This window comes from Maylandia zebra, unplaced genomic scaffold (genome assembly GCF_041146795.1).
Source record: "Maylandia zebra isolate NMK-2024a unplaced genomic scaffold, Mzebra_GT3a scaffold01, whole genome shotgun sequence".
In the NCBI taxonomy this organism is placed as follows: domain Eukaryota; kingdom Metazoa; phylum Chordata; class Actinopteri; order Cichliformes; family Cichlidae; genus Maylandia; species Maylandia zebra.
In genome coordinates, this window is record NW_027490031.1 from 2,427,721 (window position 1) to 2,571,899 (window position 144,179).

Consider the following 144,179-nt stretch of genomic DNA (forward strand, 5'->3'; position numbering starts at 1 on the left):
TTATACAAGTATAACACACAGTGAAATGTGGCCTGACACGCTCCTCGACATGTGCAAAAATTTGGGGGGGGGGGGTGTAGAGGAAGAACATTATATATATATATATATATATATATATATATATATACATACATATAGTATATACACTGGGTGAATGTGCAGTAGTAGCAGCAAGCAGGTGAATTCTGTACATTAATATGAATAGACATCTGACTATTTTACAGGATAGACAATATAAACATATTTAAAATTAAAGGAATTTGGAATGTACATTGTGCCTTGGTTTAGTGTCTGGAAGAGAGTCCTGTCTCAGTCAATTATAGATGATGTGAGAGGGCGGGTGTGTGTGTTTAGGGAACGGATGGCTTGGGGATAGAAGCTCCTCTTGAGTCTCTCTGTCCTTGCCCGGAAGATGCGGAACCTTCTACCAGATTGCAGAAGTTGGAACAGTTTGTTGCCAGGATGGGACGGGTCCTTCAGTATCTGCGCTGCTCTAGTCCGGCATCTCCTGGTGTAGGTGTCCTGAAGCGGGGGGAGAGGAATCCTGCAGCAGCGTTCTGCTGTACGGATCACTCTCTGGAGAGCTTTTTGGTCCTTCACACAGCTGTTCCCAAACCACGATGTCATGTTCTGTGTGAGGATGCTCTCCACAGCGCCTGTATAGAAAATCCTGAGGATCTTTGGAGAGACCCTGAACTTCCTCAGTTGTCGAAGGTGATACAGGCGCTGCCTAGCCTTTTTGGTCTGGACCTGAATGTGGGCAGCCCATGTCAGGTCTGAGGAGATGTGGACACCAAGATACTTGAAGGACTGCACCCTCTCCACTGGAGCTCCATTGATGATAATGGGCTTGTAGTCTCTGTGCTGGCCCCTTCTGAAGTCCACCACCAGCTCCTTGGTCTTGCTGACGTTCAGCTGGAGGTGGTTGTCCTGGCACCATGATGCCAGATTCTTCACTTCATCCATGTAGGCCGCCTCATCATTGTTGGAGATGGCACCCAACACCACTGTGTCGTCAGCAAACTTCACAATGGTGTTGGAGCCATGGGTGGCCACACAGTCTGAAGTGTAGAGGGAGTAGAGCAGTGGCGAGAGGACACATCCCTGAGGTGCTCCTGTGTTGATGGTGATGCTGTTGGAGAAGCACCTGCCCACCCTCACCACCTGAGTTCTGCCAGTGAGGAAGTCCAACACCCATGCACACAGACGGCTGTTAAGTCCCAGATCCCTGAGCTTTGTGAACAGTCTGCAGGGCACTATTGTGTTAAACGCTGAACTGTAATCAACAAACAGCATTCGCACATAGTTACCCTGTTTCTTGTCCACGTGGCTGAGTGTGGTGTGTAGGACGTGGGCGATGGCATCCTCTGTAGATCTGTTGGATCTGTAGGCGAACTGCAGCGGATCTATGGTGTCTGGGATGGAGGAGGAGATGATGTTCTTCAGCAGCCTCTCAAACACCTTCATTACTACCGAGGTCAGTGCAACTGGCCGGTAATCGTTCAGGGATGAGGGTTTGCTGTTCTTGGGCACAGGGATGATGGTGGATCTTTTGAAGCATGTGGGGACCACAGACTTCGCCAGGGACTCGTTGAAGATGTAAGTGAACACACCTGCTAGCTGGTCAGCACAGCAGCGCAGCAGACGGCCGGTGATGCCATCTGGCCCCGCCGCTTTCCTTGTGTTCACTCTCCTCAGTGCTGCTCGGACGTCATGCTCCGCGATGCTGGTCACCGGTCTCTCGCTGATGACGTCACTGTCCTCGGTAGCCAGGCGGTAGATAGCATTAGCTGCCTGGTTAACCTCGAAACAGGCGTAGAACCGATTCAGCTTGTTGGTGAATGCAGAGTCGGCGTTGATCGGCGCAGTGTCCCTGGCTTTGTAGTCCGTAATGGTGCGTAGTCCGTGCCACATACTCCGTGTGTCGCCCTGGTGGAAGCGGGACTCCACACGTTCCCGGTACCGGCGTTTGGCATCTCTCACCGCGCGCCGTATGAGGCCGCTTTGTAGGCGCTCATATCGCCAGTGGCGAGACCCGCGTTGTAGGAGGCGGTCCTGGCGTTTACTGCAGTGCGGATCAATCTGTCCATCCACGGTTTCTGGTTTGGGAATGTGGTGACTCTCGCAGTGCGGATAATCTCGCAGTGGGGATAAACAACCTTTGTACAGTTAAAGCCAGCAGTTATCCAACACCAACGTTATCTCTTTTATGCGTTTATACACAGGTCACGCTGATTACTGAACAAAAACCCAAAGATCAGATGTTAAACAGATTTATTTGCTCTCTGTCCTCCTTAAACATGTTTTTAATGTTAGTTATAATTCAGAATTGGCGACTGAAACACGTAGGACACATAAGAACATCAGGAAATAAAACACCGATAAATATAACCTCAGTAAAAGAAGTCAGCGGGGGTTACTACAGCTGTGTACCGGGGCCTGCGCTTTGTCAGCGGTAATAACAGCTCGATTGCTTGCGAGGCAAGCGGGTCTATCCACGCTTTGCCGTGAGACTGGGCAGACATCTCCGAAATCATTGAAGCACTTTTGCAAAGAGGCTGTATCTTGACAAACCGACCAGGCACATGAAGATTAAACTGCTACATGCTCGGCTAAAAAAACATTAAAACGGTATTTGGTGACACACAAACAGGGTTTTTCAAAGTTCAGTTCTGTTAGCTTCCACATGCCGGTTGTTGTGTGCTAGAAACAATGGCCACCAGGCCAAAGCAATGGTTTTGACTCGATCAGCGTTAACCCCGCCCCCTGAGTTTGATGGGTGAGGCTGACAGATAAAATTAATCCAAGATGAGAGCCAGGCGCCAGGACTGCCAAAATGAAATAAATAAATATATCATTAAATAATTAATTAAATGTGTCAATAATTAATTAAAATGTGAAATACATGAATAATTAATTAAATGTGTCAATAATTAATTAATTACATGTGTCATAACTATCTATTTAATTAATTAATTCCAATTTTAATTAATTATTGCCACATTTAATTAAATATTTAATGGTGTATTTAATTAATTCATTATGGCGTGCTTAGGGCGTCGGGGGGTTCCCCGGAGGCATCTTCCTTGGGGGGCTCAACCCGGGGTAGCGGTCATGTCCGGTTGGGGGCTCTTTTCTGACTGTTTCCTCGTGGCTGCGTGCAGCGGGGCTAGGGGAGGGTCTGTGCTGACGGACGTGGGTTACTGACCTGGTAGCCTGGCTGCAGCTGGGTGGGTCCGGGATGGGCGTGAGGTTCTGGGGGCGCTCCGTCTCTGGGCTGGGGCCCTGGTCGGGCCTCGGGGCCTTGGGTCCTGGTTTGTGTGTTGCCGGGGTTGTGGGCGGGTGGGTGCATGGGGGCCCATCCCTGGCGCATGGTGCCGCCGGTGTGTCGAGCCACCTGGGGGGCTCTTCAACTGGTGGGGGAGATTGTCACACCTTGCAGGAGCTTTCCTCTCCTCAGGAACTCTCTGCTGGAGGGGGAGATACAGGAGAGGTGGAGGAAGATCTCAGCCTGGGCGTCTATCGTCTCATGTAATCTGGAAGATGAGTGGATGGGGGGGTGGGTGCAGTTTTCTCTGTGGTGGGGTTGGGTGGACTGTCCCGGGCTCAGTGGGGCCGGGAGGCGCTGCTGCACTGGGCCCCGGTCTGGATGGGCCTGGGCCCCCTTTCCCTGGCGGGTCACGGAGTATGGGAGTGCCTACTGGGGTCAGCGGGGGAGCTGGCCCCAGGGAGGGGTCACCTGCCCCTCCCTTCCTTCCCTCCCCATCTCCAGCTGCCTCCCTCTTCCCGCTCCACCACAACCACCCACACATGCAGGGCCTTGGAGTAGGGGTATGTCACCAGGGTGCAGAGGAGGCTACCCCCCCCCCCCCCCCCCCCCTCTGTCCCCTTCTGGCTGCCTCTGCCTCAATTTTATCCCACAACTTAGACATTCACATTACTCACACTCTCATTACACATACATATAGGATCTTGGGGGTGGGCACAATACACGGAATCCAAATTACCATCAGGGTGTACACCTCACCCCTGGCGTCGTTGCCCACCTCTCAATTTTAAATACACGTAGACATTGAGGGCTAGCAGGAGGGACTATGCGCTTACCTGCTGCTCTCTGGCAGGTAGCTCCATGCCCTCCTGGGTTTTAATTGCACCTTAGAACACACATGCATCAACACTACAATGAGCGGGTGGAGGGAGGTTTGGAGTCTTCTCTCACCCCCGTTCTCTGCGACCTGCTGGAGCGGGGGGGCTAGGAGGAGTTGGCCGTCCGACTGCGGTCTGGGGTGTGGGGCCTCCCTGCTGCTGCGGAGTCGGGGCGGTCTGCCTCTCCCCACCGCAGGGAAAAGGGTAACACCACCTGGGTCTGGGTGCAGTTCCCCCCTCCATGGGCAAGGGTACCTAGACCCGGTTCGTAGAGTACGCTTGGGGAGTGTGATCGTGTATACAGCGTCTTTTTATGTCTGTCTCCACGTTGGTTGAGTGTGGAGTAAGTGCATATGGGAGCATGAGGGTGGGAATGGATGTTTGTATCTGTGTGTGCCTGTATGCCTGTGTCTATATGTCAGGTTGGGTATCAGACGCCACCTCTCTGGGGACATCTCAGGCCCTCCAAGGTTTAATAATAATAATAATAATAATGGATTGGATTTATATAGCGCTTGTTAAGGCACCCAAAGCGCTTTACAATACCACTATTCATTCACTCTCACATTCATACACTGGTGGAGGCAGCTACAGTTGTAGCCACAGCTGCCCTGGGGCAGACTGACAGAAGCGAGGCTGCCATATCGCGCCATCGGCCCCTCTGGCCAACACCAGTAGGCGGTAGGTGAAGTGTCTTGCCCAGGGACACAATGACCAGGACAGAGAGCCCAGGGATCGAACCAGCGACCTTCCGGTTACAGATGCGATTCCCAACCCCCTGAGCCACGGTCGCCCACGTTTGGAGGCCTATCTCCACCCACCACCACTTCCCCTGCCGGTGGCGGACTCCCTCAGGTGTCGGTGCGTTGGTGGTTCTTTGTATCTGGGGGTGGGTACACACCGGCTCACTCCTTGGCGGCCGCTTATTGGGGCTCGCTCGGGCCACTTCGGAGGTGGGGTGCTCCCGGCCTCTCGGCTTGGGGCTCGGTCACTCAGGCACAGCTGGCTGCCGGCGGAGCTCACGGGCGCGTCACTGCAACTCCCCCTGGCTTCTGCTCCGCGGCTGCTGAATGAGCCCTCATCTGGGACTCTCCTTAGCTCTTACTGGGACAGTGGCGCGGCTGCCCCTCTGTTGGTCTTCCTTGGTCTCTTGTGTTCTGGGGGCCTCTGGATGTCTGGAGTTTTGATCTCCTCCATACCTGCTTGATACCATAGAGGACAGGGCTGTGGCCCCCCACACTCCCTAGCAGATCATTACATGGAGAAACCTTTGGAATGCAAGCATGCTGATCCACACAGGTATGCACACAGGTGTACACATGGGTATTCACAGACGCGGGCTACAGCTTTCTTGGCTGCTGCCTCAAAGCACATTGTGCGCTGTCTATCTTGCGTGCTGCACAATATCGTTTATTATTTAGTAACTATTGATATCTACGGCTAGCTAGTTTATTGTGATGGTGCTGTATTTATTATGTTGCTCTTTGTTGTTTGCTTTCTCTTCTGTTTTTTTTTCTCCATACAGGTGACCCAGGTGTTTTTTTTTTTTGTTTGTTTGTTTTTTTCTCTCTTCCCCCCCTTCTCACCGTCTCTTCTCCCCTTTGGTTTTCTTTCTCTCCCTCTCTTTCTTTCATTCTTTCCCCCTGTCCTATCCCACAGTCATGTCTGTCCCGTTTGCAACTGAAAATAAAATAAATTCATAATTATAATAAAGGTCAATCAAATGGACCAATATGGCAAGGCCATGATGATCCACTTGGTAAAATAAATCCGCTTGGCATCTTTCTTGGCCTTAAGACAACAATTCTGATGGCTAAAGATCCAAACGGGACAAAAAAAAAAAAAAATTATTCATTATGGCAGTCCTGGCGTTCCATAGTCTGTGAGATAGGCGGTAAACCAGGTAAGTGGGCTATGACTAATACCAATGGAAGCTAACCTGTTCAGGAGAATATTGTGAGAAATGGTATCAAACGCCACACTAAGCTCAAGAAGGATAAGAATGGATAGGAGACCAGAATCACCTGCCATCAGAGGGCCATTAGTAATTCTTAACAGAGCAGTTTCTGTGCTATGATTGGGGCGGAAACCAGATTGAAATTGTTCATAGAGATTATGGTCATTGAGATGTAAATGAAGCTGGGCGGTGACAACTTTTTCAAGAATTTTTGAAATAAAGGGGAGATTTGATATAGGGCGAAGATTATCAAAGTTATTGGGGTCTGCACCTGTCATGAACTGGCTGTGTGGAGGCAGATGAGGACCCAAACGCAAAACTCACGGAGACAAAAATCTGAACTCAAAATCACTGCTTTATTGCAGGCTTCACAAAGAAACAGAACTAAACTGGGAATGCTAATTGAGGACCGAGGGAACACAGAAAAGCACACAGGTTCGGGGAGGAGACATAGACGACGCGACCCTGAACTGAGGGAGACATGCACATAAATACACAGAGGGTGACACAGATAATCATAATGCCTCCGGTGAATTATCGCGAGACCTCCGCCCCTCCCCGAGATGCGAGGTTGACAAGTGTAAACAAACTCAGATGGAGTGGAGTAGTTGAGAGAAACAAAGTCATTAGGCTTGTTTCAGTCAAACAAAGAAAGTCCAACTTGCGATCACAGAGGAGATGTCCCTTACCAGTGAGAGAGCGGATGTTTAATAGACCGAAGTTGATGCTGGAGTTACCATGCCTGACAGTCATAGGGCGAGATGCAGGGTACACCTCAGACAGGTCGCCAGTCTGTCGCAGGGCTAACACAAAGGTTAATTTAAAAATCGAAATTGCCCATAGGTGTGAATGCGGGAGTGAATGTGAGTCTGTTCCTATCCCCACAGGTCTTATATTCTAAGGTAAAGATTGTACAATAATACAGTGACTCATAATTAAATGCAGAGTGTATAAGCACATGGTGAGTGAAAAAGAAACACCCAGTGGATAATTTCTTAGCAGTCAACACCTATTGCGGCATAACTAAGGGAGGATTCACGGTCACCTGGTCCAGCCCTAACTACATGCTTTAGCAAAAAGGAAAGTTTTAAGCCTAATCTTAAAAGTAGAGATAGTGTCTGTCTCCTGAATCCAAACTGGAAGCTGGTTCCACAGAAGAGGGGCCTGAAAACTGAAGGCTCTGCCTCCCATTCTACTTTCAAATACTCTAGGAACAACAAGTAGGCCTGCAGAGCGAGAGCGAAGTGCTCTAATAGGGTGATATGGTATTACAAGGTCATTAAGATAAGATGGGGCCAATGGCTTCCTGTTATTTTTTTTTTCTCCATACAGGTGATCCAGGTGTTTTGTTTGTTTTCTTTCTTCCTTCCCCCTCTTCTCACCGTCTCTTCTCCCCTTTGGTTTTCTTTCTCTCCCTCTCTTTCTTTCATTTTTTCTCCCTGTCCTATCCCACAGTCATGTCTGTCCCGTTTGTAGCAACTGAAAATAAAATAAATTCATAATTATAATAAAGGTCAATCAAATGGACCAATATGGCAAGGCCATGATGATCCACTTGGTAAAATAAATCCGCTTGGCATCTTTCTTGGCCTTAAGACAACAATTCTGATGGCTATAGATCCAAACGGGACACAAAAAAAAATGTTGCTTAAGACAACAATTCTGAAATAATAAAAAAATAAAGGGGGTACAAAACTGGGCGACACTTGATGGTTTAAACATGCGAGAAGCAGTAGGAGGACACAAGTAGTGATGTTACAGGGAAGAGAAGTTTCAAACAATACAGGCATGTGATCAGAAAAGACGACATCATAAATTTGAAGATTATAAACAGGTAAACCATGAGACAAAACCAGAGTGTGTCCATGTTTATGAGTGGGACCTGTGACACACTGCAACACATTAAAAGCATCAAGTAGGTTTAAAAAGTCCTTTGCCAGTGGTTTAGTAGGACAACACACATGAATATCACCCAGGATTAAACTTTGTCCTACTTTGTCATTATTTCAGCCAAGAACTCAGAGAAGTCATGAACAAAGTTGCTGTTATATTTAGGTGGACGGTAGATCAGCGCACAGAGAACAGGATGACCCAGCTCAAACATATTCAGGTCAAAACTGGAGAAAGTGACAGGTGACAGTTGGCGAAAAGTATTTCTGTAAACTGTGGCCACTCCTCCACCTCGGCCCGTCCTCGGTGAGTTAAAATACCAACAGTTTGGCGGTGACAGTTCTGAGAAAGCGCTTAACTCACCGTCACTTAGCCAGGTTTCTGTCACACAGAGGAAATCAACATGAACGTTTTATTTGCTAACGACCGAGCGTTAACAAGGGCGATCCTGGTAGGGTCCATCAGACCGGTGACAGCCATCCAGGGAACCGGTTACAGTGGCCACAGATTCTGCGGATTCACTGCAGCGAAGACGAGGTGAGAGAAGGCGGGGACGCTGGATCTCCTCAGCCGAGCCGACCACAGGTGCCGATAGATACTTACTTAAATTAAATTTAAATTATATCAAATTGTTTAGTATGAAGCAATTGTGAGAGTTTTTACTGAGACCATAAAACTACATCTCCCTGATGATGACGACCATGACGACGATGTTAAAGATGATGGCGAGTGCTTCACCAGATCTCAAACTGCGTGTGCTCCTTGAAGGCTGCTCTGATGATGATGATGACGACCATGATGATAATGACAACCAGGAGGATGATGATAATGATGATGGTGATGATGGCGAGTGCTTCACCAGATCTCAAACTGCGTGTGCTCTTTGAAGGCTGCTCTGATGATGACGACCATGATGATAACGATGACCAGGAGGATGATGATAATGACGATGGTGATGATGGCGAGTGCTTCACCAGATCTTAAACTGCGTGTGCTCCTTGAAGGCTGCTCTGTGCACGATGTTGTTGCTGAAGAGTCTAGAAAGAGACCAAAGCAGAGAGAGCAGACGTCACTCACACAGAACAACATGAATCCACGTGAGCTCAGGCTGTGAATGATTCCTCTCAGAGTCTGAGAAGAAACTCCTTCATGTTGGCTCACCGCACACAGTGGATGGAGGGGTTGATGGAGAGCAGCTGCAGTAACACATCGGTCGAAGCATCAGTGATCTGATTGTGACTCAGACTGTAACACAAACACAACATGTGGCTCTAACTGATCGCTGCACATTATATTACTGTAGTGTGTGTGAACAGGCTGATGGTTGTTGGTGCCTCCCACAGGAGGATCAGTGTGTGACACTCACTCTAGGACTTGGACTTTGTGCAGATGTGTGATGAGAGGGAGCAGCAGCTGGTCAGTGAGCTGACAGTGACTGAGGTCCAGCTCTGTCAGCCCTTCACACGAGTCCAGCATCTGGACCAATGCCCCGCAGACCCTCTGATCCAGCGTGCTGTGACTGAGATCCAGCTCTCCACCCAGGGCTGTACACAGGGACACCGCCCGCCTCACTGCGTCCCTCTCACTGTTCACAGGAACCAGAGACAGCAGCTGGAGGAGGACAGTGTTACTGACTCTAAACAGGACAAACAGAGAAACTGTCAGGATGCATCAACACCAGCGTGAACAAGGTTCTCTCTGGTTCAGACTCTTCGGTGGTCTTTCCCACCTGAGGCGGACCCTGTGGAGGACAGGAAACAGCAGGTCCAGCACGCTGTCCTCCACCTCACAGTCTCGCAGGTCCAGCTGTGTGTCCCGGCTGCCCTGTGTCAGGATGGTGGAGACGGCCCTGCAGTCATCAGCAGTCAGACTCAGAGGCTCAGTCTGATCCTCCTCCGGTAGCTCCACACAGGAGGAGCAGGACAGATCCAAGCTGTGCTGCAGAGTCCTCAGCAGGCCTGACGCTGCCTCCTGCTGGACGTCACAGGCAGCACAGCAGTGGATGAACCTCAGCAGCTGGTTCCTGTCAACACTGGAAAGAAACGCATGGAGACAGAAAATCTCAAATGATAGATGCTGCAAACAAACTGCTGGCTTCAATAAAATGTGTTGATCTTTAAAACTAAAGGATTTTAAGAACAGCATCTATGAACTAGCAGCAGACACATTATTGTAATTAGATGTTGGATTTATGCACAGCACTCATGTTATTAGGACAAAGTCACACTGAGCCCAGTTTCCCTGCTTGGGCTGATTGTGCAGGTGGATGTTAACAGATAACAGCTTTAAATGAATAAGGACTCTGTTCATCTGGTAACTCGTTGTTCATAATTTACTGCATTTATCAGATTAAAAGCATCATTTGTCAGCAGTGATGAAGAGTAAATGTCTCCTTTGTGTCCAGGAAGCCACAGAAACACAGCATGTAGCAGATTATTTTAATGGGTCCAGTTCAAATGTGTCTGCAGACAAACTTGTGATTTCCAGCCTTCAGCTTGTTGTTCGAGCAGCTGATAAAAGTAGCCCAGGAGGTGTAATGACAACACTTGATAATAACTATAATTAATACAATTAAATTGTTAATTCGACCAATTTTAATTCACTAAGATTAAAATGACAATAACGCTGATGATACCATTTGGTAAAACCACAAATGAGACACACAAATCAGAAGCAACAAGTCAGAGGCTGCAGTTTGGGAAACACTGAAGATCACCAGAAATGTTTGGGCCTCATTTGTAAACTTCACCAAAATTATTTCCAATAATATATTTTTAAAGGTGAAGGGAGCCACCAGGCTGAAGAAGGAGTCCTATCGGGCTTGGTTAGCCTGTGGGACTCCGGAGGCAGCCGACAGGTATCGACAGGCCAAGTGGAATGCGGCTCGGGCAGTGGCTGAAGCAAAAACTCGGGTGTGGGAGGAGTTCGGAGAGGCCATGGAAAAAGACTTTTGGACTGCCTTGAAGAGATTCTGGCAAACCGTCAGGCGTCTCAGGAGGGGAAAGCGGTGCTCTACCTGCACTGTGTATAGTGCTGGCGGAGCGCTGCTGACGTCGACTGAGAAAATTGTCAGGCGGCGGAAGGAATACTTCGAGGACCTCCTTAATCCCACTGACACGTCTTCCGAGGAGGAAGCAGAGTCTGGGGATGAGGGGAATGACCCGCAAATTTCCGGGGGCGAGGTCACTGAGGCAGTTAAACAACTCCTTGGTGGCAGAGCCCCTGGTGTTGATGAGGTCCGCCCCGAGTTCCTGAAGGCTCTGGACGTTGTAGGGCTGTCCTGGTTGACACGCCTCTGCAATGTTGCGTGGAGATCAGGGGCAGTACCTGTGGACTGGCAGACCGGGGTGGTGGTCCCCATCTTTAAGAAGGGGGACCGGAGGGTGTGTTCCAACTACAGGGGGATCACACTCCTCAGCCTCCCTGGGAAAGTCTATGCCAGGGTGCTGGAAAGGAGAGTTCGTCCGCTAGTCGAACCTCGGATACAGGAGGAACAATGCGGTTTTCGTCCTTGTCGCGGAACACTGGACCAGCTCTTTATCCTCTCCAGGATACTTGAGGGTGCATGGGAGTTTGCCCAACCAGTCTGCATGTGTTTTGTGGACTTGGAGAAGGCATTCGACCGTGTCCCTCGGGGCGTCCTGTGGGAGGTGTTGCGGGAGTATGGGGTGTCTGGCCCATTGCTACGGGCCATTTGATCCCTATACAACCGTTGCAAAAGCTTGGTTCGCATTGCCGGCAATAAGTCGGACTCGTTCCCAGTGGGTGATGGGCTCCGCCAGGGCTGCCGTTTGTCTCCGGTTCTGTTCATAATTTTTATGGACAGGATTTCTAGGCGCAGCCAAGTGGCGGAGGGCTTTCGCTTTGGTGGCCTCAGAATCTCATCTCTGATTTTTGCGGATGATGTGGTTCTGTTGGCTTCATCGGGTGAGGGCCTCCAGCTCGCACTGGAACGGTTCGCAGCCAAGTGTGAAGCAGCGGGAATGAGGATCAGCACCTCCAAATCTGAGGCCATGGTTCTCAGCCGGAAATGGGTGGAGTGCCCACTCCGGGTCGGGGATGAGTTCCTGCCCCAAGTGGAGGAGTTCAAGTATCTCGGGGTCTTGTTCGCGAGTGATGGGAGAAGGGAGCCGGAGATCGACAGACGGATTGGGGCTGCAGCTGCAGTAATGCGGACGCTGCACCGGTCCGTCGTGGGGAAGAGGGAGCTGAGTGTAAAAGCGAAGCTCTCAATTTACCGGTCGATCTACGTCCCTACCCTCACCTATGGCCACGAGCTGTGGGTAGTGACCGAAAGAACGAGATCGCGGATACAAGCGGCAGAAATGAGCTTCCTCCGAAGGGTGGCTGGCCTCTCCCTTAGAGATAGGGTGAGAAGTTCGGCCATCCGGGAGGGGCTCAGAGTAGAGCCGCTGCTGCTCCACATCGAAAGGAGCCAGCTGAGGTGGTTCGGGCATCCGACAAGGATGCCCCCTGGGCGCCTCCTGGGTGAGGTGTTCCAGGCATGTCCCACCGGGAGGAGGCCCCGGGGCAGACCCAGGACACGCTGGAGAGATTATATCTCTCGGCTGGCCTGGGAACGCCTTGGTATTCCCCCGGATAAGCTGGAGGAGGTGGCTGGGGAGAGGGAGGTCTGGGCCTCTTTGCTTAGGCTGCTGCCCCCGCGACCCGGCCTCGGATAAAGCGGATGAAGATGGATGGATGGATGGATGGATATATTTTTAAACAATTATCTGTATAATTAATGAGAAATTGCAAAGCTGACATTTGTAAACTTTGTAAATAATTCATGAATATTGTGTGACATCTAAAAACAGGACGGCTAATGCTAAGCTGCAGTGTGTTCAGCGATAAGTCGGCCCTTGGGTGTAAATAAAAAAAACAAAAAAACTTTTGATTAGTCTGAATTTCTTTGTTGTTTAGTAAAGTTTGTGTTGGATTAAAATACAACAAACGGCTCTCACTGTTGCCATGACAGCGGGCTAATGCTAAAGAAAAGCTTGCGTGAATCTCTGAGACTAAACAACAGTCGGGGGCGGGGCATCTGTGATGAAACCCTCGATGATAAGTAGTGAAATAAACATCTGGTCATCATTAAAGAACACATACCATAGTGATAACATGTTGTTTGTGTCATCAGAGTGTAATTATCGTCTCTTTCCAACTATGATATATAAGATATGAAGCTTCACCACATTGTTGTTCGTACATGTCGCCACTATGAGCACCACTATCAGCGGCTCTGGGATTCTTTTCCAGGAAAACTGAACTCAAAGCCGTCTTCAAACCAGCTTACTGTCTGTAAACATCAACATGAACCAGTTACTGTTTGATCCTGTTTACTGTTCCGTGTTTGCTACGGTGACCCTGGGTTGTTAGACAGGCGCCCACTAATAAAATGTGTTATTGTTGCTGTTGTTGTTATTATTACTGCTCTACCTTTAAATGATGTTCACTCTGCCTGCTGTTTGAAACTTTCCTTGTAGTTTCTTGTTCAACTGTTCACGTAATCTGTTCCACACTAACAGTAAAATGTTAGCTTGTTTTTGAAGCATTATGTTACAATAAAGTGTGTTGTTCAGCAATCACACAGTGCAGCACAGAGAAACGAGCTCTAATATCGGACCTGAGACGAGAAACGCTGTCCAGCATGAGGAGGATGGACTCTACTCCCCCTGCTGGTATGGAGGTCCACAGCAGGTTCAGTCTGACTCCGTCTCCGTGTCTGAGGATGAAGATCAGAGCAGCACAGTCCACTGAGTCCAGCTGTCTGCAGCTCAGGCTGATCACATGACCGAGTGACCTCAGCAAACTGGGAACAGCGTGACTGTCGTGAGCTCTGTAGAGCTCTCTGATGGAGCTCATCACAAAGCTGGGACTGGGCCTGAAAACAAAGAGTTTATTTCCAACTTTGTTTAAAGGATCCATGAAGTGCTGATTAAAGATGAGACAGCATTTCAAATCCTCCTGATTAATCAGCAGAAACTGTGTAAAAGATCAAACCACATTCAGCACCTTGTAAACACAATCCTGTCCAGAAAGGGAAGCAGACGTGTGGTCTCCTCCTGTAAGAACAGGCTCTTCCTCAGGTCCACAGTGATGGTCTGAGCCGACGGCTGCTGCAGCAGATAGTGAAGCAGCTCCCAGCTCAGGCAGCAGGAGGTCAGGTCTCCACCAACCTTACTCAAGAAGGACAACGTCAAGTCCTTGTCCTGGGTTTCATGGAGGAGAGACAGAAGCTGCTGGAAGCTCTCTTCACTCAGTCTGCAGAGATCATCAATATAAAATAAGCTTTGAAGTAAAAATCGACATTTTATTTGTCCTGTGATGTTCAGAAAGACATTTACTTGACTGTCAGAGGACCATGATGGAGCAGCAGTGCAATGAGACCCTGAGCAGGGATGCAGGTCTCAGTCAGGTCTAACCGTCCGACTGTCCAGTATCTCAGCAGGGAAGCCAAACTACTGACGGCCCTCAACAATACTCTGTGTGATGGTCGGGCTTTCTTAGGCACAAGAGAAAGCTCTTCAACAGCCAGCCGACGGGCCGCTCTGCCTCTTCTTACCCACTGAGACAGCAGCAAGGACATGTCGATGGAAAGCCTGAAGAACGAAGAGACGAAAGAGCAGAAATGATGAACACCAAGAACTAAAGATTCACATAGAAATGATGTTAGAAGAGCAGGAGAGAGTCATGGTTTCACTTCCTGCCTCAGACTGTGTAGTTGTGTTGTGTGTCTGAAGAGCAGAGCGCCTCCTCTGGCAGACATCTTGCTGGGTGTGAGGATGAGATCCACTTTAGAGCCGCACAGTTTGAGAACTCTCCCCACAGACCAGCAGCTTTTCCTGTGTAACGCGCCTGTTAGCAGCAGCTGGAAGCCCAGCAGCTGCAGCAGAGACTCCAGCTGCTGGGCCTCCTCTCTGGATCTTACAGACATGGATGTGCACACACTCTGGAAGAACTCTGGATCACAGCTGGAACACAGCGAAGATGGGATCAGAGAACATGCTGGAAACGTTCTGCAAATGAAACCATCATCACTTATTTACCTGAGCTGTGAGATAAAAGGCAGACACTGCAGCAAACTCCTCACTTCACTCTCTTCATGTGAGCAGCCTGTCAGCTCCACTTGTTTCTTCTCTGGTTGGAGTTTCAGCAGCTCCAGGAGGATGGAGGTCTTTCTCTCTGAGAGGTCTATGGACCAGACTGCAGGAGCTGACTGGAAAACTGGCTGTAATGATGGAAGGACACTCAGACCTGTTTTAGTCTCACAGTCCTTCACATGGGAGCACAGATCCAACAGGAAGTTAATCTGATATTGCTTCAGATCATCATCATCATCCTCCATGTGTCTCTCATGAAGAGGGAATGTCTGATATGTGCACACTGATGCTAACAGCTCCAGGATCTTCTCTCCTGTCTTCTGCTCTCTCTCTGCTGCTGCACAGAACAGACTCACAAAGATCCTGACTGCTTCATCAGGATCTGAACACCCATCATATGCAACACTGGAACAATAAGAAGGAAACATTTAGAGATGATTTGATGTGAGCTGCATAAAAACAGCCACACACTGCTGATGGACTCCATCTGGTCCATGTTTCCTGTACATAATGACGCTCCATGTTAAATATAACATAAACGAGGGAAACATATCATCTCAGTTGCAGCACATAACTAATTTATTAATCCTCATAAAAACAAGAAAACACAAATATTTTAGAAATTTCTCAAAATTCCACTTTTAGAAGCTTCTTTAAATCAAGAAGAGACGGTAAAAACTTTACTTTAAGATTAAATGAATAGAAAAGTTGTTTTCTGCTTTCTTTGTAAAGTAACTATATACTATGTGTATACTGCATGTGGTGAACGCATGTTCTCCATCAAAACTCTTCACTAAGCTTCTGAATACAATCTGACTTACCTGAGCTGTGAGATAAAAGGCAGACACTGCAGCAAACTCCTCACTTCACTCTCTTCATGTGAGCAGCCTGTCAGCTCCACTTGTTTCTTCTCTGGTTGGAGTTTCAGCAGCTCCAGGAGGATGGAGGTCTTTCTCTCTGAGAGGTCTATGGACCAGACTGCAGGAGCTGACTGGAAAACTGACTGTAATGATGGAAGGACACTCACACCTGTTTTAGTCTCATAAGAGTACAGGTCCAGGAGGAAGTCACACCATTTCTCTTTAAGAGGACTGTGTTTGTATGTGCACACTGATGCTAACAGCTCCAGGATCTTCTCTCCTGTCTGCTGCTCTCTCTCTGCTGCTGCACAGAACAGACTCACAAAGATCCTCGTTCGGTCTTCATCTGATGTCTCAGCATCAACTCTGCAACAATAAGAAGGAAACATTCAGTGATGATTTGATGTGAGCTGCATTGAAACAACCACACACTGCTGACACACTTTGCAATGTTTGTGAGTTTAATCTGGATCTTTGCTGATTTTCTGTCTTCAGTAAAATGAAACTTTGATAAAAATCAGAGTCTGTTTATTTCTTTGGAAGTCAGCAAACTCATAAATTGAGCAGAGGATCAAATAATTATGTCACTGCTGTAAAAAGGTAGAACACTGTGAGAACAGCTGTAATACAGTGTTGTATTATTCATGTACGTCGGAGTATTTGGAGAGTTTAGATTTTATATTTGCTATGGTCACTGAATCCTGGTATTTCTTGGTTTAATGCAGTAACATCTGTTTTCTACAATGACAGGAAATGCTGTTTGCGTTGGATTCTCTATGATGAAGGAGATGGCAAGCCACCTCTGAACCTCATCACCTCCTTAGCCTGAGCAGCTGCTCTGAGTTTTCACTGTGCCAGACGAGGAGGCCACGCCCCCTTTTTCAGCCTTCACCTGAGTTCACCTGTGTGAAAGCACAGCACCAAACAGCTTAGCTGCTGTGTTTCACTCAGGAGCACTTTGGAAGTGAACCTGACTGGACGTCTTTACTAAAAGTGACTGACTACAAACCAGAGGAGCCAACGACAGAACTTCCAAACTCTTCAACATCCCAGAGACACTTTCCTGCATCATCAGGTGACTCCTTGTGATGAGGGAGCAGCTAAAGTAGCCTTGATCACTTCAATATCAACACTGTGTTCGTGCTGTTTACACTCGTCTGTGACGCTGTGTGAAATATTCACTAGTGTTTTGTGATCATTCACATTTGATTTGATAGAAGAAGTTTCAGGACATTGAAGTTACAGCTCTGAGTGGCTCCAGCTGCTCAGTGAGTCTCTTCCTCTCTTAAAGCCTCAAACTCACACTCTGGCCCTGCTCATTTAATATTCTGCAAACCTTCAGTGAGTTATGTTTGCACTGTGTGATCAATATTTGTATGTTCTGTATCACTTTGTGCGTTTTCCTTTTCCTGTCATGAAGACAGCTCAGACCTGCTGGCGTCTCCAGGTCCTGCTGAGCTTTCAGGTTATGTGATAAATGCTTTGGAAGTCATGGATGGGCCTCACTTTAGACCAGCTCACACAACATACTTCACTAACAACCAGTAACTGTCTGAATTAACTCAGGAATATCTGTAACACATGTACAACTTTATAAAGTGTTCGTCCATCATTGGAAAAGTATCAGACTGCTGTCATTGAACATGTTATATTTGAGCCTCTTCAGCAAAACGTCATCATGTGTATCCATGATTATGAACGACATACTGAGGAGGAGTAATGCTTCATAAATGATGAAACAAGTATTAACTAACACTAATGCTGAAGAGTGCGCAGCTGTTATAAAGTGTTAGCAGCAAAACACTAAACATCAACAATACAGAAACACACAGAGGGGAACAACAACATCTACAACAGCAGCTTCACCTGCTGCTCACATCACACACGTGGAAATCACATATTTACTAACATTTTACAGTTAATTCATTTAGATTAAGATTTGTTTACTTTGAAAATTAGACTCAATTAATATTTTCTGGTTCAGAAAAGTCTTAAACACAAAGATTCACATGTTAGTGGCCACGTTGAGCCTCCTGTCAGTGTTTAGTTTCACCAGACTAGCTCTCTGTACCTGGCTATATCACCATGGTAACAGATGCTGAACACAGCCTGGTGTAGATCAGGTTATGTTCAGTGTCAGATTAAAATCAGCTGTAAGTGACACATTTTCTCTGAGTCTTTTATGTCCAGTCTGCTCTGAGCTGGAGCTCATGATAACATGAACGTCACTTTGATGTGGTGACAAACTCCTTCACCAGATTGTGTGTCAGAGCTGAATGCAGCGAGTAACCTTTCATGTTTAAGTGGATCGAGGTCAAAGTGTCACAGCTTTAATGTGCAGCTGTCAGCTTACAAATAAACTGCAGCACAGAGCGCTCACACACATTCATTCATTCACATGTTAATGATTGCTACCAGCATCGCTTAGTCTCCTTTGATGCAGCAACAGTGTTGCCTGTGTTGTTATAGTTACATATTGTTTATAGCTCTGTGTCACCTGTTAATGTAACAATATTTCTTATTAATGGAGGTGAAATCAGTGGGTCTACTTTGTGTGGAAGAAGACAGAAATAACGTATGAATGGTCGTTGTGTGGATGTGGAGAAGAGAGGCCCCAAATGCAGGCTGAAGCTGAACATCCTGGATGACTCAAACTGTTTCCCTCTGCAGTGAAAGCTGCTTGATGCTGTTTTGTTTTAAAGCCCATCAGAAACACATAAATACCTTAACAGTACAATTTTTATTAATATTTGTAATGAAGCTTTTTTTCCCAGGAGGTCTTAGTGATGCTGTAAATGTCACTAAGTGCAGTTTTATTCTCACAGACAAACTGTCACATGTTAAAAAACTGTTGAAGGTAAACGTTACAAATTTGTGGACTCATTTCTATAAACTGGCTTCAACCAAGCAGCAACTAAATTGTCAAATAGAGCTAAAATATTTTCATGAATTATTTTCAGCACTCATTTATTGACAGACAGACTTTATTGTGTGAAGAGCATGTTATTTACCTGAGCTGTGAGATAAAAGGCAGACACTGCAGCAAACTCCTCACTTCACTCTCTTCATGTGAGCAGCCTGTCAGCTCCACTTGTTTCTTCTCTGGTTGGAGTTTCAGCAGCTCCAGGAGGATGGAGGTCTTTCTCTCTGAGAGGTCTATGGACCAGACTGCAGGAGCTGACTGGAAAACTGGCTGTAATGATGGAAGGACACTCAGACCTGTTTTAGTCTCACAGTCCTTCACATGGGAGCACAGATCCAGCAGGAAGTCACTCTGATATTTGTCATTGTAATGAGAATGAAGAGGGAATGTCTGATAAGAGCAGACTGATGATAGCATGTTGAGGATCTTCTCTCCTGTCCTCTGTTCTCTCTCTGCTGCTAGAATGAAGAGATTCATCAACAACTCAGTTTGATCTGAGAGATTTCCTGATGACTGACAGAAACTGGGAGAAAGAAAAGGAAACACGATGTGATGATTTGATCTGAGAACAACAAACAGAAACAAGCAGCACTGATACCGTCCTAGATTTGTCTCAGATAAATATCTCCAGCATTAAAAGTACATTAAAGACATAAGGTCAGTACTACAGTTGGTTCAATTATTTCTATAAAGTAACTCAACTGGATTTTAAACCACAATTGAAGATCACATGAAAACATTGAGTGTTTAATAAGTAAAACCAAAGAGCATACCTGAGTGAGTGGATGTGGGGTAAATGGTGTAAGAGGAATGAGCTCGCACTTTGACAGACTCTGTGATCACAGTGAAGGCAGACTTTCACCTTCCTCTTCCTCTTCTGCAGGACTCTCACAGCTCGGTCATACAGTTGTGTTTCACTGTTGACTGGGAGGTGCAGCTGATTCTCAGTGAAGTCAAGTAAACTCACGTAATCCACGTCCCCATCAGTCAGAAGAGAAATGCTCCACAGCTGGCGTGACATGGAGTCACTCCTACAGTTGGAAGGTTGGTAGAGAAATTCATTAGTTCACATGTAATCAGCTGCTGAGAACAAAGTCTATTTGTGTAGATTCATGCTGAAACTGAAGAACCATGTTCACCTTTTTCATGCAAAACTCCTAATTTGTGCAAAGCTGCCAGAGGCTTAAGAGGATTGACTCTGCATACGATATAAACCAGAGACGGGTGAGCTGATGTGAGTTTGCAGCCTTCAAGGTTTAGAAAGTAAATCTTAAACAAGTGTAAAATGTACATTCAAAATACGAACAGATATAGTCAGCAGAGTCACCGCAGTTTGAACAGGATGTAAGAATCATTCTGTCTACAGAAATAACACCATATAAGACACATGTGGAGCTTCAAATGTTAGAGATCCTGCAGCTGGCTTTTGGGGCTGTGCAGGGCTCTCTCTTCTGGAAGATGATTGAATAAAAAGAAATATAAAATGTTTTGACCACTATGAGTCAGATTTTCTCTGTTCTATCATGGGGACAAAAGAATCGGGGTTTAATACCAATTTACCTCTTGTAGCAGTTTTTATCTCTGGTTATAAGGACAACTTTACCCTCCTAGGATGTGGCGTCCACATATGGGGACATCACATTTTGGTTGCCTAGTAGGGCTGCCACGATTAGTCGACTAGTCACGATTACGTCGACTATCAAAATCATCGACGACTGATTTAATAGTCGACACGTCGTTTGAAGGTTTGTAAGATCGCAAAAGACACAGGAATAAGTAGTAGGATTTAAGAGTGTAATAACGGACTGAAACAGAAGAGGGCAGCACTGCATGTACAAGGATGCCAGCTGCCGTTAAACCCCGAAGAAGAAGAAGCTGTGTCCCAGAATTCATAGCACGGCCCAGCTCAGTTTCCAACAATGGCGGCAGCCACTTAGTTTTAATATTACTCTTATTATTCTTTCTGGGTCACAAAATAAATGTTTAACATATTTTCAGGCGAGAATGTAGCTGTGTAAACCTCAAATATCTGCTCAGTTTATCAAGACACCACATATTTTCAAAAGCGCTCCGACGTTTTCGGAGACGTCTGTTACCCACCAGCTCGATAGCTAGCCGGGGGCTAGGCTCACTAGAGCCGTGAGAACACCGGACTCCCAGCAAATCGTTTTCAAACCCACCGCCTACTCAGGTTAAACATGATATATAAGTCACTTAGATAATTTAAAAATGTTATTGTTTGGCTTTTTTTTAGTATCTTATTTGTTCCTGAGTAAATCGGTTTGGCTGAGATTAAAGTTATAGTTTTTACACAGCTGAATAAAGGTCAAGCAGACAGCTGATCATCAGAAGTGTGAGATGCTCGAGAATTTACTCCGGTGTCCTGTTATATTTTAGATAGCAAGGAGTTTATTAAACTTCACCGAAACAATCTGCAAACTTCATTGAAATTTAACAAACTATCATCTTGTCTTTATTTTTAGTTTGCACAGACCTTAAACACTTAAAGCTGTAAGCTAATGATAGTTATATAAGAGCAGATGCTGCTGGTGCAATAAGCTGTACGTTTTACGTCCAGTGGATGATGATCTGATTAGTCAACTATCAAAATAATCGTTTGTGGCAGCCCTATTGCCTAGACAACAATACTAAGTTTTGCTCTTTCAAATGAACCATGTGGCTCAAAGGGGCACAATTGTTGTTTCTCATTTTGTTTTTGTACTCAGGAAAAATGCTGCTGTGTTCAGACACCAAATAAAGAGTTTTTTACATCATTACTCAATTGTGACTGTATAGTGTTCTACTATAAAGTCACAAGAGCAAAAAGAAATGTAAAATGCATGAAAGAGTTCAGGTGTTAGGAGGTTAATGGACTGATCATTGCTGACGTGTTTGGGTCTTGCTGTTTGGTTAGAAACTAAAAAACAAAGATACTTCTCTTAAATCTTAAAGGTTTTGACTCACTGTCAGCTTGTTTGTTGTGTTCAGGAGATGAGCTAATATTTACACTGAACAAAAATATAAACGCAACACCTTTGTTACTGCTCCCATTCCCCATGGGATGGACGTAGAGACCTAAAATTCATTCCAGATACACAATATAACCATCCCTCCCAAACAGTGGTCACAAATCAGTCCAAATGTGTGGTAGTGGGCACATCTGCCATATTGAGATAATCCATCCCACCTCACAGGTGTGCCACATCAGGATGCTGATCTGACATCATGAGTAGTGCACAGGTGTACCTCAGACTGCCCACAACAAAAGGCCACCCTGGAATGTGCAGTTTTTTGCGCTATTGGGGGTCTGGGGACCCAGAACCGGTCAGTATCTGGTGTGACCACCATTTGCCTCATGCAGTGCAACACATCGTCGCATGGAGTCTATCAGATTGTCAATTGTGGCCTGTGGAATGTTGGTCCACTCCACTTCAATGGCTGTGCGTGGTTGTTGGATATTCGTGGGAACTGGTACACGCTGTCGTATACGCCGGTCAAGCACATCCCGAACATGCTCAATGGGTGACATATCCGGTGAGTATGCTGGCCATGCAAGAACTGGGACATTCTCAGCTGCCATCTGCCCTGAACAATGTGAACCATGATTCATCCGTGAAGCGCACACCTCTCCAACGTGCCAGACGCCATCGAATGTGAGCATTTGCCCACACAAGTCTGTTACGGCGACGAGCTGGAGTCAGGTCAAGACCCCGATGAGGACGACGGGCATGCAGTTGAGCGTCCCCGAGACGGTTTCTGACAGTTTGTGCAGAAATTGTTTGGTTGTGCAAACCAATTGTTCCAGCAGCTGTCTGGGTGGCTGGTCTCAGACGATCTTGGAGGTGAACCTGCTGGATGTGGAGGTCCTGGGCTGGTGTGGTTACACGAGGTCTGCGGTTGTGAGGCCGGTTGGATGTGCTGCCATATTCTCTGAAACGCCTGTGGAGACGGCTTATGGTTGAGAAATGAACATTCAATGCACGGGCGACAGATCTGGTTGACATTCCTGCTGTCAGCATGCCAGTTGCACACTCCCTCATTGCTTGTGGCATCTGTGGCATTTTGCTGTGAGACAAAACTGCACATTCCAGGGTGGCCTTTTGTTGTGGGCAGTCTGAGGTACACCTGTGCACTACTCATGATGTCAGATCAGCATCCTGATGTGGCACACCTGTGAGGTGGGATGGATTATCTCAATATGGCAGATGTGCCCACTACCACACATTTGGACTGATTTGTGACCACTGTTTGGGAGGGATGGTTATATTGTGTATCTGGAATGAATTTTAGGTCTCTACGTCCATCCCATGGGGAATGGGAGCAGTAACAAAGGTGTTGCGTTTATATTTTTGTTGAGTGTATATATATATATACATTCTAGCCTCCTTCTCCATGGAGGGTACTGCCCCTTGTGGCTGTTCAACTTGTAGCCAAGCATCTCACTGATCACTGCTGCCGTATTGTAGATCAGCTTGTTAGTGTCGGTAATCGTGGTTGTAGGTATTGTCCATAGTGCTGCATTAACATCATCTAGCAGACCTGCTGAGGGTACTTCACGTAATCTTGGTAACCGGCTACGGGGGATCCAGGTTTCAAGCTTGGCCATGATCCTATTTTTCAGGTCAGTTCCTCTCGCACTCAACGATCCTTCTCCTATCGCACTTGGGGCTATGTACCCAATCTCGGGTGGGGGTGATGATATCTCCCCCCTGACCTGGCGTCCTGACTCCTCCTTGCCGTAGCATTTGTGTTGTACCTCGTCAATCTCTAGCTGTGAGAGCAGTCCCTTCTTTCGAATGTTGGAACACTGAGCTACTAGTTGTTTCGCCGTCATTGTGGATGTTGGGTATCGAAGAATCCATAGGTCCGTCATCCTATTCATCATATATATATATATATATATATATATATATATATATATATATATATATATATATATATATATATATATATATATATATATATATATATATATATATATATATATATATATATATATATAAAGCAGCTGGATAGCGTAGTGGTTAGACTACACGCCTTTGGAACAGAGGATCGCAAGTTTGATTCCTGCCTGGGGCATCTGTATCCAGTAAGGGTCCTAAGGCTAGACCCCCTATGCTAAGCAAGCCTACCGCAGACATGAGCGAGACAGATAAATATGAAGGCATGCCGGCTCGGACGTCGCCCGGATCAACAAGGTCCGCGTCAGGTGTTGAGGAACCAGGGCACCCTGACGAAAAGTGGGCTACTGGAACAAGAAGGCATCGGTGGGCAAGAGACGAAAACAGGGCGTTGTTGGAATGCTACTACGCAAGTAACCCTGGCGGAAGGGGCTACATGAATAGGATGAGGGACCTATGGATTCTTCGATACCCAACATCCACAATGACGGCGAAACAACTAGTAGCTCAGTGTTCCAACATTCGAAAGAAGGGACTGCTCTCACAGCTAGAGATTGACGAGGTACAACACAAATGCTACGGCAAGGAGGAGTCAGGACGCCAGGTCAGGGGGGAGATATCATCACCCGAGATTGGGTACATAGCCCCAAGTGCGATAGGAGAAGGATCGTTGAGTGCGAGAGGAACTGACCTGAAAAATAGGATCATGGCCAAGCTTGAAACCTGGATCCCCCGTAGCCGGTTACCAAGATTACGTGAAGTACCCTCAGAAGGTCTGCTAGATGATGTTAATGCAGCACTACGGGCAATACCTACAACCACGATTACCGACACTAACAAGCTCATCTACAATACGGCAACAGTGATCAGTGAGATGCTTGGCTACAAGTTGAACAGCGACAAGGGGCAGTACCCTCCATGGAGAAGGAGGCTAGAGGGCAAGATCAAAGTAGCACGGAGGGAGGTTAGCCAACTAACGGAGTTGCAGAAAGGTGCGACAAATAAGGTGCCTAAGAAATACAGCAAGCTGTCCATACCTGAGGCCTTGGAAACTGCCAAGTAAAGACTCACAGCCTTGGCCAGCCGCTTGAGGAGGTACACCAGAGAGATAGAAGGCAGGAGAATAAACCAGCTGTTCTCCACAGAACCAGCAAAGGTGTACTCTCAGTGGCAAGGGAACAATAAGAGAACAGCACCACCAAGGCTGGAGACGGAGCAATACTGGAAGAGCATATGGGAGAAGGATGCAACCCATAACGGCAATGCTCAGTGGCTAGAGGATCTGAGGGCAGACCACAGCGACCTCCCTGAACAGGGTCCAGTAACCATCACAGTGGCAGATATCCAAGAAAGGGTCTCCAGTATGAAGAGTTGGACAGCACCAGGGCCCGACATGGTTCACGCCTACTGGCTGAAGAAGCTGACTGCACTCCACGAGCGTCTGGCAGCACAAATGAACCAGCTGCTAGTTAACGAGAGACACCCGGAATGGCTAACTGAAGGCCGGACGGTCCTGATCCCCAAGGACCCCAAGAAGGGACCGGTCCCCTCCAACTACCGACCAATAACCTGCCTCAGTACTACATGGAAGCTCCTGTCAGGCATCATATCGGCTAAGATGAACAGGCACATGGGTCAATACATGAGCGGGACACAGAAAGGAATTGGCAAGAATACCAGAGGCGCAAAACACCAGCTACTGGTAGACAGAACAATCAGCCGAGACTGCAAGACCAGACTGACCAACCTGTGCACTGCCTGGATTGATTACAAGAAGGCCTATGACTCAATGCCCCACAGCTGGATACTGGAATGCCTAGAATTGTACAAGATCAATGGGACCCTAAGAGCCTTCATCAGGAACTCAATGGGGATGTGGCGTACAACACTAGAGGCCAACTCCAAGCCCATAGCACAAGTCACCATCAAGTGCGGGATCTACCAAGGAGATGCTCTGTCCCCACTGCTGTTCTGCATAGGCCTGAACCCCCTCAGTGAGATCATTAACAAGACTGGCTACGGATACCGACTACGGAACGGAGCAGTTGTCAGCCACCTCCTGTACATGGATGACATCAAGCTGTATGCCAAGAGTGAACGAGACATCGATTCACTGATCCACACTACCAGGCTATACAGCAATGACATTGGAATGTCGTTCGGACTGGAGAAGTGTAGTCGGATGGTAACAAAGAGAGGGAAGGTAGTCAGAACTGAGGGGATTGAACTACCAGAAGGCAACATTGCAGACATAGAGGACAGTTACAAGTACTTGGGGATCCCACAGGCGAATGGGAACCATGAAGAGGCCGCTAGAAAAGCTGCAACCACCAAGTACCTGCAGAGGGTCAGGCAAGTCCTGAGGAGTCAGCTGAATGGTAAGAACAAGATCCGGGCCATCAACACGTACGCCCTGCCCGTGATCAGGTACCCTGCTGGGGTAATAGGCTGGCCAAAGGAGGAGATAGAAGCCACTGACATAAAGACAAGAAAGCTCCTTACCATGCATGGAGGGTTTCACCCCAAATCCAGCACCCTGAGGCTGTACGCTAAGCGGAAGAAAGGGGGCCGGGGACTGGTGAGTGTCAGCACCACAGTCCAGGATGAGACAACGAACATCCAAGAATACATTGGGAAGATGGCCCCAACTGACCGAGTGCTCAGTGAATACCTCAGGCAGCAGAAACCCAAGAAAGAGGAGGGAGACGAGGAACCATCATGGAAGGACAGGCCCCTGCACGGTATGTACCACCGGCAGATAGAGGAGGTGGCTGATATCCAGAAATCCTACCAGTGGCTGGACAAAGCTGGACTGAAAGACAGCACAGAAGCACTAATCATGGCAGCACAAGAACAAGCTCTGAGCACAAGATCCATAGAGGCTGGGGTCTATCACACCAGGCAAGACCCCAGGTGCAGGCTGTGTAAAGATGCCCCAGAGACAATCCAGCACATAACAGCAGGGTGCAAGATGCTAGCAGGCAAGGCATACATGGAACGCCATAACCAAGTGGCCGGCATAGTGTACAGGAACATCTGTGCCGAGTATAACCTGGAAGTCCCGAGGTCAAAATGGGAGATACCCCCAAGGGTGGTGGAGAATGACCGAGCTAAGATCCTGTGGGACTTCCAGATACAGACGGACAAAATGGTGGTGGCTAACCAACCGGACATAGTGGTGGTAGACAAACAGAAGAAGACGGCCGTAGTGATCGATGTAGCGGTTCCGAATGACAGCAATATCAGGAAGAAGGAACACGAGAAGCTGGAGAAATACCAAGGGCTCAGAGAAGAGCTCGAGAGGATGTGGAGGGTGAAGGTAACGGTGGTCCCTGTGGTAATCGGAGCACTAGGTGCGGTGACTCCCAAGCTAGGCGAGTGGCTCCAGCAGATCCCGGGAACAACATCGGAGATCTCTGTCCAGAAGAGCGCAGTCCTGGGAACAGCTAAGATACTGCGCAGGACCCTCAAGCTCCCAGGCCTCTGGTAGAGGACCCGAGCTTGAAGGATAAACCGCCCGCAGGGGCGTGCTGGGTGTTTTTTATATATATATATACATACATATAGCCACTGGATATCCTACCAGTGGCTGGACAAAGCTGGACTGAAAGACAGCACAGAGGCACTAATCATGGCAGCACAAGAACAAGCTCTGAGTACAAGATCCATAGAGGCTGGGGTCTATCACACCAGGCAAGACCCCAGGTGCAGGCTGTGTAAAGATGCCCCAGAGACAATCCAGCACATAACAGCAGGGTGCAAGATGCTAGCAGGCAAGGCATACATGGAACGCCATAACCAGGTGGCCGGCATAGTGTACAGGAACATCTGTGCCGAGTATAACCTGGAAGTCACGAGGTCAAAATGGGAGATGCCCCCAAGGGTGGTGGAGAATGACCGAGCTAAGATCCTGTGGGACTTCCAGATACAGACGGACAAAATGGTGGTGGCTAACCAACCGGACATAGTGGTGGTAGACAAACAGAAGAAGACGGCCGTAGTGATCGATGTAGCGGTTCCGAATGACAGCAATATCAGGAAGAAGGAACACGAGAAGCTGGAGAAATACCAAGGGCTCAGAGAAGAGCTCGAGAGGATGTGGAGGGTGAAGGTAATGGTGGTCCCCGTGGTGATCGGAGCACTAGGTGCGGTGACTCCCAAGCTAGGCGAGTGGCTCCAGCAGATCCCGGGAATAACATCGGAGATCTCTGTCCAGAAGAGCGCAGTCCTGGGAACAGCTAAGATACTGCGCAGGACCCTCAAGCTCCCAGGCCTCTGGTAGAGGACCCGAGCTTGAAGGATAAACCGCCCGCAGGGGCGTGCTGGGTGTTTTTATATATATATATATATATATATATATATATATATATATATATGTATATATATATATATATGTATATATATATATATATATGTATATATATATATATATATATATATATATATATATATGACACCACGGTGATTGGCCTCATCAGTGACAATGATGAGGCCGCCTACAGGGAGGAGGTGGATCGTGGTGCGACAGAAACAACCTGCTGCTTAACACCGAGAAGACCAAGGAGCTCATCGTGGACTACAAGAGGAATGCTGACCCACATCCACCCATCCACATTAAGGGGACGGCTGTGGAGTGTGTGAGCAGCATCAAGCTCCTGGGAGTCTACATCTCCGAGGATCTCATCTGGACGACCAACTGCTCCAAGCTGGTCAAAAAGGCTCACCAGCGCCTCCTCTTCTTGAGGACTCTGAGGAAGAACCACCTGTCCTCAGACATCCTGGTGAACTTCTATCGCTGCACCATTGAGAGCATCCTGACCAACTGTATAACAGTCTGGTACGGGAACTGCTCTGCCTCGGACCGGAAGGCGTTGCAGAGGGTCGTGAAAACTGCCCAGTGCATCGCCGGAGCACCACTTCCTGCCATAAAGGACATCTACAGGAAGCGGTGTCTTAAAAGGGCTGGGAAAATCATCAAAGACCCCAGTCACCCATCACATGGACTCTTCACCCTCCTGCCCTCTGGGAGCCTCCGGACTAAGACCACCAGGTACCGGAACAGCTTCTTCCCCACAGCTGTCAGACTCCTGAACTCTGCCTCCTGACATCTGACCCACGTTAAACTCATGGACTGAACATACACACACCCACAACCACCTACACACACAATGGACAACTGTACCCTCAAACACACAATAATAACATGGACTGAACCACCACTCACAACCTCTAGCACTTTATATAGCCTCTGTAGAAATTATCCACATATCTCACTTATCTTAACTGCACTACTGTATAGTTCTGTGTAAATAATCATTCTGTACATACGATAATTTTTAATCCTACAACTGTTTATAACTTGCATAGTTCACATTTCTTTATAACTGTATATCTCAGATTTCTGTATAGTTTTTTATTTCATATTTATATCCTGTTCATAGCCTTTACATAGCTTGTACTCACTACAGCCTGTACATACTTATAGTTATAAAATATTCATAACATACTTCATACCGTGTACTTTATAACATACCATAATAGACCCTTTTTCGTAATATACTTACATATCTATATTATTGGTAATATATATTGTAATATATCTATATCACTAAAGCACTTCTGGATGGATGCAAACTGCATTTCGATGCCCTGTACCTGTGCATGTGCAATGACAATAAAGTTGAATTCTATTCTATTCTATTCTATTTTATATATATATATATATATATATATATATATATATATATATATATATATATATATATATATATATGTATATATATATATATATATATATATATATATTTACTGTATCTACAGGAATTTGCTAGCTTAACATGGTATTAGCTTAGTTCTTAATTGAAAGACTGGCAGTATGACAGCAGCAAGTGACACCAACACTTTCCTGCTCAGTTAGTCACACCTCAGTTAGTCAGTTGTATTCCCGAGGCCAGAGGAGGTGACATTTAAGTAAATCTGAAAATGTTGGCTCAGGATAACCATAAATTAGGTAAAAAAATTACATTGACAGTAATGGGCGATCGTGGCTCAAGAGTTGGGAGTTCGCCTTGTAATCGGAAGGTTGCTGGTTCGAGCCCTGACTTGGACAGTCTTGGTCGTTGTGTCTTTGGGCAAGACACTTCACCCGTTGCCTACTGGTGGTGGTCAGAGGGCCCGGTGGCGCCAGTGTCCGGCAGCCTCACCTCTGTCAGTGCGCCCCAGGGTGGCTATGGCTACAATGTAGCTTGCCATCACCAGTGTGTGAATGGGTGGATGACTGGTTGTGTAAAGCGCTTTGGGGTCCTTAGGGACTAGAAAAGCGCTATACAAATACAGGCCATTTACCATTTAATGACACCCGGATTAAATCAACACCAGCAAGTAATACTGTCAGAATTAACAAAGCGCTGGTTGATCAAGAGTGGCAGCAATCTGATCTTGTGGAGGGAAATGTTGTTTGGTAGTGGAGTGAGTAACCAAATGCAGGTCTCAGCAGGCATAAGTCAAACTTAAAACACAGCTTACCCAGCTAACACAGCTAACAAGTAACCAAACATGGCAAAGAAAAACCAGACACCGGTGACTCAAGTTAGCAACTTGGGAAACAAAACTGAACACAATACATACAGGACAAGAGACAGAATAACCAGTATAAAACACAAAACTGACACACCAAAGTAAAATTATAATGTAAAAACTGGTTGAGAAAGGCAATTCTTATTGGTTGTGCTTGTATCTCATGCTCAGTGGTGCAGTGAAACTACACCAACACCCTTTGTGCAGGTTTTTGCACTAAGGGTGTTGGTGTAGCTTAATTTTAGCTGATGCTGACTCTCAGAGAGAAGCTGACCTTGCAAAATAAAAAATACATACTAGGACGACGGAGACACCACACGAAAACAAGCAAAACGTTTTTGCATTAAAAACATTTCCTAAGAGTATTTAACTCTTACCTTCTGATGAAAGTAATGAAGGTGCCTGAACTGAGGGATTTCCTGTTGGATGAAAGAACATTTTGAATCATGGCCTCTTAAAAGTGATTTATTAATTAGATTAGATAGTAATTTATTAATACCTTGAGTTGGTTCCTCCGAGAAACTCAGTATAATGTTGTGCCTGCATATTGCATTACTGTGTTGAGTGTCTCTTTTCTCAGACTGACCTTGACTCATCATCTCTAAAATGGATGTCGCCAATTCTATCACATGGTCAGTAGTATATGTCTGCACCATCAAATCTATAGTTTCCAGTCTGTTTGCTTTCTCCAGATGGCACTTCCGAATGGTAGTGAAATCACCTACAGGTACATTCTGTAGGTACCAGTGGAAATGTTTCAGCTCCTCTTCTCCCAGATTCTGCAGCATATACAACAGCTGCTCATGTACAGACCGTTCCATATTGCATCTATAGACACATTAAAAACATCAATGCAGAGACAATGTAATCTTTTACTAATGTACATTTACAAAGAAATATGTAATATTTCTTACTTTTTTGAGAAGGTTATGTATGTGTGGTTGTTTAGGACTACAGTGAATAGGGGGGTGCTTGTTCCACAAACTGCGGTTACAGTACTTTTGCATATAAAAGAAAATCTGTTACATTTCAGGTCTTGTCAATGATTTCACAAAACACTGAAAAACCCTATCAACATGAGATCCTTGGGCAAGATACTAACCCCAAATTGCTTTCCGATGCATCCATCGGAGTGTGAATGTTAGTCAGAAAGCACTAAGAAAAATGTGCTTGTGTCAATGGGCACAAGTTATATAACACGCTTTGAGTGCTCAGAAAAGCGCTATATAAGAACTAGTGCATTTACCATTGGAATCTGGTGACTTCTGGTTAGGCCAGATGGAACAGACCCATCATAACTTTACATATGAAAACAGATTTTTTGGTTATCGTAACATTAGATAAAATAAAGACTTAATAGATTTAGTGAGTGAAAAAGAAACAGTCAGCAGCCTACACCTATTGCAGCATAACTAAAGGGAGGATTCAGGGTCACCTGGTCCAGCCCTAACTATATGCTTTAGCAGAAAGGAAAGTTTGAAGCCTAATCTTAAAAGTAGAGATAGTGTCTGTCTCCTGAATCCAAACTGGAAGCTGGTTCCACAGAAGAGGGGCCTGAAAACTGAAGGCTCTGCCTCCCATTCTACTTTTAAATACTCTAGGAACAACAAGTAGGCCTGCAGTGTAAAAGCGAAGTGCTCTAATAGGCTGATATGGTGGTGACTGTGCTGAAGAGGAAGCGTGTGTGTGGATTACGCCCTCTCTCTGGAGCCCCTTCCAACTCACTGCACATATATGTAGCACTGAGTTGTTCCCTGTTGTAAATAAACTGTCTTCTTTTGATTGCAAAGAACTCTGTCTGCACGTGAGTCCATCCAGTAGCCATGACACTAAAATTAAGTTATTGACTTGTTGAATGCTTTGACATAACTTGTTTTGGTTAATTATTCAGTTTTGTTTACCAAGCGTTATTTTGCGATCTTATTAGACAAACATGATGCTCGTTCGGTTAGCTTGCTAGATCTGGAGACTTGGAGCTGTTTCTTTGGTGAGAAAAGTAACAGTTGCAGTTGCTAAACATGCTGAAATGCTTGGTCACCATTGTTGTTATAATTTTGTACCAAGTCAGCTGCCTTAAACGAACAGTATGGATTAAATCCTTTAGTTTCATGAGTGGTGGGGACGAGATTACGATTTATTACAATTATTACAAGTAAAGAAAAGTGGAAGCAATTAAAAAAAATCCCTAAAAGTCAGCTGTGGTGGAAGATTCTAAAATAAAATTGCTTCTGTCAGATTCAGAAGTGTTTTCATTAAAATGTAAACATTAGGGACTGTTGTGATATTTTGATACCATGATAGCATTTACAGGATATTGTTTTATACAGGAAAACTGTTACTCAATAAGGCCCATCTACTAGTTGTTTTTCTCTTTCTCTGTGACCCAAGAATTAATGTGTAGGACTCACAGGCTGGTCCCCCAAGGTCGAAAACACCACAGAGACGAGACCACTTCCTTACTCCCATCCTCCCTTTTTCTTTATCTCCTGGAAAAGGCTCGTTAAAGGCTAGGTGGTTTGTTTCAGAATTCACTAATGAAAGAACTCTGTATTTTATGTCTAGGAGTGTATTTTGCTGGGATGATCATAAATTGTAGCTGAACTGATAAACTACACACAGGATACTTCTTTGCTCACAAGGCAGGAAGACGTTTCCTTATTTGGTCTGTACCGGTTTGAACTGGGAAAGCTGACACACGAACCTTTTTTTCTCTATATAAACTGCTGTGTATCAAATAAACCTTTGAGTCGATTTGGGAAGACAACCTGAAGCAGTCTGTGTTTCCTTGTTCTCCCAAGCTGCTCCCGACGTCGTAACTAACCCAGCTGAATGGCATACCTGAGTGTTACTTTGAATAATTAGGAATCTTATAAGGAAAGGACAAAACTCTGCTTATCGCTCGTGCCTTGGAGGGAAAACCGGGATGGACATTTTTTCCTTCAGGGACAACGTCTGATTTAACAGCATGTTCAGGACATAAATATAGAAGTAGTATTTTAATTTTATAACAAGTTCAGCTATTAAAGTGCAGAGCAGAAAATGGGGAAATGTTCAAATGGAGCAGACAAACTTAGAGAGAACAGAGAAGAAAATTCAAGGATCTCAAACCTTTAAAGAACGAAGTGCCTCTAATGTCTGAGTGTAAAGATTAATTCAAAAAGAGCCCTGCTGCTGCTCTTATTCCAGATTTATACTCACATGTGCTAAAAGACGGAAGACAGCAGCCTCGTTGGTCCAGCTGTGAGTCCGTCGCCGTGAACTATGGAATGGCAAATTTGTGCTTTTTGTGCTGGAACTAAGCTGCATACAGCTGATGTTAGCCAGGAAAGCATTACCTTGACATGGAGCTTCAGACAAACACGATAATTTCAGGTCAGGAAAGAGAATTGAAATTTTAATGAGGAACCAAACACTGAAGAGGCATTTATAGGGAAATTAGAATTGAGCAAAAGCAGAAATGGATCTGTGTGGATCAGCTGCACTTTGACAGAAACTTTTATACCGAGAATATTTCCTACATATTTTAGACATGAAGCAAAAATGTATTTGATTTCTTACATGTTCATGGACGGATGGACGTGTTTAAACTGCTTCAATGTCCCATGTCTTCTATTTAAGTATGTCTGTCTGTGCTGATTTGTCGCCCTCTCGAGGTCAAAACACAAAGTGCATGATGTCAGAGGTCAAAGGTCAGAGCTCCTGTCGGTCTGAGGGCGGCCTCATGCTGGAGAAGGATGGAGTCTGACCTGAGCCAGTGTTTGACATGAACACATCAGCATTGCTGTCAGTGAGCCTAACGACAGCCGTTAGCATCATTTTAGTGTTTCAGTCATTTAAAAACACTTCCTGTCACTGTGGAGGTTAATAACCATAACCATTTTAGTCTCTTTGCATCTTTAAATGCAAATCCATCCAGACTGTAGCAGAGCAAAAGAAGGTGGAAGCTGTTCTATGATGTTCCTGTTTCCAGCTCAGACGTGTTAAACGCTGCTGCTGTGCTACATTTGTCACTTCCTGCTTTCACTACCATCCATGTCAAAGTGCTGATGTCATCTTAACACTTTAACACTAAGTCTGACATTTATTCACTGTCATCACAAACACACACAGCTGGACTAGCACCCAGACAAAGGTCTGAAAAGCTGAAAATCAGCATTTGATTATTATTATTACATATCCTGTTTTTGTGGATGCACTTTTCTATCTGTCAGTGCTGAAGCAGACGTCACTGATCACATGACTCTGAGGGATGTTTCCAGCACCTTGCTGAGTCTGAGCCATGAAGATTTAAGGCTCAGCTCTGAAGGCAAAGCAGGTCTGAGCCTATGTTAGCAAGCTGTACCTAATAAAGTGGCAGCAAGGACTCAGTCAGTAATGATCAAAGCCAGCAGGGGGCAGCACAGAGAGGTGATGTCATAGAAGCAGGCTGACATCAGACTGGTCATATTCCACAATCTATACCTGAAATAATCACCAAACACACGGCAGAGCAGAAACATGTGGAAACATCTGGACCTCAGTCTCAGCCTCAGACCTGCTCCTCTGCTTCCTGTTTACAGCGCACACATCATGCTGTGTACTGAGAGTCATGTGGTCAAAGCGAGGACCTGGTACTCTGACAGAGAGCTAGCACAGTTATCCTAATGTGTGACATCACTTCTAACCAGAGAGCATTCAGCTTTCACAGCAGCCAACATCCTGTCACACTGAGCATGTGCAAACACAGCAGCCAACATCCTGTCACACTGAGCATGTGCAAACACAGCTCTCAGCTTCCATCACTCACAAGCTCCAGCCTCCACTTAAAAGCCCAGAACAAAGCTTGTGACCAACACAGCGCAGACAGAGGTGATGTCCACACTCTGTTTCTGGGTGGGAAACTCAGCTGTGGGTGTGGCTGTTCCTCCCCTACAATCTCTGATGTCACAGCTGCTAAATTAGACTGAAGCCAGACTCAAACAGAAAACAGCCTCAAAGACTCAGAGAGAGCGCTGCTCCATCTCTAGACCCAAATATATGTTCCAACACCACGCTGCAATGCATCTTGGGATAGGGTGGGCCCACCTGTCCTTCAAATCCAGGGAGAAGGAGGACATGTTTGTGGGAGCCTGGGAGCCTGGGAGTCTGGACGGCCTTTGTGGCCTCGCTGTTATGTCATCAACCTTCAGAGGAAGCAGAGGCTGAATTCAAACACAGCCGCTGACTTCCTGTGTTCTGCTCTGACAGCTGCCATGTGTCACAGCCTGGATAATAAAGCCATCAAACTTCACTCAGCTCCAATAACACCATCAGTGTTTGATGTCCAGAGGATTCATCAGCTTTAACCATGATAGAAGCAGGAAGTTAAGATGAACCATGTTGTGCCTGAAGGACAAAGCTGAAACATACAGATGTGTACAGATGTGTCAAGCTTTGGACGTAAACACAGGTGGAAAACGAAGCAGCAGTCATGTTTGGAGGCTCACTGAAATCATCCCAGCTGACAGTAGAAAAGTTTGACTTTTAAAAGCAGCAAATGTATTTAATGAATCATTTTTAGAACTTCAAAGCTTCAAGTCTATATACAAGCTTTACATGAAATGAAGCAAATGCAAACTCAGCTATCATCTATACAAATACTTTAAAGTGTTTCCACTACAATCAGTTTCAGTTTTATGCAAGTTAGCATATGACAAATAAAACTGTCACAAAGTCAATATTGCAATTATATGTATTTTCACAGGACTGTAAAACTTGATTATTGGGCTTCATTTATGTACTGAACAGTTATTTAAGATTAGTTAGTAAATAACAATTAGCTTATGTTGTTCATGAGACCAAAATCATCTCACTTTGGTAATGTAAATATAATATGGCCAATATGAAAGTTATTATTACATTAATCGTTATTAGTTATTACAGCAGTGAACTTGAACTCTGTGTCGAATACTGAGCTTCAGTAAAGATTCAAGTTTTAGTTATTTATATTTCCTATCACCTTAAATCTTCACAGTCTCTGTTACGCCTTTTCCATTAGTACTTAGCTCGGCTCATCACAGCTCCACTTGGTTCTTATGGTTTAAGTGGAGGAGAGGAAGACAAGAGCGAGTGAGGGAACATGAGGTAGAGCACAGACATGACAGGCTGGGGAAACATGATGGAATAAAACACAAGGAGAGGAAACCAGGCACAAGGACTCACACAACTAAATAAATACAGAGGGCAAAGACACAAGGGAAAATATAATAAACCATACTGGACAGAATAACCTAGGAACCATAGAATACAAGTGAACTCAAAAATAATAGAGAATTATCAAAATTGCATGAAAATTCAAAACACTGCATCAAAATGGGGGACCATGATAGATATAGTGGGATTCATATTAGATTCTTTATGAGTGTGGGTTGTTGTTATTCAGCCTGGTTCTATGCACCTGTTTTTAGCTTTAACATGTCTGCACAGCACTGTGTAGGAGTGTTTATTACAAGCACACGAACAAGCTCTTGTTTCACTGTTTACAGAGAGGAAATCTGCTTCTGTGAATCAGCCTGCAGTACAGAAAGGAGTTCCAGCAGAACAGCTCATTCCTGTGGTCACAGTCAAAGGAATGTGTTGCTAAGCAGCAGTTATTATTCCATGTGTGGAGTTGTTGACTTTTCTTTCTGTGACTCCACCCAGATTAAAGAGTGGACTTTGGATTTTCCTCTTTTTCTGTGACTGTTACTGTCAGGGGTGCAGACATTTGTTCACAAGTAAGAGAAATAAGACACTGCAGACCGACTCAGAGAGTTTTAAGACATGCGCATGGGTGTGTGCCTCTCAGCAAAATCACACACACTCAAGCGCAGGCTGGTTGCTTTATTTATAAGGCAAAATGAGTTACATAGTACTTCCTCTTTTAACAGAAAGGGGAAAGTTCAGACATTATCTCAGCTTATCTGACCTCTACACACAAACTAAAAATAAAAACATAGAAGTATATCATGCTTATCTGACATCACACACACTGGGTTAAAGAATACATCTTATATCATGACTTGTCAAACATCTCAGACACTGAAGTAAGGAATGCATTATATTCTCCTTAACAATAAGCTTGGTTATGTGAAAATATATGAACACTCGATTATAAGGCACACTTGATTATACTTGATTTCATAAAAATCCTCTCACAGTTACACAAATGTGATCCTTCACCATCACTGACGGTTTTCAGATGTTCAGGAGTTTGTCTCATAGCAAAAAATATTACCTTTATCAGGTTCTGGGAAGATATTTTAAATATTCACTAAACTAACTTTTTTATTTTTGTCACAGTTTGAAGTTTAGGATTTATTCTGTTTGTAGTAATATTGACTCCTAATATTCACAGCTCTGCTCCACAAACACAACATATCATTCTTTGATTTCTGCGGTCAAATATTTTCTTCCAGGAGTGTCACTGCAGGGAATCAAACCTGGTCCTGCAGTTTGTTCCTCCTGACATGTATCTGAGTATAAATGCAGTCTGTGCTCATTAACTGAGGCTGTCCTGCTTCTAAGTTCGCCTGCTTTAATTTAAAGGTGACATGAATCCACGTAAAGCTTTCAGTGAGAGTAAACACAGAGAATCAAAGCATCAACATGAAGAGTCTGAGAAACTGAATCAAGCACATGAACAAAGACTTCCTGACTCTGACTGAACACCTGAAGTCCAGTCTACAAGATGAGCTGTGAAGGTGACTGTGAGCCAGTAAAGATCCACTAAACTCTGCTGTGTTTGAAACAGCTGCAGGGTTTTCAGCCTGAGCTGAATCGAATGAATGAAGCTGTGTGTGAGCTTTAAAAGAAGAAGCCCTGTTAGAGATGCTGCTCACTGACAGGAGAATTCACGTCAAATCAAAGGTTACTGAAGAGACAACTCATTATAATGAAGCTTTCATCAAGCTGGGTATTATAGTATCTGGGGTCTTGCCAGTTTGATACAAAGATCCATTAATTCTTAAATCAACAGATTTAATGCAGACTAAACGTATTCTCTGTGTTTTTCTACTTTTAATAGAAAATCTTATGTGCTGCGTTCAATGAGTCCCTCCTCTCTGACTGTTACTGACACTCAGCACAGCCACCAACTGACTGTACTTAACTGCTGTGAGAAAAATAACAGAAAAAAATAGAAACGCAACAAACAAAGTGAATTTTGGGGGGCTGTGATTGTTCCTTAAAAAAAAAGAAGAAAATTCAGTCCCTGGTGAGGGAGGCGGGCTCTAGCCCCTAGTGATGGGATTTCTGGCTCTTTTTAGAGAACCGGCTCTTTCGGCTCGGCTCACTAAAAAGAACCGGCTCTTCAGGTTTTGGTTGCTTTAATTAATTTATTATTAACAACAATATAAAATTATGCACAGAATGAATTACTAATGTAAAAAAAACTATTGTTTTATTTATATATATTTATATATAAATATATGCAGTGGCCCCTAGAGACAAAGCACGTAAAAACTCAAAAACACATTTCTAGCATGAACTGAACTTCAAAGCAGAGCTACTAGATCACTTAAATTACACAATTGAAAGCATGTGTGTATTGTTTGTGTATTTATACACAGGCACTCATATATATTCAAATAATTTAAAAAATGTTCATTTTCCTGTTACTACCACACACCAAATCTGGTCGTTGGTACTTCCTGGCTTGTGTAGCCACCAGGTAACAAAAGCTCAACACTGCCCCCTAGCATCCTGGAGCACTTCTGTTGTGTTTTATACATGTTTTGTCCTAGTGGCCACCGTAAATATACTTTTATTTATTTACTCCACATAAAATGTAATAAATAAATCATATAATACAAAAACCAACTCTTCACATTTCAACTTTTAACTATTTAAATTTTCAGCTTTTTCCTTTTAAACAAATTTAAAGTGAAACAACACAAAACACTGCAAACCACAACACAATAAAATATAAATATGAAAAAATATGAAAACAAAAAGAAGATGCATATTCTCTGTCATATGGACCTGCATGAATAAACTTTCTGAATCCTTTATCATCTGCAGCGGAAAATAGTTGTGGATGATTACTGTACCTTTATATATTACTATACTATACTATACTATACTATATTATACCTTTCTAATGTGACGTTGTTGTCCCTGGCTCTCTTTCTCTCCCTCTGTCTCTGTTCCTGTGCTACTGCAAGTGTAACTACCGCCCCTCCTCCCCTTCCCAGCGTAAAGCACAAGGCTCACGTGCGGAGTGAAGCGGAAAAAACGTGCGAGAGAGAGAGAGAGGGTGAGAGAAAAAAAAAAAAAACACGTCTCCCAATAAGGAGCCGGCTCACGTCGTTCACTTCAAAGAGTCAGATCTAAGAGCCGTTTCGTTCGTGACCGACACATCACTACTGGCCCCTCAGGCCCACCCACAAACAACTCTGGGTTTTTCCTTCTTTCCCAAACTTTTTCTCTCCTGATCTTTGTGTCTTTCCTGACGCTGATCGTCTCCATGTGAAAGTAAGTGAGGCAGTGTCTAAAGTTTTCCTGACTTACATCAGCTTTATTCAGCATTAGTTCTTCTGTGAAACAGCAGCAGAGTTACCTGATGGTCAGCAGCTGACACATTGAATGCGGAATGAAGTCATCCAGAGAGCCGCTCCAGAGACTCTGAGCTCTGGTCTTTATACTCAGAGAAAGAGGTCACAGTTGGTTTCATAAGCTGTGTCCCAATCCAGCGACCGCACGCTCCGGAGTACGCGCAGTTCGCGTACTAGGTACAGCACGTACTAGGAAGTACGAGAAGTGCGGATGTGACAGCAGAGTGAAGCTGACCCCCCACCCACTTGAAACGTAAAGGCAAATAGGCGGAGCGGTTAGTGCTACTTTATTTTATAGGTCATTCAAATGTCACCATCCCCCCAGACTGCTCCAAAACAGACCAAAATGGTCTCCTTTTTTAGTGCTACGTTTGTGCAGATTTGTGCAGGTAAAATTAGTAGGGCAGGGACAGTTAGCAGGGCAGGGATAGCTCAGTAGGTAGCGTGGTCGCCCCATGATCGGAAGGTCGGGGGTTCGAATCCACTAAATGGCTATCCTGAGGTACCCTCACTGCTCCCCGAGAGGTTCACTGAGTGAGTGAGTCAAATGAAGAGAAAAACAAGTAGTTTCCCCACAGGGATCAATAAATATTAGCGTTTGTGCTGCTACGGTTTCTGAGATATTCTGTTATGGTATTACTGCTGAAAAATGTCTTTTTAAAATGACTTTGCGCTTTGTGTGTTCACTTGTTCAATAAAGTTTTGTTAAAAAAAACTTGTGTTATTCTATTTAATCAGCTAAATTTGTAATGAGTGTAATTTTTTTTTATTTCAATTTCTTTACTTCAATCACTTTTCGTTCATAAACCTACGATGCAAATCTTGAGGATTTTTTTTAGAGTGGATTAAAAAAACTATTGAAAACTACATTTGAACATTTTACACTCCCATGAACACTTTTTGAGAAACGAACAAGCTAGCAGTCTTTTGCATCAAATGCACATTTTTTGGTAGAAATTAGTATTTATTGGCATTACTGTGTCTGAAGGATTCCTAGAACAGCGTGTTAAATCTGATTTCTGAACAAGGTAAGCTTACATTTAAAATACTGCAGTTTTAGTTACTGAGTTAATACATGATATAGCTAACTCTCTGGATCAAAGGGATTTTTTTTCAATGCTAAACATTTTACAGCAATTGCAAATTTGCAAATCGAAGAATACAACACGTGTTAATGGGTTAAACACTCAGACTCAAGTCAATAAAACTCACAAATTAAATAGCTCCATCGTAAAAACAAGAATTCAACAAAATATGAAAGTGTAGATTGGGGGAGGGGTATGGGCTCAAAATGTGGTCATAAATATTTTGTACTTGTAAAAAAGATTTGTATGTGTAAAAAAGATTTGTGAGTAGCCAGCAGTTCAGCGCAGGTTTTGAGGCAGGAGGGTGAAACACCATCTGGTCCGGGGGCTTTCCTGGGCTTCTGTTTCTGAAATAGAATCCAGGAATTTCCTTTCCAGGGTGGTGATCTGGTCAGCCAGCTCGCACAGTGCGTTGTTTGGCCTGAGGAGGGATGTAAACTCCGACCAGCATGAAGGAAGAAAACTCCCACGGTGAATAAAACGGTTTACATCCATCCATTCGCTTCCTCTTATCCTTTTCAGGGTCACGGGGGGCGCTGGAGCCTATCCCAGCTGTCATAGGGCGAGAGGCGGGGTACACCCTGGACAGGTCGCCAGTCTGTCGCAGGGCCAACACACAGGGACAGACAACCATTCACACTCACATTCACTCGCACATTCACACCTAGTGACAATTTGGATTATCCAATTAACCTATCCCCACAAGTTGCATGTCTTTGGACGGCGGGAGGAAGCCGGAGTACCCGGAGGGAACCCACGCAAACACGGGGAGAACATGCAAACTCCACACAGAAAGACCCCGGCCTGATGGTGGAATTGAACTCAGGACCTTCTTGCTGTGCGGCAACAGTGCTAACCACCGTGCCTAAAACGGTTTACAATTGATGAAAAAAGTTTCCAAGTTTGGGCTGCAGTGTTTCTGTAACACTGTGACATCAGTACACCAACCTCCATTAATGTAGAAGCAGACTCCACCACCCTTTGTTTTCCCTGAGAGCTTCGTTTCGCAGTCCACCCGGTGAAGTTGGAAGCCCGGCAGATTTAAGACAGCGTCTGGGACTCAACTGAACTCAACTGGGACCCAACTGAACCAGGTTTCAGTGAAGCAGAGTTCAGCAGAGCCTGCAAAGTCCTTGTCAGTCCGGTTTAAGAGCAGTAATTCGTGGACTTTGTTTGGAAGAGAGCGGAGACGCCAACATAGTTTCATTAGCGCACCAGGGCGACTCCCCCGTCTACGTCTCCTCCAGGAGCCACAGAGAGCTGCTGCGCATCCAACTAAAATCTCCCAAAAACTTTCTGGGTTTGTGAAAAATGGATAAGAACTATTGTGACACGACTGCCTGATGTTTAGCAGTTGATCTCTGGAGAAAGTGATGTGTTCTGAGTAACCAAAAGCGTAGAAAATAAACAAAAACAAGAAAAGTGCAAGAGAGCGCAGTACCGAGGCTGCCATCCGTGGCACCATCTAGAAAGTTTCTTTCGTGGAGATACGGTGGCTTTCAAAAGTATTCGGCCCCCTTGAACTTTTCCACATTTTATCACATTACAGCCACAAACATGAATCAATTTTATTGGAATTCCACGTGAAAGACCAACACAAAGTGGTGCACACGTGAGAAGTGGAACGAAAATCAGACATGATTCCAAACATTTTTTTACAAATAAATAACTTAAAATTGGGGTGTGCGTAAAAAAAGAATGATAGAGAGAATAAAAATAGAGCTTTAACAGAGTTCCTGCTGCCACTGCAGCACTTTTCTCTCAAATGGGAGAATGAAGTCTCTGAATACGTCTCTACGAGCTTTTACTTTGAAGGTTGAAACTGAAAGTAAAACTTTCTCATTACAGCTGGAAAGTTAGAGCCGTGTGAGTATTTGGGTGTTGGGTGGAGCAGAGGTGGGACCAGGTTATAGTCTTTGTCACAGGGGGATGGAGAGCCTCATGCCCTTCCTGCTGCTCGTGCACGGTAAGAACTTTGAACCCGTGTGTAGTTGGGCTGCCGTCAGCCACAGGGGGATGTTTTCAGTATTTACCGTTCCCTGCTGCAGTCAGTGAATAACAGAGTGCTGGGTGAGCCACTCTCAATCCGTTACTCTCCAGGGTTATCTGCTTTCAATCCATCCAGTCTTCATCAAAAGACGCAGGTGGCTCCTGGCCTACATGTGAAGTAGTTTTATATTTTACAAATAAAGTTTTTTCTCCAACTGAACACACAATTTGTTTTAACTCTTATATGTAGTTAGTTTAAAACGTGTGATCAGGATGTTTCACAACCTTTTCACAATAAAGCAAGGAGTTGGCTGACCTTGGGTGACCAGTAGAAACTTTTATTAATATTTTTAAAACAGAAGCAGCACAAACATTTGACATCAGTTTGGTCTGATTTGAAGAAGGGAGGGGGGCAACTTCACTCACTTTGTTTCAGCACTAGCACAGGGACAGACAACCCTTCTTTTCCTTCGTCTCTGCATTACCTCATAAATACGTCATAATGCTTGAACTCTAATCTTGAATGCTTCCACACCCTCTGCCGTGATCAAACGTTTGCATTTCACTGCTGCTTGTGTGCCAGGAAGAAATTTCCGTGCGTGTTTTTTTTAGCTGGATAAAAAGGAATTTTTTACCCTGTGGCAGGAATGTTCAGGCTCAAAATGTCTCCATATCATTCACGACAAATTATAGGCCAACAAGTCATTTCCAGCAGTTTGGATGCAGGCAATACATTTTTTGCTAAATAACATCAAATGTGTGTGTGAGGATTTGTCTGACAGAGAAGTGCATGTGCTGAAGGAACTACTTTTACGGAACAGCTACTAAAAAAAAAGGAAATAAGCATGACTCGTGTCATGTGAGAGGACTTTACACTGAGTTTCAGGTCAGATTAATAAGGGGAGGTTTGCATTGACGTGAAACAACAAGCTTGCTGGAAAGGAAAAAGTGGAGTTTTAAAAAGATAGAGGGTAAAAATATGAGCTTCCCGAGAAATGCTCAAAGTACAGAAAACCGAAAATGAAACATCTGAAACTCAGAGAAGCGCTGGAGTTTGAAAATGGGAAGTTTACTCATTTCATTTTATATAAACTCAGTTCCACAAAAGTCCTGACTGTAAAATCTGAATAAAAACAGAGTGCAATGATTTGTAAATGTCATGAAACAACAATTTACAGTTGTTTACAGTAGAAAACAAAACATTTTTCAGCTGTCTCTGAAGTATTACAGTTCCATGTGTCCTCTCCAGTGATGCGAATAACGGCGTTACAAGTAATGGCGTTATTACTTTACTTTTTTCAGTAATGTAAGTTATAGTTACTAACAAGAAAATGCGGTCCGTTACTATTTTTCAACAAACAGACGGTTGAAGCTGTGTTCAGCTTACTGCACCTTATATTAGCTGCAGGAAGTAGCTGACTACGTAAGTAATCTGGGCGCTACAGCTTTAAGCAGCTGCGCGCTCCCGCGGACGGTTTTCACGATCTAGCACAACACCTGGAGCTAAGGGGGCAAAACAATCACATGAGTGCTGCTGTTTGACTGAGGAAGAATAAAGTAATCGTGGTAAGCTAATTACATGACCACTTAAAGGCAAAACAACAAGGTGATATATACCAGTTTTAAATTGTGTTGAAAAACCAGAGTCATCATAAACAATACACGTGTTTTTTTCCTCAATAATTCCATCACGTTTACTGTCTAATGTTAGCGCAGCAAGAACTCTCTGCTTATGAGCAAAAACAAACAAACAAACCAAAAAAATAAGTTTTAGGAGTGACTGAGAGAGAGAGAGAGAGAGAGAGAGAGAGCAGAAAAAGAGAGAGAGCAGGTTTTGAAATGTGAGAGATTTGTGACGTTTAGCGTGTCTGGAGTGTGTAGTTAATGTGTTGTCTTGTGTAGTTAGTGTGTAGTGTTGTGGATAGTTTTGTGTTGTGTATCAGAACAATGAGGCGACTGCTGTCTCCAGGTAGAAACAGGAGTGATACACCTGCTGCTGTCAGACCTGCAGGTATCAGGCTGTGATGTTCTCGTTTATAGTGGACAGAAATTATGTTTTTGGAGTGGCACAAATAAATTGTGGCATCTTATTGAAGAACAGCTGATTGTTCTGTAAATAGTTTGAAATGGTTATTTAAAAAAAGGGTAAAAGATAAATGGATGCAAATAACTTTGTTGTTTACAAAACTTGTGCATAGGATTTTAAAACTGACAATTTATATTTGCATTTAAAGTTATGAAATATGATTCATTAAACATGTTTGTGGTTGTTACAGTAAAAAATATAACTTTTTCTACTCTGATTTTGTGTTTTTTGTCTGATTTTAGATCAATTGTGTTAATACAGTATGTCAAAATGAAAAATAACTGTAAATTCAGACACATTAGGTTGTGCTGAAAAGAATGATACCAAACAAGGCAAAGTAAATAGTCTTTAAAGGTAAAGATCAAAAGTAGTTAAAAATGGCCAATTATACCCTGGACCCCAGAGGGTTAAATGTTTTTTCTTTTTTTAAGTAACGCGATAGTTACTTTTCAAGTAATTAACATTTTAATTTAACTAGTAATTAACTTACTTTTAGAATATTGTAACTCAGTTACGTTTTTGTGTTATTTTATTATGTATGTTGTATTCTTGTACAGCACTTTGGTCAACGCTCCTGTTGTAATTAAATGTGCTATATAAATAATTAAACAATTAAAGAATTTTTAAAAGAAGTAGTAACTAGTAACTATAATTAATTACTTTTTCAAAGTAACTTGCCCAACACTGGTCCTCTCTAACATCAGTCTGTGACCTCGGGACAGCAGCGGTTCTGGTCTGATGGAGGGTTCCAGCTGTTCCAGCAGTCCTGGCTCTGCTTCGTCCTGTCGTTGAGCTCATGATGCTCCAGATGTTGTCGCTGGTGACAGGTCTGAACTGCAGGCAGGAGTAGATGCAATCTGCAGATTAGCATTCTTCTGCTCAAATATTAAGGCCATCAATCCATCCATCCATCCATCCATCTTCATCCGCTTTATCCGAGGCCGGGTCGCGGGGGCAGCAGCCTAAGCAAAGAGGCCCAGACCTCCCTCTCCCCAGCCACCTCCTCCAGCTTATCCGGGGGAACACCAAGGCGTTCCCAGGCCAGCCGAGAGATATAATCTCTCCAGCATGTCCTGGGTCTGCCCCGGGGCCTCCTCCCGGTGGGACATGCCTGGAACACCTCACCCAGGAGGCGCCCAGGGGGCATCCTTGTCTGATGCCCGAACCACCTCAGCTGGCTCCTTTCGATGTGGAGCAGCAGCTGCTCTACTCTGAGCCCCTCCCGGATGGCCGAACTTCTCACCCTATCTCTAAGGGAGAGGCCAGCCACCCTTCGGAGGAAGCTCATTTCTGCCGCTTGTATCCGTGATCTCGTTCTTTCGGTGACTACCGACAGCTCGTGGCCATAGGTGAGGGTAGGGACGTAGATCGACCGGTAAATTGAGAGCTTCGCTTTTACACTCAGCTCCCTCTTCACCACGACGGACCGGTGCAGCGTCTGCATTACTGCAGCTGCAGCCCCAATCCGTCTGTCGATCTCCGGCTTCCTTCTCCCATCACTCGCGAACAAGACCCCGAGATACTTGAACTCCTCCACTTGGGGCAGGAACTCATCCCCGACCCGGAGTGGGCACTCCACCCTTTTCCGGCTGAGAACCATGGCCTCAGATTTGGAGGTGCTGATCCTCATTCCCACTGCTTCACACTCGGCTGCGAACCGTTCCAGTGCGAGCTGGAGGCCCTCACCCGATGAAGCCAACAGAACCACATCATCCGCAAAAATCAGAGATGAGATTCTGAGGCCACCAAAGCGAAAGCCCTCCGCCACTTGGCTGCGCCTAGAAATCCTGTCCATAAAAATTATGAACAGAACCGGAGACAAAGGGCAGCCCTGGCGGAGCCCATCACCCACCGGGAACGAGTCCGACTTATTGCCGGCAATGCGAACCAAGCTCTTGCAACGGTTGTATGTATAGGGATCGAATGGACCGTAGCAATGGGCCAGACACCCCATACTCCCGCAACACCTCCCACAGGACACCCCGAGGGACACGGTCGAATGCCTTCTCCAAGTCCACAAAACACATGTAGACTGGTTGGGCAAACTCCCATGCACCCTCAAGTATCCTGGAGAGGATAAAGAGCTGGTCCAGTGTTCCGCGACCAGGACGAAAACCGCATTGTTCCTCCTGTATTTGAGGTTCGACTAGCGGATGAACTCTCCTTTCCAGCACCCTGGCATAGACTTTCCCAGGGAGGCTGAGGAATGTGATCCCCCTGTAGTTGGAACACACCCTCCGGTCCCCCTTCTTAAAGATGGGGACCACCACCCCGGTCTGCCAGTCCACAGGTACTGCCCCTGATCTCCACGCAACATTGCAGAGGCGTGTCAACCAGGACAGCCCTACAACGTCCAGAGCCTTCAGGAACTCGGGGCGGACCTCATCAACACCAGGGGCTCTGCCACCAAGGAGTTGTTTAACTGCCTCAGTGACCTCGCCCCTGGAAAATGGCGGGTCATTCCCCTCATCCCCAGACTCTGCTTCCTCCTCGGAAGACGTGACAGTGGGATTAAGGAGGTCCTCGAAGTATTCCTTCCACCGCCTGACAATTTTCTCAGTCGACGTCAGCAGCGCTCCGCCAGCACTATACACAGTGCAGGTAGAGCACCACTTTCCCCCCCTGAGACGCCTGACGGTTTGCCAGAATCTCTTTGAGGCAGTCCGAAAGTCTTTTTCCACAGCCTCTCCAAACTCCTCCCACACCCGAGTTTTTGCTTCAGCCACTGCCTGAGCCGCATTCCGCTTGGCCTGTCGATACCTGTCGGCTGCCTCCGGAGTCCCACCGGCTAACCATGCCCGATAGGACTCCTTCTTCAGCCTGGTGGCTCCCTTCACCTCTGGTGTCCACCATTTGGTTCAGGGATTACCACCACGGCAGGCACCAACCACCTTGCGGCCGCAGCTCAATGCAGCAGCTTCGGCAATGGAGACGCTGAACATGGTCCATTCAGACTCAATGTCCCCAGTCTCCCTCCTCCTTGAATCGCTACCTTATCATGGTGGAGGGGTTTGTGTGTCCCAGGGATCCCAGGGGCTATGTTGTCTGGGGGTTTTTGCCCCCTGGTAGGGTCTCCCATGGCAAATTGGTCCTGGGTGAGGGACCAGACAAAGAGCGATTCAGAAGACCCTTATGAAAAGAATATCGAGGGAACAGTTTACCCTGCCCGGGATAGGGTTACCGGGGCCCCGCCCTGGAGCCAGGCCCGGGGAGGGTGCCCGAGGGCGAGCGTCTGGTGGCCGGGCCTTAGTCCATGGGGCCCGGCCGGGCACAGCCCGAAGAGGAGACATGGGCCCATCCTCCCGCAGGCCCACCACCCGCAGGAGGCGCCATAGGGGTCGGGTGCATTGTGTGCCGGGTGGCGGCCAGGAGCGGAGGCCCTGGCGGACTGACCCCCGGCTGCCAAGACTGGCAATAGGGACAAACATTAAGGCCTTCCATGAAAACACATCTGCATCTTTTTAATTTATTTATTTTATTTACTTTACACCATTTCCCCAGCTTTGGAAAACTCACAGGCATAGATGAAGCTGGGGTACACAAACTGTAAAGCCAGGTGGAAAAGGTTCTGATAAGATGTATTCCTCATTCCCCAGTACGTTAAAGGATCCTCTGATCTTGGAATGTTTCTCTTCGACACAATACTAAGGGGTTGGCAGTCCAGGGGTTGGCAATTATTTCAAAATAATGAAACCAATATCATTAAAAAAACTGATGATAAAGCTGTTCAGTGTCAATATAGGCGGACCTGTGTTCATTCTCAGTGTGTTTGTCTCCTCATTTTCATGTTTGGCTCTGTAATACCTAAACACTGAGGAGGTGCTTGTGTTTGTGTAAAAAGCTCCACAGAACAGATGCGACATTCAACTTGCATAAAATGAAATAAATAATTTACACTGCAAGTCACATTGTTGTTTTTCTTATTCTGATAGATTACACTGAAACAGAGACAGACAAACAGTCTGGTCAAACTATTCCCTTATTTGCAGATAAAAGATAGATGATCCCACACAGCAGTAACATTTCTTTTTCTTTCGGGCTCCATTTTGTTATGGAGAGATGTGTATTGTCATTTGTTGTAGAGAGATATGTATTTTTTTATATATCTTTGCGAGAGTAATTTTGTGTTTTTTCTTTGGTGGCAACTCATTCCGTTGGCAGATGCGGTACCTTTTAAACATAGTTTGGCGCGTTGCCAATGAGCGATACAGCAGCTGTATCGATCACCTGACTTTTTCTTAAAGCGACGCACGCATTGATACAGGTTTCGCTCAATGAGCTTGATACATGCGTCGGCGCGTCAGTGTTGCTGGACCCATCACTAGCGTAACTCAGCTCATAACCTTAGCACCTCGGAGCAGTGTGCTCATGTGATAGAGCGGCTGTGCGAGACCTCTTGGCGGTCTGGTTTAGTATTAGGAGCCTCGCTATAAACTGGCATTTCATTTCCGAGGAAGTGATCCCAGAGAGAAGTAAAGCAAGTTCATCTCTGAATGTTTGTAAAGCATTCCCACGTTAAGATTAACAACAGATATATGGAGCGACTGCCTCTCTCTCTCCTGCTGCTACTTCAATCATGAAACTGATCAATGATCATCTGATCTGCTTTTCTGTCGGACTCCCGTCTCTATTGTTTGTTTTTGCACCAGAAAGAGGAAACCAGCGACTGAACAACAGCAGCACGTTCAAGCTTGAGAAGCTGTTGTTAGAATTTATTTTATTTAATATTACTTTCTACACCAGGATCTTTTTCTACGTAGCTGACAGCTGGTAACTGTGCAGGGGCAGATCTAGCAAAGTTTGGCCAGGGGGGCCCAGGTAGGGCGTCAACAGGGAAAAGGGGGCACAAAGACATACTTTTCTTTCTTATTCTCATTTAAAATGTCGAGCTTTTAATAAATAATTATCTGAATCTTACACCCAAAGTTTTAATCTGATGTAAAATGTATAGAAGTCCTTTGCTGTATATAATTAAATCTAATTGGCTGTAGCTTAGGTGGCACAGCAGGTCAGCCACTAATCAGAAGGTCGGTGGTTCGATCCCAGGCTGCCTCCTGGCTGCATGCCAAATATCCATGTTTGCCTACTAGTGATGGTCAGAGAGTGACTGGCAGCCTCACCTCTGTCTGAGTAAAAACCGCTATAAAAATGCAGGCCATTTACCATTTAATATATATCCCAGCAAGCTGTAGTACTTTTTCCTTTGGGAAGGTACCATCTGTGCAGTCTGCAGTCCTGCTGAAGAAAGATGTTGAATCTTTTTAAATATTGTAGAAAAATAATTGATTTCTGTGCTTTTTTTATTTTTATTTTTTAAACACACATGCATTAAATTAATGTTGATTGCGTTGATTAAGCATCACGAGGCAGAGGGTGGAGGGTGGTTCCCTATTTTTTTTTTTTTGTTGGGAGTTGGAACCCTATTAGTTAGGTTGCTTAATATTTCTGCTAAGCACTCTTTAAAATACCAGAATAGGGAGGATGGTGCAGGTTTAAGTTCATTAGATTGATCAGTATCGCTGAACTATGAAATATTTTGGGTGCAGTGTATTTTTTTATTTATTTTTTTATTTTTTTACATACAGGTATAACAGAATAGCTTTAGTGTTTTGTTTTTAAACTTGAGTATGAACTTATACAAAATGAAGCAAGATATAAAAAAAAGTTTTATTGATTATTAAATACACTATAATGGATTCATATCGATATCAGCAGATATCTAAGTTTATGATATCGGTATCGGACATAAAAAAGTGGTATCGTGCCATCTCTAGCGTGCCATCTCTAGTTAAAACCAGTCAGAGCGGGCACGCTCCGTTTTGCCTAACTATTTTTAAACCCCTGTAGCACTGCAACCACGTAAGCTAGCACAATAAAAGTTTTTGCATATGAAACCCAAGGAGTTGTACTTAGGCCTATATCTTATGCCATCGGGTTGTCCTAGGTCATGGTTTCCTTCCACTTATAGCTTTGCAAATATTGCACACTGTCGTCATTACTGGTACTAATTTAAAACCTGTTGTTAGAACTCATCCCTACATGTGACCCACACTGTGGACAGACTGAATGATGGGACACTGTTTCTCTCCTCAGTTTCCCATCATGCCTCAGGGGTGGAGGTGTATCAGGTGTATGAGGGGGAGGAGTCTGTCCTGCTGCCCTGTCAGGTACCTGTTAATGCTTCCAGTAGCTCCACAGCAGTGGTCTGGGACCGTGATGAGTTCAAGATCCCAACAGTCCACATGCGTGTGCAGAGCAGAGATGATATTCTGAATGATCAGAACCATCGTTACACCAACCGAACATCGATGAAAGCCGACGCCCTGCAGACTGGAGACCTCAGCCTCACCCTGAGGAACCCTACAGTCTCTGATGGTGGGACCTACACCTGCATCGTCCGCAAATATGGACAAGATCAGAGCAAGACCCATGTGCAACTGAAGGTCAAAGGTCAGTGTGTGAAATCAGTCAGTACTCAGTATGATGCCTTTAAAATATTGTCTGTCTGAGATGTTGTTGCTCTGAGCTCACAAATCATGACTGACTAATAATACACATTCCAAAACACTGACTAAAGGTTCCTGGGCACTTCATTAGGTACACTTGTAAGCTGCTCATTGATCTAAATATCTAATCAGCCAATGTCATGACACCAACTTACTGCACTTAAAACAACCTGCAGAAGTTCAAACTAACCAACATAATGGAGAAGAAACGATGATTTCAGTGACTTTAAATGTGGCAATGATTGCTGGTTTGTGTATTTCACAAACTGGTGATTTGCAGGGATTTTCCCTCCAGTCAGTTTACAGAGGTCTGAAACACAGAAACACAGCACACCACACTTATCCACACCAATCAGGTTAGACCAGAGCACAGACTCACTGGACAACAGAAGGTTGACACATGTTTACTGGTTTCTGCTGCAACATTCAGATGGTAGAGTCACAGTTTGGTGAAAACATCATGAAAGCATGGATCCATACTGACTTGTACCAAAGGCTCAGCTTGCTGGTGGTATAATGGTGTAGTGGAGATTTTCCTGAGACACCTTTGGCCTCTTAAATACCAACAGAGCATTGTTTAAACCCCACAGCCATGAGTACTGTTGCTGACTGTGTCCATCCCAGAATGACCTCAGTGTACCGTCCTCTGATGCTTCCTGCAGGATAACAAATGAGTAACAATGAGTTTGCTGCACTCAGAGGGCTTACAGAGTCTCAGATCTCAGTCCAACAGAGCATCTTTTGTCATGTGAAGGCTGTGTGCAGGCAGGAATAGGACCCAAAGTGCAGACTCACGGCAGGCAAAAGTGTACTTCAAAACTCAACTTTTATTGCTGGATGGCAAAACGTAACTAAAATCCAAATAAACTTAGATAAGCAGGCAGCCGGCGCGCGCGCACACACACACACACACACACACAACATAAATGAGGGTCGGTCGGTCGGAAGCAAATCCAGATACATTAACATCAGACAAGGACCTTCAAAATAAAACAGGAAACATAACACAAATTGAACTAAAGACACAGACTCACATGCAGGCACTGCAACAGAGGGAACAAAGACATGGGACCAGGGCAGACAGACACTGACTGGACACGAGGATATAGCAACTAAGGATTACACAGAGACATAAACCATAAGACATAACTCTGAAACCAAAGACTAGAAATGATAAATAATATAATAAACTCAAAAACCCTGGGTCAACGACCCAGGCATCCTAACATCTTTGCTATGTGCTGGAACAAAAGAGTCACATGATAAATGTGCAGCATGTCTGTGATGATGTCACATCGGAGCCATTAACAAGCAAAGGAACAGGATACCAGCAAGGTGTACCTAATAAAGTGTCCAGTAAGGCTCTGTGACAGTGGCTCTGTAATGGTGTGAAAGAAAAACAGATGTCCGAGTGACTCCAGCAGGGGGAGCAATCTGACTTCAACACACATATACACTCAGTGCCACTTTATTAGGCACACCTGTTCAGCTGTTCTTTAACAAAAATATCTAATCAACCAATCACATGGCAGCAGTTTAGTGGATGCTAATAAAGTATCTGGTTAGTAAAAACCTATCATCTTTTCACTTATAGGTTGCTGACATCTTGCTAGTTTATCAGGAATGGCACATCTCTGAGCCGTAGATTGTACAGTCCGCCAGCCCACACTTTTGTCATCTGCTGTGAATTCATCATGTTTCATGTCCAGGTTTCTTTTGTTCACCACAGAGCGGCCTCCGACTTGGCTCTGGGCTCTCTTTGTTGTCCTGGCTATCTTGGCTCTCCTGGCTGTCAGTGGGATCATCATGTGTTATAGATATAAATGGATCAAACGCCCAGCAGGTATGGTAGTTTGGTTTGTTGTTGGTTCTTTAAAGCAGCAATAAAAAAACAAACAAAAAAAACAAACAAACAAAACTCACTTTTGCAGGGATCTAATGAAGAATTCCCAATACTTATGAAAATAATCATGATTATCATTTTGATCGGGGTTGTGCATTATACACATTATATACATTGTACGATAAAGCAGCACTGGACAGGCAGTAATAAAAGAATGATTATTTCCTCATCGGGGCTTTGTGGGCACTCATTTCCCTGCAGAGGAAGCTGGAACCAGATCAGGAGAAGCTAGCTAATGTGAACGTGACTAAATGATACATTGTTAGTAGCTCCACTTCAATCTGAAAAATCACCTGCTCTTTGAGGTCCTGGTAGACTGATGTGTTGGTGTTGTGTGCACATGTCATGATCTGCTCTGTTGTCCTCACAGACAGCCAGGTATTGATGGTGGAGATCTTGGAGGGAGAGAAAAAGTCTGTCCTGCTGCCCTTTAAGACCACAGAGGATCTTCCCCAGGACGCAACAGTGGAGTGGAGACTCACTGACCCCAAACACATGCAGGTTCACGTGTATGACAGTGGAAAAAATCAGCCGGACAAACAGGACGAGGTGTACCAAGGCCGCACAGAGATGAAGGAAGAGCCACTGAGAGATAAAGACCTCAGTCTGAAACTAAAGGAGCCCCGCGTTACTGACACCGGAGTCTACACCTGCACCGTCAGCAGCAAGGATGGAAGCCTCCTACTTCAGAAAGTGGTGTCTCTCACTGTCAGAGGTGAGTGGAACAGCTTTGATAGTCTTCTGGATCCATATCTGTACAAGATCAAACTGCTGGTGACACATTTTCGATTGATTGAGTTTAATGTATCGTCTCGTTAACTCAGGAATTAGACTTCCACACTGCTGTTTTGTTCTACGGAGCTTAACATATGGCCATACTATGTCAGGTCTCCATGGCAACCTATTCTACCTATATGACAACAAATTTACCACCGTCAATACAAAAACACAAAAATGACACTGAACCCAAACAAAGGTTTGATCCATGCAGTTCAGCAGAGACTGTGATTCCTGCTGCCTCTCTGCTCTGATAAAACAAAAACGCTCTCAGTTTCATGCTGAAGGGTAGACACTGTATGTGTCTGCAGGTGTCACAGAATAAATCCAGAAAACTAAAGAAAGCAGCTGTTTGTGCAGCCTCACACATCAACACACAAGCTGTTCAGCTCCAAGTCAGAGAAACACTGAAAACAGGAGCTGCTGGTTACACAGCAGAGGACATGATGGAGGATCCACCTCACTGATGTCTGTCTGTCTCATGTTCTGCTGTGTTCTCCTCTCAGAGAGCCAGATGGAGACGGTGGAGGTGACAGAATGGAGCAAGTCTGTCCTGCTGCCCTTTAAAACCAAAGATGACCTTTCTCAGGATGCCACAGTGGAGTGGAGACGCTCAGACTCCAAACACAAAAAAGTTCACATGTTTCAGAGCAGCCAGCACCTTTCAGGTGAACAGGACGAGATTTACAGAGGTCGCACAGAGATGAACAAAGAGGCACTGAGAATCGGAGACCTCAGTCTGACCCTGAAAGACCTCCGACTAACTGACAGCGGAGTCTACACCTGTACTGTCTGCACGCATGGAAAAGTCCTAAAACAGAAAGTGGTGGTGCTCAGTGTCAGAGGTCAGTAAGCACATCAGAGAGGCTGTGGTATGTTGTCATTTCCTTTTGTCAACTCTCTAGACTCCATTGACTGTATGAAAAACATGAATCTGTGGTCTTTACAAGAAATCTAGAGGTGTCCTATCTAGAGTTGGCTGAGATGCAATATGAAAAAGATCCATCTTTGGCAGGTCTTTTTCATATTGAATCTCAGCCAGTATTAAAAATATATGGTCTTTAGAGCTGCCTACCAATGGGTTGAGGATTGAAGCCAGAAACATTGATCTTTCACCATCTTACAGTGCTGTGATTGCAGGCATTCCCCAGCTCTCTGTAAATGGCATTTTTTTTTAAAAGAAGGCAACATTTTGAACTGTTTTTCATGTTTTATCATATGTCATTAATTACAAAGAAAAAGCTTAAAATAATTTTAACCTCCTTTTGGGCCTGGTATGAAAAATCAATGGGAATAAAGGATCAAAGGTGGGAAGAGATAAGAGTCTAAGGAGCTTGGAAAGAAAACCATCTGGACTTCTTTAAGTTGCTTGAAGACATTTCACCTCTTATACGAGAAGGTCCAACATTTGCTCTTAGAACTGAAGAAGCTTTTCAGATGAAACATCTTCATGCAATTTAACAAAGTCTAAGGAGATTTTCATTCCAAGCTCCTTAGACCTCAATGACCTACATGACTGAGAACCTTCACAGACAGAGATCATCAGTTTCAGTACTGAGTAAAGAATGGATGGTTTCCTTTGATCAACAGGTTAGAAAAGCAATGGCTGAAATTTCTCTGAGTTTCTCTGTAAGCACAACACTCATTTAAATCCTGCTGTTTATAGGTATTTTTCTATACAGTGGTCCAACGTTTATCGTGGGAGTTATATCCTAAAAATTACCCGCGATAGCTGTAATCTGCGTAGTAGTCAACGTTATTGTTTTAAAAATTATTATAGATGTTTTAATGCTGTAAATACCCCTCACTACACACTTTATACACTTTTCTCAGACAGGCATGAACAGTTTCATGTTTCTCTCTTAAAAACTCTCAAAGTTCAAACCTTCATAGAAAAATAAGTCCATTATTACAGAAGGAAACCAAAGATCAAACCCTGTTTTCAGGTCCAGAACATGGAAATAGAGCAGCTGCCAGAGAATTCAACATTAATGAATCAATGGTGCAGAATTGGAGAAAGCAAGAGTAAAAAGTTGAGTAAAGTTTCACTTATCTGACTGTTTTGTTTCACTTATTGCGCCTTATAATCTGAAAAATACGGTAACTTCTACCTTCCTTTAGCATGTCCAGAAGCCCAACTTCTTGTGCGATATTTAGCATCAGCCTCTGCCTTCTGGGTGCTACTGCAGGTGCCTTTGACAGTGCAAAATGTTTCGTCAACATTATTGTTTTTGTTGGCGAGAAAACTTACAAGCATACAGTACAGCACTTCAGAGTCACACTCCTAGCGATCGAAGATTTCTATAAGTTTGACAAGCTGAACACATTCTGTACTGTACAGGAGACAAAGAACAGGAGATGGACAGGAGATTGTTTGACAATGGTCTAGAGCCAATCAAGACACAGTACACAATGCACTGTTAAAAAAATGCATGCAAAATTGCACTCAAAAAAAATCTGTGAAACAGCAAGGCCGCGAAAGGTGAACCACGTTATAGCAAGGGACCACTGTACATCCATCCATTCATGCTGAGTGCTTTCTTTAACTCCACAAAACACATCTAGACTGGTTAATTTAATGAGAGATGATGAGATAGCCTTTATTTGTCAGTTGCAGGTCTTTTGCCCACAACCGAGATGACAGACCTTGCCGACCATACATACAATACACAAACATCACATTGGGGAGACAGGTCAGGCTAGGTAGCGAGGAAAGAAAACGTCGAAATGTGTAACACAGAAGGATAATACAGGAATGCACAGGTATCAACACACCATAGCACAATAAACACAGACAGTAACATGGGAAAGTGTTCCAGTGTGTACATCTGATCTGGGACCGCTGCAATCTTTTGACTGCGCCTCCAACTGACCCAATGTCCACATCAGAGGGGAGGTAAGCGTTGGAGGTGGCGTTGGATCCGGGGTAGAGAGGGTGATGCATCAGTGAGTGCTTATCAGTATCAGTATATGTATGTGTATTCGTGTCCATAGTTCAGCTGTGACAGTGTCCTTCGCCCTGCCAGGCTAAGTAAACAGTCTTCCAGCCAACCCAGGTGGCCTTGCATGGAATGGGAAGGAACAGACTCAACACAGTCGTTATCAGGGAGTTTTTGTTCAGCTCCAGCCTTGAGCTCTGGCCTTGAGCCCACAGCTGGCGCCGAAGGGGTAGCCGGATTATGATGGTAATTTTTCTTTCTTTGCGACAAGTCATGAGAATTTCAAAGCTGTTCTTTAACACTCCGACACTGGTCTCTCAATCTCCCGTTGGAGAACGGCGAGCCTCCCGATGATGGTATCAAACTTGCTGGTGTTTTCATTCTTTTGCCCAAACAGGCGATTCTGAGAACTCACAACTGCAGTGAGCCGTTCTGCGATGCAATCCATCTTTCGCTCAAGGGTGTTATTTTGAGCAGGCCTCTCCTTGATGTATCCCATTATATGTTCAGAGGTGTTATTCTGAGTATTTACGGCAGCTGTAAGCGCCTCCAAGGTCTTAACCATTCTGCTTTTGAGCCCGTTCTGAGAAGTCGCGGCTCGTCCCATCGTTTTAATCCCAGCGGGCAGCCTTGAGGGGGTTTGAACAGCCGGATCCGCTGTCTTAATTCTCCGATAAGCCAGGGCCAAGCCAGCTCCAATCAGCAAGAACCCTGTTATCATGATTCCGAATAGGTAGATATCTTCAGCGTCCTCGATCGACAGTCCCGCCAGGCACACGACCCTCCATTTCTGCTACCTGTCCATCGTGTATCCGGCAGGGAAAGTCCCTTCAGGGCACTCGGGCTCTCCCAAGCCCAGACTTCTTGTTGAGAAAAGGGTGTCAATAGCATTCAGAGACCAGTTGATCAAATCCATAATTCTCTTTAGGTTTTTAAACCATTAAACCTCAAGTATCCTTGAGAGGATGAAGAGCTGGTCCAGTGTTGGTCAGTGACCTAGAAGGAAACTACATTGTTCTTCCAGTATCTGAGGTTCACCCTATCATAAACTTTGCAGAGGAGGCTATGGAGTGTGATCCCCCTTTAAGAATGGAAACTCCACCCCAGTCAGACTCTGCTTCCTCTACATAAAAACCAGTTTCTGGCGGACAGGATAAGGTCCTCAAAGTATTCCTTCCATTGCCCGACAATATCGTCATTAGAAGTCAGCAGCACTCACCCGGACTATAGACTGTGAGAGTAGCACACTGCTTTCCCCTCCTGAGTCGCTCGACAGTTTGCCAGAATCCCTCTAGACAGACTGAAAGTCTTTTTCCAGACTCCTACCACAACCTGATTTTGCTTCAGCTACCGCCCAGGCCATGTTGTGCTTAGCCTGTTTGTACTCATCAGCTGTCTCCTAAGTATCACAGGGAAACAAAGCCTGATAAGACTCCTTCTTCAGCCTGATGCCTCCCTCAGAAAACTGTCAAAGCTCAGCTGGATGTGGGAGTTGAAGATACTATGGACAAATTCAAATTCAAATTTTATTTGTCACATACACAGTCATACACAGTACAATATGCAGTGAAATGCTCTGACAACTGCTCGTGACCTAAAATAAAAGACTATGAATAGGATAGGAAATAAATATAAAAATTAAAACGAAGGGTAAATTTAACTGGGAAAGAATAAAATAAAATATAAAAATTAAAGTTAAAAATAAAATAACTGTACAACAAAATACACAATACACAAAATACACAATATAGAAAATATATAAGAATATATGAAGAAATATAGAACAATGGGAGCAGCTGTACAAGTAATAAATGGTAATGAAAGAAATGTAATGTCCAGGGTTGTGCAATCCACATATTTAAGTGCCTTGTGCAGTGCAAATATGCTTAAAAGTGATTTATTTAAGTTACTTTAAGTGACTAAGCAAGTGATTTGATTAGATGTCCACGCAGTGTAGTTGTGCAGCGGCCACTAGTGTAAACAAATGTCCAGAATGTCCAGTGTGTGTAAGAACTATATGTGTGAGTCAGTACTATGTGGTGGTGTGATTGAGAGACCGTACCGCCTGCGGGAAGAAGCTCCTCCTCAGTCTCTCTGTGTTGGTCTTCAGGGAGCGGAATCACTTTCCTGACCTCAACAGAGAGAACAGTCTGTTGTTGGGATGGCTGAGGTCCTTCACGATCTTCCTGGCCTTGGTCCAGCACCGCCTGCTGTAGATTGAGTGCAGGTCAGGGAGCTCGGAGCGGATGGTGCGCTCAGCTGATCGCACAACCCTCTGTAGAGCTCGTCTGTCCTGCATGGTGCTGTTCCCGAACCAGGTTGAGATGTTTCCCGTCAGGATGCTCTCTATGGTGCACGAGTAAAAGTTCCTGAGCACCTTGGAGGGCAGTTGGAAGTCTCTCAAGCGTCTGAGGTGGTAGAGACGCTGTCAGCCTTTTTCACCACGGTGTTGATGTGACAGGACCATGACAGGTCCTGCGTGATGTGAACTCCGAGGTATTTGAAGCTGTCCACTCTCTCCACTGGGCACTCGTTGATGACGGGGGTCTGGTAGTTCCTCTCCTGCTTAGTGCTGAAGTCCACTATCAGCTCCTTTGTCTTACTGACGTTTAGAAGGAGGTTGTTCCTCTGGCACCAGTTCTCCAGATTCCTAATCTCCTTCAGGTAGGCCGCCTCGTTGTTGTCAGAGATCAGGCCCACCACGACGGTGTCGTCGGTAAACTTAATGATGGTGGTGGAGCTGGTAGTGGCCACACAGTCATATGTGTAAAAAGAGTACAGCAGGGGGCTCAGAACACACCCCTGGGGGGCTCCAGTGCTGAGAGTGGTGGAGGCTGAGACATGTCCGCCCATCCTTACTGCCTGTGGTCTGCCAATTAGGAAGTTGGTGATCCACTGACACATAGATGAGCTGAGTCCCAGATGCTCCAGCTTGGTGGTGAGTGTGGAGGGAATTATGGTATTAAATGCAGAGCTGTAGTCTATGAAGAGCATTTTAACATAATTCCCCTTCTAGAATCCAAGTGAGTGAGTGATGTGTGGAGGAGATGAGAGATGGCATCGTCTGTGGAACGATTTGGACGGTAAGCGAACTGTAGTGGGTCCAGTGTGTCTGGTAGTGAAGAAATGATGAAGTCTCTGACCAGGCGTTCAAAACACTTCATCACTACTGAGGTGAGGGCTACAGGGCGATAGTCATTGAGAGAAGCAGGGTGGGGTTTCTTCGGGACAGGAACCATGATGGACTCCTTGAAGCATGTGGGGATCACCGACCGAGATAAAGAGATGTTGAATATCTCAGTGAACACAGGTGCTAGCTGGTTAGCGCAGACTCTGAGGATACAACCTATTTACATTGCAGATTCTTACTGAAAGCATCAAAACTATGAATGAACACATATGGAATTATTTAGTAAACAAAAACTGTGAAATAACTCAAAACATGTTTTAAATTTTTGATTTTTTGCAACAGCCACCCATTGCTTTGATTATTGCTTTGCACACTCTCAACATTTTTTCGATGAGCTTCATGAGGTCATAAATGTCTTCCTGAAATGGTTTTCCAACACCCTTGAAGGAGTTCCCAGAGATGTTGAGCACTTGTCGGCCCTTTTGTCTTCACTCTGCGGCCTCCACTCTTGTCCCAAACCATCTCCATTGTGTTTAGGTCAGGTGACTGTGTAGGCCAGGCCATCCTTCTTGGTCAAATAGCCCTTACACAGCCTGGAGGTGTGTTTGGGGTCATTGACTTGTCGAAAAATAAATGGTGGTCCAACTAAATGCAAACCGCATAAGATGGCATGTGGTAGGATGTTGTGGTAGCCATGCTGGTTCAGTGTGCTTTTAGTTGTGAATACATCCCCCACAATGTCACCAACGTAAAACAGCAGGAGAATCCAAAAAACCAAAGATCTCAAATTTGGACTCATCAGACCAAAGCACAGATTTCCACTGGTCTAATGTCCATTCCTTGTGTTTCTTGACCCAAACAAATCTCTTCTGTTTGTTGTTTTTCCTTATTGTCTAGTCATTGTTTCTTAGCAGCTATTTGGCCTGATTCACACAGTCTCCTCTGAACAGCTGATGAAGAGATGTGTCTGCTACTGGAAATCTGTGTGGCATTTATCTGAGCTCTAATCTGAGGTGATGCTAAATTGTGATTTCTGAGGCTGGTGACTCAGATGAATTTATCCTCAGCAGCAGACGTGACTCTTGGTCTTCCCTTACTGGGGCGATTCTCATGTGAGCCAGTTTCATCGTAGCACTTGGTGGTTTTTGTGACTGCACTTGGAGACACATTCAAAGTTTTAGCATTTTTCCTGACTGACTGACCTTCATTTCTCTTTACTTAGCTGTAAAGAATTCTAACTGTTGTCAAATAGGGCCGTCAGCTGTGTACCAGCCTGACTTGTGCACACACACCTGATGGTGCCAACCCAATTAAGAAGGCAAGAAATTCAACCCTGACAGGCACACCTGTGACGTTAAAATCATTTCAGGTGACTACATCATGAAACTCATTGAGGGGAGGCCACAGTCAACAAAACAAAGAGTGCCGAAAAAGTTGATTCTGTTTAGCTGGACGTAGCGTTTTGTGGGAGAAATGTTTTGTCACTCATCCAAGTGACTTCTTCAGTGTCAGCTGACTGCAGTTTTCCCCAATCTTATAAACAGTACATTTGCATAATGACTGAAACCAGCCCACTAAAGGATCAATGGGTTTGAGGTCAGACAATTTGCACATTTCTGATCAAGGAACTGACCTCACATGTGTTGCTCAGAGGAGATTTTTTGATCAGTGTGGTTCTCTCTTTGATTTTGTAGAGTTATTTTCCTCAGATATACTTTTGTTAGGATCTGACACTGTACAAATGAAATGCAGGACATAGCTTATGTGTGTCTGTACAACTTGTTTCTCTTTTCTTCAGTCTACGAGCTTCAGACAGTGGAGGTGACACCGGGGGTGAAGCGTGTTCTGCTTCCCTTCAAAACCAAAGCTGACCTGCCTGAGGACGTCAGAGTGGAGTGGAGACGTTCAGACCTTGACGATGTGAAGGTCCTTGTTTATGAGAACAGCCAAAAAAAGCATGAAGAGCAACACCAGGACTATCAAGGCCGCCCTGAGATGAATGAAGAGCTACTGAGAACCGGAGACCTCAGTCTGACCCTTTACTACCCTCGACTTACTGACAGTGGAGTCTACACCTGCACCGTCTACAGAAAAGATGGAGCCATCCTGAAACAGAAAGTAGTGATACTCACTATCAGAGGTCAGTAAACTCATCTGAGGCCAGTAAATTTATAATTTGTGTCTGTATTTACAGCTCATGTTGTATTTTATCAGGCTACAAGGTGGAAATAGTCGAAGTAACAAAGGGGAAGAAGTCTGTGCTGCTGCCCTTTAAAACCACTCTTGATTTACCCGATGATGTCACAATCGAGTGGAGACGTGGTGATTCCAGAGATACAGTCCACACCTATCAGGATGGCCAAAACCTGCTAGAAGAACAGGGACAGGATTATAGAGGTCGCACAGAGATGAATGAAGAGCCACTGAGGACTGGAGACCTCAGTCTGACCCTGAAAGATCTCCAAAAAAACCACAGTGGTTTCTACATGTGCACAGTCTCCCAGGGTGAAGACATCCTGAGACAGAAAGGAGTGACGCTTACTTTCAGAGGTAAATGCATCACAGAGGTCAGTAAATGCAGCTTCCTCCAGCTTCTGCTACTTTAGTGGAGGAACTGCTGTGAAAACAGTAAGTAATCCATTTCTGTTGAGTGTTAGATGGGTCAGAAAGAGATTCACATAATAGACTTATTCTGAAACTATATATATATATATATATATATATATATATATATATATATATATATACAGGCGGACAAAATGGTGGTGGCTAACCAACCGGACATAGTGGTGGTAGACAAACAGAAGAAGACGGCCGTAGTGATCGATGTAGCGGTTCCGAATGACAGCAATATCAGGAAGAAGGAACACGAGAAGCTGGAGAAATACCAAGGGCTCAGAGAAGAGCTCGAGAGGATGTGGAGGGTGAAGGTAACGGTGGTCCCCGTGGTAATCGGAGCACTAGGTGCGGTGACTCCCAAGCTAGGCGAGTGGCTCCAGCAGATCCCGGGAACAACATCGGAGATCTCTGTCCAGAAGAGCGCAGTCCTGGGAACAGCTAAGATACTGCGCAGGACCCTCAAGCTCCCAGGCCTCTGGTAGAGGACCCGAGCTTGAAGGATAAACCGCCCGCAGGGGCGTGCTGGGTGTTTTATATATATATATATATATATATATATATATATATATTCAAACATTATCTATTAGTGTTATTTTTGGTTCTGCTTCGTGTTTAAATGAGGAAAGGTTCTCATAGATTTCTTCGATTTCTCTGGTTGCAGTCTTGATTCCAGTGATTCAAATATTCTTAATGAATCACACCTGAGGTTAAAGACACATTAAGAGCCACGTGATGTGTGTAACCACTCTGCTATTTTAAATTTGTTTTATGTCTCATGCTTTTATGATTGTGTAAACTAATTTTTTTTATCTTGCTTTTTATTATTCTGCTGTGTACAGTGTCCTTGAGTGTTCTGTGCTTTCAAATAAAATGTATTATTATTATTAACTGAGACTTTGAATCACAGTTGTCTGTTTCCTCTGCAGGAAAACATGGTGCAAGCTTTACAGAGCTGTTTCAAGGTTTCCGAAAGAAGAGAAAATCCATAATTGATGGACCTTCTTCCTCTGTGTAAAGTTATCTTCCTCCCTCTTTCTCTTTGTCATGTGTTGCAAAGTTGACGTGAAATGGACAGACTAAAACTGTATCATTTAAAATGTATTCTTAACGCATCAGCGCACATCCTGCAGGTTTAAATCCAATATTTGGTAAAGCCTCAACTTACATCAGAACCTGAATACTGAAAGCATTGCTCATCTATCTTTCAATCCCCTTTTATTGATCAAGTTTGTCTTATTTCTATTATATATCGAAATTGAATCAAGTGAATCATTATTTGATTGTCATGTTAAACTGGAAACTGGAAATAGCAATGTTACAAATGTCGATCATTTGGTTGCCCTGACCGTCTGTTTTGTATTCCCTGGACCAGGATTTATGAATCTATTCCTCTCACGGCTAATGAAACAACTTGATGTTAAATTGAGGAGAGCTGGCAGGTAAGTCATCGTCCACAGCCGTTCCTCTCAGAAATGTTTGATTCAAATTACATGCATATCTGGGTTTGGTTCGTTGTTGTATGTCTGACTGACTGTTCTCTCTCACATTTGGAACAGGATGATCCTCATCTGATCATCTCATCTGTTCATCTTCTGTCTTCCGGAGTACCACAAGATCTACATCAGGGCAACTTAGTTTTCCCTGAATATTCTTCTTTGGTTCCACTTTTGTGTGGAGTTTGCATGTTCTCCCCGTGTTTGCGTGGGTTCTCTCCGGGTACTCCGGCTTCCTCCCACCGTCCAAAGACATGCAGCTTGTGGGGATAGGTTAATTGGATAATCCAAATTGCCACTAGGTGTGAATGTGTGAGTGAATGTGAGTGCGAATGGTTGTCTGTCCCTGTGTGTTAGCCCTGCGACAGACTGGCGACCTGTCCAGGGTGTACCCCGCCTTTCGCCCTATGACAGCTGGGATAGGCTCCAGCGCCCCCCGCGACCCTGAAAAGGATAAGCGGAAGCGAATGGATGGATGGATGGATGGTTCCACTTTTAGAAAACATAATTTCCTCCTGCGACATCATGGATATTGTTTTTGTCTCAAGCGGTTCCAATGACCCACTTGAGACCACTTGAGGTACCCTTCATGTCCCTTTGGAGCTAAATAGATGTAAGGCTAGTTTTCCAGCTTGTAAAAACAAATGAACATGTGTCGACCGTCAGTGTGTTGCTCACAGACTGCAACATGTTCCAGTGTAAGGTGAGTTCATTGATCAAGTCTGCACCTGGAGGAAAGGTGTCTCCTGTTTCTTTACACTATGACATGAAAGAGCCATGTTTTTATTAGTTTTATATCTGTGGTACTGTGTGTGATTGTAATCATACAAACCGGTTTGTGAAGCAGTTTAAAGTAACTGTTGACTTTGTTGTATATATCAGAGGAGCTCTGTCAATATTTAATCTTTTCATTTACTTTCATGAATTTATTTTATGAAAAAGCAAGCTTTTGTACTGCAGGTTATCAGACATGACCATTAATGCTGAAGCAAAGGAGAAGTAACATTGACCGATAGTGAAACTGAGACACTGACCAGAGAAGTGGATAAGAGGAAACAAGCTTTATTTACTGATCTCAGTTCAGGATTCTGCTCAGACGAGACACATAAAAACACAAATCAACTGTTAAAAATAAACACCAAAGATCAGGTGACATTTGTTTGCAAAGCACTTTATAAATAGTATTCTGTGTATAATAGTTTAAATGTATGTTTTAAGTTGAAAATATAGTGTATGAATGAAATATGAAATAAGAAAACTTACATGTGGTTTATCTGTGACCCCTGAGTTGGGTTTCTAGACACTGGAAACCAAACCAGTACTGTGCCATAATGATTCGTGAACCAGCCAAACCTCTGCCAAGTGGTGATTTCTACTGTCAGGCGACTTTTCGTCTGCATCACATCTACTGTCTTTTCACAAACTACTTTGTACTTTGTTTGATTTATACATGAGGTTTTGATGTTAATGTTTTTCTAAGAACTAGCTGGTGGGTTGCTAACAGATCCATGTCATAAAACACAATTACCAAATAATCACCAGCAAACTGTCTTATAGACAGGACGTTGACTCAAACAGTTTATCAGTTCATCATTTCATATTAATGACAAATGTTCAGAATATTTTTATTTTTGATATACATGCATGATTTATGTTTCAGCCATAAATGGTTTTATATTCATATAAACATGACCGATGAATGTGTAGCTCAGTAAAGTTCCATTAAATCTGTCCACACTGTTGTGGGTTGTTTTGATTATTTAATTCTGCTTATCAGGATTTTTAAAAATGTGTTTTTATTTGATTGAATTTATCAGTCATATGAAACTATAATTTCATGTCTCTGTAAAGTTTCTCTGTCGTTGCTTTTTTAAAGAAGACATGGGCGGTGTTGCTCTTGTTCTTATGTTATACTCCTAAAAGAATGCTGTATAAAGCAGAAAGGCCCACTCTATTTTTTCTATTGTTTCATACATATTTATTTTATTAATATTGTGAATGTAGGAAATATATCTTTATTTATAGTTTTTAATGACAGACATAAAGTATATATAACAAGTTATTAACAGCCTCAGTGAGGCTCTGATGAAACAGCTTCAGGGGCTTCACAGGAAGTGAACAAGAGAAAACCAGAATTACGTTTTCCTTCTAATAAACAAGAAGCTGAAGCTTCCGATGAGATGGTCGCTCTCTTTGATCATGTATCATAAAGTTTCATCAGAATTTAAGAAGATTGACATGTTTCAGGTCCCTGCTGCACTGAAACATTAATTTGGATCACTCAGAGACGTCATGCTCAGTGGTGACATCAACAGCAACCTCCTCATTCTGCCCACCCTGGTGGGTCATCTCCATGGAAACAACAACTCTGTTTCCTGTGGACAGAGTAAAAACATCAGTGACCAGTACAATGAAACACGTCTAACATAACTATTGTGTCTTTAGGTTTCCTGGATTCGCTTCATTTAGCACTCACACAAAGATGTTTATTTAATCTAGATATAAGTATGAAGAAAGTGTGAAGACGTTTTACTTCCTTTGCCTACTGATTGATCATCAGTGGACCCAGATGCAGACACACTAATTAAAAAACAGCTTTTATTAGACACATGAATGACGGGTAAACAGGAGAGTATCTTAACAGAGACTCAAACAGAAGACAAGTGAAAACTGTTGCTACACACAGTCACAATGAGGATGAATCAGGAAACACCAGAAAACAACAACAGCTGAAACTAATCAGGGACACTGAGATAAGGGAAGCAAAACTAAATCAAGAACCGAAAAGATTAAAAAAAGCAACAACAAAAGTACAGTGACATAGACACACCAAACATGAAGTAAAAGCTGAAAAACAAGAAAGTGAAAATGAACTACAACTCTAACCACGATAATTTTACTTCTAAAAGGTTCCAAACGTAAGAAACATGAAGACTAAACTGAGAAAATAATCCAGGAACAATCTACTCCTACACCAGTAATAATAATTATGATAACGTAAACTCAAAACACCATGAACACAGATATCTAAACTCAATGAAGCAAAACTAAAAACAATGAAACACATCACCTAGCTCACAGTGATGCACCTGTGTGCAGATATCTACCTGAGCGTGTGGCGGAGATCCGGTCCAGGTAAATAGACAGCAGCAGACCGGTTGTGATGAAATATGGACAGAAGACCAGCAGGTGGAAGAGAAGTCTGAACACAGACAGAGAGGAAGGAGGAGGTTGAGGAGCAGGTGAGGAGGAGCTGGTTGGATGAGAAGAAGAGGGAAGAGAGGAGCTGGAGCGCATGGTTTCAAGATGAGGAGCCACAGAAGATCTGAAAGCAGTTACAGGATCTGTAGGAGGAGAGGTGAGGGAGTGATTTCAGTTCATTAAATCGTATTGTCACTCAAAGTAAAATGACTTGGTCCAAACTTGGCACCGCACGCTCAGAAACACTGCTAATGATTTCATTCCTCACTAATGGTTGTTGATAGGGAATTGTCTTAAATATATGATTCTACTCTTCCTCAGTTCTTCGTGACAACACCTTTCCTCCACCTCATGATGCTTTCCATCAAGGTCAAGGAAAGTGTTTAGGAAAATGTTAAACAGGTGACTTTTGTACTATGTATCCACAATGACATGAAATGATGTCAGTGTACTGACCTCTGATCTTCAGGAAGCTTTTAGGAGATGGTCCAGCCAGATCAGTAGCACACCAGTACAGACCCTCATTAGACTGCTGCACATTGGAGATGGTGTGCTCTTTATATCCAGATCCAAGAAGACGTCCACTGAAGAAGAAGTAAGCTGCCACCATGTCACCATTGCTTTGTCTGCAACGCAGAGTGACATCACTTCCTGTTATCACAGGAAGTGCAGGGATCTCCAGGATCACTCCTTTTTCTGTATAAGAGACAAAACGATTCATAAAGAGAGACAGAGTTACACTAACAGAGCAGTCAGAAGCTAAAGCTTCAGCAGGGGTCATCAGTCACCTGTGACTTTGGAGTCAGTCAGACAGTACAGCCACTTTGGTTTTTGGCGTTATTTTTGTGCTACTATTCTGAGTGCATGTAAAAAAAAAAAATTGCAGGTGCAAGTGTTGCATTTTGAGGAGAAATTTATTTTGAGCGAAGAAAAGATAAATTTGAGTGAACAAAAGTCATTGCTGCATGCAAAAACTGTATTTCAGTGTTTGCTATTGTCCATACACACACACAACAGCAGCCCCTGTCACTCAGTTTTTGCATTTGCTCTTGCTCACATTGTGTTACTCGCGCTCTCAACATTTCTGCCCGTGGGCGCTCAACTCTTTCTGTACACTGTTGTATTTGTGCTACAAAACCAGCCAATCACAGACTTGGATGCAAAAAAAATCTGATTGGCTGTTTTGTTTTCCAATCAGCTTGAAATGACGGAATTCAATATCCCAGAATCCATTTTGTCCAAAACTCAAACAAGGCAGTGGCGGAGGAGCACAGAGTGGTTGAGTTTGAAATATTTGAAATGCAAAATCTATTTAGTTTTGGACACTGAGTCTCTTTAGTAAATCCAGCAGTGTTAAATGTCAAATAGAGGTTTTGTGCCACTACAGTGAATATGGACCTCTTTGTTCCTTCTTTAATATTCCAACATTTGTAACAATGGGATAGATTTCACTGGCTCTTCTAGTTTATGTGACTTGAATACATTAACAGGGGAAGAACATGTATCGTTAAAGTAAGATATAAACTACAACCTTTCATTGATCTCTATGACATTTCTATTATAGTCAAGGAAAAGAGTTTGAATAAGGAAAAAGATCACTTCCTTCAGAATCAGATCTGATTCTATACATTACTATACATTAGAAAGGTATAGTAATCATCCACAACTATTTTCGGTTGCAGATGATAAAGGATTCAGAAAGTTTATTCATGCAGGTCCATATGACAGAGAATATGCATGTTCTTTTTATTTTCATATTATAATTTATATTTAATTGTGTTGTGGTTTGCAGTGTTTTGTGTTGTTTCACTTTAAATTTGTTAAAGGAAAAAGCTGAAAATTTAAATAGTTAAAAGTTGAAATGTGAAGAATTGGTTTTTGTGTTATATGATTTATTTGTTACATTTTATGTGGAGTGAATAAATAAAAGTATATTTACGGTGGCCCCTAGGACAAAACACGTACAAAACACAACAGAAGTGCTCCAGGATGCTAGGGGGCAGTGTTGAGCTTTTGTTACCTAGAGGCTACACAAGCCAGCAAGTACCTACGACCAGATTTGGTGTGTGGTAGTAACAGGTAAATGAACATTTTTTTTAATTATTTGAATATATATGAGTGCTTGTGTATAAATACACAAACACACATGCTTTCAATTGTGTAATTTAAGTGATCTAGTAGCTCTGCTTTGAAGTTCAGTTAACGCTAGAAATGTGCTTTGGAGTTTTTACGTGCTTTGTCTCTAGGGGCAACTGCATATATTTATATATAAATAATACCACTTTCTTTTACATTAGTAATTATTTTTGTGCATAATTTTATTTTGTTGTTAATACTAAATTAATTAAAGCAACAAAACAACCTGAAGAGCCAGTTTGGAGCCGAAGGAGCCGGCTCTTTTTAGTGAGGCGAGTCGAAAGAGCCGGATCTCTAAAAAGAGCCGGAAATCCCATCACTAATCTGTACCTGAAACAGTGATGTTAACTTCATCGCTACGCTGTCCAGATGAGCTTTCACAGAAGTAAGCTCCATCAGAGGGGCTGCACAAATTGAGATTACATTGAGAATGATCAAGATCAAAGCCTGCAGCTGCTCCACAGTCCTCAGTGAGTCCTCCTCTGGTCCTCTTCACTGTCCATCCATCAGCTGTCTGTTTATCGTCAACACAATGCAGAGACACTTGACCACAATTACTGAAGAACTGCTTTGAGTCTGGTTTAGCATGCAGAGAGACTGGAGGACAGACAGACAGAGCAAATTTATTTGTGTTCTTGTTGGAGTTTCACTGATTGTTTTCACTTCCACCTCCTCACCTGCAGAAACAGTCGGTGCAGACAGCAGCAGCACACACACACCTGCAACAGGTAAAAAGTCCACAGAGTTAAAAGTCTTTAAACTCCTTCTTATTGTCCTCGGAGAAAAAAAAACTGCTGTTGCTCTTTTTCTAGGAGATATTCAACTCATAACAACTGTCGCCCCAAGGCGCTTTATATTGTATGGTAGACCCTACAATAATACATACAGAGATTGTTGGGTTTCAACAATCATATGACCCGCTATGAGCAAGCACTTTGGTGACAGTGGGAAGAAAAAACTCACTTGTAACAGGAAGAAACCTCCGGCAGAGCCAGGCTCAGGTAGGGGTGGCCATCTGCTGTGATATCCATGCTTGATGTCTTAGATGGCTATATTTAAAAGCATGACCTAATCTGGGCATGCCTGGATAAAGTTAGCCTAACCAAGTCATCAGCCTGTAAACTGTTAGCAGCACTTTACAAAAATCTGGTTACCAAAGCTCAACCATCTGTGCAGCACTTCATGTATCAGGCCTTTTGGGATAATGTCATCAGAGGAAGTCATTCCTCACTAAAGGGACCTGAACAGCTTTTAAATCATGACAAGCTAAATCCTAAATCTCAAGTTTGATTGACTTCACAAAGAATAATGAGTTTGTTTCCAGCTTACAGGGCCAGAGCTCCTCCTTTACTGATTTTTAATCCCTCAGCACTTCTCATCAGTGATTGGGAGATACAAACCTTTCCACATTGAAGATTTCTTCAGTCACGTACCTGAGCACAATCACACAGTGGCTTACAGGTGCTAATTCTGCTGTCTAATTAGCTTTCACAGCTAAAAAGATGCTGTCTGCAATATTTCCCCTATAATCGAGCAATTCATTTTGAGCAGTTTTGGAGGTTTGCTTGGCAGCCTGAGTCCTTAAAAGAATAGCAGCTAACTGGCTGCCCAAAACAGAGAGCTGGTTCTGGGTTTTTAAAAATTAGCCCATTTAGCTCATTCATATCCTTTCCTTTAAACTGTCAAATGCCGTTGCTGAACTCGGTAGGACCAAATTTTAAACAATCTGTTTTAAGATGATTATCCCTCTTCCTGAAACCCAGAAGAAAAAAAAATATGGTCTCGGGTCAGTTTAAGCAGTGTTTTTGAGTTTGGGACTTCAGCTTCCAAGTCATCTTGTGTTTCATTCTGTAATCACAGATATTCTGAAGATAATTTAGTTTTAATGCTCCTGCCAGAGAGGAGTTTCCTCCCTCTATTTTGTGTATTTAAATTATTATTTTTTCCATTCTTTCTAAACGTTGCTACTACTTGTTACTGACTCAGAGAACTATGTGTTTAGTGTTTGATGTTAAAAACAGCATGACATATTTAACATGAACCATCGGTATGGTCGAAACTGAACTGATAAAGACAGGAGACGTACAGTTTAATACACTTTTATCATGTACATTAATTGTACAAAACGGGATAAAAAATGAAGCACATGTCCCTTTCTAGTTTCTTAATTTAATTTATTTTTCTCATTTCTGCTGCAGCTGTCTCTACTTGACACCTGTCTACAAAAACAAGCTGACTTCCTGTTTTTACCTCCTGTAGCACCAAGGAAACTCAGCATTCACAGAGTATCTCTTCTTTAGCTGGACTCGCTCTGATCTCTGTGGGAGCTGAAATTATTAAGTGTAGGAGCTCTGTGTGACTCACCAAAGAGCAGTGTGACGGCTGCAGTCTTCATGGTGTCTTGATGATGACTGAAGATGAAAGTGTGCAACAGAATCTCACTTCAGCTCTTAACGGCAGCATGTTACCACATTAAAGACAGAAGCCTCAGAATGAAAGCTCTTTGCTTACCCTCCCTTCCCTGTTAATGCCCTTCATGGCCCCCTGGCAAAACTTTGCTAGACCCGCCCCTGCACAGTTACCAGCTGTCAGCTACATAGAAAAGGATCCTGGTGTTATTTGTCTCTCAGAAACAGTTCATAACTTCAACTCATCCATGTCACCTAAAAGGTAAACCTGTTTCTCCATCACCTGTTCAGCTCTGATGATTCAGTAAGGACATCTCCTGGTTTCATCTTCATGTTTCCCTCTCACCAAATAACCAAACCGACATCATGACAATTAGACAATTAGAAAGTAATATTAAATAAACTCTAACAACAGCTGATCAAGCTTAAACATGCTGCTGTTGTTCATCTGCTGGTTTCCCTTTTTAGCGCAAAGTGACCGATAAACAAACTAGAGAAAAGCCGATCAGCTGATCAGTGATCATTTTCATGATTGAAGTAGCAACAAGAGAGAGAGAGGGGGAGAGAATGAGAGAAGAAGAGGAAGCTGTGCAGCGTAGCAACAGAATAACTCCAGCTTTGTGTTTTTGTTTCATTCTAGCTGAAGTACGGGACAAACTGTGCTCCTTCTCAGCTCAATATGAAAGGTGTAGCATTTTCTCTGAATACTGGGCGATTCCGTTTTTTAGAGGACAGTTGGCAACTCTACTAACTATTCCAACTAACTAAGCATTCTTTGCTAAACTTCTCTTTTGACAGAATTCTCTTAAGAGACTATCCAAACTCTGCAGCTTGCTTAGAGAAACAGTAGCTATGCTTTTTAGACGAACCACAAGGCCAGACCACATCCTACCATTTCTTGCCATCATGCAGGTTTCCAGCCAACCACAGCCTCGGATGTTATGCAATACTGGTTGTTCACAAAAACAATACATGAAGCTGGACCTTATACAGAACAGACACTGCTTTGTTCTTGTTTACAAGCTGGTAAAGCAAACACTTTGAATCAGTACTCAATACCACACTGTTCTTGATGCTTTTACATGTATATGGAAAGGTTCAGTTTCCTCAAATGTCACATCAGGCTTGTTTTAGGATTTTGTGTCACAAATGATTGATTACTGATTAAATTTAAGTGTCCATCCATTCGCTTCCGCTTCTCCTTTTCAGGGTCACGGGGGGCGCTGGAGCCTATCCCAGCTGTCATGGGGCGAGTGGCAGGGTACACCCTGGACAGGTCGCCAGTCTGTCGTAGGGCTAACACACAGGGACAGACAACCATTCACACTCACATTCACTCCTAGTGACAATTTGGATTATCCAATTAACCTATCCCCACAAGCTGCATGTCTTTGGACGGTGGGAGGAAGCCGGAGTACCTGGAGAGAACCCACGCAAACACGGGGAGAACATGCAAACTCCACACAGAAAGACCCCGGCCTGATGGTGGAATTGAACTCAGGACCTTCTTGCTGTGCAGCAACAGTGCTAACCACCGTGCCACCGTGCTAAATTTAAGAGTAATTATCAATTTATGTGAAGCATTGTTGACAACTGTATGGTTTAAGCATACTGAAAGGGAATTGTGAGAACAGAGTTTGGCTGTAAGCCTGCTGATTGTCAGCTTGAAACACTCACACAAACTATGATAAATAAACTAGTGTAGGAAATTATGAGTACCTGTAAATGATGTGAAGCTCTGTGTTGGATGATTGTCGTACAGTTCTCAGTGTCATTACTATGTTTTTGTCATTTCTGTGAACATGAAATACTTCAGGGGTATACATCCAGCTGTGTCAGCTGACAGGATGTCAGAGCAGTGTTTGCTCTTCTTCAGAAGGTCAGCAGCCTTCACAGGAAGCTGATTCTAGTCAGGTGTAAAGTTTCCATTACTGTCTTAACAGCTACATGATGATCATCTTTGGTCTTGCAGCAGAGGAGGAATGATCAGAATTACCTGCCCCAGTCACACTGCAGCTTTGAGGGTGGATGCTGATGAGTGAGAGGAACACTGGTGGAGTCTGAGATCCACAACTTTATCGTTATTATTATATTATTATCAGTGTTGGGCAAGTTACTTTGAAAACGTAATTAAAATATAGTTACTAGTTACTTCTTCAAAAAAGTAACTGAGTTAGTAACTGAGTTATAATATTCTAAAAGTAATTAATTAACTATTGCATTACTTAAAAATAATGTTTTACCCTCTGGGGTCCAGGGTATAATCGGCCATTTTTAACTACTTTTGATGTTTCCTCTACATTTCACCTTTAAAAACTATTTCCTTTGCCTTGTTTGGTATCATTCTTTTCAGCACAACCCCATGTGTCTGAATTTACAGTTATGTTTCCATTTTGACTACTGTATTTACTCAATTGATCTAAAATTAGACGAAAAACATAAAATCTGAGTTGAAAAAGTGATATTTTTTACTGTAACAACCACAAAGATGTTTAATGAATCATATTTCGTAACTTTAAATGCAAATATAAATTGAAAATGTTTAAAATCATATGCACAAGTTTTACAAACAACATCACAGCCTGATACCTGCAGGTCTGACAGCAGCAGGTGTATCACTCTTGTTCTCTACCTCGAGACCCTTCATTGTTCTGACACACAACACAAAACTATCCACAGCACTACACACTAACTACACAAGACAACACATCACTCCTAAAACTTCCACGTCTTCCTAAACAACCAAATGTCATGTTGCCATATCATTTTTTGATTGGTCGACATGGTGCATTTTCCCACCAACACGAAAGGGCAGGTTTGGGTTTTTTTTGCTCATAAGCAGAGAGGTCTCGCTGCGCTGTCCTTAGACAGTAAACATTATGAAACTATTGAGGAAAAACGCCGCGTATAAATTGTTTATCATGACTCTGGTTTTACGTGGCCTATCAACACAATTTAGAAACTGGTATATGTCACCTTGTTGCTTTGTCTTTAAGTGGTCATGTGATTGGCTTACCACGACTTTATTCTTCCTCAGTCAAACAGCAGCACTCATGCGATTGTTTTCCCCCCTTAGCTCCAGGCAGAAAATGATTGCCGTCCGCGGGACGACACACCATTGTTGTTCTTGTGACATTACCAATAAGTTTGATGTGTCACATGGCCCTCTTCCTATTGAAAAAACAAAAGTTTTATCCAAGATGGCCGACTTCTAAATGGCCACCATGGTCACCGCCCATCATGAGGAGTTTGCCCCTCACATATACTAATGTGCCACAAACAGGACTTTAATATCACCAACCATTCCCATGTTGTTACAGTGTATCCATAGAAATGGCCCACCCTGTATATACCAGTTTTTGAATTGTGTCGATGGGCAAATGATGATGGCACTCTGAACTCTAAACCAGAGTTATGATAAAAAATACACACGATGTTTTTTTCTGAACAAAACAGCGGTGTTTACAGCGGGAAGAACGGTAAAAACAACGTTTTCTATGGACATCACTAGCAAACACTCTCCGCTTGTGAGTGAAAAAAGAAAAAGAAAAAACACCCCTTCCCTATTGGTGTTAAAGTTTACCATGTCAGCCAATCAAAAAGATAATATGGCAACATGTGGCATTTGGTTGTTTACGTAGAAAGGGAAGTTTTAGGAGCAACATCTGCGACGGAAAGTGGGCAAGCGAAAGAAAGAGAGAGAGAGAGTTTTCTTAAGTAAGACATTAGTGACGTTTAGTGATGGGTCTTTCTAGCACAAACCCGCCGCTGGAACGAGACATTTCAGCTACAGAGAAAAGCAAGACACGAGCAGGCAAAGTTCTTTGTGTTACTCATATATGAGGGAGAGAACCATATATGGTTCCAGTCGCTCTTGTCCGCTCCCTCGAAACACTGCTCTTTTATTAGAAAAAAGAGTATTGTGTGTGTATGTAGCCGTGTGTGTGGGGTGTGTGTGTGTGTGTGGGGGGGGGGGGTCAAGATGTGACCCCATTAACAACTTCCCTAAACCTGCTGGTCTGGAAATCCAGCAGTCCACCTAAACAAAAGGCACTTAGACTAAAACAGATATAGATGTGTTTGCTATACCATATATCAGTAAGGGAAGATAACCTCTCTCATGACCCTAGGACCTGAGTGTGAATGCTAGAACACTCTGGAATGCACACAAAGTCTTTGCAGACGACTAAGGATCAGACCCCTATCAATATGACATCGATTATAAACCTTAAGCATATATGAGTAAATATTTCTAAGCTTAAATGACAATCAACAATATAAACCTGACATTTAGCATGTTTGGAGGCTATTGTTAGCGTGTTGTGTTGTTATTGTTTTGTTTTGTGTGTTAGTTAAACTGCTGAATGTCACACAAAACAAAAAAAGCCATCATAGGCAGATTGCAGTGTAAACGCTGTCTCCACATGGAAAACAGGACTGATGCGCCTCCTGCTGTCAGACCTGCAGGGTTTAGGCCTGTGCTGTTCTCCTCTGTCTTATACTGAACTTTTTTGGACTGGCACAAATAATTGGTGTGCCTTCTTATTTGATGCAGCCCAGCTGATTGTTCTGGAAATAGATTTAAATGGTTATATAAAAAATGCCTGAGGCCTTTGCTGCATTTTTTGATCAATAGTACAATATAACTTTGTTGTTTGCAAAACTTGTGTATAATTTTAGAAATGTACAATTTCAATTTGCATTTCAAGTTATGAAATTGATTTGTTAAACATGTTTGTGGGTTTTACAGTAAAAATATAACTTTTTTCTACTCTGATTTTGAATTTTTTGACTGAATTTAGATCAATTGTGCTAATATAGTATTCCAAAATGAAGAAAAACCTAAAATTTCAGATATTGAGGTTGTGATGAAAATAATGATACCAAAAAAGGCAAGATAAACAGCTTTTAAAGGTTAAATATAGAGGTAAAATCAAAAGTAGTCAAAAGTGGCCAATTATGCCCTGGACCCCAGAGGGTTAATATTGTTGTAATTGTTTATAGGTCTATAGAACAATTAGGGGCTGGGAATGTATAAGATAAAGGTCTAAATTTATCTTACTTTGCTCACATTTCACAGAGTGTATATTTGTTAATAACTTGAATTGTATTATTTTGGATGAGGATAAAGTGTAAGATAATTGGGAATTTCAGGGTTTACTTTATTCTGTTTAGTGTAATGTTTTCTTTCCTTATTTACATTTTTACATACTGTTCCCTTAATACATGGTAATTGTGCACAGAGGGAGCAGTCGCAATCAGCACTATGGAGTAACAGAGGCTTTAACTAGCTTTGGAGGCAAACTGTTTTCTTGCCGTGCTTGGAAGTGTACAGGAACATTCAGACGGATTACTATAATTCAAGACTGTGAAAATAAATGTTTGCATGTTTGTTTTCAGCTACAAGGGAACTTTGTGGATTATTTTCAACTGTACAAGGACACGCGTGCGGCCTGAGTACCAACAAGTACTTCCTTGGTAATACTGCAACTTCCGTCTTTAATGTGGTAACAGGCTAAAGTGAGACTCTGTTGCTCACTTTCATCTTCAGTCATCATCAAGACAACATGAAGACTGCAGTTGTCACACTGCTCTTTGGTGAGTCACACAGAGCTTCTACACTTATTTATTTCAGCTCCCACAAAGATCAGAGCGAGTCTTGCTAAAGGACAGACACTCTGTGAATGCTTAGTTTTCTTGGTGCTACACGAGGTAAAAAACAGGAAGTCAGCTTGTTTTTGTAGACAGGTGTGAAGTAGAGGAAGCTGCACCAGAAAAAGAAAACATTTTTTTTTAAGTTAAGAAACTGGAAAGGGACACATGCTTCATCTTTTATCCCATTTTGTATAATTAATATACATGATAAAAGTGTATTAAACTGTACGCCTCCTGTCTTTATCAGTTCAGTTTCAATCATACTGATGGTTCATGTTAAATATGTCATGCTGTTTTTAACATCAAATCACTTAAAAAAAAAAAACAAAAAACATCAAATCACAATAACCAAACACATGGTCCTCTATTTAGGTCAATCGTAGCAATAGTAGTAGTCAATAGTAGTAGTAGCAACATTTAGAAAGAATGAAAAAGTAAAAATCTGAGTACACAAACCAGAAGGAGGCACTCATCTCTGAAGGAAGCATTAAAACTTATCCAGCGACCGTGGCTCAGGGGGTTGGGAATCGCAATCCCCGGGCTTTCTGTCCTGGTTGTTGTGTCCTTGGACAAGACACTTTACCCTACTTGCCCACTGGTGTTGGCCAGAGGGGCCGATGGTGCAATATGGCAGCCTCGCTTCTGTCAGTCTGCCCCAGGGCAGCTGTGTGAATGTGAGAGTGAATGAATAGTGGTATTGTAAAGCGCTTTGGGTGCCTTGAAAAGCGCTATATAAATCCAATCCATTATTATTAAAATGTTCGTCAGAAAACCTGAATCTACTAGTTCCAGGTTATAGCCAGTTCAGGAAGTTGAGACAGATTCTTCAAGATTAGGAATCCATCAATACAGGCCATTTTACCATTAATGAAACAAATGATCCTGATGTCACTGACATCCAGTGTTGGTCAAGTTACTTGAAAAAGTAATCAGTAACTAATTACTGATTACTTCCCCAAAAAGTAATCCCGTTACTTTACTGATTACTTATTTTCAAAAGTAATTAATTACTTAGTTACTTAGTTACTTTTTAAAAACACGATTTACAACTTGAATAGGTGATAAAGCGATAGATCTTTCAGCCCAATTCTACTTTTTCTACTTAAGACTATGCTTCCTTCTCACCGTCACCCAGCCGCCCTCTTTCCCCAGCTGCTTGGGGTCTCCCGGGGAACAGCTAGCGGGGCCTACGCTATCTTCAGCTGCACCAGCTACAGGGGCCTGGCTAGCTACTGGTGAATGAAAGGTGGGAAGCTGACTCCCCAATTCTGTAATCCTGGCCTCCAGAGCTGCAAATATGCTAGATTTGTTACAAGTATCACTACTGATAAAGGAGGCAGAGGAGTAAGCATCTCACACAATGAGTAGGAAAGTGCAGGAGGGACAGGTGAAGAGGCCATGCTGCTAGCAAGTTGGCTATGAGCTAAGCTCAGCTAGCGAAACATTAAAAAAAACACCGTGAGTGAATACTTCTTCTAAATTAGGTAGTGAGTACACAGAAAGTGTGCTTCGGATGAAGCAGGTGAAGATTATACTATGAAATTTTTTTTTTATTAAATTGCTAAGAGGATAAGCTACTCAAAAACACCACTGTGTTTGAGCAGGAACAGGAAGTGATAATTGTTGGGTCTGTGTTTCCACAAGCCCCGCTGGTTTAGAGACTTTTTCATCATGAAGAAAACAAGACAGTCAGCGATCGATCGATTTATTTGCAAGAGAGGCCTCGTTGGTGTCTACCACAAAATGACCCCAAATCCAGCCTCCTCTCGCTGCCTTTTATTGGGAAAACAGTTCACACAATACACATCACAGTAACGCCCACATGGTTCTAAGACAAGGCACTGTATGTATATGTGTGAACATCTGTATGCATGTGAGACTGTGTGTGTGTTATGTGAGAATGTGTGTGTGTGACCTCCTGCTGACCAAAAGGGTCATAAAAGCAGGAAGCAACATCACAATAAACAGATCTTCCAGAAAGGATGTACCTGCAATAAAACACTACATCCCCCCCAGAACCTCGAGAGGCTGGAGAGGGGGACAAAGGACTTCCTTTCATTACAGAGTTAAAACAATGTAGAGACGGAAAGCATAAAAATTACAACATTTAACAATTCACTCTAACAATACTCTACCGCAATGAGAGCGAACACCAAGTGACAGTGCCACCAAGAGTCAGAAGAAGGATTCACCCTCTCCTTCTCGCGCCCCTACAATCTGGCATTGTTTGACAGGACATCTGCAGGCAGATACGTGGCGTTTTTGTTTTGGTTGTTTTGGATCATGTTGTTTTGTATGGTTTATTTGTGTGAAGTGACAAGACAGCGGCAGTGTTGGGAAGGACTTCTGGTTTTATAAAGAGATTTTAATACTCTTCTGTTTTATTATGAAGGAAGAACTCGTACAGCTAAAGGACTTGGTAGAAAATCTGCGGATGCGGCAAGAGCGAAAATCGGAGCAGCCTGGGACCAGTGCTGCTTCTACAGGTTCATTGATCCATGGGTATTCTGCTGTTTCAGCTCCCGTGACTGATAGACTGATTTATCTTCCTCAGAAGAGGACGTTCCCATGGTTAAACAATAAGACTGGTATAGGTATTGCCAAGTGGTGGAAGAGATGCAAGCCTGTTTGAGGGCACGACATCATTCACCAGCCAACCAAACCCTTTTCATCTATGTTCATCCAGAAGGCGAGCCCAGAGAAGAGATTAAATATCAGCTTCCAGAGGAGAAAAACAATCCCAAAAAAGATTTTGACTATTTTACAGGAACTGTATGGGTGTACTAAGTCATATGTTTCTCTGTAGGAGTTGTTTTGTTTTTGTTTTTTTTTCTTCAAGAAAACGGCAGGAGGGAGAGATATTACAGGAATTATCACATGCTCTTATGTGTCTCATGAATAGGGTTGTAAAAACAGTCCCCTCCTGATCTGCTGAACACAGATGTCTTACTTAGAGATCAATTTTTGGAAAATGTGCCTGATTGTTTCTTACCCAGACAATTCAAGCATTATGTCCGTGCCCACCCTACTGCCAACTTGATGGATGTTCGTCGTGAGGGTATATTATGGGAGCGTGGAGGTATGTGCAGGTTGGGCATTTTGCCAGAGAGTGCCCTGGTGAGCCCACAGTCATGCCTGCGCAGTCAGCTGGTATAGCAGCGCAAGTCAGTTCAAATAATGTTGTTTGTTCTTCTATTAAGGGAAATTTCCACCCCCTGAACCACTGAGGCGAGGTTCAGGAGGGGGCGTCCTAGGCTCAGAGTCTGTAGTACCTGACCCTTTGCCCCAGGTTATTGGTAGGAAACCAGTAACCCCCGCCGTTCAAGCCACTACCTCAGTCTTTCCTGGGTGTGCATTGTTTGACCTTCATGTTTTGCAGAAGACTGGCCCCATGATCCGGGAGTTTCTGCAGTTCTGGAGATGGAGATGGGGGCCTGATTCCAAGGAGCGTGGTCTTCTTTTGGTAACATCCGATACATGAGCTGTCTCATGTTGCTTCCAGGTGGGGAAAGAATGAAAAGATAAACCATTTTCAACCTTATTCCCTTGCCGGTTGTGCGATCTAACTTTACAACCGACCGCACAGCAAGTACGAACCATAGCTGGTGTTATCCGTGTACATTTGCTCCTCTTTCGCTAGCACTTTGTTTGGCCCAGAAACATGGCGCCTCAACCAAAAATCCTGGCCACGCCCCTCTCGTGACATCACGCTCCAAAAGCCCTATTAGGCTAATCGTTGTGTCACGTTGTGTCAAGGATTTTTAATTTGTTGTGGGTTTTTTTTAATTTGTTGTGGGTTTTTGTAATTTGTTGTGGGTTTTTGTAATTTGTTGTGGGTTTTTTTAATTTGTTGCGGGTTTTTGTAATTTGTTGTGGTTTTTTTTAATTTGTTGCGGGTTTTTGTAATTTGTTGCGGGTTTTTAATTTGTTGCGGTTTTTTAATTTGTTGCGATTTGCACTTCCCAGCCACCGTACTTCTCCCTCCTAATCACAGATCTGTAAGCAGGGAGGAGGTGAATAACATTGTGATCCGAAGAACCTAGCGCAGGTCCGGCCACAGACTTATATGCCCCCTTAATTGGTCCATAACACAAATCCAGCGTTTTGTTATTCCTTATAGGACAAGTGACATATTGAAAGAAATTGTTCAGTGATTTCTTAAGATTACAATTGTTAAAATCACCAAGAATAAAATTAGGAGCATCCGGTGAGAGAGTCTGCAGATTGTGTACCACTTTAAAAATGGCATCGGCAGCAACTTTAACGTCAGCCTTAGGATGAATGTAAACAGTGACAGAAATTTGAGGGAACTCCCTCGGTAAGTAACAAGGCCTAACAGATACTGAAAGGAGCTCGATGTCAGGAAGATACAACCGCTCCCGCACAGTAAAGTTATTACACCAGCCCTGGTTGATATACAAACATACCCCTCCTCCGTGAGATTTGCGTGTTACTCCACAGTTTCGATCCAATCTGACAAGGGTCCCAAAGCTGCTGATTCGCAGTGAAGTGTCACTGTCCATATCGGTCAGCCACGTCTCGGTAAGCGCCATTAGACAAGCCTCCCTGTTTTCCCGTAGATGAAGCACATTTCCTTGTAATTCATCCGTTTTGTTCCTAAGAGATTGGACATTTGCCAGAATCATAGAAGGCAGAGGAACACGATTCTTCCTCTGAAGTTTTCTTACACGCTGATGCACGCTGCCTTTTTTCCCGCATTTTCTCAAGCAGCGGGGCTTTCCAAAATTAGTCTTCAACTGGGCAAATAAATCCTCACCAAGAATCACATCTGTCCAAGCATTAGAAGAGTCGTACATAGACAAACAGGACCACTGTAATCCAAGTAGTTCCTCGCATGTAGAAGTGATTATCAGTGAGAGTGAATGACTCCAGGTGAATATCGCCAACAACAATAAAACTAAGGTGTAGAAGATCTCCATCTCGGCAAAAAAACCCCAACTTAATAAAAAGTTAAAACCACGGTTAAAAACAGAGTTAAAACAAAGTTAAAAAGAAAAAGAAAACACCAGTAAACACCTGCTGCAGGTCGCCACAAGAGCAGCGCCCCTCCTGTCACCTTTGCTTTCTTGTTTTATATGCAAAAATAAATTATTGCGCTAGCTTACATGGTTCCGGTTCTACAGGGATTTAAAAATAGTTACGCAAAATGGAGCGTGCCCGCTCTGACCGGCTTTAAAGGGTTAAAAAACTTGCCTTCCAACAACTGCTCACACGGCACAGCAAATACACCGGACAATTACATCCACGCTCTTTGGTTCTGTCCACCAGTTCAGAAGTTTTGGCGTGAGATATGTGAAGACTTATCAAAGTGTCTGAAATGTAACATTCCAGCCTCCCCATTATGCTGGGCAGACACTGTGCGATTTTTTCAGTCGCGCGATTCAGCTCCTGCTCAAACTGTACGGTTGACTCGCAGGGGTTAGAAGTTCATAGGTCACGATGCAGGGTCTCACACTAGTGAGAGTGCTCACACTGTGCGTCCATAAGATGAAGGTTATAACAGAAATTCTGTCGCTCGCTCTCCCTCTCTGTCTTTCACTCACACAGACACGCACACCACCATCAACTTTGCTAAATTGTTAATGAAAAACATGATCAGGCAGCTGTGATTGAGCAGCAGTGTAGATCCAACTATTTTCACGGTTGTTGTGGTTGTGATAATTTTGTGATGCCACATCGAAAAGGCTCGGATGAGCTTGCCATAGTTCTAGAAGTTGTACCTCCATCGCTTGTGTCCAGATCACACAGTGCACTGCTGCGCCGTCTTTTTCGCTGACATTTGTGTTTGCGCGTGCGCAGTGTGAAAAACTGCGGTGACACCTCACGACCAGCTCCCGATCATCAATCGTCGTGAGGTGTTAATCGCGTCTCGTTACCCCACGTATACTACACGATGCACGACGCATGATGAAGGCCAAAATCGGGCCGATCGCCAAAACGGTCGCACGACTCAAAAATCGGCTCAAAATGGGCCAAAAATCGCACAGTGTAAGCCCAGCATAAGTATGCTTGCTGGGCAACTTGGATGAGGTCACTGCAGAAATAAACACAGCCCACGTTGTTTTTACGGCCCTATGCATTGCCAAGAAAATGGTCCTCATTAACTGGAAAAATAATCTTAATTCTAACCAATATAAAAACCATCTAATAGATCACATTAGTCTTGAAACAGCCTCTGCCATCACATTTGATCAATCCCTTTGCGCTCCTTTGATCGGCTTCATCACCTAGTGGGGGTTGGGGGGGTCATGGTTTGGTCCTGCCTTCGCTATTGTGGTGGATATGGGGGTAGGGACGGCCTTAGGGCGTCTGGGGAGTCCCTAGGGACGTTTCCCTAGAGGGACTAACCTGGGGGATGTGGTCATGACCTGGTTAGGGGCTCTGGTGGCTCTTAGATGGTGTTTTCCATGTGGCTGCATACAGCGGAGATGGGGGATGGTCTGTGCTGGCGGACGTTGGTTACTGGCCTGGTACCCTGGTTGCCCCTGGGTGGGTCCGGGACAGGTGTGGAGGCTTGGGGGTCCAGGGGTGCTCTGCCCCCGGTCTGGGGTGCTGGCTGGCCCTTGGGGGCTTGGGTCCTGGCTGTTGTGTCGCCGGAGCTGTGGGCGGGTGGGTGCATGGGGGCTCAGCCCCAGTGCAGGGGACCTCTGGTGCATCGGCCCAACTAGGGGGCTCTCTAACTGGTGGGGAGGTTGTTATATCTTTGCAGGTGGTCTCCTCACTACAGGAGCTCACTCTGCAGGTGGGGGGAGAGATATAGGAGAGGTGGAGAATGAACTCAACCTGGGTGTCTATTGTCTTGTGTAGTTTGGGAGATGATGGGGTGAGTGCAGTTTTCTCTGGGGTGGAGTCGGGTGGGCTTCCCCGGACTCTGTAGGGCTGGGCGGTGCTGCTGCTGCGGGCCCCGGTCCGGATGGGCCTGAGCCACCTTGCCCTGGTGGGTTCCAGAGTGTGGGGGTGCCTACTGGAGTCAGCGGGGGAGCTGGCCCCAGGGAGGGGCCGCTTGCCCCTCCCTTTCTTCCCTCCCCATCCTCAGCTGCCTCCCTATTCCCACTCTACCACACCCACCCACACACGCAGGGCTTTGGGTGCAGGATGTCACCAGGGTGCAGGGGAGGCACTCCCCCTCTGTCCCCTTCTGGCCGCCTGTGCCTCAATTTTATTCTGCAACCTAGACATCCACATTACTCACACTCTCACATAACACATACATATAGGGCCTTGGGGGTGGGCACGTTCTACAGCATCCAGAGGATGGTCGGTGTATTCCAACCCACCTCTGGCGCTGGTGCCCTACCCTCAATTTTAAATACATATAGACACTAAGGGTTTTCGGGAGGAGACGTGCTGCTCTCTGAGAGGAAGCTAGTACCATGCTCTCCTGAGTTTTAAATGCACTTTAGAACAGCACACAGCAACACTACATATGAGTGGGCGTAGGGAGGTTTGGGGTCTTCACTCACCCCGGTTCTGTTAGCCGTCAGGGCTGGCGGGCTGGGAGGAGCTGCTGGCCGTCAGATTGGGGTCTGGGTTGCGGGGCCTCCCCGCTACTGCAGATAAGGAGGTGGTCCGCTTGCCTCCACCCCAGAGAGAAGGGTTACATCTCCTGGGTCTAGGTGCGGCTTGCCCCTCTGAGGGCGGGGGTACCTGGACCTGGGATATAGAGTATGTTTGGGGAGTGCGACTGTCTGTGCAGTGTCTATTTGTGTCTGTCTACACGTTGGGTGAGTGCCGAGGATTTGGTTGTGTATATGGGGGTGGGAATGCACGTTTGTGTCCGCGTGCGCCTGTTCGTCTGTGTCTATATGTCAGGTTGGGTCTTAGACTTAGACTCAACCTCTCTGGGAACATCTCAGGCCCTCTAAAGTACGGAGGCCTATCTCCCCTCACCACACTCCCTGCCAGTGGCTGATGCCCCCAGACGTTGGTGTGTTGGTGGTCCTTGTCAACTGGGGCTGGGCGCTCATATATGTACCGGCTCACTCCTGGTGGCTGATTGGCAGGGCCGGGCACCTGTGGCCCAGCTGGTCTCTGCTCCGTAGCTTCTGTGTGACCTCTCGTTTGGGGCTCTACTCACCTCTTCCCAGGAGGGTGGCACGGTTCCCCCCCTTTTGGTGGTCCTCCTCGGGTCCTTGTACTCTGGGGCCTCTGGATATCTGGGGCCTGGATCTCCTCCATACCTGCTTCATACCCTGGTGGACGGGGCTATGGCTCCCCACACTCCCTAGCAGATCATTACATGGAGAAACCTTTGGAATGCAAGAATGCTGATCCACACAGGCATGCACACGGGTGTACACACGGGTGTTCACAGACGCGGACTACACCTTTCTTGGCTGCTGCCTCAAAGCACATTGTGTCCTGTCTATCTTGCGTGAGGCACAATATTGTTTAATATTCAGTATCTACTGTTATCTACTGCTGGCTAGTTTATTGTGATGGTGCTGTATTTATTATGTTGCTCTTTGTTGTTTGCTTTCTCTTCTGTTTTTTTTTCTCCATACAGGTGACCCAGGTGTTTTGTTTGAGTTTCTTTCTTTCTTCCCCACTTTCTCACCATCTCTTCTCCCCTCTGGTTTTCTTTCTCTCCCTCTCTCCTTTCTTTCATTATTTCCCCCTGTCCTATCCCCCAGTCATGTCTGTCCCGTTTGTAGCAACCGAAAATGAAATAAATACATAATTATAATAAAGGTCACTCAAATGGACCAATATGGCAAGGCCATGATGATCCACTTGGTAAAATAAATCCGCTTGGCATCTTTCTTGGCCTTAAGACAACAATTCTGATGGCTAAAGATCCAAACGGGACACAAAAAAATCAACAAAAAAAAAAAGGGTTAAAAAATTAAGTCAATGAAAATTGAATTTATTCTAAATATAAATGAATTATATACCGTTTTGTAAACGTAAATGAGGGGTGGCCATTTTGGCCACGAACAAGCTGAGAGGGAGTTTTTGTGTTTTTGCTCTCCCTGCACAAAAATAACAATGCATTATTATCAGTGTTGATGTGAATCAATTACATGTCCTCTACTATTAATAATACAAGAAATTCCAGTAACACTGCAATTATATAAAATTGTGAGATTTGAGGTTGTCTTCCAACTCGTGCAATGGACAGACAAACTGGTGTTTAAAGGATTAAAAATTTAAAAAGTAATAACTATTTTTTATTTATGAAAAGAACTGAAGTTAGTTAAAAGCTTTATGCAGAAAAAATTGTAAAAAAACAAAAAAAAATAATCAAAATTACAGACCTAATCTGTTGGTGGCCACTTTTGGGAAAAAATAAGCTGAAAGGGTAGTGATTTTGAACAAACCCAGAGGTGCCTTTGTATGCGTGTTTCCTCAGGAGGAATTGTGGCGACCAGGAGGCAGCACACGGACAGTACACAGGGAACGGAGACAGAGCACGGGATAAAGGAGAAGACACGGAACGGGAGTCGGGATCGCACGGGGGATTTATTGTTGTTTGGATTGTCACCATTGTAAATAAACGCACTGCCTTCAGCGTCAAGTCCTGCATTTTGGGTCCTCATTTCTCACATCCCCACCGTCTGCCATCGCAGCCCGTGACACTAATTGGACATGACCGCTACCCCGGGTTGAGCCCCCCAAGGAAGATGCCTCCGGGGAACCCCCCGACGCCCTAAGCCTGTCCCTACCCCCACATCAATCACAACAGTGAAGGCGGGACCAAACTATGACCCCCCACCCCCCCCTAGGCGATGGAGCTGATCAAAGGAGCCCAGAGCAATTAATCTGATGTGGTGGCAGAGGCTGTATCAAGACTAATGTAATCTAATAAATCATTTCTGTTGTGATATTTTGATACCACGGTAGCATTTACAGGATATTGTTTTATTGTGATATTATACAGAAAAGAGTTACTCAATAAGGCCCATTTAATAGTTGTTTTTCTCTTTCTCTCTGACCCAAGAATTAATGTGTAAGACTCACAGGCTGGTACCCCAAGGTCGAAAACACCACAGAGACGAGACCACTTCCTTACTCCCATCCTCCCTTTTTCTTTATCTCTTAGAAAAAGGCTCGTTAAAGGCCAGGTGGTTTGTTTCAGAATTCACTAATGAAAGAACTCTGTATTCTATGTCTAGGAGTGTATTTTGCTGGGATGATCATAAATTGTAGCTGAACTGATAAACTACACACAGGATACTTCTTTGCTCACAAGGCAGGAAGACGTTTCCTTATTTGGTCTGTACCGGTTTGAACTGAGAACTTGCTGACACACGAACCTTTTTTTCCTCTATATAAGCTGTTATGTACTAAATAAACCTTTGAGTCGATTTGGGAAGACAACCTGAAGCAGTCTGTGTTTCCTTGTTCTCCCAAGCTGCTCCCGACGTCGTAACTAACCCAGCTGAATGGCATACCTGAGTGTTACTTTAAATAATTAGGAATCTTAGAAGGAAAGGACAGAACTCTGCTTATCGCTCGTGCCTTGGAGGGAAAACCGGGATGGACATTTTTTCCTTCAATTTCTATATTGGTTAGAATTAAAATTATTTTTATTTTTCCAGTTCATGAGGACAGTTTTCTTGGCTATGCATAGGGCAGTGAAAACCATATGGGCTATATTCTTTTCTGAAGTGACATTATCTAAGCTGCTCAACAAACACACTAAGGGGGAAGTTGGAATGTTACATTTCAGACACTTTGATAAGTCTTCACATATCTCGCGCCAAAACTTCTGAACTGGTGGACAGAACCAAAGAGCGTGGATATAATTGTCCGGTGAATTGGTTTGGCAGTGTGAGCAGTTGTTGGTAGACGTAAAGCCCATCTTGAACATCCGATGACCTGTATAGTGCACTCTATGTAATATTTTGTATTGAATTAATTGAAGACTGGGATTTCTGATTAGATGAAAAGTTTTTAAGCAAATCTGAGACCAGAAGTTTTGGTCTAAGTTAACTGATAAATCCGCTTCCCATTTTGCAATAGGAAGTGATATTGATTCATCTGTTTTAGAAAACATTCTGTATATTTTGGATAGTAATTTGGGGGTTTTAAGAGTAAGAAATTCAACCACACTTGGTGGTGTTTGTAGTTCAACTTGACCGGGTTTAAATTTCTTTTTTTACTATGGATTTAATTTGTTGATATTCTAAAAATCTTTTCGTGTTGATCCCATATTGTGTAACTAGTCCATCAAATGAAATAAATTCTGTTCCTTCTAGTATATGTTCTAAATATTTGATTCCTTTACCACTCCAATCTGAAAAGGTTATCATATTATTGTTTTGTAATATGTCAGGGTTGTTCCAGATAGGTGTACGTTTGCATGGGATTAATGAAGACGCCGTCAATTTTAGAAACTCCCACCATGCTGTCAGAGAAGAGCTGATGTTGATGCTTTTAAAGCATTCATGTCGTTGGATGTTTGAGCTGATAAAATGTAGGTCTGAGATCTCTAGATTATTGCAAAGTGCTTGTTGTTCTACATCTAGCCAAGGTTCATCTAAGAGGGTATGTTTTAGCCATCCTGAGATGAACTGAAGCCTGTTGGCTAAGAAGTAGTGCTGAAAGTTAGGTAGTTCTAATCCTCCTCTATCCTTGGTCTTTTGTAGTGTTTTTAAGCTTATACGTGGGGGTTTATTTTTCCAAAGGAATTTGGACATACATGAATCTAGAGATCTGAACCAATCTTGTGGCGGTTTAGTTGGGATCATTGAGAATAAATAATTTATTTTTGGTAAGACCATCATTTTTATAGCGGCAACCCTTCCCATGAGTGATATGGGTAGACATTTCCACCTAGCCAGATCATCTTCTACCTTATTTAAAAGTGGGATATGGTTTAATTTAGTTAGATCTGCAAGCTTGGGAGAAACATTAATACCTAAATATTTTATATTTCCCAATTGCAGTGGTGTAGAAGGCAAGGCAAGGCAAGTTTATTTGTATAGCACAATTCAACAACAAGGTGATTCAAAGTGCTTTACAGAGACATTAGAAATAAAAACAAATAAAAAGCATGATTTAAAATTGATTAAAACAAGCAAATAAACTAACTAACTAATTAACAAACAAACAAACAAACAAAACAGTATATATCGATTTTATCAAAACAGATAAAATCAGAACAGTAGATAAAATCAGTAGTTAAATGTAAGTTTTGAAATTTAAGCTTAAACGTGTGGATTTGGTGCTTTATTCAAATGCAGCTGAGAACAGGTGAGTCTTCAACCTGGATTTAAATAAACTGAGTGTTTCAGCTGATCTGAGGCTTTCTGGGAGTTTGTTCCAGATATAAGGAGCATAAAAGCTGAATGCAGCTTCTCCGTGTCTGGTTCTGACTCTGGGAACTGATAAAAGACCGGATCCAGATGACCTGAGGGATCTGGAAGGTTCATACTGGGTCAGGAGGTCATTGATGTATTTTGGTCCTAAACCATTCAGAGCTTTATAGACCAGCATCAGAACTTTAAAGTCTATCCTCTGACGGACAGGCAGCCAGTGTAAAGACCTCAGAGCTGGACTGATGTGGTCCACTTTTTTGGTCTTAGTGAGGACTCGAGCAGCAGAGTTCTGAATGAGCTGTAGTTGTCTGACTGATTTTTTAGGTAGACCTGTAAAGATGCTGTTACAGTAATCAAGCCTACTAAAGATGAATGCATGGACTAGTTTTTCCAGGTCCTGTTGAGACATCAGATCTTTTATCCTTGAAATATTCTTGAGGTGATAGTAAGCTGACTTTGTTATTGTCTTAATGTGTTTTTCTAAGTTTAGGTCTGCATCCATCACTACACCCAAATTTCTCGCCTGGTTTGTGGTTTTTAGATGTATAGATTGAAGTTCTCTGGTGACCTGTAATCGTTTCCCTTTGGCGCCAAAGACCATTACCTCAGTTTTGTTTTTGTTTAGCTGGAGAAAATTGTGGCACAACCAGTCATTGATTTCCTCAATGCATTTACCAAGAGCCTGTACAGGGCCTCGGTCTCCTGGTGACATTGTGATATATATTTGTGTGTCATCTGCATAGCTGTGATAGTTTATTTTGTTGTTGTTTATAATCTGTGCCAGTGGGAGCATGTAAATGTTAAACAGAAGGGGTCCCAAGATGGAACCTTGGGGAACTCCACATGTGATACTTGTCTGCTCAGATGTGAAGTTACCTATTGATACAAAGTATTTCCTGTTTTCTAAGTATGTTTTGAACCAGTTTAGTACAGTTCCTGAAAGACCTGTCCAGTTCTCCAGTCGTTTGAGTAATATGTTGTGGTCAACTGTATCAAATGCTGCACTGAGATCCAGTAAAACTAAGACTGACATTTTTCCACTGTCTGTATTCAGACATATGTCATTAAACACTTTGGTCAGAGCGGTTTCAGTGCTGTGGTTCTGTCTAAAACCTGACTGGAAGGCATCGTAGCAATTATTCTGTTTTAAGAAGTAATTGAGCTGTTGAGAAACTGCTTTTTCAATGATCTTACTTAAAAATGGGAGATTTGAGATCGGCCTGTAGTTGTTCATTTGTGTCTTGTCAAGATTGTCCTTTTTCATTATAGGTTTGATTACAGCAGTTTTTAGTGATTCTGGAAACACACCTGATAAAGAAAAGTTGACGATCTGTAACAGGTTTGACTCTAAAGTCTTTGAGACCTTTTTGAAAAAACTTGTTGGCAGGACATCTAAACAGCAGGAGGAGGAGTTCAGTTGACCTAAGATGTCCTCCAGGTCTTTGCTGTTAATAGGTTGAAACTGTTTCATGGTGTTTAAACAGTTTTTGGTGGACACAGTACATATCCTGGATCTGCTGTTGATGTACCAATTGCTTGTCTAATTTTTTGGATTTTTTCTGTGAAGAATTTGGCAAAGTCATTGCAGGCCATGGTCGAATGAAGTTCAGCTGCCACTGACACAGGAGGGTTTGTTAGCCTGTCAACTGTAGAAAATAAGACCCGAGCATTATGGCTGTTTTTAGTGATGATGTCAGAGAAGTAGGACCTCCTTGCACTCCTCAGTTGTAAATTATAATTGTGAAGTTTCTCTTTATAAATGTCATAATGAACCTGGAGGTTTGTTTTTCTCCATCTGCGCTCAGCTTTCCTACACTCTCTTTTTTCATTTTTCACCAGTGTGGAGTTTCTCCATGGAGACTTTTTCCTTCCAGAGATAACCTTCACCTTAATGGGAGCAATAGTGTCCATTACGTTTAACATGTTAGCATTGAAGCTATTGACGAGCTCATTGACTGACCCTCTGGACAGGTCAGGTGTTAATGGGAAGACCCGGTTAAAAATTGCACTACTGTGTTCAGTTATACACCATTTTGTGATCACTGTTGTTGATATATTTATGTGGGCTGAGATTTTACTTTCAAAGAAAACACAGTAATGATCAGACAGGCCCACATCAGACACAGTAACCTTTGAAATGCTCAGGCCTTTGGAGATCAGTAGATCAAGAGTGTGTCCTCTATTATGTGTGGCCTCTGTTACATGCTGAGTCAGCCCAAAGTTGCCCAGAGTGTTACTCAGGTCTTTAGTCCCTTTGTCTTGAGGGTTGTCCACATGGATGTTAAAATCCCCAACAATAATTACACAGTCAAAATCAACACAGATCACAGACAGCAGTTCACTGAGGTCATTAAAAAAGTCTGTGCAGTATTTGGGAGGCCTGTAAACATTAAGAAACACAACTTTGGATGGGGCCTTCAGCTGTAAAGCCACATATTCAAAAGACTGAAAACTTCCAGGAGATAGCTGCTTACATTGAAATGATTCATTAAATAAGACAGAAGAGGAATTATGGAGGGAGCAATTAATCGGTAGGACTGTAGATTTGGACCTGTTAATTGAGTAATCTGATATTCTTGCAAAAGAGTTTATCAATTCAATCACCCCAGAGATATTGGTTTGTGAATTTTTGAGAAAGAGTAACACATCATCCGCATAAAGGCTGATTTTATGTTCAACGTTCTTACATTTTATGCCCTTAATTACTGAATTCTGTCTAATTGCTGCTGCTAGTGGTTCAATAAAAATTGCAAACAGTGAAGGGGAGAGTGGGCATCCCTGCCTGGTGCCCCTCAGGAGACAGAAGCTGGAGGATGTCTGGTCATTTGTTCTGACACAAGCTGTTGGGGAATTATATAATATTTTTAACCAGTTTATGAAAGAGGATCCAAAACCAAATTTGTGTAAAGTTGCAAATAGAAATTCCCAGTTAACTCTGTCAAATGCTTTTTCTGCGTCTAAAGAGAATATTGTAGTTTCTAGGTTTTTACTGCATGAGTAGTCTATCAAATTAAGTAATCTACGTGTATTTGTTGATGAGTGCCTACCTTTTATGAAACCAGTTTGGTCAGGATGAATTAAGAGGGGGGTTATTTTCTCCAGTCTCTTTGAGAGAGCTTTGCAGATTATTTTAAGGTCTACATTTATAAGGGATTTTGGATGATAGCTTGAGGGATATACAGGGTCTTTGCCTGGTTTTAGCAGGAGATTAATGTTTGCAGAACTCATATTTGATGGAAGTCTGCCCTTTTCTTTGATTTCTAACAACGTTCTGTAAAAAATAATGGTGCCTGAATCGTCCAGAATTCTTTGTAGAATTCTGCAGGAAAGCCGTCTGGACCTGGAGCCATATTATTGAGCATACTTATCAGGGTTTCCTGGAGTTCACCTGGTGTCAGTGGTGAATCCAGTGCCATTGCTTGAGAGTCTAATAATTTTGGGAGTTATGTTGTCTAAAAACTGATCAATTTCCTTTTTAGATGGGTTTATTTGTGGTGAATACAATGTTTTATAGAAATCCCTGAAAATGTTGGTTATTTCTTTCGGTTCATATATTGTGTTCCCAGATGAATCTTGAACAGCACATATAATTGTTTTTTATTTCTTTATTTATATCTGGTTTGCTAGAAATTGACTGGATTTATTACTATGTTCATAATTTTGTAACCGTAGTCTTTGTACCAAGAGTTTTGTTTTTCTTTTTATAAATTATTTCATGTAATTCTAGTTTTGTTTTGCGTATTTTGTTCAATGTTTCCTGATCTTGGTGGGACGCGTAGGCTTCTTCTAGTGATTAGATGTTCTTTTTTCTAATTCCTGAATATTTTTGTTTTCTTTTTTCTTTTTATGTGATGAGAAAGGAATTATTTTACCTCTCATCACAGCTTTCCCTGCTTCCCATAGAACAGATGCAGATGTCCCAGGAGTGTCATTATAGTCTAAATATGAAGTCCACTCTTTTTTAAAATATTTAATAAAGTTTTCATCTTTAAGTAGTGATATATTAAATCTCCAGTTTTTTCTTGGCGTAGTATTATTCTTGTGCATTAGTGTTAAAGATATAGGACCATGATCGCTAACAGCTATAGGGTGAATCTCAGTGCCTGAAATGTCGCTCAGCAGTGAGCTGCTGACCAGAAAATAATCCAGACGAGAGTAAGAGTGATGAACATGCGAGAAAAAAGTATATTCCTTACTGGTGGGGTGAAGGGAGCACCATGCATCGCAAAGACCAAAGTCGCTCATATACTGTTTAATTATATTTGTGGACTGCCAATTACGCTGAGTTCCTGCTGTATTGAGCCTATCCATTTCTTCATTTAGTCCAAGGTTGAGGTCGCCTTCAAGAACAAGTGTGCCATCTAAGTGTTCAGAGAGTGCACTGAAAAAACCGTGAAAGAATGAGGGATCATCAACATTTGGACCATATGTACCCCCAACCAGAAGCCTTGGATGAACCGGGATGTTCGTCTCCTCCTGAAGGCCCGCAACACTGCCTTTAGGTCAGGAGATGCACACGCCTACAGCACAGCCAGGGCTAATCTAAAGAAGGGCATCAAAAAAGCCACACACCATTACAAAAAGAAGGTAGAAGAACACTTCTCCAACTCCAACCCCCGACGCATGTGGCAAGGAATCCAGACCTTTACAGACTACAGGACCACCAAACCCTCCCCCGCATCCTCTGATGTCTCCTTCCTCAACGAGCTCAACAACTTTTATGCTCGTTTTGAGCGAGGGAACCCCACAACCACAACCAAAGCAGACATGACGCCAGACCACCAACCTCTGACTCTCTCCCCCACCGATGTAGGAGCGGTGCTGAGCAGGATCAATGTCCACAAGGCTGAAGGTCCTGATGGCATCCCCGGGCGTGTTCTCAGAGCGTGTTCTGGGGAGCTTGCAGGAGTGCTCACAGACATATTCAATCTGTCCTTGGCCCACGCTGTGGTACCGGCCTGCTTCAAATCCACCTCCATCGTCCCGATACCCAAAAACTCCAACCCATCTTGCCTCAATGACTACCGCCCAGTAGCACTCACCCCCATCATCGCTAAGTGCTTAGAGCAGCTGGTCCTAGCACACTTCAAATCCTGTCTCCCCTCCCCCACCCACCCTGGACCCCCACCAATTCGCATACCGCCAGAACAGGAGCACAGAGGATGCAGTCTCCATCGCACTGCACTCTGTCCTCTCACACCTGGACAACAACAACACCTACGCCAGAATGCTGTTCATAGACTTCAGTTCAACATTCAATACAATCCACCCCTCACAACTCATCAGGAAACTGACAGACCTGGGCATCAGTTCCCTCATCTGCAAATGGTTACTGGACTTCCTGACCAACCGCCCCCAACATGTCCGGCTGGATAACCACTGCTCATGTACCATCACAATGAACACCGGTGTACCACAAAAAAAAAAAAAAAAAAAAAAAAAAAAAAAAGGAGATGAATAACAGAGTGTGGGTGAGAAGAGGTTTCATCCTAAAATGGAAAACCAGGTTGGCTAAAATGGCTGGTGCCACCAAGGCAAAGACTAGTGCACTGCCGGAAAGCTTGCCTCAGGTATGCTTTTATCCACACCTGACTAGGTGTGGCCAATTAGCACCAGCTGAAAACACTGAGACGATTAAAAGCTGCAGAGGGACGTAACACCTCCTCCCTTAAAAGGGTTCCTCTAGGACCCTTAAATTTATTAAAAGCCCCTCTGAAGCCTTCAGTTCCTTGACCCACAAACCTGGAATAAAAGTTAAAGCTAACAGAAGCACAGTGTTCACGTTATAGTTGGCATCTCTAAGCATGGATGGGCATGAGGATTTGAAGTTGCCACACTGAACAGACAAAAAGTAACATGTGACCAACACAAAGGAGCACAACAGTCACAAACCCAAAATGATTACCTGATCTGCTACAACACAAAACCAAAAGTAGCAACAAATAATCACAACCAAGTGATCTGTTGTCTCCACCACACAAACAGTCACATACAAGTGGCCCTATACCACAACAAGTTACTTTAATCCAAAAAGTTCAGTAAATCAAGCGTACTAGTGACCAACCACAAAATGGAGAGCTATGGCCACACAATGATCACATCAAGGGTGGCTCAGCACCCCACAGTGTTATTGCCATCACCTGGCCAACAACACTCACAAGTGATCCAACAAAATAGCCATATTCCCCACAACACTAAAGGTCACAGCACAAAACACTCACCTCACAAGGATCTCATTAGCATCCATCCACACTGACATATGCACACACAGGGTGTGCACACAATGCCAACTTAAAAACAGCCTACCTGCCTCAGCTACAGACCATAATCAAGAATGGTCTCAAACCTCCTACCAAGTTTGGTGCCACTGATTTACTATGTGCAACTCCCAGCCTAAAACACTAAAAACAACAAAACCCTTACTTTTCCTACCCTAGTCTTCAGTGGTGTACCAGGCTCGAGGCAACTTTAAACGCGAACTCGAGAGCAGGCAGCAGACCAGAGATATAGTCTCCTACCAAACTCTGAAGCGTACCCCCACCCAGGATAGCCACCAAACACAATAAACTAAAACAATAAAGCAAAACAACAAACAAGTGCTTCGATGGAAGGGCAGCACAGCCACCCAGCTGAAACACACTAACTAAAGGGAGTTTGCACAATTACAGTGACCACCATCACTCACCCACTTAAAAGCAAAACAAACTGACATTCAGTCTCCACTAAAATGTCCAAAGATCCCGGACGAGCCCCCACTTATGTTACGACCCGGCTCAAAAGCCACAACATAAAAAAAAGGAGATGAATAACAGAGTGTGGGTGAGAAGAGGTTTCATCCTAAAATGGAAAACCAGGTTGGCTAAAATGGCTGGTGCCACCAAGGCAAAGACTAGTGCACTGCCGGAAAGCTTGCCTCAGGTATGCTTTTATCCACACCTGACTAGGTGTGGCCAATTAGCACCAGCTGAAAACACTGAGACGATTAAAAGCTGCAGAGGGACGTAACAGTTACGCCCCAGTCTAGGGGTACAGGAACGCAACACAAGTTTGAAAGAATTGCCCCGCCCTGGTCCCCAAAACCATACACAAAGGGAAACCAATTTCTTAGTGAATCGTGATTTATTTTTCTGCACTGCAAAAATGAAGCTCCGGGGTGAACAAAGGCCAAAATAACAAACAAAACAAGCTAAGTCAGGAGGAGGTGTTATCTACAACCCTATGTGAAATCAAATATCAAACAAAAGACAAGCGCTACACCTAACTCCCTAACTGAAATAAACAGGAGAAAACAGTGCAAGGAAAAACAATAAGGCAGCTCACCCCTTCTGTTGCAGTGCTATTTACAAGGCTATTTACAATGAAAACTAATGTACACACTATATACAAAACTCCAAAAAAGTCGCACAAAGTCACAGGCACAAAAGTCTCAGGTTTTGGAGGCCAGGGTCAGGTCTGCTGCTGCTGTCAGTGGCTGCCCCGGGACAACTGCTGGTGAGGGATTTGAATGAAGATCACATGGCCAGGGGACCAATCAGCAGCCGTCAGCTCATCCACTCCGGGACCTGCAAAGACTTAAAGGCACAGACAACAACAGCCACCAAAACAGATTATGGACAGGGCCATAACACCCCCCTTCCCAAGACCAAACATCTCCCCTAAAGATGTTTGGCGCTTAGGGGTTCCGAAAACCACGTGACAGTGCATCTGCCAGTACATTCTCTGTCCCTTTCTTGTGATGGATCTCCAGATTGAAATCCTGTACTAAGAGGGACCATCTCATGAGCCTTTGGTTAGAATTTCGCATTCGGGTCAAAAACACGAGGGGGTTGTGGTCTGTGTAAACAATGACGGGTGCTGAACTGGAACCGACATAGACCTTGAAATGCTGTAGAGCAAGCAATAGAGAGAGGGCTTCTTTTTCAATGGTGCTGTATTTCTGTTGGTGGGAGTTGAATTTTTTCGAAAAGTAACCAATTGGGTGATCAACACCCTGCCTATCCTCCTGCAACAGCACCGCACCTGCACCGTTGGCGCTGGCATCCACCTCAAGTTTAAACGGATGTGTGAAAACAGGAGCGGCAAGTACTGGTGTGCTGCAGAGGAGAGCTTTGGCAGACTCAAAAGCATTCTGGCATGTGGGGGACCATACAAATGGTTTTGACACACTTGTGAGACTGGTGAGAGGTGCAACTACATCTGCAAAATTCTTACAGAAGCCACGATAATAGCCGGCCATACCAAGGAACCGGCGAAGCTCACGTCTAGTGCGAGGCACAGGGAAATCTAGGATAGCCTGGATTTTAGCCAGCAGGGGGCGCACCTGTCCCTGACCCACCTGCTTCCCTAGATAAGTCACAGTGGCCTTACCAAAGTCACATTTGGCAAGATTTAGGGTAAGGAATGCCTCTTGTAATCTTTCAAAAATCTCCGTGAGTGTTCCAAGGTGATCTGACCAAGTCTCTGAATAGGCTACAATGTCGTCTAAGTACACTTCACAGTTTGTGACACCACCTAAGACAATGTGCATAAGGCGTTGGAATGTGGCAGGGGCATTTCGAAGGCCAAAAGGCATGACGGTGTATTGAGGAAGTGGTCAGGAGTGACAAAAGCAGAAATTTCAGATGCACGCGGAGTGAGGGGAACTTGCCAATAACCCTTTAATAAGTCCAGTTTGGTGACAAACTTTGCGGAGCCAACCCTATCCACACAATCTTCCATGCGGGGAAGAGGGTAGGAGTCGGGTTTGGTCACACTGTTCACTTTTCGAAAATCACTACAAAAACGTGGAGTTTTGTCTTCCTTCGGCACAAGAAGGCATGGGGAACTCCAGGCACTCGAACTAGGGACAGCAAGACCATTTTCCAGCAAGTAGGAAACTTCTTGCTGAAAAAGTGCACGTTTGGTAGGGTTCACACGATAAGCGTGTTGTTTGATCGGAGGGTGGTCACCTACATCTATGTCATGTTCGAGGACAGTAGTGCGAGACGGAGTGTCAGCAAACAGAGATGGGTAAGTATTGATCAGAGAACACACATCGGTCTGGGCGGCCTCATCTAAATGTTTTAGGTGGGAATTCAACTTATCCAATACTTCAGAGTTTCTGAGTCGGGAGCAACCCTCAGCACAAACGAAAGCTAAGCCATCACTTTCTGGGCTATACTGAGACGGGGATGCTGGCACAACTACCGACACGGCAGACAGCGCAGCGGGGGTTGAGGAGGAGTTTACACCTGCATCACGAACAAAATAAGGCTTCATCAGATTAACATGACACACACGACGCTTTCTCCTACGGTCTGGGGTACCTATAACATAATCTGTGTCACTCAGTTTCTCTTGGACAGTATAGGGCCCACAGAACTTTGCCTGGAGAGAGGATCCAGGAACGGGTAGGAGAGTCAACACTTTGTCACCCACTTCAAATTTTCTCTGCATGGACTTTTTGTCGAATTTCCTTTTCTTTTTTTCCTGAGACGCGGAAAGAGCCTCGCGTGCAATTCCGCATGCTTTATGCAGACGCTCCCTAAAACAATTTACGTAATCTAATACGTTCTGCTCGGGGGTAGCTGTGTCAGACAGATATCTCTCTTTAAGCAGCCGCAGGGGACCACGCACTGTGTGTCCAAACACCAGCTCTGCGGGACTGAAACCCGTGGACTCCTGCACACTCTCCCTCACCGCTAGAAGGAGAAGTGGCAGACCTTCGTCCCACTCTCTTCCTGACTCGAGGCAGAACTTCCTCATCATGGCTTTTAAAGTCTGGTGGAAACGCTCAAGCGCACCCTGTGATTCGGGGTGATATGCACTGGATTTTTGATGCTTGATGGATAGCGATTTTAAGACCTGAGCGAATATCTTGGACATGAAGTTAGACCCTTGGTCTGTTTGAACTGATTTAGGCAAACCGAAAAGGGAGAAAAAGTTTACTAATGCTCTGACAATGGCTTTGACTTTGATAGTGCGTAACGGAATAGCCTCGGGGAAGCGTGTGGCGGCGCACATTAAAGTCAAGAGGTACTGATGTCCTGACTTGGTTTTTGGAAGCGGACCTACACAATCGATGATTATGTGCTCAAATGGTTCGCCTAAGGCTGGGATTGGATGCAATGGAGCAGGAGGAATAACCTGGTTGGGTTTTCCGCTGACCTGGCAAACGTGGCAAGAGCGGCAATATTTGGTCACATCAGTCTTCAAACCTGGCCAGAAAAAGTGACGCAGAATACGAAGGTAGGTCTTCCTAATTCCTAAATGTCCAGAGAAACTGTCATGTGCTAGGCTGAGTACTTGGTGTCGGAAATTTTGCGGTACAACTGCTTGTTGAAATACGTTCCAGCCAAGATCACTAGAGGAGGGAGGATGCCATTTGCGCATTAACACATCATTTTCAATGCTGTAGACACGGGGATTCTGATCGCTTGAATTTGCGGCAAGTAAACATTTGGCCAAAGTCGGGTCATTCTGTTGCGCATGAATAAAATCTGTTTTGTTTACCTCAAAAGACAGGTCAGGTGTAGCGGGTAGCAGTTTATCAGACACACATTTTTCAGCTTTTTCCACAGGCAGTTCGGCTTTCTCAGGAACAGCTTCAGAACATAGAAAAGAGTCAGACAAGTCAACATCACCATATTTATGCTTGTGGGCGCGTGTGACAACACAGGCAGGAAAAACAGAGGGCAGACTGTCAGCAGCAGGCTCGGAAACAAAATCAAAATCATCGACGGGGTTTTCAATTACTTCAGGGATCGGGAAAACTTTCCCATTGGCTAGATCATTCCCCAGAATCATAGTAACCCCCTGCACGGGCAAGCGAGCGCGCACCCCAACTGTTACCGGGCCCGAAACGAGAGGCGACTGTAGGAAGACTCTGTGCAGCGGAGCTCGTAACACACTCATTTTCACTCCCCACACGAGAGCATCAGCACCACAAAACGAGTTACTTGAGAAAGGCAACGCGCTTTCCAAAATGAGAGACTGGGCAGCCCCAGTGTCGCGCAAAATTACAATCGGCACGCGATCCTCCTCTATTCCAGTCAGCGAGGCGAACCCTTGTGAAATGAATGGTCGGTAACTGCTGTCAAGACTGTCATTTCCTGGTTCATCACTGACGGGATTAGGAGTAGCAACCGATTGAACAAAACCAATGCTTTTTGGCTTTTTCCATGTGTGAGTTTGCTCTTTGCGACGGAGCGACGGACAACTGGCAATGAGATGGCCAGTATCATGGCAATAAAAGCATTCTCGGACAGTCATGGGGACCTGATCAGGGCGCGGTTGACGCTTGGGAGAAACCCTCAAACTCCTCGCAGGTTTAGACAACGGGGCACATTCATGGCGCACAGCTGAAAACGTAACACGATGGGTCAACACAAACTCATCTGCGAGAACAGCAGCTTTAGACAACGAATCCACCTTTTGCTCATTGATATATACAACAACATTCTCTGGAAGACACGTTTTGAATTCCTCCAGCAGGACCAATTCTCTTAGCTGAGCAAAGTCCTTCACTTTACTTGCAGCTAACCACTTATCAAACAAGAGAGTCTTCTCCCTGGCAAACTCTACATGTGTTTGGTTGGCAGATTTTTCACACGACCGAAACCTCTGGCGATATGCCTCTGGAACTAGCTCATAAGCCCTTAAAATAGTGGATTTCACAATTTCATAATCCAGGCTGTCATCAATAGACAAGCTCGCACACACTTCCTGTGCTTTCCCCACCAATTTACACTGCAGCAACAAACTCCACACATCCTTGGGCCATTTCAAAGTGGTTGCGATGCGTTCAAAGGCATTAAAGTAAGAGTCAACCTCACTTTCTCTGAAAGGTGGCACTAAAGCAATTTGCCTGCTTGCATCAAATTGGTCAGAGGAGAGTGAATCAGAAGATTTACTCACAACTTTACTCACTGGGGTAGAGGTAACATTGCGCTGCCGGGAAGGATCCAGCTCCATAGCCCCTATGCGGAGATGCATAAGCTCAACTTCTTTGGACTTAGTCGCAAGCTCCACCTCTTTCAGGCGAAGGGCGAGCCCAAGATCCTCCGTAACCAATCCTGTTGATTGTCCGGCTGGGCTAACGTTTGGGATCTGAATGGCAGCAGGAGCCTCCGCCCCTGGCGACACCCGTCCACTGGGAGCTTTTGGGATGGTTGCAGCAGCTTCTGCTCCCGCATCCACCACCAAACCTCCAGTCGCCTCAACCGGCCGAGGTTTCGACTCCGCAAAAACCCCCTTATCCACCAGCTGAGCTGTCAGGCACTGCTTAATTTCTGCCTTTTTAGCATGTAAAGGCACACCCATATTAAACAAATCTGCCACCAACAACAAATCTGCCTTTGAGCATCGATCCAACTTATCCACGGTGGGTTGTAGTGCAAAATCATCCACATCAAAAGTCATTGTGACTAGATCACCCCCAACACTACAAGAAAACTGCCAACCAAAAACTGCAGACAACCCACAAAATACAATGAGCAAAAAGAATGGCAAAAGAAAAAAAAAAGGACGAGCCCCCACTTTATGTTACGCCCCAGTCTAGGGGTACAGGAACGCAACACAAGTTTGAAAGAATTGCCCCGCCCTGGTCCCCAAAACCATACACAAAGGGAAACCAATTTCTTAGTGAATCGTGATTTATTTTTCTGCACTGCAAAGATGAAGCTCCGGGGTGAACAAAGGCCAAAATAACAAACAAAACAACCTAAGTCAGGAGGAGGTGTTATCTACAACCCTATGTGAAATCAAATATCAAACAAAAGACAAGCGCTACACCTAACTCCCTAACTGAAATAAACAGGAGAAAACAGTGCAAGGAAAAACAATAAGGCAGCTCACCCCTTCTGTTGCAGTGCTATTTACAAGGCTATTTACAATGAAAACTAATGTACACACTATATACAAAACTCCAAAAAAGTCGCACAAAGTCACAGGCACAAAAGTCTCAGGTTTTGGAGGCCAGGGTCAGGTCTGCTGCTGCTGTCAGTGGCTGCCCCGGGACAACTGCTGGTGAGGGATTTGAATGAAGATCACATGGCCAGGGGACCAATCAGCAGCCGTCAGCTCATCCACTCCGGGACCTGCAAAGACTTAAAGGCACAGACAACAACAGCCACCAAAACAGATTATGGACAGGGCCATAACACTGGTGCAGCCACAACAACCTGGTGCTGAATGCCCAGAAGACAGTGGAGATTATTGTGGACTTCAGGAAGCACACAGCCCCACTCCCCCCCATCATCCTGACTGACACCCCCATCACCTCTGTGGACTCATTCCGCTTCCTGGGTACCACCATCACCCAGGACCTGAAGTGGGAGCCCACCATCACCTCCGTCATCAAGAAAGTCCAGCAGAGGATGTACTTCCTGAGGCAGCTGAAGAAATTCAACCTGCCAACACGGACGATGATGCAGTTCTACACTGCAATCATCGAGTCCATCCTCACCTCCTCCATCACCGTGTGGTACGCTGGAGCCACTATCAGGGACAAACAGAGACTGCAGCGTGTTGTGCGCTCTGCTGAGAAGGTGATTGGCTGCAGACTCCCATCTCTGCAGGACCTGTACACCTCCAGGACACTGCGGCGTGCAGCTCGGATCTCAGCTGACCCTTCTCACCCTGGATACAGTCTGTTTGACCTGCTCCCCTCAGGCAGGAGGCTCCGGTCCATTCGCACCAGAACCTCTCGCCATAAGAACAGTTTCTTCCCCTCTGCTGTTGGTCACATGAACAATAAACGTACGACTGTTCCCACCCCTAACACATGACCCTACGCTGTGTTCACTGCATCATTCCATGTTTGGCACTGATCACCACCTGAACTCATGTATATATCTTTCTACATAGCACTTTTAATTCTTATTCCTACTTTTATTTTTTCATGTCTATTTAAGCGCAATTTATGACAGTATGTTTGCACTGAAGCACCGCAGCAATTTCCTAATGTTGTAAACCTGCTCAACATTTGGCAATAAAACCCTTTCTGATTCTGATTCCATATACACTTGCAATACACAGCTTTTTTATCAAGTATAGATAGTTTAATGATTAAGAATCTGCCCTCTGGATCTATAACTGTATAGAGTACTGTGAAATTAATATTTTTATGTATTAAAATTGCTACTCCTCTCTGTCTAGAATTATAACAAGCTGAGAACACATTAGGCAACTCAGGTGTTTTAAGTCCATTCGAACCTCTAAGAGGTCTGTGGGTCTCTTGTAAAAGGACAACATCTGCCTGTAGTTTTTTGAGTTGGTTAAATATTTTTAACCTCTTTTCTCTGGAGCCAGCTCCATTTATATTTCATGTAATGAACCTCAGTGCACCCATAGATGTCTGTGCATAACTAGGGATGTACTCTGTGTGTGTCGCTTAGACAGGTGGAGAGAATACGTCACTTGTTAATAAATAAAGAGAAGGAGAGAGAGAAAAAATGTGTGGCGAGATGCTCCCTGAGTCTGACTATGTGTGTGCATATTTACTAATATGAGTAGGCTTGGCTTAAGTGTGTGTATCCTAAATGACTGTGTGCGCTGTCTGACTGATGTAAATGTGCTGCCGTTGAGCGCATGGTGCGTATGTGTCGAAATAAAGGATGTTGTTTGTGGATGAGTGTCGAAGTAGGTGATCGAGGCAGTGAAAGGAATAAAGAAAGAAACCAAGGACAGGGGTGAGCAGCATAAAAACAAGAGGGGGGAAAGAAAGAAAAAAAATGAGAAGAAAAAAAAAACCAAAACGTAAACATTCCAATTAAATCACTGACGGAGAGTGACGGTGTTAATTCTGCTATGAAATCACACTTTAAGATGTGATTTGATAACAGATGTTAATGCAAGTTAGTGTGAGTGGATAGGGAAAGGGTGTAGCTGATTCTTATCTGGTGTGAGGTTAATACAGCCACGGAGTGATGTTGGGGTCGCGGTGGAGCTGTCCCTCCACGTACAGCCGGTCCACAGCGATGACAGCGCGGGAGCCCTTCTGGATAAAGCCGCATCGGATTGGGAAGAGGACCCTGCGTCGTTCTAAGATCTCTTTGGGGAACTGGTCGTTCACGCTGAAGTCCGTTCCTTTTAATTCTCTGTCGCGGCTTTTCACACGTTGCTTTTGTTTGAAGTGGCCGAATTTGGCCACGATAGGACGTGGTCTCCCGGTCGCAGCCCACATGGGGCCGAGGCGATGTACCCGATTGAAGACGATGTTCTTCACCGTGTCCTCAGGCAGCTTCAGGTGGGTTTTGATGAAGCTTTTTACCGTGGTCTCCGCGTCCTCTCCAGCAGCTTCTGGAATACCAGAAAATACCAGATTATCACGCATGCTACGAGCTTGTAGATCAATAACTGTTTCTTTTATTTTTTTTTATTTTCTCTATTGAGCTGGGTAACATTTTCTGTGAGACATTTCACCGACTCCCTTAGCGTGGCATTTTCAGCAGCAAGCGTTTCCACCTGCTGCTGGCTGAACTCCGGGGATTCTCGCAAGCATTTAAATTCTCGGTGAAGAATCTCCACCAAGGACAGCCTTGCGTCGAAACCCTTTCAGAAACCTTGAAACAGCTCTGTAAAGCTTGCACCATGTTTTCCTGCAGAGGAAAGTCTGAACTTCTGCAGGTTAAGTGCAGTAAGTTGGTGTCATGTGATTGGCTGGTTAGATGTTTAGATCAATGAGCAGCTTACAGGTTTTCCTAATGAAGTGTCCCCTGAGTTTACTTAATGGCCATGGAACATGTATAATTCCCCAAACCTTTACTCAGTGTGTTGGAATGTGTGTTATTAGCATTGTAGGGACTAACGCATTATTAACCCTTTAAGACCTACAATAGAACCAAGTCCGCCAGAGAATATATTATATTTTTACATTCTGTAGTGTAGCCATTTTTGGGGACATTTCAAGTTGCTATACATCAATACAACCATTATAGCCCATTATAGCTGCAGAGATCAGGGGGAAAATGTGTATAAGACAACTATTAGTCGTGCACTGCACAAAGTTGGCCTTTATGGAAGAGTGGCAAGAAGAAAGCCATTGTTAACAGAAAACCATAAGTCCCGTTTGCAGTTTGCCATAAACCATGTGGGGGACACAGCAAACATGTGGAAGAAACTGCTCTGGTCAGATCAGACCAAAATGGAACTTTTTGGCCAAAATGCAAAATGTGTGCCGGAAAACTAACACTGCACATCACTCTGAACACACCATCCCCACTGTCAAATATGTTGGTGGCAGCATTATTCTCTGGGGGTGCTCCTCTTCAGCAGGGACGGGGAAGCTGGTCAGAGTTGATGGGAAGATGGATGGAGCCAAATACAGGGCAATGTTGGAAGAAAACCTCTTGGAGTCTGCAAAAGACTTGAGACAGGTTCACCTTCCAGCAGGAAAACGACCCTGAACATAAAGCCAGGGCAACAATGGAGTGGTTTAAAACAAAACATATCCATGTGTTAGAATGGCCCAGTCAAAGTCCAGATCTAAATCCAATCCAGAATCTGTGGCAAGATCTGAAAACTGCTGTTCACAAACGCTGTCCATCTAATCTGACTGAGCTGGAGCTGTTTTGCAAAGAAGAATGGGCAAAGATTTCAGTCTCTAGATGTGCAAAGCTGGTAGAGACAGACCCTAAAAGACTGGCAGCTGTAATTGCAGCAAAACGGTGGTTCTACAAAGTATTGACTCAGGGGGCTGAATAATTACGCACACCCTACTTTGCAGTTATTTATTTGTAAAAAATGTTTGGAATCATGTCTGATTTGTGTTCCACTTCTCACGTGTGCACCACTTTGTGTTGGTCTTTCACGTTGAATTCCAATAAAGTTGATTCATGTTTGTGGCTGTAATGTGACAAAATGTGGGAAAGGTCAAGGGGGCCGAATACTTTTGCAAGCCACTGTATCAGGTTATTCTTAGTACTGTGTACTTATAATGAATATCTTACCCAAACTTAGTTATCTTAAGTCAGCTTTAGTCAATGTTTTTGAGGCAACTTTACATAATTTATTTAAGTTCTGGGAATGAAACAGATTTTACAGGTTAAAGCTGCTGTTAAAACAAAAATATTTTCTTTTGAAATACACTTTAAATATTTTAAAGGGGATTTGTTTAAGGTTTTGGTTGTTAATTGCAATTTGAAACATGCTCAGCAATAATGCTCTAGACACAAGGAGTGTATACATGACACCTTTTTATTGATAAACATAAAGTCTGGGGAATATATGGACTAACATGCTTTTATTTTCTTCTGTCAAATTCTCATCAACACAAATGTAAAGCTTTGTACTTTTCCCTTCTCATATCACAAGAATAGGTATTTCAAAATAATCCTTGTTTACACCATTAAGAAAACCAAGTCAAGATAATTTTTGGTGTATTATTTTATTATTGCTACTGGATAATAATTAGTAAACCTATGATGTCAAAATTCAACAGAAAAAAATTTACTGACATTAAGATACAAATTACACTCTGTTCGTGTGTTTATTGTCCTTTATCTGCATATTGATGTGCAATTAATTACATGCAGATAAATTCAATTCACACCCATCATCATTGTGTTTTGCAGGCCCCCATCTTCACATCCACAGCTACACTTCCCACTAAAGCCTCAACTGCCGCCCCCACTGCGGTACCTACTGGTCCCACCACAGATCCAATAAGTGCTCCTGTAACTACTACTGCACCCACTCCACCAATGGACCTACTAGTTCGTATAAAACGCTGAATGAAGCGACTGTCTTCTTCTGCCACTTTTCTTGCCTCTGCAAGAGTTATAGATACATTTTCTCTCACAATTTGTTTTATCTCATCTACAATAGCTTTATAAGCCTCTTTGAATATTTCATTGGTATAGTAGCTTCCTCCGTTGACCTTAACCATCACATTGATCTTTTCCAGCAGCTCTCTGACCTGAGTGGGTTCCTTGTTTCTGTTGTTAAAAACATGATATCCTCCATGACACTGACGGATGAAGTCAGAGAGAGCTTTACTTTCTTTAATGAAGTCCTCTATGTTGACTTCATCTGCCTCCAGATTGTCTCCATAAGTGAACAACACCATAGTGTAATGGTTTGCTTCCTTGCCAAATATCTTCTGAATCATTTTCACTGTGTTTTGTTCTTCCGCTGTAAATCGGAATGACTGCAGCACAACCAGGAACACATGAGGACCAGGAGCAGCAAATAAGATGCACCTAGCAACCACCTCATTGTTACTTTTTTTGGTGTCAAACAGACCTGGAGTATCGACTACAGCCAGTTCTTGACCTTCAAACTGACAGGTTTCCTTCTGACACTCTGTTGTTACTGAGGAAGGAGATGATGTAGACTTGAAAGCTTTTGTTCCTAAGATGGTGTTTCCTGCTGAACTTTTCCCAACTCCAGTTTTCCCAACTAGCACAATCCTAAGACCTTCCTCCACTGGTTCCTCTTCTTCCTCCACTCCTTGTTCACCTGTGTGGAAATTTCATTGATATATCAGAATCAGAATCAGAATACTTTATTGATCCCTGGGGGAAATTATTTTTTGTTACACTGCTCCATTTTAAACCAACATTAAGACAAGACAGACAATACACTAACTAAGAATAGTACAATATATACATATACATACATACATACATACATAAGTCACTCATAAATAAATAGTTGGAAAAGAAACGTGTAGTTGAGTAACATGTGTAGTTGTATATTGTGTAGTATAAAGGTATTAGTGACTTTTTAAATGTACCTCTACTTATCATCAGCTTGTTTCTTCCACACTTCTGAAGAATTGTCAGTATAATCAGAAAAATCCTGACCTCATTATGTGTAGTTGTTAAAGCTGCGAACATGAAACGTGTTCAGTTTCATGTATTCAGCCTGCTGTAAGCTGCTCCACCCAAATCATAAACTGTGTCACTGGATGTAAAAAAGTCTGAGCAAGCCTGGTAACAAATGCTTTACATACCATCTCCAAGAAAGCAAAAAATCTTTGGTTTGTTTTATGACTATCTAAAATGTTAATTTCCACGGAGAAGCTGGAGAACAACAGGAGAATTCTGTCAACTAGCAACTCACGGTTTACATTGTGCTTTTGATCAGACAAAATCATCTGAAAACACAAACATGCATTTTTTTTTTATCTCTGTGGACCGAGCACAAATTTACTCATAAGAAAGCAGACTTTGTGAGGTTGTCTTTGTTTGCGTACTCTACTGAGCAATTCAGACAGTTATTGTACACATTTACAAGTTTAACCCAATACATCTCTGCCAAGCTGCGTTGCTCTTTATCTAAAGTGTAAAGTACACCTGAAAAAGAGTGTGATATATAGAGAGGCACTTACCAATCTGGACAACCTGTCTGTCCTTGTCGTCTTCCATAGTTTTGTTTCAGGCCGTCGTCGTGTGAAGTGTGACCTGCTGAATAGTTTCGTTTTCTTCTTAGCTTTCTTATATTCTGCTTCTAGTCCCCTCCCCTTAAACATGCCATTCAGACACACTTATGTAGCTGCCTCATGCCTGTGCCGAAGACATCTCATCCCAAAGATTATGTGTGTGTGTGTCAACCTTACATGCGCTCTCAATTCACCCGTTTCACTTCTGACCTTTTACCAGACAGAGAGACAAAAGCCACTCTCATATATGTCATAACCGAACTGAAACTATGTATATGTAATTAGGGCTGGGTATCGTCACTGATTTCTAGAATCGATTCAATTCCGATTCACAAGGTCCCGAATCGATTCGATCCACGATTCGATTTAATTCGATTCGATTCGATTTAAATCTGGGAAATTTTGACAGTCAGAAATATAATTCAGATCAGTACATTTACATATTTTTGTATCTATAAAAAGGAAGCTGACACTCGCAAGACTTTATCCAAGGTGTGAGCATCACAGCAGATGCCTTTGTGTCAAAGTAGCTGAAGATAAAACACAGAAAAACATGAAGGTGATTTTCCTGGCCTGGGATTTTATAAAAAATATTTTGCAGTACATCAAAAACCAAAGAAAACCATTAATTAATGAACATTACCTCTAACGTTACAGCGGTTTTATTAGAGACACGGCTAAGCATTTTGCATTTTGAATAATATTAAAAAGTTTAAATTTGTTCAGTATTGAACAGCAGAAATGAGGTTTTCTTTTTGGAAGAATGTAAAAGGGAAAAAAACAGCGGCCGACAGCGCTGTAAGCAACAGTAGACTTGTGCGTAACAAGCAAGCGAATAATGAAGAAAGCGAAACTGTTCGAGAGAGAGGGGGGGAGGGAGAGAGAGAGAGCTGCGCATCGCAATGGAAGCAAAACAGTAAAAGAGTGAATTCATGACGATGTTTATGTGAAGCGTTTGGATCTTCTTTTGCTGCTGGTTTGGTCAATATTGTTTGGAGAGACATCAAACTAACAGCTTTAGAATCAGCGCATAAAGGGCGTGAACACAAAGCGCCGACCCGGATCAGCGAGCTGTCGGCTTTCAGCCCCGACTGTGAGAAAGGCGACATCTAACTGATTCTGATCCGCGGGTCGCGCTGTGTGTTTAAGTCTATGTGCAGAATCCGTGTACCTGCTCTCATTTACTGTTTGGTAGTTCTTGAAATTTTGTGAGATGTCACCAGAGATTCTGGCATTTCGGACAAAATAAATTTATATTAAAAAATCGATTCAGGATTTTAATGAATCGATTTTACGTTATCCAAGCCAGAATCGATTTTAATCGATGAATCGATTATAAAAACCCACCCCTATATGTAATCTACTGAATAAATGTTTTAATCAAGAACCTCCACTAAAAGCTTAATAAAAGAATATAAAAGTATAACAGACAATTTGAATACCCTAGTTATTCACATAGCCTCATCTAACCAGCTCCTCAGAATAACCTGGACTTAGATTCTGCGTTCGGTTTCAGTTCTGCAAACTCTCTGCAAGCCTGCAGTTTCCTGTCACTCTGACTCTGTACAGAGTGTACTCAAAATCAACAGAATCAGCACATACACACTTAAGATTATAACAAGCATTCAAAAGAATTTAAGATTATAGATTCAACTCAACAGTTTAAAGTGGTTATAACTGCACCTGTAATAAACGCTAATTGGGTACCAAAATGTTTAAACATCTGAATGCACTATCAATGCTGTAGATTATATTATCAATGCCATGGTAGTGATGATTATTACTAACAATAGCAGCAAAATATCTCTCCACTCTCAATACACATTATTAAAACTGTGGTCAAACAGTACTTGTCTTGATGGAAGAAAGCAATTGATTCTTGCTGCCTGCTGATTCCTCTTCTGAACAGTGCAAGGAGTGAAAGGCAGTGCAAAGCGACGGAAAAATCATACTCTCTAGCTAAATACCATGAGTAAACAGACCAAGAGAACTAATGTGAGTCATTAAGCCAGGTTGCGTGTCAAGAGGAGCAGGAAGAGAAAAAGAGGAACATGTCTAGACATGTCACTAGGGATCTGAAAGAGTGCTGGGCAGAAAAGACAAGACATTACTTCTCCTTGTCCTAAGTGGATGGCTGGAAACTAACCGAGCCATCTGCACTACAACTTCCCAGTAAGGCCAAACAGATTGTTAACCGTCCTTCTCAGTAGATCATTCACTGTCAAGTACAGTGTACATTTGAGTTGACCAATGGTCATGTTATGCCTGTGGTTCCTATGCACAATGGACTAAGTACTGAAAATGCTGCCCATGAACTCTCTTTGGGGACTAAGGATGAATATATGAAATTGGCTCATGGTAAGTTGAACTTAGAATTAGACTGAATTCTGTACATCTGTGAATAATAAGTTCATGATTTTGAACTGTCTAGCTCCTCTAACCTGGCCCGGTTAGTACAAGATAAGCTTTTGATTGTGCGTAATGATGTGTCCGCTACCTCACAGTCTAAAGTAGTGATGGGCAGATGAAGCTTCATGAAGCACTGAAGCTTTCCATCCAATTGGTTCATCCCAGCGCAAAGCTTCTTGAAGCTTCATTTGCTCTAGTAGGACACCTACTGGATGTAAAAATATTAGTTGGCATGAATTTGAAGAGTGTGGCCTTTTGCACACAGCCTGTAAATGTCAACAACAAAAGGAGTGTGTAAAACATCTATATTGTAGTGATGGCAGTATACTGTGTATATTTATACTGGCAGTATGGAAAATGATCATTTGGAAATGCTTAAAATGGAAACGATCATTTACTGTGAGGTGAGGTGTGGTTGGGGTGTGGACAGTGGTTGTGCTTTTGTAACGTTGAGGTATGGACAGCTACACACTGAGGCATCAGTCCTGCCCATATTTTATTCAGTAAAAACTAAATTTTCACTGCTTTTATGGCCTTTTTAGTGGGGAGAACATAGCTAGGATTTAATGTGTAGTGGAGATATCAAAGATAGGCACGGCTGTGGCACTGATTCAGTCTTTGAGCACTACGGTCACCCCGGTGTGTCGGCCAGAACACCACTTAAGGCCAAATTGCCCAGAGCACAAAAGAAGGAGAGATCTTGAGGTTCCGTTTGAGGCACTTTATTGTCACCGCTTAATTCCTGGGGCTGTAACACAGCGGGTGTACATAAGTGTGTGTCTGGGTGTGTGTGTGTGGTTTCTTGTCATTTACGCACACCTAACATGCCCCAGGAATCAGTGCACCCCCTCCGGACCAACACTGCTCAGCTGCCATTAAACTGCCCACCTTACTAACCGGATGATGTCACTAGAAGGTGGGCTGGCCCAAACTGACAGAAGACGGAACATTACATGAACTTATATAAACTTATAAACACCAGTAAAACTATTATATGAACTTTGGGGCCTTTTATACAGCCGCCCCCAAATGTATGTAAGACATTTGCTCATCAATAAGGCAACAAAGTTCTAGGGTTGTGGTGAGTTCGACGCAGAGCTGTCCTCATCTTCTCCAGAGGGCAGCGCAGGGAGGACAACCAGTCTGGCAACTGGCCGAGTGTAGACTCTCTCCTTCACCTTCACGTCAGCTGACCTGATGCATCCATCGGGGCTAGGATGAGTTTTAATCACCCTCCCCACCGGCCAGAGAGCCCTGGGAAGCTGTGGATCAGCGATCATCACCACAGAGCCCTCAGCCAAATCAGCTGCCGTTGTTTGCCACTTCTGGCGAGTCTGCAGACTGGGAATGTACTGACGAATGAAACGTGACTAGAAATGGTCAGCCAAAACCTGGGAGTGCTTCCAGCGACGGCGACTGAGGAGCTCACTCTCTGGGTATACTACCTGAGGTAGCGATCCATCCGGCCGCCCCATCAGAAGAACATTAGGAGTCACCGGATCTGCATCTCTGGCATCGGAAGACACATACCCCAGGGGCTTACTATTGAGTATCCCTTTCACTTCGGTGAGTACAGTGCGAAGCACTTCTTCTGGAACTGACTGAGCACCAACGGTGGCATAGAGGGCATACTTAACCGACCGGATCTCCCTTTCCCATACTCCCCCAAAGTGTGGGGCACCTGGAGGATTAAAGCGGAAGCTGATCCTCTGGGGTGCTAGAAGCTGTTGTAGTTCCGGGGCCATCTTCAGAAAGGTCTCACGCAGTTCCCTCTCACCTCCCCTGAAGTTGGTCCCCTGGTCTGAAAACAACTCGGCAGGTGTTCCTCTACGGGCGACAAATCGCCGAAGAGCCATCAGGAATGCATCTGCATCAATGGTGTTAAGAACATCCAAGTGGACTGCCCTGGTGGTGAGGCACTTGAATATGATCCCCCATCTCTTCTCAATACGCCGACCAACCTTGACCTCAAACGGCCCGAAGCAGTCCATTCCCGTAGAGTAGAAAGCCGGTTTATATAGACGTAGCCGGGCTGCTGGCAGGTCTGCCATCCTTGGCACTGTAGGTCTAGCTCTCCACCTTTGACAATCAGCACAGAGGTGTTGGTAGCTCCGGACAGCTTCACGCCCTCGCAGAATCCAGTAGGAGCGCCGAAGTTCTGCGAACACCCGCTCCGGGCCAGGATGATGGAGGCGGCGGTCAAAGTTTTGGATCAGGAGTTTGGTCACTGGGTGGCTTGGGTCTAAGATAATCGGATGGAGTGTCTCCAGAGCCAAATCCTCAGATCGACGAAGTCGTCCTCCAACACAAATGAGCTGTCTGGTCTCATCCACCTCGGGTGACAGAGAGAGAAGACGACTGCTCCTGGGAACTGGCTTACCGACTTTCAACAGGTTGTACTCCTCCAGGAAACTATCCATCTGGGCCCTCTGTAGGATCAGCCTCTCCGCCTTGCGATAGTCCTCAACAGTGGGATGACCATCTGGTTGGGCCGCCCCATGTAGCTCCCGCGCTGTAACCTCTAAGATCTCACTCCAGGTTTTGTAGCGGCTCAAATCTGAAGTTGGCTGACCTGACGGAGTAGTTGCTGTGGTCCCACAGAACACAGCTTTGCGCAGCTCTGAGGCATCTCCTGCTTGGTCAACCGTGAGATCCTCTGGCCAGGAGTCTGGGCTGCGCAGGGGAAAGGATGGTCCTTGGCTCCATCTATTTGGTACAGTGAGCTCCTTCAACTTCGTCCCATGTGTCACATCGTCGGCTGGATTCCTTCCAGAGTCGACGTATCTCCAGGAGTGCCTGTCTGTCAGCTCTTGTATCTCAGCTACACGAGTGCCCACGAAGACCTTAAATCGGCAGGATTCAGACCTCAGCCAGGTCAGCACTGTTGTAGAATCGGACCATAGGACCGTCTGGTCGATTCTAAGGGTGAGCTCCCTTTCCAGCACTTGTGAGAGCTGTGCCCCAGTGAGTGCAGCACAGAGCTCCAATCGGGGCATGGAGTGGAACCGCTTAGGGGCAACCCTGGAACGGGCCACCAAGAATGACAGATGCACTTCACCATTTCTGCCAGTGGTCCGGAGGTAAGCTACTGAGCCATAAGCTTCTTCAGAGGCATCACAAAATATGTGCACCTCTCTCTGACAGCTGAAGGGGTCCACTTCCTTAGGCACATATGGTCGGGGAAGAGTAATTTCAGGTAGAAATTGCAGCTCTTCCTCCCAGGCTGTCCACTGCTGCATAAGCTCCTGAGGTAGGTGTGGGTCATCCCAACCCCTTTGCTTGTCCCAAAGATGGCGGATGATTACCTTCGCTCTGGTTGTGTAGGGTAAGATGAACCCTAGGGGGTCGTACTGGCTGGCCAAGACCTTGTAGATATTGCGCATTGTGGGGACTGCATATGGAACTTGACGATGCTTGTAGCCTAGGACATCTGTGTGGAATAGCCAGCTCAATCCCAGGGTAGATTCTGGGGTATCTACCTTGTTCTGGGCCAGCCATAGCTCCACACTAGCGGAGCAGCTCTCTTGTGGTAAGTGACTGATGACATCACGTTCATTGCTGGCCCACTGACGTAGGTCAAAACCTGCTGAGGCTAGGATGGCCCGTAACCTGTCGACAAGTTTCCTTGCCTCTTCCACGGTGGGGAAACTCTGAAGGCAGTTGTCCACATAAAAACACCTTTCGACCGAGAGTCTCACGTCATCATCTGGCTGGCTGTTATCCATGACATGACGCTGCAGGGCAAATGTGGCACAGCAGGGGCTACACGTGGTTCCGAACGGGAGCACCCGCCACTCGTAGACTGCTGGAGGGCTCTCGTCGCTGATGTCTCGCCAGACGAATCTGAGCAGGGCACGATCTTCTGGTAAGAGATGAACCTGGTGGAACATGCCTTTAATGTCCCCACTCACTGCAACTGCATGCTCTCTGAAGCGCAATAGGACTCCCAGAAGCGACGCACCTAAGGTGGGCCCAGGCAGCAGGTAGTCGTTCAAGTTCTGTCCTCTGTACTGAAATGAGCAGTTGAAAACCAATCGGTTCTTGCCATTATGGCTCACCATGTGATGAGGGATGTACCACGCCTCCTGACCTTCTGTCACAGGTGTCCCAGAGCCACACTTAATGATGGAGCCAGCCTTGATAAGCTTCTCCATCTCCACTTTGTAGGCCTCAGCTCGTTCTGGGTCTTTGGCCAGCCTTCTCTCTACACCCCGTAGACTTGGCATGACGGCGTCTTTAGTTGCCTGCAGTAGAGGCATCCCCTTCCGGCGAAGCAGTGGGGTGGCATAGCGACGTATGCCTTCAACCTCTATTAGGACAGTTCTGGTCTCCTGAATGCATATGGCCTCTTGGTCTTGCCTTGAACGAGTAACAAGCTTCTCATTTCGGAATGGAACGATGTCAACCTGCCACAGTTTCTCCACATGTTTCATTAACTCACTGACCTGAGGTGCAACAGTCGTCAGCAAGCACTGCTGCGGTTGGGTAAGCTGGCCAACTATACTTGCTGGCCCTTGTAGCGCCCAACCTAGCCTGGTACGAATAGCAGCAGGCCCTCCTGGAGGTCCCAGCCTGACTGGTTCAACGGGGGTAACCAGATGGGAATGGTCACTGCCAATGAGTAGCAAAGGTTTCACATTTAACAAGGTGTGGATCGGAAGGCCAATCAGGTGCTTGTACCTTTCCCTGAGTTGCTCCATGGGATAAGTGTGGCCTGCAAGTCCGATGCGTGCAGCAGTGAAGGCCCCAGCAATCTTGAACCTGGTCCTGGGCCTTGATGGAGAAGAAACAGAGAACGACACTGACTCACCTCTGAGAGTCTGCACGTCCTGCCTAATCGTGCGCAGTGGGACGTCCTCTGCGATCCCTTGCATGCCTAACTTCTCGGCAGCCTCCGGCAGAAGCATTGTCCTCTCTGACCCGTCATCCAGTACACAGAAGCATTGTCCTCTCTGACCCGTCATCCAGTACAGCATAAGTGCTGATTGTTCGCTTGCCATAATGAATGCAGACTTTGACGATCTTTAGAAGGACTTTGCAGCCTTCAGTGGGTCTGTCTAGATACAGGACGTCGGTTGCTGCCTTCGAGTCACCGCTCACCACCGCTGTTGTTAGCGACCCTTTAGGTGTTCTAACATTGACATCATGCAGTACCTGCAGGTGCTTCCCTTGGCAGAGGCTACAAGTCTTCCTCAGATTGCACTGGGCTGCCTGGTGTGACCGTGCGCAGCGCCAGCACCTCTTGTTACTCTTTATCCACTCTGTTAGCTGGTCCTTTGTCAACTTGGATACCATTGTGCACTGACTGAGATAGTGCTCTTCCATGTTACAGAATGGACAGTATGGCTTGTTCTTACTGGCCACACCACCTGGCCTCAAAGCCTGTGGGTTCGTCATTACCTCCTTTGCACCATGAAGGACTGTGATGGATCTCTTACTCTGGCGCACCTCAGGCCTGGGCCACTGTTTCTCCTTTGTCCCTTTCACTGCTAGCTGCCCTTCAGAGTCTTGGCACCAGGACTCATACTTGAGCCACCCTGCGAGATCTGCCAAGGTATGCATCCTCACACCTTGTTGGAACATGCAGCGGCGGAACTCTGCTCTCTGCTCGGGGGGTAGTTTACTAAGCAGACGAGCAACATGTGAACCACAGTGTAGTTCCACTTCTCCTTCTGGGCCTAGTGTCCTTAACATCCCCACCAGTGACTGTATCTGGAGGGCAAATCTCTCAAATGCCGAGACGTCTCCACGTCTGATGTCAGGTGAGTCCATCATCGCAGCAATACGCCTCAGCACTATCTGATGTGGCTGGCCGAATTTGTCATTGAGGGCCTCCATCGTATCAGTGAAGGGTGTGGCAGAGTTGAGGTAAGCATCGGCTATTAATCTGGCCTCCTCTAGGTGCAGGTGATCAACCAACACTTGATACTTGAACAGCTCAGTCTTGTCCTCAGGTAGAAGATTCCCCAATGCCATCTTAAGCCTAGCAAACTCACTAGGGTCTCGACTGGAGAAGTTGGGGATTGTTGGGCGGGGACCACGGTAAACTGTCTCTGAGGTGATAGGAGTCCTGCCCAGATTCGGTCTGTCCGGCAGTGGCTGTGGAGAGGACAGATTGAACTGCTGCTCAGGGGATGCTGGATTACAGCCATGCTCAGTCTTACTGTCCCCATAGGCGGCGCGCGGATGCTTGGACCCACCCAGTGGGAAACTGCCTGGGCGAGGTGGGAGATGAACTGGCTTGAACCAGGGAGGTGGATTATGGGAGGCTTTATCTGGAAACCTGAGAGCTGGTGGAGGATCTGATGACAGACTCTGTCCTGGGTGGTCTACGACCATATTAGCAGGTGGGATTGCCATTGCCTCTGTCTTAATGGCTGGAAACATACATGCATCTTGGCGATGGGGGTTCAACACTGGTGGGTCACTAGGCAGTGGCGCTTCCTCAATTGGATCTGGCCACGGTGGTGGGGCAGGCCAGTCATCATCCTCCTCAATCTCTGGTGCATCACCCGGTAGCGGTGACTGCATTAACTTACTGGTATGGAGAGAAGATGGGCCCTGCATGCTCTGGACAGCTTCCACTAACTGTCTCATTTCTGCCCGCAGTACCTTGAGTTCGACCAGATCTGATGACATACGTTGCTGGCTCTGCTGGATGAGGTGGCGCTCCTGACGGATATCCTCTAACTCTGCACTTATTTCCTTATTTGGATGTGTATAGGGGAGCACGAAGGGTAGAAGAGTAGAGTGATCATAGGCTTGTTCCCCATGCCATCTCTCTGGATACAGCTGGGGGGCTAGCTGATTCTCCTGAATGTGCTGTTGGCTCTGAGCTCCATAACCCGTCTCATGGAGAATAGCATCCCGCCTCCACTGAGGGCTGGCTAGGTTGCAGCTAAAGGGGGAAGCGAGGGAGGTCATCCTGGCCTTGTCCTCTTGGTGTCTGAGCTCTACATCCTCTCTATATGCCTGGCTAATGTAGCCTGGGTACTCCACCTCATAATCTGCGTAGCGCACAGGTGGGCGAGCATGTCGTTTGGGGCGTGCGCCACGAGCCTCGTACTCTGGGCCTGGTTCCATCTCTGAGGCAAACCTAGTGCATCCGGCTCGAAGGACCAATTAATGTAGTGGCGATATCAAAGATAGGCACGGCTGTGGCACTGATTCAGTCTTTGAGCACTACGGTCACCCTGGTGTGTCGGCCAGAACACCACTTAAGACCAAATTGCCCAGAGCACAAAAGAAGGAGAGAGCTTGAGGTTCCGTTTGAGGCACTTTATTGTCACCGCTTAATTCCTGGGGCTATAACACAGCCGGTGTACATAAGTGTGTGTCTGGGTGTGTGTGTGTGGTTTCTTGTCATTTACGCACACCTAACATGCCCCAGGAATCAGTGCACCCCCTCCGGACCAACACTGCTCAGCTGCCATTAAACTGCCCACCTTACTAACCGGATGATGTCACTAGAAGGTGGGCTGGCCCAAACTGACAGAAGACGGAACATTACATGAACTTATATAAACTTATAAACACCAGTAAAACTATTATATGAACTTTGGGGCCTTTTATACATAATGATTTAACAAATCTTTTAAATCCTTTGTCCTCCACAATGCTAAATGGCTGGGAGTCCTCAATCACCATGGTAACCAGGTCTTCATCTATTGGAGATTGTTCTCCTGAGGAAAGACAATAAAGACAAAGCACAAATATAAATATCACACACATAACTTATTACAGCTGTATAATATTGTTATATCATTTAGTAACATTTGTGGAGCAGGGAAATTATTTTACTGCTATTGTTAAGTAATTGTCATCATTACCATTGCATTAATAATATAATCTGGAGTTTATATTGCATTCAGAGGTTTAAACAGTGTGTCTTTCAGAAAGGCTGAAAGTCACAGGCTGACAGGAAACAGGCTTGCAGAGAGTTTGCAGAAGTGAAAGTCTAAGTTATTTTGAGCAGCAGGCTAAGACGAGGCTTTAACAATGTAACAGATAGCTTTAAGAAGGCCTTAAGATGTTATGCATACAGTTATTATGTTAACCTTGTATTTCAGGTGCAGTTATAACTATTTTATACATATTGCATATCTGTGCTTATTAAAGAGTTGGAGCTCGGTCAATTAATTGGAGGTTGGAAGCTTTGTTCGGCGCGATGTCCGGACAATCTATTGTGCAAGTGACTTGGAGCTATAGAAGGTTAAAACTGCGTACATGCTTACAAAACATTTATATCAGGTCATTTTTATATTAAACTTTTAGTAGAGGTTCTTGGTTAGAACATTTATTTAGTAGAGGACATATACATAGTCTCAGTTAGGATGTAACACATAAGGATGAGCCTCTGGTCTGGTAAAAGGTCAGAAGTGCAACAGGTGAATTGAGAAAGAGTATTTGAGGACGAGACACAGACAGTTAGTAGGTGAAGAGGTGACACAGAGAGCATGTGAGGTCGTGACACACACACATGAGTTAGATTTATTTAGAGGAGAGAGATTAGTCAGTCATGTCTGGATTGTAACGGCGAAAGTGTCTCGGTAAAAGAGGAACCGTCCTTGTCTTCTCGGCAAGAAAGAGGAACTGAAAGGTAGACAGGAAGTGCCAGCCATGAAAATAGAAGATGATGTTCTGTGTTAAAAGTCATTGTAGTTTTGATATTGACGTATGTCTATATCCTGTCTGTGACGCATGAAGGGGCGTCAGTAAATCAAACCCTGATGCTATAAAAATCTGTGTATGCTTTGATTAAGTTGAAGATCACTTGCGGTCTGCGCACAGAGTGACTTCCCACACGTGTGTATTCATTAAAATCAATTGTTTGACCAAGATCTTCTGGACCAATGGTTGTTTGTACTCTCCTTCCTCAATTTTTGAACCTTAACACATTACTGCATGCTGTATTATCCTGGCATTTGATGGCTCACCTGGTCTTGCTCCTGTCGCGAAATCAGTTTTACCCCGGTTCTTTTTATTCCTCGAGCATCCAGAGATGGCACCGGACTCAGTAGTCATTTTTACAAAATCTTTATTCATCTTTATTCATCTTCATTCTTCTTCATTCATCTTTACTCTTCTTCATTTAAGCATGCACTTCTAGAAGGGAAGATGAGGCCGGTGTCCCTCTGCAAAAATCTTCACCCCTTTGTTAGTTACAGCCAGCTTTATAGAAGTGACCCCATCATAAAACCCCCTCTACGGTGTGCTGCAAACTCTGTCTGTGTCTATGTGCACGAGCACGTGAATGCCTATGTGCACGTTCCCACGTGTCTATGTGAGTGCTCGTGTGTGACTGTGTACGCATACCTGTTGTAGCAATGGGAATTGCATTTACCTGTGTGTTCCACCCGGAGTCTTGAGAGTGTAACACCGGAAGGTGAGAAGCGGAGACTCATGACAGTTTATTAAGAGTTGAATAAAAGTTTACCTCGGAGGAGGGAAAGTTCAACTGAGCATCTTGTGAAGTTTATGGAGAGAACAAGATGAAACATGGTGGCAGCGGGGTCTAGAGTGATCCACACCGCGCTTTGAAGACAACAGATTGAGCGGACGGTATCGACGCGTCCAGCTAGGCTAGTTAGCCTCGGAGGTGCTAACGGCTCAGGACAGCAAGTGAGACGCTGACGAGAAGAGCGCAGCGGCGTCTACAATGGATGGATTGAAGCCACCCGCACAGTGGAGTATGGATTCAGTGAACCTTTCTAAAGCGTGGAAAACATGGAAAGAAGAGTTTACACTCTACACGGAACTAGCTCTGCCGGATGCTGAGGAAAAGGCGAGAGTGAAGCTGTTTTACTATCTGATCGGGGAACGGGGCAGGGAGCTCTGTGGAACGCTGATCGGAGCTGAGGCAAGAGTAACAGTAAGTGAGCTGATGAGGAAAAATCGATGAACACTGTAATCCCAAAGTTAATGAGACTGTCGAGAGATACAGATTTTTTCCACGCAATCAGGCTCCTGGAGAAAATATTGATAAATATGTTACGGACCTGAGAATGCTGGCGAGCACCTGTAACTTTGGACAATTAAAAGACTCACTGATCAGAGACAGGATCGTCTGTGGCACGAACAGCTCCGGTTGGAGGGAAAGGTTGCTCAGAGAAGAGAACCTCACATTAGACAGATGTCTAGATATTTGTAGAGCAATGGAGATTTCAAGAGAATACAACAAAACAATAGCGGGACAGTCTGTAGAGGAACTGCATGCAGTAAAACAAAAAGAGAGAAAAAGACTGGATAAAGAGATATCATGCAGATTTTGTGGAAGAGCACATGAAAGACTCAAATCAAAATGCCCAGCATATGGAAAAAAATGCAAAAAATGTGGCAAAGAAAATCATTTTGCTATAGCATGCAGGAGTAAAAGCAGACAGAGTGAAAATGGAAAAAAGGTCCACACAGTGACGGAGCAGGACTCGGATTCCTGTGAGGACATAATGACTGTCACAGCTATGACACAGACTGCAGTAGAAGTGAACCAGATCAGAGAATCAGACATGAAAAAACGAGAACAGCTGTTTGCAGGCATGATGATTGGCAACAGCCTGGTCAAGTTTCAAGTTGACTGTGGTGCAACCTGCAACGTTATTCCCATCAACTTGTTGAACCCGAACATCAAAATGGAGCACACAGACAAGGTTCTTGTGATGTACAATAAGTCAAGGCTGTGTCCATTAGGAAAGTGTAAGGTCAAGCTGACAAACCCAAGAAACAACAAAAAGTACAGAGTCGAGTTCCAAGTGGTAGAGGAGGATTGTAAAACACCTCTACTTGGGAGAACAGCTAGTGAAGCGATGAAGCTAATACAAGTTAATTATGATAACATCTGTGCTTTGAACAGCTCAGTGACAACAGCTCCATCAGAGAAAAACGCATGGTTGTTGGAAGAGATAAAGACTGAGTTTCAGGATGTGTTTACAGGAGATGGATGTTTGCAAGGTGAATATGAGCTGGAAATCGACACAACAGTGCAGCCCGTCAAACTGCCAAAACGCAGAGTCCCAGTGTCGATGATGAAACCACTGAAAGAGGAACTGATGAGCCTTGCAGACAGACAAATAATAGCACCAGTGGAAGGTAGTACTGATTGGATCAGTGGGATGGTGACAGTGCAGAAGCCAAATGGCAAACCCAGGATATGTATTGACCCAAGACCGCTTAACAAAGCTTTGAAGCATAGTCACTTCCCGTTACCGACAATAGATGACATATTGCCAGATGTGTCAAAAGCAAAAGTTTTCACAGTTTGTGATGTGAAACATGGCTTTTGGCATGTGAAGCTTGCAGAAGAGTCAAGCCATCTCACGACATTTGCAACACCATTTGGTCGCTTTCGTTGGCTGAGAATGCCGATGGGGATCAGCCCAGCGCCAGAGGTCTTTCAGTGCAAACTGATGCAAGCGTTAGAGAACCTGCCAGGCACATACATCATTGCTGATGACATCCTGATCACTGGAAAAGGAGAGACGACTGAGTTGGCAGAAATGGATCATGACAGAAACCTGAGACTTTTCCTGGAACGCTGCAGAGAGAGAAACATCAAATTAAATGTGGAAAAACTCAAGCTTAGAAGACAGGAAGTACCATACATCGGACATCTACTCACAGCAGAGGGGCGGAGAGCTGACCCAGAGAAGGTACGGGCCATCACAGAGATGCCAGCACCAACTGACATAAAAGGGGTGCAGAGACTAGTTGGAATGGTCAACTATTTATCAAAGTTTTACAAGCATCTGTCAGACGACTGTGAGCCTCTCAGACAACTGACGCACAGAGATAGCCTATGGGAGTGGACAGACGTGCAGGAAGATGCATTTAAAAGACTGAAAGAAAAACTAACACAAGTCCCAGTTTTGAAATATTACAGCCCTGAAGAAGAGCTGACGCTGCAGTGTGATGCCAGCGAGACAGGACTGGGAGCAGCTCTGACTCAACATGGAAAACCAGTGGCATTTGCAAGTCGTGCATTGACGCTCACTGAACGAGGTTATGCACAAATTGAAAAGGAATGCTTAGCTATTGTGTTTGGGATGGAGAAATTCCACCAATATACATATGGTCGTCTTGTGAGAGTGCAATCAGACCACAAGCCACTCGAGAACATTATTAAAAAGCCACTGTTACATGCACCTAAGAGACTGCAAAGGATGCTATTAAGGCTGCAAAAATATGATATAACCATAACATATGTTCCAGGCCGCGACATGCTACTTGCTGATACGCTGAGTAGGGCCTACCTGCAGGATAGCATCAAAAGCCAGACGGAGTTGGAGACAGAATGGGTCAACATGGTGGACTATGTACCTGTTTCAACAGAAAGCATGGACAGAATACGGGCAGGGACAAGAACCGACCACACACTACAAACGCTGATAAAAACAATACAAAAGGGGTGGCCGGCCTGTAAGAAAGATGTACCTGTTGAAATAACCCAGTTCCAATCTTTGCAGGATGAACTGAGCACACAGGATGGATTGGTCTTCAAGGGAGAGAGAGTGGTGATTCCAGAAGCACTACAGGCAGATATAACCCAGCGAATTCACTCAACACACATTGGCACAGAAGGGTGCCTCAGGAGAGCTAGAGACTGCGTCTACTGGCACGGTATGAACGACCACATCAAAAAGTACATCACTACATGTGACATATGTCGGTCTGTGGATGCAAAACAACAGAAAGAGACACTAAAACCACACGAGCCGACCACTAGACCATGGACCAAAGTTGGGACAGATTTATTCAACTTTGAGGGTAGGGACTACCTAATAACTGTTGATTATTACTCCAACTTTTGGGAGATAGATTATCTACCTGATACCAAGTCGAGTACTGTGATTAGGAAACTAAAGGCTCATTTCGCACGTCAGGGAATCCCAAATATTGTTTTTTCTGACAACGGGCCCCAGTACAGCTCGACTGAGTTTGCCAACTTCAGCCGGAAATGGGAATTTCGGCACCATACCTCATCACCTGGCTATCCGCAGAGCAACGGCAAAGCTGAGTCTGCCGTTAAAACTGCCAAACGACTCATGAAAAAGGCGAAATTGGCTGGACAGGATCCATATTTGGCCTTATTGGACCACAGAAACACCCCAACACAAGGTTTAACTACCAGCCCTGCACAGAGACTGTTAAGCAGGAGGACGAGGACACTCCTCCCAATAGGAGACAGATTGTTGCAACCCAAAGTGACTGACAACAAGTTAGCACTGATGAAAAACAGAGAGAGACAAACAAAGTACTACAACAAGACAGCGAAGGACATGGACACATTAAACCCAGGGGACTTGGTGCGAGTCCAACCTTTTGAACCACACAACTTATGGACCAAGGCTAGAGTGTGTAACACTCTGGGAAACAGATCCTATGATGTGGAGTTGGACAACGGCAGAGTCCTCAGAAGGAATCGTCGCCATCTGAGGCGAGCTGCAGAGGTCAAAAAAGACATGTCAGCACATCTCCAGCCTGAGGGGCAGAACATTACTGTGCCGACAAAGAGCAAAGAGAACACAGAAAACAGCACTACCAGGTCAGGACGGGTAGTACAACAACCTGGATATTTGAAGGACTATGTATGCAATTAAGGGGTAATCTGTGAGTTATACGCTGTAATTTGTTTACTTGTCAGAGGAAAGACAAAAGAAAAAAAAATCTGTGACGACATTTTGAGTTATATGTTGTGATTTGTTTACTGGTTAGAGAACAGAGCAGAACATCTGTGATAATATTTTGAGTTATGGCTTTGTGATCTGTTTACTTGTTTGGGAGAAAAAAAAAAGGAAATGAGAAACAAAACGGAAACAATGAATAAAAGTAATACTAAAGGAAAATAGAAAGAAAGCTAAAAAAGTAAGTGGAAGAAAGAATTTTTATTTTTGAAGAAAATTGTGTCTAACAAAGAAATGTCATGTCTAAGTTTTGTTCCAGTTGCAAATTGAGTTCTCAACTTATGAATAGTTCATTGTCTTTGTAAAAGAAAAGGGATGTAGCAATGGGAATTGCATTTACCTGTGTGTTCCACCCGGAGTCTTGAGAGTGTAACACCGGAAGGTGAGAAGCGGAGACTCATGACAGTTTATTAAGAGTTGAATAAAAGTTTACCTCGGAGGAGGGAAAGTTCAACTGAGCATCTTGTGAAGTTTATGGAGAGAACAAGATGAAACACCTGTGTGTATGTGTGAGTGCACATGAGTGAGTGTGTGTGTGGATGTGTGTGCGTGACAGTTAAAACACTGTGGGTGAAGATATCTTCCTAGAGGTCATAAAACCCCCCTTGCATCCTCTGGGGAATTTCCACTTAATGGGGGAGAAGCCTTCTAAAATCTACTCCTAAATTCACAACACAATAAGGCCTTTATTACTTTACAAACAGTGTCTCTACAATAATTCTACATTCTATGATAACATATTTCTAAACTCTACATCAGCTAAACATTCCTACACTCCACAATCGGTGTTCCCCTTATTCTCATGCAAAGCTCTGTAGTGCCTAAGCATGGATGAGGTGTTGTTGTTATATCCCAGCTCCCTGGCACATAGCGAACACTTCACCTTGTACAAAAGTAAAGCCGCTTAACATAAATTGTATTGCACCATCAGTATTATGAAAATACATCTTCTGTAGAAATTTAAATACCTTGTTGGGAGGAATAAAATAAAAATGTTCCCACACTGTCCTGGGAACGCCTTAGTGTTCCCCCGGATAAGCTGGAGGAGGTGGAGTATTTCTCATTTCTAGAAATATGGACAAATTTATTAAATCCCCCAAAATATGACTGTCCAGAGTTGGGACCAGGAAGCAGAGTTGCAGTCTTACACGCCTCTCTGCAGCTTCTCTCCTCCTGCTACCCCCCCCCCCCCCCCCCCCCCCAAAAAACCCATCTCCATAGAGACTTCCAAAGAGACAAAAAACAAACTAAAAACCAGCAACAAACAACTTAAACATAAACAATCACAAAGAAAGAACAATACAGTATCCACATCTGAACCAAAGAGTAAAACAGTGAAATGTGGATTATTAAATATTAGGTCTCTCTCCTCCAAGTCTCTGTTAGTACATGACTTAATAATTCCATCCATCCATCCATCCATCTTCATCCGCTTTATCCGAGGCCGGGTCGCGGGGGCAGCAGCCTAAGCAAAGAGGCCCAGACCTCCCTCTCCCCAGCCACCTCCTCCAGCTTATCTGGGGGAACACCAAGGCGTTCCCAGGACAGTGTGGGAACATTTTTATTTTATTCCTCCCAACAAGGTATGTAAATTTCTACAGAAGATGTATTTTCATGATACTGATGGTGCAATAAAACTTATGTTAAGCTGTCTGTACTTTTGTACAAGGTGAAGTGTTTGCTATGTGCCAGGGAGCTGGGATATAACAACACCTCATCCATGCTTAGGCACTACAGAGCTTTGCATGAGAATAAGGGGAACACCGATTGTGCAGCAAGACCAGGTGAGCCATCAAATGCCAGGATAATACAGCATGCAGTAATGTTACTAAATGATGTAACAATATTATACAGCTGTAATAAGTTATGTGTGTGATATTTATATTTGTGCTTTGTCTTTATTGTCTTTCCTCTGGGGAACAATCTCCAATAGATGAAGACCTGGTTACCATGGTGATCGAGGACTCACAGCCATTTAGCATTGTGGAGGACAAAGGATTCAAAGGATTTGTTAAATCATTAAATCCTAGCTATGTTCTCCCCACTAAAAAGGCCATAAAAGCAGTGAAAATTTAGTTTTTACTGAATAAAATATGGGCAGGACTGAGGCTCAGTGTGTAGCTGTCCATACCTCAACGTTACAAAAGCACAACTACTGTCCACACCCCAACCACACCTCACCTCACAGTAAATGATCGTTTCCATTTTAAGCATTTCCAAATGATCATTTTCCATACTGCCAGTATAAATATACACAGTATACTGCCATCACTACAATATAGATGTTTTACACACTCCTCTTGTTGTTGACATTTACAGGCTGTGTGCAAAAGGCCACACTCTTCAAATTCATGCCAACTAATATTTTTACGTCCTGTAGGTGTCCTACTAGAGCAAATGAAGCTTCAAGAAGCTTTGTGCTGGGATGAACCAACTGGATGGAAAGCTTCAGTGCTTCATGAAGCTTCATCTGCCCATCACTACTTTAGACTGTGAGGTAGCGGACACATCATTACGCACAATCAAAAGCTTATCTTGTACTAACCGGGCCAGGTTAGAGGAGCTAGACAGTTCAAAATCATGAACTTATTATTCACAGATGTACAGAATTCAGTCTAATTCTAAGTTCAACTTACCATGAGCCAATTTCATATATTCATCCTTAGTCCCCAAAGAGAGTTCATGGGCAGCATTTTCAGTACTTAGTCCATTGTGCATAGGAACCACAGGCATAACATGACCATTGGTCAACTCAAATGTACACTTTAGTCTAAGAATTGCTGCCTCTGCCTCTTACTTGACAGTGAATGATCTACTGAGAAGGACGGTTAACAATCTGTTTGGCCTTACTGGGAAGTTGTAGTGCAGATGGCTCGGTTAGTTTCCAGCCATCCACTTAGGACAAGGAGAAGTAATGTCTTGTCTTTTCTGCCCAGCACTCTTTCAGATCCCTAGTGACATGTCTAGACATGTTCCTCTTTTTCTCTTCCTGCTCCTCTTGACACGCAACCTGGCTTAATGACTCACATTAGTTCTCTTGGTCTGTTTACTCATGGTATTTAGCTAGAGAGTATGATTTTTCCGTCGCTTTGCACTGCCTTTCACTCCTTGCACTGTTCAGAAGAGGAATCAGCAGGCAGCAAGAATCAATTGCTTTCTTCCATCAAGACAAGTACTGTTTGACCACAGTTTTAATAATGTGTATTGAGAGTGGAGAGATATTTTGCTGCTATTGTTAGTAATAATCATCACTACCATGGCATTGATAATATAATCTACAGCATTGATAGTGCATTCAGATGTTTAAACATTTTGGTACCCAATTAGCGTTTATTACAGGTGCAGTTATAACCACTTTAAACTGTTGAGTTGAATCTATAATCTTAAATTCTTTTGAATGCTTGTTATAATCTTAAGTGTGTATGTGCTGATTCTGTTGATTTTGAGTACACTCTGTACAGAGTCAGAGTGACAGGAAACTGCAGGCTTGCAGAGAGTTTGCAGAACTGAAACCGAACGCAGAATCTAAGTCCAGGTTATTCTGAGGAGCTGGTTAGATGAGGCTATGTGAATAACTAGGGTATTCAAATTGTCTGTTATACTTTTATATTCTTTTATTAAGCTTTTAGTGGAGGTTCTTGATTAAAACATTTATTCAGTAGATTACATATAGGGGTGGGTTTTTATAATCGATTCATCGATTAAAATCGATTCTGGCTTGGATAACGTAAAATCGATTCATTAAAATCCTGAATCAATTTTTTAATATAAATTTATTTTGTCCGAAATGCCAGAATCTCTGGTGACATCTCACAAAATTTCAAGAACTACCAAACAGTAAATGAGAGCAGGTACACGGATTCTGCACATAGACTTAAACACACAGCGCGACCCGCGGATCAGAATCAGTTAGATGTCGCCTTTCTCACAGTCGGGGCTGAAAGCCGACAGCTCGCTGATCCGGGTCGGCGCTTTGTGTTCACGCCCTTTATGCGCTGATTCTAAAGCTGTTAGTTTGATGTCTCTCCAAACAATATTGACCAAACCAGCAGCAAAAGAAGATCCAAACGCTTCACATAAACATCGTCATGAATTCACTCTTTTACTGTTTTGCTTCCATTGCGATGCGCAGCTCTCTCTCTCTCCCTCCCCCCCTCTCTCTCGAACAGTTTCGCTTTCTTCATTATTCGCTTGCTTGTTACGCACAAGTCTACTGTTGCTTACAGCGCTGTCGGCCGCTGTTTTTTTCCCTTTTACATTCTTCCAAAAAGAAAACCTCATTTCTGCTGTTCAATACTGAACAAATTTAAACTTTTTAATATTATTCAAAATGCAAAATGCTTAGCCGTGTCTCTAATAAAACCGCTGTAACGTCAGAGGTAATGTTCATTAATTAATGGTTTTCTTTGGTTTTTGATGTACTGCAAAATATTTTTTATAAAATCCCAGGCCAGGAAAATCACCTTCATGTTTTTCTGTGTTTTATCTTCAGCTACTTTGACACAAAGGCATCTGCTGTGATGCTCACACCTTGGATAAAGTCTTGCGAGTGTCAGCTTCCTTTTTATAGATACAAAAATATGTAAATGTACTGATCTGAATTATATTTCTGACTGTCAAAATTTCCCAGATTTAAATCGAATCGAATCGAATTAAATCGAATCGTGGATCGAATCGATTCGGGACCTTGTGAATCGGAATTGAATCGATTCTAGAAATCAGTGACGATACCCAGCCCTAATTACATATACATAGTTTCAGTTCGGTTATGACATATATGAGAGTGGCTTTTGTCTCTCTGTCTGGTAAAAGGTCAGAAGTGAAACGGGTGAATTGAGAGCGCATGTAAGGTTGACACACACACACATAATCTTTGGGATGAGATGTCTTCGGCACAGGCATGAGGCAGCTACATAAGTGTGTCTGAATGGCATGTTTAAGGGGAGGGGACTAGAAGCAGAATATAAGAAAGCTAAGAAGAAAACGAAACTATTCAGCAGGTCACACTTCACACGACGACGGCCTGAAACAAAACTATGGAAGACGACAAGGACAGACAGGTTGTCCAGATTGGTAAGTGCCTCTCTATATATCACACTCTTTTTCAGGTGTACTTTACACTTTAGATAAAGAGCAACGCAGCTTGGCAGAGATGTATTGGGTTAAACTTGTAAATGTGTACAATAACTGTCTGAATTGCTCAGTAGAGTACGCAAACAAAGACAACCTCACAAAGTCTGCTTTCTTATGAGTAAATTTGTGCTCGGTCCACAGAGATAAAAAAAAAATGCATGTTTGTGTTTTCAGATGATTTTGTCTGATCAAAAGCACAATGTAAACCGTGAGTTGCTAGTTGACAGAATTCTCCTGTTGTTCTCCAGCTTCTCCGTGGAAATTAACATTTTAGATAGTCATAAAACAAACCAAAGATTTTTTGCTTTCTTGGAGATGGTATGTAAAGCATTTGTTACCAGGCTTGCTCAGACTTGTTTACATCCAGTGACACAGTTTATGATTTGGGTGGAGCAGCTTACAGCAGGCTGAATACATGAAACTGAACACGTTTCATGTTCGCAGCTTTAACAACTACACATAATGAGGTCAGGATTTTTCTGATTATACTGACAATTCTTCAGAAGTGTGGAAGAAACAAGCTGATGATAAGTAGAGGTACATTTAAAAAGTCACTAATACCTTTATACTACACAATATACAACTACACATGTTACTCAACTACACGTTTCTTTTCCAACTATTTATTTATGAGTGACTTATGTATGTATGTATGTATATATATGTATATATTGTACTATTCTTAGTTAGTGTATTGTCTGTCTTGTCTTAATGTTGGTTTAAAATGGAGCAGTGTAACAAAAAATAATTTCCCCCAGGGATCAATAAAGTATTCTGATTCTGATTCTGATATATCAATGAAATTTCCACACAGGTGAACAAGGAGTGGAGGAAGAAGAGGAACCAGTGGAGGAAGGTCTTAGGATTGTGCTAGTTGGGAAAACTGGAGTTGGGAAAAGTTCAGCAGGAAACACCATCTTAGGAACAAAAGCTTTCAAGTCTACATCATCTCCTTCCTCAGTAACAACAGAGTGTCAGAAGGAAACCTGTCAGTTTGAAGGTCAAGAACTGGCTGTAGTCGATACTCCAGGTCTGTTTGACACCGTAAAAAGTAACAATGAGGTGGTGACAGAGATTGCTAGGTGCATCTTATTTGCTGCTCCTGGTCCTCATGTGTTCCTGGTTGTGCTGCAGGCATTCCGATTTACAGAGGAAGAACAAAGCACAGTGAAAATGATTCAGAAGATATTTGGCAAGGAAGCAAACCATTACACTATGGTGTTGTTCACTTATGGAGACAATCTGGAGGCAGATGAAGTCAACATAGAGGACTTCATTAAAGAAAGTAAAGCTCTCTCTGACTTCATCCGTCAGTGTCATGGAGGATATCATGTTTTTAACAACAGAAACAAGGAACCCACTCAGGTCAGAGAGCTGCTGGAAAAGATCAATGTGATGGTTAAGAACAACGGAGGAAGCTACTATACCAATGAAATATTCAAAGAGGCTTATCAAGCTATTGTAGATGAGATAAAACAAATTGTGAGAGAAAATTTATCCATAACTCCTGCAGAGGCAAGAAAAAAGGCAGAAAAAAACAACCGCTTTAGTCGTTTATTTCTAGCAACTGGTGTGTCCATTAGTGGAGTGGGTTATGGAGCAGCTACAGGAGCACTTATTGGATCTGCGGTGGGACCAGTAGGTACCGCAGTGGGAGCGGTAGTTGGGGCTTTAGTGGGAGGTGCAGCTGTGGTAGTGAAGATGGGGGCCTGCAAAATACAATGATGATGGGTGTGAATTGAATTCATCTGCATGTAATTAATTGTACATCAATATGGAGATAAAGGACAATAAACACAGGAACAGAGTGTAATTTGTATCTTAATGTCAGTAAATTGTTTTCTGTTGACTTTGGACATCACAATTACTATAGGTTGACTAACTATTATTCAGTGGAAATAATTGAAATAATACACCACAAATGATCTAGATTAAGTTTTCTGAATGGTGTCTACAAGGTTTATTTTAAATACCTTTTGTGATGTGAGAAGGAAAAAGTTCAAATCAGTAATACAGAGAAAGGTTTAGATTTGTGTTAATAAGAATTTGAAACTTATGTTTGAAGATTATGTTTATCCATAACAAGTCCATTCTTTGAACTTTTTATGTTTATCAATAAAAAGGTGTCATGTATACACTCCCTGTGTCTAGAGCATTATTGCTGAGCAGGTTTCAAACACACCCAACACCCAAAACCTTAAACAAATCCCCTTTAAAATAGTTTAAAGTGTAATTCTAAAGAAAAGATTTTTGTTTTAACACTCGTTTTAACCATGTGTTTGACAGCTGGTTTAGGCTTCTGATCACAGACCTACATGGCCATCATCTTTACTTCTGAAACACTCCATTTCATTTTCTTTCAACTCAATTTTTTTTTTTTTTTGCTGCCAACAAATACATCCTTCCAGATACAAATTTCTCAGTTTCACCATCCGTATTTTTCAGACCATAAGGCGCATTAACCCTTTAAGTCCTACCATAGAACCAAGTCCGCCAGAGCTTATATAATATTTTTACATGCTGTAGAGCCATTTTTGGGAGCATTTCAAGTTGATATACATCAATACAACCATTATAGCTCAACTTTTAATAATATGTATTCATTAAGTGCATAGTAATTACATAAATTGCAAAAAAGTGCAATAAACTATGAAAAATTGAAAATTGTTTTTGTTTTTTTAACATATATTTCTAGTTAGAGAAATTTAAGAGGCTTATCCCTCAAAACTGTAAATACCAAAAAGTTGCACAAACTAGTTTCCCACCACAGGAAATTTATTTTGAGTGTCTTCATAGTTTTGTTTTTGAAATACACCAATGTTCATATACTGGCAGGAAAAATTAAAATAAATATTATAGTGCAAATTTGCAAAGAAAACAGCATATGCATCAAAATAAACTATTTCCAGCAGTGCAATATGAGTCCTAAGCATCCCAGAAACAACACAGAAAATCATTAAGTCAAACATAACTTTTAAAAACACAAATATAGGCTCATAAGGCCCCAATGATGAAAAACTACATTTCCGCAAAATGACGTTGTCATGGTCCTGGGTCGGTGACCCAGCGCTTTTAGTTTGTTATCATTTTCTAGTTGATGATGATGGTTTGAGTTCTATGTGTTATATTCGGTCTGCCTTTGAGTCTGCGTCTGTGTCTCTGTCTGTCTATGATGTCACCCCGTCTGTTTGTGAAGCTGTCTGTTTAGTTCTGTGTCTTGTTTGGTTCCCCGTGTCTGAGTTTCCTGTTTTATTGTGAAGGTCTCTGTCTGATGTGAGTGTGTTCAGTTTACATTTCCCCTGTCCCGTCAGCTCTGATTCCTCCCAGCTGTGTTGCCCTCCTGTCTCTCATCCCCTGATTACTGGTGTGTGTATTTAAGCCCCGTGTGTTCTCCTGCCTGTTGCCGGTTCGTCTGTGTTACTTGGTGTCCTGCTCGTCCTCTTCCTCTCGTCCCTTTGTCGTATGCTCCCAGGTCTGTTATTTTAGTTTTCCCAGTTTAGGTGTTTTCAGTTATTTGTCATGCCCCACTGCTTGTTTGCCACTACACCTTGTAAATAAACTTCACTAGCATTTTCATCCACTGCTTGCATCTTGGGTCCTCCTTCCTCCACACCACACGGCTCGCCTTACCAGCCGTGACAGACGTCACTTCCAGTTTCTGGCAGGTCATGGCGGACATGCGATAGTTCGTGCTGATGGACATAGGAAGTGTTACAAACAGCTGATCGGATCGGCAAAGTGTGTTTCTGGAACATTTTTTTGTTGCTTCAAGTTCTTTTTATGTTGTTTTTGCAAACCTATATATGGAAGGAAACTGTGACCTAGGAGAAGCTGATGGCAGAAGGTGTAAGTACACCTCCTCCGGTTTCATATGCAAAAAATATTATTGCGCTAGCTTACGTGGTTGCAGTGCTACTGGGATTTAAAAATAGTTATGCAAAATGGAGCGTGCCCGCTCCGACTGGCTTTAAAGGGTTAAGCAAAACAAAACAGTCAGATAAGTCAAACTTCACTCAATTCATTCTTCTTGCTTCCTCTACTTCCGTACCATTGATTCATTAATGTTGAATTCTCGGGCAGCTTTATGAAAGCTTTATATGCATTTATATTAAGTTAATGAAACAATAAATTGAGAATTATATTAGTGATAAAGTGAAGATCAATCTCTGCTAATCATTTCAATCAAGTAAACTTCAAAATAAAACCCTGAGAGTCAGTGTCATCATATCAGTAGCTGCATTTGATTCAAAAACCAGACATTTCCCTGAGTTTATATAATTCAACACATACAGAAAACAATTTACCTAATAAAGAGATTTTACATTGTTGAACAAAATGTCATTTGAGGTGATAACATATTAAATGACAACCAGTTTTGGGTAAGTTACTTTAAATTTATTAACGAGTTACATTACTAGTTACTTCTGTCAAAAGTAACTCAGTTACTTTAAGTTACTCGTTACTTTCAAAGGAACTAGTTACTAAGGAAAGTAACTCTGATTTTACTCAGAATACTCTTGTTAATGTGTTGCTTCTGGATACCCACCAAGATTGCCAGTCTTCTAGCTTGCTTACTTGCCACAAGTGCACTGCCCCACCTACCAACAGAAAGGAAAAAATAATGTGCATATATCCAGGAGAGAAATCGCACGCCTGGACCGTCCTTGACCAATGCCATGATTCTAGCCTACGAGAATAGCCTGGGGCGATCGTGGCTCAAGAGTTGGGAGTTTGCCTTGTAATCGGAAGGTTTCGATTCGAGCCCTTGGTCAAGACACTTCACCCGTTGCCTACTGGTGGTGGTCAGAGTAGTGATGTGACGTTCTGTATCGAGGATTCAAAGCTTGTGTCGAGTAATTTAGCGGGCGTTTCCGTGATGTGCGTATCGAGGCTTGCTTCATTTATGGGAGGAGCTGAAAATGATGACCCTTCAACCCCCTAGACTAGCCAGGGGATGTAACATAAATTGGGGATAGAGAAGGAGGAGCCAAGATGGTAAGTTTAGAAGGTTTATTTAATGCTGGTGATGAGATTTGGGTTCAGACTGAGGTATAACATAAGGGAGAGCCAAGGCCAACATAACAAACAAAACATCCCTGATGTAATAATAAAATGCATCGGTTAAAACACTCGACTTCAGGTACACGATGCCCAACTGGAAACACTTCAGCAATCCGAGATTCACAGAAGTTACAGAAAATGTTAAATTTTTGTGATTTATATTGTTCTCGGACAGTAGATGTTTTATATCGGGATATGAGATTTTGGTCATATCGCACAGCCCTAGTAGTTACTATGGACTTAATGCATACATATATTAAAATTTGAGCTATAAAAGTTGTATTGATTTATGGCAACTTGAAATGCTCCCCAAAATGGCACTACAGCATGTAAAAATATAAAGTTAAGCTGTGGCGGACTTTGGTTCTATGGTAGTTCTTAAAGGGTTAACATAAAACTGTTGTCGGAACCATACTGAATTTCACCAGAGAAACACACACACACACATATGAAGAGAGAGAGTATGGATAGCATGCAAACAGCTACCAAACAGCCATCATAATACGTCATACAATGAGAACAGGACAAATCAACAATTGACAATGACTAATTAATATTAAAATCTGTAACATAAGGTATTGTTTGGAGTTTATATATATATATATATATATATATATATATATATATATATATATATATATTTATTTATTTATTTATTTATATTTCTTCATACATTCTTATATAGTTCTATACTGTGTATTGTGTATTTTGTTGTACAGTTATTTTATTTTCAACTTTAATTTATATATTTTATTCCTTCCTAGTTAAATTTACACTTTAATTTTTCATATTTATCATTTATCACTTATTCATAGCCCTTTCCTTTTTTTTTTCTTTAGGTCACGAGCAGTTGTCTAAGCATTTCACTGCATATCGTACTGTGTATGACTGTGTACGTGACAAATAAAAATTTGAATTTGAATTTGTCTTTACCATTTCTTCTTGGAGCAACTGTAAGCCACATAATTTCCTTAGGGAATAATAAAGTATTCTGATTCACATTTTTTCAGGATGACCTGCCATTATCCAATGACACATCTGCTTACCGGTATCTTTTGCTCGTTTCTCCTCCTCTTCTTTTCTATTTTTTCTAAACTGAGCACCTGGGCCCTGTTTCAGGAAGCCGGTTTAGTGGAAAAACTGAGTAAGTATACCCTGAGTTAACGAAAACTCTGGGTTTTCGGTTTCACAAAGCGAGTTCAGATGAAGCCTCAGTGAGTCACTATGACGACACACTCCGTGAAGCTAACCTGCCCCCTAGCAGGTTTACTACAACTAACCCTGACTGTCTCCGCCCCTTTGTCGGAAACCTGACTGTAGGAAGTGTCAGACATGGCGTGCCTCTTCCTTGAAGAGCCAGTAGATCGTGAAGCCCAAATTCTCTGCAGAGCTCTCCGCCGGGAGAGAGTGATCAGAGCGCGTTTGGACATTTTATCATTTCCTGATGATTTTCTGTGCGAACGTTACCGTTTCTCAGCACAATCTATAAGTTATTTGGATAACATCCTCAGGCCATATATTACGCATGTGACACATCGCGGACATGCTCTCAGTTCATTACATATTATTTGTATTGCACTTCGGTTTTTTGCAAACGGGAGCTTTCTGTATAATATTGGTGACGCTGAGCACGTTTCCAAGGCTACCGTCTGTCGGGCAGTCAGGAATGTTACAGTTGCACTGAAACGTCTCCTGTACTCGTCTGTGGTGTTCCCCGGTCACAGACCCACAAGATTTATCAAAGAGGGATACCACAAAATTGCAGGTATCAGGATGAACGAAACTTAATTCATGATGTGGTGATACTTGAACTACTACTTAAATTTTACATTTATTTTCAGGGTTCCCAGGCGTGATTGGCTGTACAGATGGCACTCACATTCCAATCATTGCTCCTTCAGTAAATGAAGGAGACTATGTGAACATGAAGTCTTTCCACAGCATTAATGTACAGGTACATAGTTCCCTGTAGCATTTCAAACTAACAAATTATTTCATTATAGTAATGGATGCTAATTTGTGTTCTCTGCACTGTGAAGATCATATGTGATGCTGCCAACATTATCACAAATGTGGAAGCCAAGTGGCCAGGCTCTGTCCATGACTCACAAATATTCCGTGAATGTACACTGAGCACAAAATTTGGACATGGTGAGTTGAAAATACATATATAAAGACCAATTGCTTCAGGGACATTTGAACTGAAGCGTATCCTTCTGTCTTAGGAGAGTTCACTGGCTACTTGCTTGGTGATAGAGGGTATCCATGTTTACCCTATTTGCTTACCCCTTACCCTGACCCTGAACCGGGCCCACAGCAGCGATATAATCTGGCTAATTGCAGGACAAGAGCCAGAATTGAAATGACTATCGGAATGCTTAAGGCCCGGTTCCAGTGCCTTCAAAGACTCAGGGTCACCCCAGAAAGGGCATGTGACATTATTGTGGCATGTGTGATTCTTCACAACATTGCCACAATTAGAGGAGAACACTGTCCTTCTGAACCAAACATCAGCAGTGATCCAAACCATGAACATCCTGACCCTCCCACGGACATACAAGATGGAAGCGCAGTCAGAGACACCATATGTCACAATCATTTCTTTTGACCCATCACCTCAACATGTTGAAAGAAGAATAAACTGATTTTTTGTTCAACTGGCTTTATTGGTCGCCTGTATTTCCTGTACACAAAGTATTAAAAGATGTAAACCTCATAAAGTGTCTCTGTTGCTTCCTCCTCTGTAACAGCTGTCAATGTTCCTTCATTATTTTCCTGTAGTAAAGAAATAAACAACATTGCTGTTCTACTGTAAACTCATATAATCTGTGGAGTATTACTCACAACTGCATGTTGGTCTGGCTCAACAGGAGGCTGCACCAGATGCAGTACACCACCACCATCAACTGATAGAATATGAGGTTTATACAGGTCACTTATAACTTACAAGGGACCAAATGGCAATTAACAAACATACCAATCACCTTACACTTCATTGTCATTATGCTCTCAAAGACAACCAAGACTGAGGGAAGGCAAAATCAGTAGGAAAATAACTTCACTACAAAATAATCCATTATGGTAAAGAGTTTATCAAATGAATGAGTAGCACTGCAAAGGTGACTGTGAAGAAAGGATGTATGCACATCATGTATTATTTTGAATTTACCCCCTATGTAGGCACTTGTGTCTTGCGGGGTTATTGACTTAGAGGATGTCCCCGCAGAGATGCCTTCGGCCACAGGGCGCCCACTGTTTTGGCTGAGGGCCAACTGCTCAGCCTCTGTGAGTGGTGGTGGTGGAGGACCCCCACCTGTTTTTCGGGCCTCCGCTTTTTTTCTGTTGGCTATAACGGGCCACATTTGAGCATACAGAGTAAACAAATATGTACTTGTAATGTGCTCAGATGATTTCAATAAGTGCTTACAGAAAGGAAATTAATGTAGCCTCTAACTGCAATTGATTTACATGGGACAAACAGACCAAGCACTATGGCTCATAATACAATTACACCTTACCTGTTTGGACTATATTTTTATATTTCATTTTTACTTGCTGCCAGGCACGTTTGGGGCCTGTTGGGTTGCACCTGCGCTCACATCACATCACAAAATAAAATGTATAAAATAACAAATAAAATAACATATGATAAAATAACGTGTTAAATGGGTGGAAATCCCTCGATCAATGTTTATATTAACACTCACGCATTGACTCTGTCGGCTATGTTTTGCCATGCATGCTCCCTGTCTTTTGCAGCTGAGGCTGTGTTACTTTTTTCCGCGGAATTTGCATGTTATCGGCATATGCTGCCATCAGAATTTCGGCCTCAAGCGCTGTAAAATACATTGACCGCGCCTTCTTTCCCTCCGTCTCCATGGTGACTCGCTTAATCTGTGCTCCGCTTATCAGGGCTTTATGTATCCTCGTCCGCGCGCTTCACTTGGGGTTAAAGCAACTCCGCGTTGACTGAACTAATTGTTATCAGCCTTTCTGAAACCGAATATTCCGAGTTGGACAGTTCGGGGTTACTCAACCCTGAGTATCGTTTTTCACTCTGAGTTTTCTAAACCGGCTTCCTGAAACAGGGCCCTGATGGCTTTGAACTTTTCTTGTCCATCTTACATTGGTTTTAATGTTGCACTCCAGTATGAACACCCACTCCCCAACCCGAGGATCACCACAACATAACCTAATAGACCTACACCTTAGTTCACAGATTAACTTTGTCTAAGGTTTATTTCTGGGATTTTGCACTACCCAGGATTCAAATCATGAATACATAATGGTACGTCATACAATGAGAACAAGGATAGACAGGTTGTCCAGATTGGTAAGTGCCTCTCTATATATCCAGTGTTGGGGAGTGCTGCGAGATCGATCAACTTTAGACCAGACAACAAACGACAGAGGCTCCGGAAAAGTGCAATCAAACGATGAGTTTTATTGTCACAGGAGAAAACATCAACATATGTCTTCTGATCAAAATACATGTTGTGAATACTTATAAAGCAGTGGGGTACACGCCCCCCCCCCATGGCGTCAATGACAGATTAGAATAGGTTCCAGACATTAGTCACAGTTAATCGTACATCTTGTACATCTTTTAATAGCAATAAGCAGACATAGAACTTCTCTTTTCTATAACACCTTCCATACAAGGTAATAATCTTAAGCCCTCAGGGTCTCTGAGGCTAATTATTGACTCTGATCATCTGTTACCAAGTAGAATAAAATGCAACAGGTTTGCAACAAGAAGCTGGAAACATTGGGGCCTCTGCTCAGGCCTATTCCTAGATTATATGTACTGTAAGCATGCATTGCAGTTATCCTTCTATGTTCTAGTTTCCCTCAGCATGTATCATCTGGACACTCTCACCAGTGAAGCTTAAAACCTTCTAGAATGGAACATCAACTCTTAACCAAGCCCAGTCATGCATTGTGTATAAAATGAACTCAACCTGTAAAAATAGAAAGGTCAATGTAATGACAGACATATTCAATGCAATATAATCCCCGTATGAAATATTACTGATAAATGATACTGTGAAACATGTTATTAATACATTCTTCATAAGGCAGATTATATGGTAGCAATAAAAGAATCTCTGAATCTTAACATTCCCTCTTTTGACATTCCAACAGGAATGTCACCATACTTCCTGTTGTATCACTCCCTGCCCCACTCTATGGGTTCCAGGTTCATCTGGTAGATGCCCTCAACCCAGCCAGGGTTCGCAACCCTCGCCACTATCTTTACCAACAATCCTCTGACACAAGGAATGATACAACAACCAGCGATGACCAATATTCCCAAAAATACAGCCAATGAGCACATCACTGATATAGCCACACCTTTCCATTGTCCAAACACGGATGTCCTCCAGGATGCCAGCGGGTTTTCAATACCTGAGTGCTCATGCATGGTTTTAGACAAATTTTCCGGCCCTCCAGAGCTCGGGTTACTGAGCCATCTGGGGCAGTATTGTTGTTCCATGGCGTCCCTGGTAAGGCTAGAGAGTCTCAGCAAGTTGTAATGAACGTAGTTAATGCGGTCATCATTTTTATTAGGCATTATCCCAAGGAATATACTTTCAAACCCTGCAGCTAGTGGGTCTGCCAGCTTATACTCGTTTGGAACTCCCCTGGGCACTCCTATGGAGTCTATCCTAGTCGGAGAGTTTAACCAGGGGTCATATGTGTCATGGTCTGGTTGGGCACCTGCAGGTCTCAGACAGCGGCTCCTCCTCCTTTAGGCGGAGTCCGGTTGCCCCTCCCTGGCTGACCACCTGTGAGCAATCGTGCCAGCGGTATATCAGACCTGCGCTCTCAACCATTCATCGCCTGAGTATCTGCTATCCCCATGTTAGTTCAGTGGAGCATCGTCCTGACGCCTTGTGATGACTCACCTGTTTTTTCTTGTCCTCAGAGATAGCACCCGGAGTGGAGATCTTGTTCCCCTCGCTCCCGTCCTCCTGGACCTGGGCCGCCTGCTGCTTACACAACGTGGCCTGACGGCCCACCGCTCACCTGCCGCCTCGACCGCTTCCGGGCTTTCCGCTCCACCTGTCCCCTCCATCTGAAACCAATGCCCCCGGTCCCTACCTAGTCCTGTTTCTACCTCCCCGCTGCCCCCGCTGTTCAGCCGTCTCCTAGAGGTGTCTAGGTCGCCCTCACAGACGAATCCTACGCGCCACTAGTGTGGTGGCGTCGCTTTGTTTTTTTACCTTTGTTTAACTGTGGGCGGAAATAAATCATTTGTTCTCTGTCACCTCGCTTCCGGGTTGGTTTCTGCACCTGTGTCCATCCCTGTTCCCTTGTGCCGCTGGGCCGTGACAATATGCATGTATACCCTGGGTCCCTCTTTTTACCAAAACATGTCTCTTATGTCTGGCTGCTAAGGTACGTGTGTTGTGTTGCTGAATAGTCTTTACCTGATTTCCAATCAGTATGAGTGGAACTCCCAGTCGCACCATCGCACATGTCCCTACGCTTCCCATTGGGACACGAACCAAAAGGGTGCTTTGCCCACAATAATAATACAACCCACTTCTTGCCCATGTTCCCATTAATGTGCTCGGGTCACTCACATTATTCGTGGTTCTTCCCGTGGGTGTGACGGCACACCAAGTAGGGTCGATTTTTGTACCTTGTACTTTTCATTATCAGCAGAGAACTTAAAATATGTATAGTTTTCTTGTTTTGGCATAAATGAATTGGCATTCTCCGCTTGCCCTATCGTGTTTGGTGCTGAGATTATTAGTTTATCAGTTAGATTTGTCATTGAGTTTTTAAGTGTGACTCAGGCTTTGGGGTAAACTAAGTGTACCCTAATTACCCCAAACGAATCTGTTCCTGACATGTCCACCCTGATTACCAGATAGAATACGCCTCCCGGGCTCTCTGCTTCGGGCAGTATGTTCCATGGACCTAAGAAGATGGTGACAGGGTTATGAAAAACAGAATAAACCCTTTGAATTACTACTCCTTGCAGACCTTCTGGCACATTTGGCTGCCATCCTACTCCTGTCCAACCTACCTCATTTTCCCAGGAGCACCACTGACCTGCTGTGTATGTATGGATGTGTTTGCCCCAGGAGGGGCTTTGCAATAAGCATAACTGGAGCATATCATAGGGTGATTACAGACCCACACATCATATGCTCTCCAGCTGCTACTAGCTCCTGCACACTTTTTTTTTTTTTTTTTTTAAGTGACATCAGAAACAGCAGCATGTGACATCACGTGATGGCGGAGCTTCAGTTCATCCTTTGTCATCTTTTGGTTTTTTTTTTTTAAGCTCCTGCACACTTAATGACGTCACACAAATCAAACGTGAATGAGCTGGTGGACCCTTTAACATAATTTAATTCTATGCCGTTGTATGTGCTGAGACACTCATCACCTTTACCTGACACCTCGCGCTTTAGTCTTTCTACCGATCCCGTTTTAGCAACTATTGTCTCAGGAAGTGCTGTGCTGGACTGGCATCCGCGTCCGACCGATTCACAAAATGCGCCCTGCAACCTAATATTTAATAATCCACATTTCACTGTTTTAATCTTTGGTTCAGATGTGGATTCTGTGTTGTTTGTTCTTCGTGCTTGTTTATGTTTAAGTTGTTTATTTCTAGCTCTTAGTTTGTTCTTATCTGTTGGGGAGCTGACATAGTGTCTATGGATAAGGGTTTTTTCCTCGGGTACCCTAAGGAGAGAATATTCCAGAGAGGCAAGTTTCATGTTAAAAGTTAAAATATAACAAAAGAGATTTTGCTCAACAAAACAATAGCCTTCAATTGCCCAACAGTATCTCTCCCCTCAATGAGTTGTATGTTTTCAATGTTTCCTAATTATCTTGTCATCAAAAAATCAAACAAATAAATCAAGCTGTGAGACAGCACCTTGCGTTTACGCCGGGCTGTGAGCTGCCCGAAATCTACTCCCTACACCTTCACTCCTTCTAGTTCTTTCAATTTGTTACCGCTCCTTTTGGTGGCGCGGCGACCTTCTGCTATGCTCTTCTTCTTTCTTCGGCCTTCCAGGTGGACTACTGGTCGGCCCGTTGCACAGGTGAGAGGGTTTATTCTGCCTCTGTTTGTTGACACCTGTGTTCTTTGAAGACGAGTTTTCCTCTACCAAGCTCTCATGTGCGAGTGCACACTGCGACCAGTGGTACCAGGTGTCGCCTTTCTCTTCCAGTTGAACTGCTGTAGTCGTTCTGGAAATGACCTTGTAAGGACCCGTCTAGCGTGGTTCCTTCCACTTTCGTTTGAGCACCTTCAGCCACACCACCTTTGCCTCCGGGGTCGCCCTGTCCACAGCGTGTACTCCAGATGTGACCTGTTTTGTGAAACTGGAGATTCTCGCCACCCCTGTGGTCGCTTTGGTACTGGAATGTTCTCCTGTGAAGGATAGAAAAC

General features: G+C 43.8%; 5 protein-coding genes and 1 long non-coding RNA gene across 6 annotated transcripts; 2 read left to right on the forward strand and 4 right to left on the reverse strand.

Moving 5' to 3' along the window:
- Positions 1–8,895: 8,895 nt before the first annotated feature.
- LOC101476530 (uncharacterized) lies at positions 8,896–19,901 on the reverse strand. The gene is made up of 12 exons (XM_076880865.1): positions 19,653–19,901; positions 18,968–19,402; positions 15,918–16,322; positions 15,043–15,501; positions 14,704–14,967; positions 14,341–14,595; positions 14,009–14,257; positions 13,620–13,877; positions 9,723–10,025; positions 9,360–9,629; positions 9,155–9,238; positions 8,896–9,030 (listed from the first exon to the last, which is right to left on the reverse strand). Exons 1-12 carry the CDS (start codon positions 19,898–19,900, stop codon positions 8,964–8,966), a joined length of 3,297 nt encoding a protein of 1,098 aa, XP_076736980.1. The 5' UTR covers position 19,901; the 3' UTR covers positions 8,896–8,963.
- A 9,736-nt stretch (positions 19,902–29,637) lies between these two features.
- On the reverse strand, positions 29,638–40,139 carry LOC143415610 (uncharacterized). Its single transcript, XR_013096028.1, has 3 exons — positions 33,555–40,139; positions 30,856–31,184; positions 29,638–30,775 (listed from the first exon to the last, which is right to left on the reverse strand). It is a non-coding gene; the product is annotated as an uncharacterized LOC143415610 (long non-coding RNA).
- Positions 40,140–42,893: 2,754 nt separating this feature from the next.
- On the forward strand, positions 42,894–65,519 carry LOC143415592 (uncharacterized). Its single transcript, XM_076880835.1, has 10 exons — positions 42,894–42,958; positions 51,161–51,517; positions 53,303–53,416; positions 53,847–54,191; positions 54,760–55,098; positions 62,121–62,462; positions 62,537–62,872; positions 63,868–63,952; positions 64,314–64,380; positions 64,498–65,519. Exons 1-9 carry the CDS (start codon positions 42,922–42,924, stop codon positions 64,354–64,356), a joined length of 1,998 nt encoding a protein of 665 aa, XP_076736950.1. The 5' UTR covers positions 42,894–42,921; the 3' UTR covers positions 64,357–64,380; positions 64,498–65,519.
- Positions 65,520–66,447: 928 nt separating this feature from the next.
- Positions 66,448–72,236, reverse strand: LOC143415603 (uncharacterized). The gene is made up of 6 exons (XM_076880894.1): positions 72,136–72,236; positions 70,449–70,490; positions 70,102–70,368; positions 68,092–68,331; positions 67,542–67,778; positions 66,448–66,809 (listed from the first exon to the last, which is right to left on the reverse strand). The coding sequence occupies exons 1-6, from the start codon at positions 72,164–72,166 to the stop codon at positions 66,712–66,714; spliced, it is 915 nt and encodes a 304-aa protein (XP_076737009.1). The 5' UTR covers positions 72,167–72,236; the 3' UTR covers positions 66,448–66,711.
- Positions 72,237–107,334: 35,098 nt separating this feature from the next.
- LOC143415620 (GTPase IMAP family member 9-like) lies at positions 107,335–109,678 on the reverse strand. The gene is made up of 2 exons (XM_076880916.1): positions 109,431–109,678; positions 107,335–108,556 (listed from the first exon to the last, which is right to left on the reverse strand). The coding sequence occupies exons 1-2, from the start codon at positions 109,465–109,467 to the stop codon at positions 107,655–107,657; spliced, it is 939 nt and encodes a 312-aa protein (XP_076737031.1). The 5' UTR covers positions 109,468–109,678; the 3' UTR covers positions 107,335–107,654.
- Positions 109,679–130,391: 20,713 nt separating this feature from the next.
- On the forward strand, positions 130,392–132,766 carry LOC143415619 (GTPase IMAP family member 9-like). Its single transcript, XM_076880914.1, has 2 exons — positions 130,392–130,639; positions 131,514–132,766. The coding sequence occupies exons 1-2, from the start codon at positions 130,603–130,605 to the stop codon at positions 132,422–132,424; spliced, it is 948 nt and encodes a 315-aa protein (XP_076737029.1). The 5' UTR covers positions 130,392–130,602; the 3' UTR covers positions 132,425–132,766.
- The last annotated feature ends 11,413 nt before the right edge of the window (positions 132,767–144,179 follow it).

Coding starts and splice junctions, on each gene's coding strand:
- LOC143415592 (XM_076880835.1), top strand. CDS start 42,922: ATGGAGAGCCTCATGCCCTTCCTGCTGCTCGTGCACG. Junction 51,518..53,302: donor TGTGCAACTGAAGGTCAAAG/GTCAGTGTGTGA, acceptor TGTTCACCACAG/AGCGGCCTCCGACTTGGCTC. Junction 62,463..62,536: donor AGTGATACTCACTATCAGAG/GTCAGTAAACTC, acceptor GTATTTTATCAG/GCTACAAGGTGGAAATAGTC.
- LOC101476530 (XM_076880865.1), bottom strand. CDS start 19,900: ATGTCACGCCAGCTGTGGAGCATTTCTCTTCTGACTGATGGGGACGTG. Junction 14,258..14,340: donor CATGGTCCTCTGACAGTCAA/GTAAATGTCTTT, acceptor TGATCTCTGCAG/ACTGAGTGAAGAGAGCTTCC. Junction 9,630..9,722: donor CTCCACAGGGTCCGCCTCAG/GTGGGAAAGACC, acceptor TGTCCTGTTTAG/AGTCAGTAACACTGTCCTCC.
- LOC143415619 (XM_076880914.1), top strand. CDS start 130,603: ATGGAAGACGACAAGGACAGACAGGTTGTCCAGATTG. Junction 130,640..131,513: donor CAGACAGGTTGTCCAGATTG/GTAAGTGCCTCT, acceptor ATTTCCACACAG/GTGAACAAGGAGTGGAGGAA.
- LOC143415603 (XM_076880894.1), bottom strand. CDS start 72,166: ATGAAGACTGCAGCCGTCACACTGCTCTTTG. Junction 70,491..72,135: donor AGCCGTCACACTGCTCTTTG/GTGAGTCACACA, acceptor TACCTGTTGCAG/GTGTGTGTGTGCTGCTGCTG. Junction 70,369..70,448: donor TGCACCGACTGTTTCTGCAG/GTGAGGAGGTGG, acceptor TCTGTCCTCCAG/TCTCTCTGCATGCTAAACCA.
- LOC143415620 (XM_076880916.1), bottom strand. CDS start 109,467: ATGGAAGACGACAAGGACAGACAGGTTGTCCAGATTG. Junction 108,557..109,430: donor CAGACAGGTTGTCCAGATTG/GTAAGTGCCTCT, acceptor ATTTCCACACAG/GTGAACAAGGAGTGGAGGAA.